General features: G+C 34.8%; 8 protein-coding genes across 15 annotated transcripts; 4 read left to right on the forward strand and 4 right to left on the reverse strand.

Annotated features, from left to right (window-relative positions):
* Positions 1-5: 5 nt before the first annotated feature.
* LOC125495107 (uncharacterized) lies at positions 6-1,001 on the reverse strand. The gene is made up of 3 exons (XM_057393064.1): positions 821-1,001; positions 407-741; positions 6-325 (listed from the first exon to the last, which is right to left on the reverse strand). Exons 1-3 carry the CDS (start codon positions 828-830, stop codon positions 236-238), a joined length of 435 nt encoding a protein of 144 aa, XP_057249047.1. The 5' UTR covers positions 831-1,001; the 3' UTR covers positions 6-235.
* Positions 1,002-9,865: 8,864 nt separating this feature from the next.
* Positions 9,866-13,982, reverse strand: LOC104887168 (probable LRR receptor-like serine/threonine-protein kinase IRK). Its single transcript, XM_010671767.4, has 2 exons — positions 11,963-13,982; positions 9,866-11,670 (listed from the first exon to the last, which is right to left on the reverse strand). Exons 1-2 carry the CDS (start codon positions 13,441-13,443, stop codon positions 10,221-10,223), a joined length of 2,931 nt encoding a protein of 976 aa, XP_010670069.2. The 5' UTR covers positions 13,444-13,982; the 3' UTR covers positions 9,866-10,220.
* A 2,731-nt stretch (positions 13,983-16,713) lies between these two features.
* LOC104889341 (uncharacterized) lies at positions 16,714-17,400 on the forward strand. Its single transcript, XM_010674534.2, has one exon. The coding sequence runs from the start codon at positions 16,714-16,716 to the stop codon at positions 17,398-17,400; it is 687 nt and encodes a 228-aa protein (XP_010672836.2).
* Positions 17,401-35,206: 17,806 nt separating this feature from the next.
* On the forward strand, positions 35,207-41,979 carry LOC104887167 (uncharacterized). 2 transcript variants are annotated; one of them, XM_010671765.4, is made up of 12 exons: positions 35,207-35,408; positions 35,571-35,654; positions 36,298-36,468; positions 38,046-38,111; positions 38,310-38,375; positions 39,058-39,207; positions 40,112-40,251; positions 40,385-40,475; positions 40,573-40,641; positions 40,855-40,946; positions 41,233-41,296; positions 41,705-41,979. In XM_010671765.4, the coding sequence occupies exons 1-12, from the start codon at positions 35,346-35,348 to the stop codon at positions 41,807-41,809; spliced, it is 1,161 nt and encodes a 386-aa protein (XP_010670067.2). In that variant the 5' UTR covers positions 35,207-35,345; the 3' UTR covers positions 41,810-41,979. The 2 variants fall into 2 exon arrangements, with proteins under 2 accessions (XP_010670067.2, XP_010670066.2); XM_010671764.4 differs by having other exon boundaries at positions 35,210-35,408; positions 40,109-40,251.
* A 10,736-nt stretch (positions 41,980-52,715) lies between these two features.
* On the forward strand, positions 52,716-57,821 carry LOC104887166 (two-component response regulator ARR17). The gene is made up of 5 exons (XM_010671763.4): positions 52,716-53,915; positions 56,549-56,622; positions 56,756-56,833; positions 57,351-57,421; positions 57,512-57,821. Exons 1-5 carry the CDS (start codon positions 53,756-53,758, stop codon positions 57,606-57,608), a joined length of 480 nt encoding a protein of 159 aa, XP_010670065.2. The 5' UTR covers positions 52,716-53,755; the 3' UTR covers positions 57,609-57,821.
* An 11,120-nt stretch (positions 57,822-68,941) lies between these two features.
* On the forward strand, positions 68,942-75,378 carry LOC104887164 (glycerol-3-phosphate dehydrogenase [NAD(+)] 2, chloroplastic). 3 transcript variants are annotated; one of them, XM_010671762.4, is made up of 10 exons: positions 68,942-69,490; positions 70,433-70,569; positions 70,652-70,757; positions 70,906-70,978; positions 71,066-71,107; positions 71,218-71,305; positions 72,299-72,446; positions 72,909-73,058; positions 73,140-73,289; positions 74,850-75,378. In XM_010671762.4, the coding sequence occupies exons 1-10, from the start codon at positions 69,122-69,124 to the stop codon at positions 74,862-74,864; spliced, it is 1,278 nt and encodes a 425-aa protein (XP_010670064.2). In that variant the 5' UTR covers positions 68,942-69,121; the 3' UTR covers positions 74,865-75,378. The 3 variants fall into 3 exon arrangements, with proteins under 3 accessions (XP_010670064.2, XP_010670063.2, XP_048494136.1); XM_010671761.4 differs by having other exon boundaries at positions 70,906-71,107; XM_048638179.2 differs by having other exon boundaries at positions 69,195-69,490; positions 70,652-70,722; positions 70,906-71,107.
* A 336-nt stretch (positions 75,379-75,714) lies between these two features.
* Positions 75,715-81,957, reverse strand: LOC104887163 (hypothetical protein). Its single transcript, XM_010671760.4, is given in 9 exon segments — positions 75,715-76,326; positions 76,528-76,592; positions 77,263-77,342; positions 78,640-78,709; positions 79,192-79,412; positions 79,684-79,782; positions 80,218-80,306; positions 80,309-80,737; positions 81,239-81,957. Coding segments are annotated over 8 exon segments (1,218 nt in total). The 5' UTR covers positions 80,709-80,737; positions 81,239-81,957; the 3' UTR covers positions 75,715-76,132.
* Positions 81,958-83,403: 1,446 nt separating this feature from the next.
* Positions 83,404-113,327, reverse strand: LOC104887207 (dihydrolipoyllysine-residue acetyltransferase component 1 of pyruvate dehydrogenase complex, mitochondrial). 5 transcript variants are annotated; one of them, XM_048638181.2, is made up of 24 exons: positions 112,030-113,327; positions 110,656-110,783; positions 105,486-105,551; positions 104,834-104,882; positions 104,694-104,727; positions 103,585-103,634; positions 103,447-103,491; positions 103,191-103,264; positions 100,244-100,313; positions 97,134-97,319; positions 96,925-96,969; positions 96,771-96,844; positions 93,170-93,239; positions 92,606-92,983; positions 89,151-89,211; positions 88,994-89,038; positions 88,820-88,903; positions 87,527-87,603; positions 87,380-87,442; positions 84,568-84,638; positions 84,408-84,468; positions 84,173-84,233; positions 84,011-84,091; positions 83,404-83,854 (listed from the first exon to the last, which is right to left on the reverse strand). In XM_048638181.2, exons 2-24 carry the CDS (start codon positions 110,754-110,756, stop codon positions 83,796-83,798), a joined length of 1,905 nt encoding a protein of 634 aa, XP_048494138.1. In that variant the 5' UTR covers positions 110,757-110,783; positions 112,030-113,327; the 3' UTR covers positions 83,404-83,795. The 5 variants fall into 5 exon arrangements, with proteins under 5 accessions (XP_048494138.1, XP_048494137.1, XP_057248421.1 ...); XM_048638180.2 differs by having other exon boundaries at positions 110,656-110,802; positions 112,030-113,325; XM_057392438.1 differs by having other exon boundaries at positions 105,486-105,536; positions 112,030-113,324.
* Between the last annotated feature and the right edge of the window lie 30,852 nt (positions 113,328-144,179).

Below are 144,179 nucleotides of genomic sequence, written 5' to 3' on the forward strand. Positions count from 1 at the left end.
CTTTATCAGGTATGCTAGCTTCGCAGTTTCAATAATTTTAGCTTCAGCTTGAATGTCTAAAGCCCTCTCCTCAGCATCTCTGACAGCTGCAGCTAGGCGTGCATTTTCTTTTTCCGCTTCAGCTATCTTCTCATCTTTCTCCAGCCTCTCTTTTTCAATTATTTTTGCTCAGCAGCTAACCTGCTCTCAGCATCCAACCGGGACTGTTTCTCCCTCTCCAGCTTAGCTTGGTGGCTCAAGTTGTCCTTTTGCAGCGAGCCACCTTATCTTGAAGAGTGACGACAGTCCGTAAGCTGTCCCTGACAGCTATGCAGCTCTGGGAAAGCTGGCGTATCAAAGAAAAGCGTAAGTATAAGCAGCAACAATAATATTCATTATATGGAATGAATCGTAAAGTGTTACTAACCTGTAGGGATAGCTGAACAGCATGGTTCAAGACAACCTCAGGGTCTTGTCCTTTTAACCTCTTTTGTGCAGCTGGAAACACGAGCTTGTCAGCTGCAGGCCAGATCCCGCCTTCTAGACCTTCCTCAGCTAGGAAGTCTGCAGGGAAGCTCACAAGGACTTCATCTCTAGGAGAGTCAGTCGTGATATCGATAGTAGTTGGGATGGTAGATGAGCATAGGTGCTTGCGAGGAACCCTCTCAACCTGAGATTGCCCAGAAGAGGCAGCTGATCTCTTCCTATTCTTTAGCCTGTCCATAGCATCCTCGTCGGACAAATTACTAGATCTTGCTGGAGCTGTATGAATAAGGAAAACCTAGTTGGCCTAATGTCTAAGAATCATAAGTAAAACGAAACCTTCGCAAACTAGAGTTACCTGTTGACATCGAGTTGGTGCGAGAAGAAGCTTTAGAGTCTAGGGGTAGAACCTCAGTAGGAGCTGTGAAGGTGCGTTCCTCGATGGGGAAATTAAGCAGTTCTGGTAGTCTCTCAGCTTGCTCGGGTATCTGGGAGACAATGGGGCCAAGACCTGCAAGGAAAACAAGGTAAGAACCTAGTTAATTCATTTTTAGGAGCAAAACGCAAATTGAACAGATAGGTACCTTTAGTAGACCAACCCCCAACTAGAGGGCCCCAGCTTCGCCCAGCGAATCTTTCACTACGAAGAAATACCTAGTCTTCCATATGGAATCAGATGCAATTGTGCCTTCTATCAAAGGGGGGAAGGGAGCCTTAGCCCTAAAAGTATGAAACCCTTGCCCGATTTTCTAACACTGTAGGCAGTCAAAAGTTCGTTTAGAGAGAAGGGTTATTGCCATGTTTTAGTTAAGGTCTCTAGAGTCAGCAGGTTTTCCAAAAAGCTGGCATCAGCTGGCCAGGGGATAGGTGCAAAACTCCAAAGACCTAGTGAGGGGGGAAAATCGTAATTATACCCTAGATAGAAAGGATGCTCAGTAGTCAAATGTAATCTTCAGGGCAGGTTTCGGGCCTGCATGTGGGAGTGGGAGGATAATCTGAGTGTTTCAGGGAAACCCCCCAGAACTTTGAGCACCTCTATGTCTCGCTCAGTGACAGACGAAGCAACGTCATCTATAGCTCTACCCATTAGAGAAGAAGAAAAGATCTAAAAAAATAATTCCTGAGGAAGCAAACGAAAGAAAGAAGTTTTACCTGAGAAGAAGAGGAGTTCGCAAAAGAGTAAGTGAAGTTCAGGGAGGGCTGAAAGTTCCTTAAATACTGGTAGCTCAACGGTAGTCTAAGCCAACGGATAAGTATTAAATGTTGCGTAAAATTTATCTTTTAGCTGTTGATAAGTAATCAATTACCTGATGAGTTTTTCTTTTCCCAAGAAAATTATCTTTTTAAGCGGTTAAAAGAGTTTATCTCCTAAGTAGAAGTTTTTATCTTCAAACGTTTTAATTCCTCAGGCAAAAAGATAAAAATCTTTTAAGAAATATAAGTTTATCTTAATCTTAAGTCCTTTTGCTAACAATTTGTTTTTATTGGTAACTTGCGATTTTAACTCAGCTGCGCCTAGGTTGGCATCACAAGTTAGGGGCAATTGTTATGTCCTAAAATTCTCCTAAGCTGAAACTTGCAGGTAATGCGTTTGTCACAGCTAGAGCATCAGGTAGCAGCTACAGCAAGCAGAGACGAAGAGAGCTAAGTAATCCGGTTGGAAGAACATTGGATGCTAACCAAGACCAAGTCAAATAAATGACGTTAGGCCAAAGAAGTAGGAAGAAGTGGTTAGCCAGCAGAAGAGAAGATCTCCCTTGATTCTAGGAGTGGTGGCATCTTCTTAGGAGAGTTTGTTGTGCAACGTTCAAATGAAAGAATAACGTTATACGAATGTATTAGTATAAATAAGGGGGAAAACATTCTGTAAAACACAAGTCTTTACATTGCTCTTACTTACATTCTTTCTCTCTTCTACAATTACAATATTCTTAAGTGTATCTAGTAAAGCTATAAGCTGCTAGCTGCTAGCTGTAAGTTGTAATATTTCTCATATAGTGGATTGGTGGACTCAATTCCACCCGCAGTTTTTACCCTTTTCCTGGGGTTTTCCGCGTCACCATTTCTTGGTGTCCTTGTCTCTTCATTGCATCTTCTTTAAATTCTGTAGCTAGTTTCTCTTGACATTTCTAGCTGCATTTGCATTAGTTGTAGATCCTCAGCTAAGTTCTGCCTGATCAGAATTTGGCATAAATAGTATGAATATTCAATAATTCAAATTCGGTAATCATATTATTGGACTAATGATCATCTATAATTATATTAGAGTGAATCTTATTCTACATTTCATACTTTATGCCAAATACAATACTTTCCATAAAAAAAAATTTGAAAGAAAACTACATTTGTAGATTATTTTTCTTTATCCGGTCATTTGCCAAAGAAATTAAAGAGAAAGGGGGAAATGGAAACAAGGAAGAGGATTGGTAGGGGGGAGAAAAAAGGAAAGTTAGGAATACACTTGAATATGTGGAGGCACTCATTTCCTGAAAATGTTTTCCATCCTAGGAATTAATCTAATTTTTCATAGAAAAAACCGTGTTTTACTCTTTAAAGACGAAATAATGGAGATAAAGTATTTGAATCACTGACAACAAATAGTAGGATTCAAGATGTGAAAGTTCATGCAGGAAGTAGAAAATTATCGTTTCTTTTAAAAGGAAAGAAACAACTAAGGGAATCTCAAGAATTGGGCCACCCTAAAGCATCCTTACGGATGATTACAAATTATCGTAATGTTTGGTTGGCAAAGACAAACGTCATAAGTGATGTTTGGTAAAAAATTCTACGGTTTTTTCACCAAAATTTCCTAACAAAAAAATTTATTCACCAGCTACTCCAATTTTTTTTCTAAATTCACCAGATACCCCTGACTTTTAAAAGAATGACACATAATACCCTTTTGTTGATGGACGTTAGTCCTCCGTTAGCGTTTATTTACAAGTTAGCCCTAAGTCAACAACCCTAAGTAATCCTAACACACTCTCTCCCCTAACCTAGCCCCCCAAACCCTAATCCAGCCCCAACCCACCTCCCCCAACAACCCCATCCCCAGTAGCCCACCCTCCCCACAACCCTAATCCAGCCCTAACCCACCTCCCCCAACAACCCCATCCCCAGTAGCCCACCCTCCCCACCACCCCAGCCCTCCTCCCCTCACCCCTTCGAATCCCGAGCTCAGTCGATCCCCCTCCCCATCCCTTCACACACCCCTTCGAACTCAGCGGCAAATGGGAGAACTGTCGATGAGGAGGCGACTGAGGGAATGGCGGTGACGGCCACCGAACTTGCAAGGTGCGGCGGACTGGAGGCCAAACTTAGGGTTCACGCATTTGGGTTCCTTCGTTTTGGTGTAGACGACGCGCAGAAGAAAGTGAGGGAGGGGGAGACGCGAGGAAGGTCAAGGGGAGGGGGGCCTACATAAGGAAGGCTGCGTGCTGGGGAGGGGGGAGGGGGCCTGCATGGTTGCTGCGGGGGAGGAAGGGCTGGTGGGATTGGGGTTGGGTGGGGGTTGGTGGGGGCGGGGGGGCTCGTGGGGCTGGGGCTGGGGCTGGGGCTGGGGTTGGGTTAGGGTTTGTTAGGGTATTTAGGGTTACTAATTGTTTCTAGAGTTATTAGGGTTAGCTTAGGATTTTTAGAGTTAATTAGAATTTTTTAGGGTTAATTAACGCTAATGACTAACGGAATTAACCGTCGTTAGTCATTAAAGATATTTTGTGTCATTTTTAAAAAAAATAGGTTAATCTAGTGAATTTCGAAAAAGTTGGGGTATCTGGTAAATAAATTATTTTGTCAGGAGTATTTGGTGAAAAATCCAAAAATTCTATTGCCTACAAAATGAAAAAAGTTATATTACCTAGTCCTCCCCTGTATAAGAAGGACTACTTATAGAATTTCTACTTTATTTTCAAGTTAGAATTACAAAAAAATATTATACCTCTCGGATTTAAATCTTCACTAGTGTTATTGGAATTTTCTAGGAAGTAATAATTCTAACGTTTAGCAAAATGAACAATATGACTTTTTTGGACAAATATTTTGTTTCCATATATTCAAAACCTTTTTACGTGTTTAAAAAAAAAGGGCAAATAATTTAATTTTGTATATGATTTACGCCCATAATACATTGGAGAAGAAAATTTATTAAGGTCTTGCTCACAATTATGAGAAACTGAATAATTTAATTTTGTTTAACTCTCGTTTAATTCTCGTTTTTCGTTTTATTTTTCTATTAATTAGTTTATGTTATGTAATTTTAGATTTGGTTAATTACTATATGTTTTTCATTTATGTAATTTATATAATTTATGTTTGGTAATTTCAGTATACTTTTTTTTAGTTTAAATTCGTTTGTATAAATTTGTTGGAGTTATGAATTGCGGTTGTTGAAATTGAATTGTTTCGCTGGATTTTCGTTGTTGTGGATTTTCGTTGTTGTATTTTCGTTGTTGTGGGTTTGTTTTTATTGTGGATTTTTGGTTCCTGTACAATTTCGTTTCTGCTGCAACTTTTTTTTTATTTTTCAAAAAACACAGAATCTGATGTGGTCATTGAAAACCGCATCAGATTCGCACCATACTGATGCGGTTTTTAACCGCATTAGTTTTTTTTGGTTACCACCTGCTGCGGGCCCATCTGATGCGGACCAAAATCGCATCATTAAGTCCGGTTTTGACCGCATCAGATGAGCTTTTTTCCACTAGTGAGACTTCACTTTTGGATACGATAATGGATTCTTAATCTATAATGTGAGAGTCCAATTTGGACTCTTACAATATTAGCTTGATCATTCACAGAGAGTGCTTATCAATTTAAGCAGTTTAAGTATCAACTAATTAATTCCTTTAAATATTCGAGCTTCTTACTAATGAAAAAATAATTAAACTTCTAAGTAGATATCCAAAAATTTGCAGAATCAATTTGCATATTGTTCAATCCAAAAAATGTTGAATAATGAAAATTGCTTAAAGCATCATATCATTTCGCGAGAAAGGATTCTGGCATAATGGAGTTTGCGCTCCCCTCTGGAGCGGGCGCTACATGGAAGAGCGGGCGCTCCTTCATGGAGCGCACGCTTCAAGAGACCGAATCCACCATTTCGTCTTCTACAAGTTTCATACCAAAAGTCGAGCAAATGCTTTAACATCAATGTGAGGCTCATATAGACATCTTTTTATTGGCTACGCGGGATGAGCTTGGAATTGACTATCTCATTATAAAGATTTTTAGTTTTGAAATTCCTTTTGAGCAAGAAGTCGCCAACAAGTATTTAAAGGAAGACACATAAACCTAATTAGATATTAGGAAACCACAGGGACACTTAGGGACTTATCTAATGTAGATTTTCCTGTCATGACTTCATAATTGGTCATGAACCAAAGATAGAGTTCGGGGGTGAGGGTATAGATAAAATTTTTAAACAAATTCGTCCATTGTTGGCCACTTATACGATTCATTTCCAGTTTTATGCAATTAAACAACTAGACAATTCATGCGTTCTAAAGTTAGTCTACATTAGTTCATTAAACAGTTGAGACTAATATTTGGTGATAAGCTATCTATGCTATCAAATTACAAGGATCCTATCAGGTTGTCCAAACTATTTAAATTTAATATTGGAATATTTATTTAGGTCTTGATTAGCAAAAATAAGCATGTGTGGTGATGAAAGTGATGTAATAATGTATAGAAATGAAAAGAAAAAGGAAAGATTAGATATTTAGGAAAGAATATACAAGAGCATGAATTTCTTTAAGATCTACATCACAAAAAGTAGATTATTAGTATATTAAGAAATGAATTGGAATCGACCCTTAGGAATTATACATTTACCGCCTGGGTCTTGTAATGAATAGAGATTCAATGGAAATTTAAAGTGTTTGATTATGTGTTTGAGAATGTTTGGAGAGTATCTTTGTGGTTGGAAGTGTATGAAAGTCGTAGGAAAAAAATGTTGTGGAAAACGTGTCGAAAATCTTCGAGTGAAAACGAGGTCTAATATAGGAAAAACGAAAGAAACTGGATAAAATTTGAGGATGCTTCTACACTTGTGAATTTCGTTGAACATCTCGATGTTGCGCATGCACAACTTTGGTGGGCCAGACGCATATGGGAGCACAAAACGCATCCGTAGATCTGCTGAGTTGTATTATTTATTCAATCTTTAAAATATTCTTTTTATCCTTATTAAATATTACCATTTAAAATGAGGAAATCAATTATCCTACAGATAAACTTGACTTTTTATAATTATCTTTAATTTGGAGAATATTTATTAAATTTGGACTTTTGACATTGGAATTGGAATCAATAAATAGACCGTATGTTCTTAAAACGTTTTTGAGCTTAGTTTGTTGGATTGTTCTTCCTTTGGACCGGACCAATCAAGACAACAGTATGTTTTGTCATTGAGTTTTAAATGGAGAGATACAATTATATGTCTACAATGCTTGAATTTTTTTTACATCCTATATAATTTAAGTCACGTCACTCTAACCAAGCATATTAAACTAACGTAACATGAATCAGATCACACAAATACTGTAAATTTCCAACATAATGCAGACCACCTTAGAAGAATAATATTCTTCCGAAGCTAGGGAGAAGCTCAAGATTATCTTGATTTAAGAAAGACTATAGGGAGTTGAAAATTACAAAGTTAGAGGAGCAATAGAAGGGGATTTCATGTGAGTCAAGTCTTCTATCTAGTGAAAACATAAAACAATTTACAAAGAAAAGATGCCAATAGAAAACATTGGTCTTGGGGACATTATTTCGGGCTAGCTGCCTAGCTAGACCATGCTATAATAGATTAGTATATTGTTACTTAACCTAATGTCTCTCCCTCCCTCTGCATGTGTGTATCAAATTAAAGTAACTTACTAATACTCTTTGGTTTCAAAATAATCTTCTTAGTTTCTATATTAAATCTTTAATTGTTAATAAGAGATATCAGTTTTACATTTGATTTTGTCAAAGTCGAACTTCATATATACAGAAATTGTTATACTTAGAAAAGTATTAGATTTATATCCATGTCTTTTATACTATTTTTTTATTTTTTTTTATTAATGCGTAATTAAAGATAAAAGTTTATAAATTTATGTTTTAAAGACCGTAAAAAGTAAATGTATCAACATTATATATCAACTATCAACTAATTTAAAACGGGTGCAGTAGTTCCTCTTTAGTCAACAATAATTTGTTGGATTGACAAAGCAATCACATTATGCCTATTATTCAAAAAAAGAAAAAAGAAATGCTCTATTATGTATGCAATATACTAAAGCTATTTGGTATTAAACATCATTACATATATAATCTCTAAGTTTAATTTTGAATTGGTAGTGGATCAAGAACTCAACTTTCAGAATATACTATAATTGATTAGAATTTATACTGATAAGGCACTTTAACTATAAAGTAGGGAACAAAAGATACATCATCCAAAATTCTTAAAGTTTTAAAAGCCACCAACTCTTGAATTAAACCTTCCTTTTTTCCTCATTATATGTTATACATCAAAGGATAATAAGATCATAATGGTATATGAAGTTCTCATAATTGCATATAAGAAACTAAAATAAAAATTATTAAGCAATAACGAAACTTTAATATGGATAATCGATGCATAATTTTTTCATAAATTCCGAAACTGATACCAATTTTCTTTTATTTTTTTGGGGGAACTAATACCAATTTCATACTTATTGTTAGCACAATACTCCCTTTATTTATGTTTATATATTTTACCTACTTTGATTTCATGAGTTTGCCAATTCATTTCGTTAACCTTAAATATTTTTATAATATATAAGTAGACATTTAACAATTAAACATGAATAAAGTATCCATTGAGACGAATCAAACAAGAACCCACCTGAATATAATTTTTTCTTGTAAATTGAGAAAAATTTAGAAAATTCTCTCTAATTATGAATAGATTACATTTTCCAAATAGGTAACTTAAAAAAAGTACAGAGATCATACATTATTTATGAGTCCGGATCCTCTAGAGTTTTCGTGAAACTCTACAAGGTAGAGTGTATTTGAGCCATACATTTTAAAATCAAGGGCTCATATTGGTGGAATGAAAAGATTTAGGGGTAGATTTTGATGAGATAAAATAGGGAGAATTTTGGAAAGAGAATATATGAGCCATTGATTTTTTTAGTCAATGGTTGATATTGCTCAAACTCTACCTTGTAGAGTTATTTTACAACCCTAGATGATCTAAACACCATTATTTATATACTTTTGAAGGAACAAAATTATCCATTTTCAAGAATATTTCAATAAGATGAATGATTAGAAGATAATCTAAAAAAGGTTAAAATAATTAATGCCCTTAAAAGTGAATAGTACATTCCAATCAAAGATTGGTTAGTACTTCCTTGTCATACCACTCTGTAATGGTGGCAATTCTGAACCAAAAGAAACAACAAACAACTAAACAAGTACTTATGGTTAGTGCTGTTTAATAATGGAGCATGTTATGTTAGTGAATAGTGTACATAACATAAGTCCATTTTTAATACTTCTAAACATAAAAGTCCCAATAAAACCCTCACATAGAATACAGTGTTGTAGCTTGACAAGGACATTACAGTCTTTTGAAATAAAAGTGTTGAAATATGAAAGTGTAAAGTATTTTTTTTTGCCATTCAATAAAAAGGCGGGAGTTATTTAACTTCCTTTTAAAATTTACAGAATCACATGGGATAATGTTGTTGGTTTCTGATTGTATAGTTGTGGTAAAGCTGATCCTACATTTGACACTACCAAATCATTGTCAGTGCTCGTTGCTAGTTGGTGCTGCTGCTGCCCAGCAACAGCAAATAATCCACCAACATTTTGATAAGGCATACCAATAAGGCAATAATAATAAACTTATGAAGAATGTTTCATAAGATACCAACTTCATATTCCAAACATCTCAATCCCATGCTTTTTAAAATATAGTTTAGATCACTGTTAATCCGACACCTTCATTTACCTCAAAAACGGGGTGTCGTGTCGTGTCGTATCCGATCTGATACTTTACTTGGATACTTCATTTTTAACTAAAAACTAGAATTTTTTCTACAAAAAAGCCGAGTCGGACACTTGGACACTCGTATCCGAGTAGACACTCAATCTGTGTCTGAGTAACATAAGTCAAGATAACATCATAGAGATTTTTTAGGGTGCGTTTTCTTCACCTGTAGTAAGTTAGAATAAGACTCGGATGAAGAAAACGCACCCTAAGGTGTTTACGATACTGGTTGTTATGCATTCATACCAAGATCGAGCCGTTAAGAGCAAAATCTAATTAAGATGACACTTCCTTTTGTGATATCGGATCCAAGAACTCAAATTGCAAAAAGAAACTATTAGCCCAAAAATGGTTATGGAAATGACAATACACTCAGAAGCAATGGTTAGAATCAACCAAGAATATCAACTTACAATTTTACATCACAATCATAAACAGAAGATTAAAAACTACCTAAGGATATCCAAAATGGGTTGCCAAATTTAAACCCGGTGAAGAGGAATCCGGCAAAAACTACTTCCTGCTTACAACATACAGTGAGAACTGAGAACTACAAAAGCAGAAATTAAGGCCAAAAATAATGAACAAAACAATGAGAACAAATTGGTTTTCAACAACATCCTGCTCGTTTTTGGCTAATACACAGACCGGATTCCTCTTCGCCGGATAACTCAATAGGTGAAACTTTGGCATGTTAATGTCTAGGCATGTCCGAATATAGTACTTACGCTGATTCTTCTTGGCCTTCCGAAGGACACCTGATCAACTCCAAGATATTAACCACTTCTCTCATATCAGGCCTGTTTGATGGAACCTGTGATGTGCAAATCAAACCTAATTTCATAACTGGAATGGCTTCCTCAGCTGGGAATCTGCCCTGCAACCGCTCATCAACACATTCTTCCACCTTCCCTTCTTCGAGTGCTCCTCTTACCATGTCACATAGAACCACTACATCATCCTCCATGTACTCAACAGGTCTTCTTCCAGTCACCACTTCAAGGACCAAAACCCCAAACCCATAAACATCACATTTCTCTGTAATTTTCACTGTTCGGCATGCAAACTCAGGTGCCATGTATCCAAGTGCACTCTGAATCTTGCTGCTTAATATGTACCGATCTAGCATTGGTAACAATCTTGCTAATCCAAAATCTCCCACTTTAGGCTCACCTAAGCCATCTATGAGAATGTTGCTGGATTTCAGATTGTAATGGATGACATTCAGTTGATGCAAGTGAGATAGTCCTTTAGCCATCCCAACGATTATGTTGAATCGATCATTCCATGAGAGAAAGTTCCCACCTCCTCCTTCATGAAGATGCTTGTGCAAAGTTCCACCAGAAACAAATTCATAAATAAGAAGTTGGAGTGATGGAGTCCAATAATACCCTTCAAGTGTGACGAGATTAGAGTGCCTGATCTTCCCCAACTTCTTCACCTCCCTTTCAAAGTCTTCCTGAGACTTGACAAGACTTGAAACAGTTAGTTTCTTGATGGCAACTGAGCGACCATTTTGAAGAACAGTTTGGTAGACGGCCCCAAATCCACCACGGCCTAGCTCGCAGTCCTTGTTGAGGAGAGCGTGGGTCCCAGTGCTGAAATCAGGCTCTCCTGAGAAAATGACTAGCTTACCAGAATTGGCATCTGTGGAGGGGGAATTACTGAAGTCATCACCATTAGATAGTGCGAGGGCAGCAGCGGAGCGAGATGCTGAGGCTCTGACACGAAGGTTGAGAACCGTGATGGCAATCACTCCAATTACAATTACTGCAGCAGCCCCGATAGCAATGAGGGAGGAAATGCTCAGGAGGTTCTTCTTGTGAACAAATGTAGGGGGTAGAGAAGAACCAGAGGAGGCATCAGCAGTGGAGTTGGGATTCAGAACAATGGGTTTGGGAAGGACAGTGGCACAAGATCTTTTTGCAGCAGAGCCGCAAAGAGATGGGTTGTCCGATACAGAAGACGGGGATATGGTGTTAAAGAAACCACCAGGCAGTTCACCTTGGAGATTATTGTGGGAAATATTGAAGGAACGGAGATGTTGAAGATTTGCCAGTTGTTTTGGCATGGTTCCACTAAGGTCATTAACAGAAAGGTCCACAATTTGTAGGTGTACAAGTTTCGATAGAGCTAGAGGTACTGGTCCTTCAAGACTGTTATGAGATAACATCCTGGAAACAAGTAGAAAGAAAATGAGCAAATCAGAACAAGACAACTATAAAACACCATCAATAAGGTACTGAAGTCCTCAAATATAAGTTTATTATAGTAACATCAGTGCATAAGCAGTTAAGAATAAGTTGAACCTCATTCATGAGTAGCTTAAAACAATGATTATACCATGCTAAACCAGCCAAAATCATGTAAGAGTATATGATACATATGATAACAAGAACAATTAATAGCATAGATTACATAATTGATTAAAATTTGGAAGTCAGTAGATGAAAAGAGAGCACTTACAGTACTGAGAGTGAAGAGCAATGCTCGAGAGACGTAGGTATGATCCCCTCAATGAAGTTCTTTTCCAGAATCAACTCCTGTAGAGAAGTAGCGTTCCCAATTTCAGAAGGGATGCTCCCATTCATCCGGTTGTGGCTTAAATCAAGAACATTCAATGCTTTTAGTTCGCCAACATTTCTTGGAATAGGGCCTGTCAAAGTGTTCTGAGACAGATTTAAGTATTCCAAGTTACTGAATTTACCAAGTGATGATGGAATTGCCCCAGTCAACACATTACGGGACAAATCCAATGCCTCAAGACTTCGATACGAGACTTCTTCCGCTGTGGAGAGAGAATCATCTAGGGTTCCACCTATTTTATTTTCAGAGAGCAGAATTTCTTGCAATGCCACCTTAAACATCCACTGAGGTAGATCACCAGTCAACATATTCAGCCTAAAGTCTATAACTTGAAGGCTTAAACAACCAGCCATAGATTCGGGTAAGCTTCCACTCAAAGCATTCATTGACATGTTAAACACCTTCAAAGACCTAAGTTTTCCTACAGAAGTTGGCAAAACACCAGAGAAGTTATTAGCTGAGAGATCCAGATTCTCAAGCCCTTTCATCTCTCCAATCCATTCAGGAACTCGGCCCACAAACGAATTCTCTCCCACATTAAGATACCCTATAAAACTCAAGTTCAACAGTGTAATTGGCAAACTCCCAGAAAGTGAATTCCCACTAAAATCAATTGATTTCAACAAGGAGCACCCTCCAACTTCATTCGGGATTGGCCCAGTAAGCCGGTTTCGACTCAAATTAATGGTTCTGAGGTTGTACAAACCATCCATTCCCTTTGGAATTTCATCCATTAATAAGTTAGAAGACAGATCAAGTGACCTCAACCCATGTAACCCCCAAATCCCAGAAGGTAAAGACCCTGAAAACTGATTAGCTGACAAGTTAAGCACAGTAAGTCCAACACAAGAGCTCAAACTATCAGGGATCTCCCCTGAAAACTTGTTATTAGCTAAATTGATACTTCTCAAAGGCCCACATTGTCTAAAAAAATCAGATGACATTAAACCAGAAAAATTGTTGTCACTCAAATCAAGTATTCTTAAATTAGTAAGTCTCACCAATGCTGAGCTGAGGCTTCCTGTGAGATTGTTATTCGACAACGAAAGCTTTCGAAGCGATTGCAGCTGGAGGAGGCCGCGTCCGAGCTTACCAGAGAGTGACAATCCGTCAAGATTGAGCTCAGAAACACGGTTGGATCTGGGGTTACATTTCACACCATACCATTTACATGAATCATTATCATCTTCATTCCAAGAACTTAATTTCCCATTAGGGTCTTTAATGTCTGCTTTAAATACAATCAATCCCAATACATCATCATTCAATGATGAATTTAATGAAGATGAACTCTTAATTATTGGAACTAATCCCACAATTAACAGAAATAACAGAATATACTCACTAACTTGCTTCATCATTCTTCAAAAAATTAGATACTTTTAGCTAGTAATGGAAGAAACCCATTTCATAATTTAATGAGTTCTACAAAACCCAGAAAAATCTCAGGTAAAAAAGAAACATTTACAAGAGAAAAATCCCAACTTTTTTTTTCCTTTTTTGCTTGTTATGTGCTACAATGGAAGTGTAACGGCTACAAACTTAACCAAAAAAAGTGAAACCCACTCAACAGTTTATCAAACAGGTAAATGTAGAACATAAAAAGGCTAAAATAAGCTGTAAAAAAAAGTTGAAAAATGAAGTTTGAAACCCTAGAAAAATGGAGTTTACTACTAAAAACACCCTAAAAAGTTGAAAATTACAGAGGTTGAAGAAGAGTACAATGGAGCTAAGAAAACTCAATAAAAGGATAAATCTTTTTTCTGGGAATGTTTTGAGGAAGAAAGTATGGTGTTGCCAGAAAAATGAAGTGTTGCAAGAAAAAAAAAATGGTTGTTGAGGAGAGAGAGTGAGTGAGGAGGAGAGAGAAAGAGAGAAAGACAGAGAAGAGTTGGAGTGATAGAAAAATTTAATTGCGGATTTAATAAAGTGAGAGGGAGATGGATGTGGGGTCCATTTTATGAATGTTACTTTGGTATATGGAGTATGATGTGTCATAAGATCAACGGTGGGACTATTATCCTATGTGGCTTACACGTAGGATTTTGTAAGGCTTATTTTTGACCCCTAATAAGTTAATAGTATTGAGTAATTTTGACAATGGATCATTATTATATGGAATTTTATTGTATTTTGGAAAGGTTAGTTAATCATTATCTTAAACTATAATTTGTGGTTATTTGGAGGTATGTGAATAGCAATGACTTGTTACATCGTAGAGATTAGAGGGGTTACCTAATAGAGTAACTATAATGAAAAGCAATAATTTTTTGTTGTTTTGTTTGCTATGTTAGATTTTCAAATTACAATATTTTCAAGCTATAACTTCTCTCGATGAAAAGTTACAATCACTTGTGATTTTTGTAGGTTCTACATGTGAGGAAAGTGAGATGGAATATTGTGGAAAACAAAAAAGGTACAAGAGGGCCCACAAAAAGTTAAACAAAACAACAAGCTTTGTGGAGCAACTTGTTTTCTCCTAGCTACAACATCAATTCTCCGCCAGCGACCAAGCTTGTTGCTCCAAGATTAGAGTACTTTCTCCGCTAGTCTGTTTCAAAATTATTGTAACACTTGCCTTTGGTACGGAGATTTAGGAGGAAAATGAAGTCAAAGATTGGCGGAGTTTTGAGGGATAGTTCAGGGAAATTCATATAGGTACCTTTCCCCGTGCCCTGTCCCTCTAATGAAGATTAATCATGCTGAAACACTTGCCATCCAAAGAGCTCTCAAGTTGTCCCTGCAATCCGAGTGGTTCAACTCATCCTTTAGCATAGTGGAATCAGACTCATCCACCTCGGTCAGGTGGTGTAATGGTGAATCAAAAGGCCCATGGAACCTGACCTTTTCCATAAAATTCCTTCGTGGATTATTGATGAAGAACCCGAATATAAGCATTGTATACAAAAGTCGTGATTCCAATACAGTGGTAGATGCATTATTGACAAATCAAGGAATTATGAGAATTGATAATTTTGTTGCTTGGCTCTAATTTTCATTCTCTTGTTTCTCCTCTAGGATGACTATTTTGTTTGTGTTTTAATGCATAGTTCTCAAATTATGGAACTTTAAATTGTATAGCTGCAAATATTTTTAAGGGCTGATATTTAATAAATGGGTAATGCTATATGCAGTTTTTAGAGTTGCATATAAGCATTAAATATATTTCCTAAAATGGTATAAATTCTGATATTTATGATAAAATCACACATAAATCGATGTAATCAATGCTTTATTTTTCAAAAACTTTCCCTTTTAAACCTCTTATGTGCAGTCTTTAGGACTGCATATAGCTTTTTCCTTCATAAATTCCTCAAATTATATAAAAAAAGTAACCCTTTAATAATGATAGTGTTAATGTAAATGTTGATGTAGTGTGTCACATTAAAGTCATACATTTTTTTTGACAACATTAAACTAAATTTTAGCTACCTAGAAATTCCCATACAAAATGAATCATAACCAATTTTAGTCATCGATTCTACATTTCTACTCCCTTCTGTTTTTCAAACGCCTTCATGGCTTCATCTGTCCATCATTTCATTGTAATACTTCTATCATCGTATGTACATATATGATATATAATTTATAAACTCGCTCATTTGGATGTTATGAGTATGAGTGTACGTACCAAGGCCAAACCCATGAAAATATGACTTCAACAGCTTTTTTCATGGTGGGTGAGAACGTAAATGCAATATTTCAAGTGATACTCATTACTAGCATCTGTGAGAGGTAGTTAAAGATTGGAGGTAGGTAGCTTCATTAAAGAAATATCTACAATCCATAATCAGCCATAAATAGATCTCCCTAAAAGTAAAATCATTAAATGTATCCGTGTTTCAAACTTTTTCTTTATATTTCATCCGTCCTAACTCCTATCTTATACTAGCCTTATATGCACGCGATGCGTGCGTCAATTTAAAATAGCGTCTTATATTCACTTAAAATGCAAAGTTGAAATGAAAAACGATTCTTAAATTGTTTATTTTCTTTTGTAGTTATATATATATACATGTATATATATATATATATATATATATATATATATATATATATATATATATAATACATGTATATATATACATGTATATATATATACATGTATATATATATACATGTATATATATATACATGTATATATATATACATGTATATATATATATTGAAAGAACCACTAAAGAACCTTCTTATTGAAAGAACCTTCTTATTGAAAGAACCACTAAAAATACCGACCCAACCCAAAATATCGAAAAGGCAAAAATGAGTCGACTCAAATTATACCGGCCCAAAACAACCGTGAGAACCACTAAAAATGAGCAAAAACTTCCTAAAATGAGCATAAACATAAAATGAGTAGAAAACATTAAGTTATCAAAAACGTAAAATGAACAAAAATGTAAAAGAAGAAAAACGTAAAATGAACATAAAAAAGTTCAATGAGAAAAAAAGTAAAATGAGTAAAACGTAAAATGAGCAAAAACACTGATAAATGAGCATAAAATTGTTAAATGAGCAAAAATATTATGAAATGATCAATCTATGCTAAAAGCTTCCTCGAAAGACAGGAAAAGCTCTCCCTTGAAAGACAGGTTTGCCCTAACCCTAGGGCTTGATTTCTTCGACCATCCATGGCTGGAGAACTCATAGAACAGTGCAGAAATCTTCGAATAAATGACGCGGAATCTAAAATTCTTGAAATTAGCGAACTGGATGACGGAATTGATGAGGACCAAGTCTATTTGGTTCTTGTAGGACGATTGGTGACGGAACGGAGCTTCAACATTGAAGCTTTTAAAAGAACTATGATTCAAGCCTGGGGGGTCAATAAACGAATGGTGATACGGATGATAGGTGCGAATCGGTTTGTATTTCAATTTTTTCATTGGCGTGACAAGGAGAAAGTGCTGGAAGGCAGACCTTGGTGTTTTGAGAACCAACTCTTGATCTTGAATGCCATAGATGGCGAGGACCAACCGGCTGATGTACCCTTAACCTATTCACCTTTCTGGATTCGACTAAAAAATCTTCCTTTTAATTACAGATCCGCCACGGTTTGTCGGGCGATTGCGGGGAAAATTGGGCAGGTGATGGAGTTGGAGGATGATGCTTTGTTTCTGGATAACTATCGAAGGGTGCGTGTGATGATGGACGTGGCGCAACCGTTGTGTCGCTACCAGGAAATAAAAGGGAAAGATGGGCGAGTTTTCCGTGTCGATGTGGCGTATGAACGCTTACCTTTCTTTTGTTTCTTATGCGGGACCATAGGGCATGGGGAGAAAGAATGTGTGAATGTTGATGACGATGAGCCAGAATAATGTATGGGATGGGGGAAGACTTTGCGGGCCACGCCCAGGAAGGTGTTCCGAATGCAGGAGGAAATGGAGGAAATTAAAGCTTGTAGGAAGGCTTTGTTCGTTGCTAAGCCTAGAACCTCTAGGACTGTTGCAACATCGGGAAGTGAGCTGCAAGGTGAAGGGGAGGAGGGAGATATAGTGAGTAGTGAGAGAGGGGTGGTGAATGTTAGGCAGGGGGAAGTGGGGAGTGAGAAGCACTTGTCGGGTAAGGGGAGTGAAACTAGTGACAATGTGGGGAGATTGACGAATGTGGAGGAGACAGGTGGTAATGTGGGGACTAAGGAGAGGGTAATGTGCAAGGATGAGGGGACAAGGGATAAGGCATTTAATGCTGGTGGGTCACGTATGATTAATGTGGAATTTATTGGTGTGGGGGAGCATATCACTGAAGCCATGGGTTTAAAGGAGGATAGAGGGGGTGTTGGTTTGCCTAAACTAGGGGCAGGCCCTTCGTCTGGGGCAGCAGATGGAGGGAAGAAGCTAGGGCGTAAGTGGAAAAAAGTAGCGCGGGATAAGGGGGATGCTATGGAAGGAGTTGAACTGGATTATGTGCTACTTGAATCAGGAGGGAAAAGGGGTAGAGAGGTGTTGCGTGGGGAGTCTGAGGTTTTGGGTGATACAGGGAAGCGTAGAAATACGGAGAAAATATCTGGATGGCGTGAGGCGGGATCTGCCGACGAGCAGACCCGCCCAGCTCAATGAGTCTACTCTGCTGGAACTGTCGAGGGATGGGCAACCCTTGGTCAGTTCGTAGACTTCGTAAATGGAGTCGTGAAGTTGCCCCCGACTTGATTTTCTTGTCGGAAACTATGGTTACGAGAGATAGAGTTGAGAGACTCAAGGATTCGATTCATTGCTCGCATGCTTTTGGGGTCTCAAGTCAAGGCCGTTCTGGTGGTCTTTGTGTTTTCTGGAGGGAGGAGAAAATTAGTTTTAATCTCGTTTCTTTTTCACAACATCATATATGTGGGGATGTGGTAACAAATAATGGTGTGGAGTGGAGATTTGTGGGACTTTATGGATGGGCGGAGGGGTCTATGAAACATCAGACGTGGACTCTTATTCGTCATTTATGTGAGGAGACGGGGCTTCCTATTATTTTTGGGGGAGATTTTAACGAGATATTATCTTATGATGAGAAGGAAGGGGGAGCGAATACTGAACGAAGGGAAATAGCACATTTTCGTGAAGCGATGGATTCATGCAGATTGCGAGATCTTGGCTATGAGGGCCAGTGGTGGACATGGGAAAGGGGGAGGTCTAGTAATACACGAGTAAGGGAAAGATTGGATAGGTTTGTGGCGACGTCGGACTGGCTGGAGTTGTTCCCACAGGCTACAGTAACACACTTATTACGCTATAAGTCGGATCACTGTCCTATAGTGGTTCGCCTTTCACCTCGAAGGAAGCACCAGGGAGCTGGCCGTCGGGGATTTAAATTTGAGACGGCTTGGCTATTGGAGGAGGGGTGTGAGCGGATTGTGAAGGAGGCGTGGGAGAAAGGAGAGGGCAAGAATGTGGTGGCGAGGATTGAGGAGGTGGCGGGGGGTTTATTGCGGTGGAGTGGTAAAAGCTTGAATAATTTGGCGAAGCAGGTGGAGCAGACCGAAAAGGCCCTTAAGGTGGCGCAACAAAGGAGAATTACGCAGGATAGCTGTATGGAGTGCAATAATCTTGAAACAAAGCTGGATGATCTGATTAGTAAGCAGGAGGCCTACTGGTATTTGCGGTCGCGTGTATCGGAAGTTAGGGATGGGGACAGAAATACGAACTATTTTCATCACAAGGCCTCCCAACGACGGTCCCGTAACAAGATGAAGGGTCTTTATGATGAGGGAGGTGTATGGCAGGAGGATGAGGAGAAGCTGGAAGAAATAGTAGCGTCCTATTACAATAAGTTGTTTTCTTCGACGGAACCTAGGGTTCCTGATATGCAGCGTGTCTTACAGCATATGGGAAGCTGTGTCTCGCATGAAATGAATATGGAGCTGACGAAACCGTACACAAAAGTTGAGATTTTTGAGGCACTCCAGCAAATGCACCCATGTAAAGCGCCCGGCCCGGATGGTATGCATGCACTTTTCTTTCAAAAATTCTGGCATATAGTAGGTGACGAAGTGTCTGAGTTTGTGATTAATATTTTGCATAGCTCTGTCATTCCTGAGTATGTCAACAACACCAACATTGTCATGATTCCTAAAATAAAAGATCCCACAGAAGTAGCTCATTATAGGCCTATCAGCTTATGTAATGTGGTGTATAAATTAGTTTCAAAAGCTATGGTTATCAGACTAAAAAATATTCTCCCTGAACTGGTCTCTGAAAATCAAAGTGCGTTTGTCCCTGGAAGACAGATTACAGATAATGCACTAATAGCTATGGAATTGTTCCATACTATGAAGTATAGGAATAAATGCAGGAGAGGTGTGATTGCTATGAAACTAGACATGAGTAAGGCATATGATAGAGTGGAATGGGGTTTTCTGCAGAAATTGTTGCTGACAATGGGGTTTGATGGTAGATGGGTGAATCTGATAATGAACTGTGTTTCATCAGTAAACTACTCTTTTGTGATAAATGGCCGAGTGAAGGGTGCAGTGAGGCCTTCTCGGGGGCTTAGGCAGGGGGATCCCCTATCCCCCTACCTGTTCATATTAGTAGCAGATGCTTTCTCCCGTATGCTTCTTTCTGCAGCCCAGGAAAAAAGAATTCACGGAGCAAGGGCGAGTCGAGGTGGGCAGGAGATTTCTCACCTTCTTTTTGCAGATGACAGTCTACTTTTTGCAAGGGCTAACCGACAGGAATGCTTAGAAATAGTTGATTTACTCAACAAATATGAAGCAGCATCTGGGCAGCAAATAAATTATGATAAGTCGGAAGTTTCCTTCAGCAAAGGGGTTAGTACTTCACAAAAAGAAGAATTGATGAATCTTTTGAAGATGAGACGAGTGGATAGACATGAGAAGTATCTGGGGATTCCTACTGTGGCGGGGAGATCGAAAAAAGCTGTTTTTGGAGCTCTTTTGGATAGAATTTGGAAGAAATTGCAGGGCTGGAAGGAAAAGTTGTTATCACGAGCAGGGAAAGAAGTTCTCTTAAAATCGGTCATTCAAGCAATGCCTACTTACCTGATGGGAGTGTACAAGTTCCCAAGTTGGGTAACAAATGCTATCTCGACGGCTATGGCACGCTTCTTCTGGGGACAAACTGAAGGGAGGCGACGGGTGCATTGGCGGAGCTGGAAATCCATGTGTGAACTCAAATGTCTGGGTGGTTTAGGGTTCAAGGATCTAGAGGTCTTCAACGACGCATTACTTGGGAGGCAAGCTTGGAGGATAATGAAGGGGGATAATACACTTCTTGGCAAGGTCATGAAGGCCAAGTACTATCATCAGAGTACATTTCTGGAGGCATCACTTGGCTATTCTCCGAGTTTTGCATGGAAAGGCATTTGGAGCGCTAAAGCACTAGTCAAGGAAGGGATGATTTGACGAGTGGGGAAAGGTGAGCAGATTAATGTGTGGCGAGACCCGTGGATTGCGGATGAAGATGGGAGATTTATCTCTAGTCCTATGGTTGATAATGTCCGACAGGTTAAAGATTTGATGATGGCTGGATCATCGACGTGGAACATAGATCTTATAACTCGAGTCTTCAACGAACGAGATACAAAATGCATCCTTGCTCTCCCTCTAAGTGAACAAAGCAAGGAGGATGTTATCACATGGGCTTTCACAAAAGACGGGGTCTATTCGGTAAAGACGGCCTATATGCTCGGGAAGATGTTTAATCTCGATGGTTTTCATGAGGCATGGGTGAAGTTGTGGAAGGTAGAGGTCTCCCCAAAAGTCCGGTTGTTTTTATGGCGCCTCTGTACGGGAACTTTACCTACACGCGCGCTGCTGTACTACAGACATATGCTTGAACACAACTGCTGCCCATGGTGTGGGGAGGAGGAGACGGTATCGCATGCATTGTTTCTTTGTCCTCGGGTCACGGATTTATGGAGCGAGAGTGGGTGCGAGCAGCTCATTGATGGTGTAGCACAAAAATCAATGCAGGAGGTCGTGGCGAGCTGGGCTGCATCGGCCGAAAAGCTGCACAGGAGAGCGGTGCTCTTAGCGTGGCATATCTGGATGGAACGCAACGCAAAGGTTTTTAACAATGTTCACACAGCCAACCCAATTCTCTTAGCAAGAGTTCAGCGAGCCATCGAGGAGCATGATAAATATGCGAAGCGAATATATGGTCTGCAAAGTAGGGGTGGTGGAGAGAGCGCAAAAATCTGGAAGGCTCCCTTGCGAGGGGTGGTTAAGCTAAATTGTGATGCTTCTCTTGCTTGTGAAGGATGGGTGGGGTTGGGAGTTGTAGCAAGGGACAGCGATGGAAAAGTCTTATTTGCAGCTTCGAGGCGTGTGAGAGCGCATTGGCCTGTGGAAATAGCGGAAGGGAAGGCGATTCTCATGGCGGTTCGGTTGGCAAGAAGATTTGGCTATGCAAATGTGGTGCTGGAATCGGATAGCAAAGTGCTTATTACGCGTCTCTCGAAAGCCATGGTCTATTTCTCCGACTTAGATACTGTTTTAGATGATATTCTAATGTCTAGTAGTTGTTTTAACTCTTTGAGCTGGTCTCATGTTAAAAGGGATGGCAATGCTGTAGCTCATCACCTTGCAAAGATAGTACCTTTTGGGATAGAACAAGTATGGGAAAACCATAGTCCTATGGAGGTTGAACCATATGTTTTTATGGACTTTTTGTCTAAAGATGAATGAGAATGGTGCTATCTTTTCCTTTCAAAAAAAAAAAAAATATTATGAAATGATCAAAATCTTTGTAAAATGAGGAAAAATGAGTGATTCTCACGGTTCTCACCAAAACGCCACATGTACATACCAATCTGGCAATCTCCATAGATTTTGTAATATATCCCTACAATCACATGGATTGCAATTGCTAACTTTCATCCATGATTAGAGGATTTTAAGGAAACAAATCACATTAATATGATTCGAATTTTACTAAATTTTAATAAGTTTCTCACATTTTTCCATATTTTGATTTTTTGTTTTAAATTATTAAAGGGTATTTTAGTCACTTCAAAAAGGACACCACACCTCCACCCTTGGTTTATATAATAAAGATTTTCCGTATTTCATTTTAGGTGTTTCAAAATGTTGTTCCATTTGAATACATCACTTTTTTACTCTCTCACTAGGTGTGAAAGTTATTCGGATAAAATCCAAAATCCAATCCAATCCGAATTAGTAATTCGGATCGAATTCGGACTGTGTTTGGATTGATAATTTTTAAGAAATTAGATTTTCGGATCGGATCGGATTAAGGGTGAGTTGATCCAAAAATCCAATATAACCGAATAGTAATATGTCTTGTATTATGTATTTAAATTGGACGTAAGTGCTTAACTGATTTTTTTTAACCTACTCCATAGCCCAATACACATAGCACTTCAACCCTTTCCCTAAAACATGCACTTAATTCCTCATTTCCTAAATCTACTAGGCTGCTGTTGTGCTAAATTTATTATCGGATCCCATCTAGAGTATGAAAATTCGAATTGGATTGGATCGGATTTAAACCCTAATTGGTTTAGATTTGGATTGAAAAATTGAAATCCAAATTTTGTTTGGATCGGATTGGATTAGGCTCTAATTCAAACCGCACACCGAACTTTCACCCCTATCTCTCACTCTACCTTTTCACATATGGGTTTTTTACACCCTCATTTAATAATCCTTCAATCTCATTGATTGGGTGTAATAAATACTGCATTCGTTCTGTTTTAAATGAAACATTGGGTGAAATGACATTATTCATTGATCAATTTTGAATCAAAATTTATCGCCATTATATAAAGAAAAAACATAGTCAAGTGGGATCTTGTTAGATTTGTCTCGATGCATACTATCAAATTATAACTTTTTATACTTTTTACGCATGCATAACTAAAGATATTGGTGGTTAAAGAAGTGTGTTGGGTTGCATGAAAAAACATACGTTTTATTTAAAACAGAACGGATGAAGTATCATTTTTTACACTCTCTCTCCTCTTTTCACATGCCCAGCCCACCCATTTAATGTTGTCATTATTTTTCATTTTTTTATGACAATACTTCCAAAAAAACAACTCCCTGTGCAAATACATCATAATCATTATTTACTTAATTCACGTGTCCAAAATAAAATGGGAACTACAAAATGGAATGGAGGAAGTAACATTCTTAAAATTTAGATTCTGCTCATTTCAATTGATTTCCTCTGAAATTATTTAAAACATATTGGTAAACAAATTTTGTATTAACAAATGTTAAACACAATATTGTCATATTGTTACTCCCTGGTCATGATTAATATAAATTCACATTTATATCTCGCCTTTATAATTTATACAAAAAAGAATAGGGTGAAATATATTAGATTAGTAAAATAGGAGTACTAAATAGCGTAGAGTATTGTAAAAAGATGTCCTAAAACAGTAAACTTGTTATATAGTGAAAGGAGATCTAAAGGAGAGGTGGTAGTGCAGTGGAGTACCACCTCGAATTCCAAGGTATTGTTCATGGTTCGATCCTCATCCCAACAATATGTTGGCATATTTAATTATGGGTTGTTTAGCCTTATATCTAGTCTCTAAGTTGGTGTGTCATGCAAGCTAATAGCCTAATAGGAGTTGATCTTCGAACCAATTATCTTTCCTAATAAAAAAAAATAGAAAAAGGAGATGATCATTATTACATTTCATTATTTTCATGTAAGATTTTCTCGATATCACAAATTTCAAGTTTTTCAACCCAACATCTTTATATAATATGCTAAAGAATTAGTACATCAAGAGTAACATTTAGGGTTGCAACCCTATTGACATATTAAAATATAATATTGATATGTATGTAATAAATGAGGGGATAAGTAATATAAAAATAATATTTTTAATGTATTCATAACCAATGAAAAATCAATAATAAGAAGGTTGACAACCTTTAGGGTCACTCAATCAATCTCCGTACACCGATATTTACCCTCTTGGTCCGAAAGAACATTTAAGGTTGGCCTCCACGATAGGAGGTTAGTATAGTTTTTCTTTCCTTGATAAAAAAAAATATAAAAAATAAAGGAGGTATATTAGCTTTAGCAATAAAGGGAGCTAAAGTAAGAAGGGGGGGGGGGACCTCAAGTAAGAATCAAGAGTAGAGTGGGTTAGGATAATAAAGGATGTTATTTAGTTTAAGGGCACACTTCCATTGAATTAGAGGGACCAACAATCATAGTGCATTAGTGCCCCAGCCCAACGTAAGTCTTATTTACTTCCAAGTCTCATGGTAGTTGTTATGGCCACAAAGGACATAGCTTAAGGTTCCTTCTATATTTCCATTGCCACCTAATTGTAGAAGAGGAATGGTGAAAATTAGCATTCATTCATTTTAATTTATTTTTGACTTATTTCAGATAAAATAAATTTAGCTGAGTTCGAAGAAATTAGGCATGAAGTAAATTAGGATTCGTTTATTTTAATTTAATTTTGACGTGTTTCAGATAAAATAAGTTTAGCTGAGTTTGGAGAATTTAAATAATTTTAGATAAGATAAGTTTTTTTTTTTTGATAAGTTGGCTTGATATTATCATTACTTTCATATCAGCAAATACATCCTAGCCAAAACTACTCCTTAACTACGAGTTAATTGTATCTTGTTTTACTTTAATACCTATTGTAGATGCCGTTTGACCTTCAATTAATGAAATTTCTCTTTCAAAAAAAAGAGAGGAATGACTTAAATAAATACTCTGAATACCATACATAAGAATTGAAATAAAGTAATGCCCTGCAAAAACAAGGCTCCTTCATAACACATAATGAAACTTCTATAGCCAAGCAATTAACAAAATCTGAGTTTCTATGGAGTCCTTATTTGGCTAAAGCATCAGCCACAATGTTGGAGTTTCGGCTTATATATGTAATGGATGGAAAGCTGCAATCCTCTTTTTTGGGTAGATATGATGAAATTGAGAATGAAAGTTAGATGTCAAGGGCCACCTTTAGGTTGCATTGAGACCATTGCACCGCATTATGAGAGTCAAATTCAATTTCAATCTCGTGAGACTTAAATTTTTCACAGTTGAGAGAGATCTGAATTGTACGATGAATTGCTAGCACTTCCGCTTTATTAATTTCCATTGGGGGTATTGGACAAGAAAACACACATAGAAATTCGCCTTTGCAATTCCTTAATACACCACCAATGGCAGACCTAGAGAGGATAGGATTGAAAGAAGCATTCACATTCAACTTAAGCGTGGAAAGAGGTAAAGAAGACCAGTCCAAGGCCTTCTTCAAGGGGGGAGCAGTGATTGAGAAAGAGTGGCTCCATTTGAGACAAATTAGATTCCTCGCAACTTCCTCGTGTGAGAACGGGAAGGAGGGATCCTAGGCATTCGTCCACCAACCTATTATCAAAAGAATCATATCTTGACTTTCAGAAAAGTTGCTTGGATTTGCATTGAAAATTTGGGCATTACGTTCTTTCCAAAAAGACCACACAATCACAAAAAAGCTTGATTGCCACACCCTTTTGAAAAAAGCTATTTGGCAAGGGTAAAACCACTTGACAAAAGCACCTTCAAGAGAAGGACATACCCAAGATAACTCCCATAATTTGCACCATCAGGCCCAGATTAGCTTTGAAATCAAACAATGGAGAAACAAGTGAGAAGATGATTCAGGGGCCAAATTGCACAATATACATACATTTTCAGATGCATGTATATATTGAGGTGAGCCAGTTTTTCCCGAGTGTTTAACTTTTCCATTAAGGTGAGCCATTGAAAGATTTCTATTATGTGGGGTACCAAGCCATGCCATAGTTTTTTTTTTTGCAGCATCAGAGAGATAGGATGCTTTGGATTTTGCAAGTTCCAAGTATAAGGATTTCACGGAAAAAGATCATGACTTATCTGGTAGCCAATAAATCAACCTATCCTCATTTTCAAGGTCAACATGTACCTGATTAAGAAGATGAGAGATTTTTTCACACTCTTCCAAATCAGGGGGCTGAAATGCATGTGAAAATATAAAAAAAGTCCTATAATAAAGAATACCCCCAAAATTAGGTTTTACATACATAGGTTAATTGATAGTTAAGATCTATTGAAAAATTTCAGTAACAAATGGGATCCCTGGCATAAAACAAAAATCATACGTATATGAGTAGTATAATACTTCATCTATTTTTTTAAAAAATTGCAACATTTCGTTTTTCACGTTTGTCGAGACACTTCATTAAAAATCAATCTCTCTAATAGCACGCGTACAAGTATAAATTATAAGTGCTTGTTTTATTACAATTGGATATAAATTCCCATAGGAATTTGCAATTTGTGGAAATTGATTCCCTTATAAAATTCCTAGGAAATAGTATAAATTGTTTGGTAGTCATAAGAGAAGTTGTAATTAATAGAAATTTATGTTGAAATTGTGAGTGACCAAGGAGGGTAGGTAAATAAATTCCTACATTTTTGTGGGAATTTCAAATTCCCAAGATTTTTCATTAGCCTTATTTTCCCCACTTCCTGTCAACCAAACAACTACCCAAATTTGAAAATCATGGGAATTTCTGTTGCTTACATAATTTCATGTATACCAAACAACCACTAAGTACCCCTCAAAAAAAAACAACCACTAAATATTTGATATTTGAAACTTTAAATCGATAATAATCTAACAAGACCCTACTTGACTATATTTTGTCTTACATAATGTACGAGATAATTTAATAAAGTTAGTTGATGAATAGTGCCACCAACGAATGACAATTAAAAACCGGAGAAAGTATACAATAAAAATTTGATAAAGGTGATCAATACGATCCCTACTCGTGAGCCTAACTCGGCCCGAAAATGGACGGGGTTTAGGCATGATTTTACTGCGCGCGATCTGACACAGCCCAATTTTTTGGGCAAAAAAAAACGGGGTACATGCGACTTAAATATGAAAATAAAGGCCAATTTTTGTCCCCACAAAAATGGCTCGAAAACATGCATCGCTCGGCCGAATTTGTGAGTTTTGATGCGGGAATATATGTCCTACGTTTGACCCAACTCGAGGCTTTAGTTCAAAACGGTTCACTTTATTTAGCCGAAGCACGGTCCAACCCGACCATGATCACCTCTAGAATTTGAGGAACTCGTGACTAGCGAGTCTAGTATCACTTAAAAAAGGCAAGTAACGGCAGGGATGTTGTTTGTCATATGCTAATTTGACCCTTTCTGTTTGGTTGTTTTCTCTTATCGTTTTCCTCAATGCAACTTCTGCTACTCTCTTGATGAGTCAAAACAGTAAACAAGATGATAGCTGTTTTCAACTTATATCACTTTCGGGTGAGAATAGAATATTTGATTGTCAATACTCAATAAGTCATAGCCTTTGACTTCACTATGTCTACGATATTAGATTAGAGATTACTAGAATTTTCAAAGTTTGATCATCATATATAAATGTAACAACTAATAATATTGAGCTAGTAATACTACGCTAAAATTTTATTTTCGTCTAAAATTTACTTAAATTGAATGTGTCTTTTATTAAATAGAATCTATTAAACCTAATTTGGTTGGTTATGATGAATTTGAGAAAATTCTTCTTTTTTTTTTTTTTTTTTTTGAGGGGTGAGAAAATTCTTCTTAATTACAATACTTTCATTAATTCTTTTTTGTTTTCTAATTAGATACCTTTTTTCTGCACATATAGTTTGAGAATAATTAGGTTAAAATAAAAAATTCATTCTCTTAAAAGTTTGTAATTATACATATACTTCCTCCATTTGTTTTTAATTGCAATGAATTTTTAGAAAAATGATGCCTACAAATTTTGAATTTGTGTTTACTTTCAATCAAAACACCTCAATTTATAGGTATGGACTTGAAAAGTTAGATTGCCTTTCAAAAATTAAAACTAACTAAAAAAAATATAGGCAAAGTAACTATATTTATTGATAGGAACTTATTGATGGAAAGTTTAAAAAATCATTACATAATAATTCAAAAAATTGCAATATAAAAGAAAGGAGGATTAAACGACTGGACTTCTATTTATCGTCCCAAATCTACTTAAAATCGCCCCAAGTTCATTTTTTTAAACCATCTTACCCTTCTTTTTTTTCCACACCACCTACCACCCCATGCCAACCCCGGCCACCCCCTGCCATCACCTACCTCCCCAACCACCACCACCTTCGCGTCACCCCTACCATTCCTTTTTCCACACCACCCACCACTCCCACCACCACCTGCCAACCCCGGCCACCCCTTGCCATCACCTACCTCCCCAACCACCACCACCTTCGCGTCACCCCCACCACCAGTTAAAGGTCAGGCGAATTTTTACCTTGGGCGAACGTCCGGCCAAGACGTTCCCCCCATGGTACATGCATGGTCGTGCGCCAAGTGCACATTAGCTCGATTTTCAAAAAAAATTCCTATCAATAGCCTTGTCTTTATACTTTTCTACTCTTTTCGTCATGCTTTCATACTAGAAAATCACTACTCCAAATGTACTCCAAGTACTTCACATATACAATCAAACACTTTCAATTCTATTACAGTGTCCATTCAAGCTTCGTGATTGCTGCTTGTGCGGATCTTTATTCAAGACCCAAACGACAAAGATATAATTCTGTTCTTGTAGGTTAATTCCATTTTTTTCTTATTATACTAATAATTTATTTTTCATGTTGTAGATTCTCAAACAATTCACGCTATATTGTATATTATTCTTTAATCTTATTTTTATATTCTTTATACATTTTTCTCTATTATATACATTTCCATGCTTATATGCTTATTGCCTTCATATGCTTATTTTTAGTGATTACAAGACCTAAACAAATGTTCCAACATTAAAATTTGGACAATTAGATTATGTTCGTAATAGTTTGATTGTTTAAAAAACATATCGCAAAAGTTAGTCTTTTGCTTGTTTAATGAGCCAACATAGATTAATTTTTCATAATGCATGAATATATTTGTTGGTTATTTATTTGCATAAAACCTGATCATGAATTGTATTACGTAGAGGCTAATAATAGGCGAAGAAAATTCTTGATTATGTTTGTACCATCATCCCCGAACTTTATCTTTGGTTCATCGATTAATTATGAAGTTATGACAGACAAATCTACATTCGATAAGTTCACAAGAATTCCCTATGATTTTCCAAAAACCAAATTAATTTTATGAATATTCCTTTAAACACTTGTTGACGACTTGCTCTTCAAAACAAAAACCTTTACACTCAAGTAATATTCTTGCTCATCAATCATCACACATAGGTAATAGAAATATGCTTATACTAACCTAATCATATGAGTGAATTTAGATCTATTAGTCTCTATAACGTTTTATACAAGATTATTTCAAAAATAATAGCTAATAGGTTAAAAGTAATATTACCAGAACTTATTTCACATCAGTAGAGTGCTTTTGTTCCGGGGAGATTAATTACTAATAGTGCTTTAGTTGCTTTTGAGATTTTTCATGGAATAAAACGGAGATGTGCTGGAAAACAGGGTGAGATGGCTCTGAAGCTTGATATGAGCAAAACTTATGACAGGGTTGAATGGTCGCTCCTGGAACGTGTGATGATTAAACTGGGGTTTGGCGAGTCTGGATTAATAAGGTTATGATGTGCTTGTCTAGTGTGTCGTATGCTTTCAAGCTTAATGGGAAGGTGCTAGGAAACGTTATACCTGAGAGGGGACTTCGGCAGGAGATCCATTGTCCCCTTATTTATTTCTCCTATGTGCGGAGGCTTTTTCGGCTTTGTTGACTAGGGCGGTGGAGAGGGGGGAATTCATGGAGCTCAAGTGTGTCGCGGTGCTCCCCGTGTGTCACATTTGTTTTTTTTGCAGATGACAATATTCTTTTTACTCGAGCTACACTTCAGGAATGCTCAAAATTGGCTGATATTCTCAATAAGTATAAACGAGCATCTGGTTAGAAAATTAATTTCACTAAGTTTGAAGTGGCTTTTAGTGAAAATGTGGATGTTGGGAGGAGATATGGGATTAGAAATATGTTGCAGGTGAGAGAAGTTGATCGTCATGAGAAGTATTTGGGGTTCCCGATGGTGATTGGTCGTTCCAAGAAGATGGTATCTCGATGATTAAAGAAAGAGTGGAAAAAACTGCAGGGATGGAAAGAATTTTTTTTTGTCAAAGGCAGAAAAAAAAGGTGCTTATTAAGGCTGTCATCCAATCTATTCCACATATATGATGAGCTGGTTCAAGATTACAAACGGTATTTTAGATGATATTCATGCAATGTGTGCTCGATTTTGGTGGGGTGTGAGGGGGACGGAACAAAAGATGCATTGGGTGAGTTGGGATAAACTTTGTATGCCAAAATCTCACGAGGCATGGGTTTTAGAGATTTGAAAGTTTTTAACCCAGCGCTTCTAGCTAGACAAGGATGACGATTGTTATGTGATAATAGGGAGTCTTTGGTAGCCAAAATTATAAGCGCTTGCTACTTTAGAAACGACGACTTTCTTGATGCATTGAGAGGATATGATCCTAGTTACGTTTGGCGGAGTTTATGGGGTGCCAAAGCATTATTACTAGAGGGTTTGAAGTGGAGGGTGGGAGATGGGCAAGCAATCATGGCATGGAGTGATGCGTGGCTCCCAAGTGAGTCTGCGGTTGTGGTACCAACGCCAAAATTGCCGAGTTGAGAGTCGCGAAACTCATTGATAGCAATATGATGCAGTGGAATGACCAAGCTTTGAATCAACATTTTTGCCCGAAGATGTTACTTTGATTAAAGAGATACCGTTGAGCGAGAGAAAGCCCAAAGATTTTCTTTATTGGTGGCCTGCGCAGAATGGAGTGTATTCGACAAAATCGGGATACTGGTTAGGTCGACTGGGTCATATAAGAAGGTGAAATATCCGATTTGGGGAGGAGGAGTGTATGAGATGGAAGGCAGTATGGAGTGTGGAGGAACCACCGAAATTGCAGCACTTTCTATGGAGAGCGTGTAGCGGCTCGTTGGCCACCAAAGGGAGGCTTAAGGAACGACACATTGTTGATGATGGGGAATGTCTGAGGTGTCAAGGGAAGGAGGAGATGATAATACATGCCATTTTTGAATGTTTTACAGTTTCTCCAATATGGATTAACTCACCTTTTCTATCATATATGCATGATGCTCCAGGAGAGATATTTATGGAGAAATGGTGCTGGATGAAGACTAAACTTGATAAGGAAGACTTATGTTCTTTTGCTGTGATGATGTGGGCAGCATGGTCACACCGAAATGCAGTGGTCCATGACGCGCCTTGGAAGGATAGGGACTTGAGGGTCCTCGGTTTTCAACGGCTGGTGGAGGACTGTAAAGGCTATGCCCAAGCTGTGTTTACGAGAAATAGGCCTGGTGATGGCTTTAATTCGCGAGTGGGGTGGGTTCCTCCGACTATGGGCACAATTCGCATGAATACGGATGCCGCATTGATGGGCAATGGATGTGTGGGGCTTGGTGTGGTCTTTCGCGACTGGGAAGGCAAGATTGTGGCAGCGGGGGTCAAGTGGTGTATGGCGAGACAGGGTTACCAACAACTTGATGCTGAAAGTGATGCACTTAACTTGGTGAAAGATGTTCATCGACCGAGTATTGGCAGATCCCCTCTTGACTTAGTAGTGGAAGATGTTTGTTTCTTCAGCGAGAAGTTTATGTTTTTTATGTTATCTCATGTAAGGAGGGTGGGGAACTCAGTAGCACACTTATGTGCTAGACTAGTACCCTCTAATGGGCAAGAGAAAACTTTTGTAAGCAATTTCTCCCAAGTCCTGCTAACCGTGACGGAAATGCACGTTGATTCTTCTTAATATATTGGTTTCTCTTTCCCCTAAAAAAACCTAATCATTATCATTTTCTCTCTCCCCTCTCTCCTCCCTACTTTCAAAAACCCTAGCCTCCATTGTTGATTTTTAAAGGGGCTTCCATCGGTTTTTACCGTTGGAAAGCCCCCACCTTTGTTTTTTTTATTTGTTTTTCGGTTTCCAATAACGATTTCTCCCTCGAAAGAAAGGGTTTTCGATCTCCTTCGTAAGAAAAGGTTTTTCGATCTCCTTCGAAAGACAAGGTTTTTCGACCTCCTTCGAAAGACAGGGTTTTTCTCCTCTTTTAGAGGGGGAATTTCTACAGGTTACAATCCGGGATACTAGATCTAATGGATTGCCGTGAAATTATTTTGTTGGTGAAGAATTATGCGGGATCACAAATGTTATCAATTTTTCAAATACGGTCAGATGAATCCGGCGGAAATCATCCTCAAGACTACAAGGGATCGTTAGATTGTCTCTCCAACAAGGCTGTATTTTCCAGCGATATAAGCGGGAGATGTTCCACATTGCAAGATTTGTTTGACGATCGTAGTTTTTATGAAGGAAATTTTTGTTTGATTCAACTTATGTATTTGTTTGATTCGATTGCTTATGTAGATGTCGTATGACTTTTTATTAATGAATTAATTTTACTATTCAAAAAAAAAAACCTAATCATTATCAAAGTCAGCCGATAACCATAATTTGGTGCCTGTATTTATGCAATATTAAACCATGAGTTATGGTACTCTACAATTAACTAGAAATACCTTGACATCAATCAAGTGACAACCTGACAGGTATCAGGTACGGGGGCTCACATTAAACATACGACATGATCCACATTGGCAGTATTTGTTGTGGCCATGATAATACTCCCTCTGGACTTTATTAGTTTACCCCTTTTTTTGGGGCACACACATTTGACGAGACACTAATTTGAACCTCAATATCTCTAATTTTCGATAAGTAAAAATTACAAAAAATTGATATTTGGATAATACACATCGAGACGAATCCAACAAGATCTTACATGACTATATTTTTCCTTAAATACAAATTACAAGAGATACTCAAAGTCATGTATGTGAATAATGTCAAAAGTCAAAACGGGTAAACTAATAAAGACCGGAGGGAGTATATTGCAAATCTCTGATCATACTATGGAAGTAGTAGGGTTAGCTAATAGTTCCCCCTCGAAGAAGGATGGTGATGCACGAGAAGCTAAAGGTATTAGATGTTCCAATAGTTCTCAATAATAATCAAAGCCTTTGATGTAAACAAATGATATTCTAGGACTTCATAGGAGCAGTTGACGACACATTTGGATGTGAAATGAAAAACCAAATACATATGATTTATTGATTTCTTTTATCCATAAATTTATTAATTATCATAATTTTTCTTTTAAAAAATCAAGAAAAGTTCCTTAGTAGGCTTTAACCCAAATCCCATATACATCACTATGCTTAGTCGCTCATTTTACAAAATAAATGAGTAGGCAATGGGCACAGGGAAAGCACCCCTTACCACCCTCGCACAAAGAATAGGCACCTAGAAGGGCTTCTTTGCTACGTGAATCAGAAAAGGTTGGACGAATAGTTTACAGTTTCCACCTTTGGGATTCATTATTGGACAAGCCTCGAAATAGTTTGAAAGTGGGCATTTTTGTTTGAAAAGCATATCAAACTTTAAACCTTCTTCTATCTATGATCGAAGTGGGTCCTTCATATGGGTAAGAGAAGGTCTACCACATGAGGCAACAAATCAACCTAAAAGGCGGATAATGTCGATCAGGTGATCCATATCAATTTTATATGCTCCTTCAGACCAAGTTCTACCCTTTCTTGCTTTCTATCTCGGGTTAGTTTTCTTCTTGAGGTCCTTCAACGCACTGCCCTACTTTTGGCCACTTTCTCGAGGTGCGGCATAATCCTTTGACCCTTTAAGTAATTGGTATTTAAGTGTTAAAATTTGGTAAATTGTTTTAATATCTTATTCATACACCTAAACTTTGTGTCAATGCTCATATAATAAAGTTACACCAACATTTGTGTGCTTAGTATTGTAAAATATAAGCCATTTTCTATTCGCAAAGCGAACAAGATAGGTTTATGTTATCAAAAGCTCTAAATTCTTGCTATAAATACTTCTTACACCATTTCTTTGTATGAACGAATTTTAAACAAACATAAATAAGCTTGTAAACAAGCCATCCACAAAATTAAGAGTTAGTCTTGTGTAGACCTAATTCACAGTAATATTGGTGGTGGACCAAGCCACCTATTTGTTCCAGTGACCCTTTTTTTTATATAATCACCTTTTACATTCTAAAGTTACGCTAGTCTGCCCTATTATCTAGCATATTAGTTTATTATAACAAAAGTTACACTTTATAACATAATAACTTCTTTTTTTCTCACATAATTACACTTTTTTTTATATCAATTATTATAATGAAAGTGACCTTTTTTTTCATTAATCACATGTACTAGCATTCATGTCCATATAAGTTTTTTATAAACTTAAATATCTTTTTAGTGTAAATGAGCGACTAAGCATAGTAATGTATACAAAATTCGATCCAGGTCTCAAATATCACCCTCACAAGACTCTACCAACTAAGTTAGATAACATCCACTTTTTACGAACATTAATAACTCCAACACAAACGTGTTTGAGTTAGATAACATCCTTTACAAGATTCAAGTTTTTTGTGTGCCCATTTTGGATTTGTCCATTTACTTAACAAACGAGTTTTGACCGAGCTTTGTCAAACTCACAAAGCAATGAATACAACCAAAGACAGCAAGTCTGCTTAGCCCATCTTTTATACTGGAGTCATATGAAATGGGTCTTGAGACTTTAGCCCAACACAAGCTCAACAATCAACATAGCCCCAAATAGTAGGCAAGATAAACCCTACAACACAAAATTCTCAACTCTTCACTACTAATCTTAAATTCTTGACATCAGTAGGTGGAGAATTTCAGACATTTGTACAAACAATCAAAAATGGCACGAGAAAGAAAAGAAATCATAGCATCTACTCTGTGTAAACGCTTTTCTTTGGATGCTGTAAGCTATTAATCATTGATTTTCGATTTCTTTCTTTTTTTCGTAACAATTGTAGATTATTTGATCTGGGTTTCTTATATTTTGTGTCCATTTGATTTGGGTCATCATAAATTTGCTTTAATGAGTGCTGAGTTTTTTTTTTTGTCTGTGTGTGTAATGCAGAAAACTTTTTCTGGGGATATTGAGACAAGTGATGTTAAGAGCTTGTGCACTAACATCTTGAAGGCATCACAGCCAAGTAATGAGGTAGCATCATTTTGTTAATTCTGAAATTGTTGTAATTTGGTAAAATTTTGGTTCTATAGCACTTTGTTGATTATTAGTATGATCATAATTCTGGATTGGGCAATCAAAGTTGTGAAATTTAGCTTTTTGTGGAGGGGAAATTCTCACTTTAGTGAATAAGATGCAGTTTTATTTCCATTTTTTTGGGGTTAAACTTAATGTGAAATGATGTATGGTATGTTGATTGTTATACCTTGATTTTCTTTTTTCTCTGGGTTTTTGATGTTATATGAATACTAGTGGTAGTATATTTCGTTTTTCTTGATCCTGAAAGCAAAAATATAATCTATAATATAGGTGGGTCGATACTATATTTATTTACTTGTTCAAAATTATAGCTCTTAGGAGAATGTTTGTTCATGAGAAGGCTAGTTCAGTTATGCCAATCAATGTTGTCAACCTTTGTCATGTCTTTCGAGGAAAGGAAACTAGAAAGTTCTTGCTTAGTATTTGTTTCTTCAACCTATTGCATAGAGTCTTTTTTTCTTTTTGAAAATTGAGCTGATGATTTGTTTTTGCAATTTGTATTTTTTCTCGTGATCGGAAAAGGTCTGCTTAACGTAAGTGTTCTTCACATGACTAAGGAACCGGACTATTTTGGCAGGTGATGAAATGGATAGAATTTGCAGAGAGTTTTCCTGTGGATTCCGCGGCTTGCTTTGAAGCCATTAATGGCCTGAATGAGGAGTTGCTTCTGAAGTCTGTTTTAGTGGGTAAAGGGTTGACAACCTCTGAAGCTGATGTGATTGTGTACTCGGTGATCCATCCTTTTGTGGTATGTTCTATTCGGCATGTCTTTCATTGATAGATAGAACTTACAACCCATTGGTTTTTTTACTTGCTTTGGTGGAGTGGTGGATAACGGAAATCATATATTTTGTATGGATGATTGCTATTATTCTTAATCATTGGGCACTGCTCAATTATAATGAAATAAGCCTTTTCTATTTGATGGATATAGTAGGTTGTAATGACGTATAACTTTGCCGTATACTTACACTTAGACTCATAAGCAGTGCGGAGCCAGGATTTTCGACCAGGGATAACATAAAATAACTAACCAAATAGCAGTTCATAATACTAGAAAATAATTCACGTTAACCTACACTTGTAACCCTTTTAAAAATATGATACTATATTATTATATGGTTCACAATACTATATTCTTTAGACTTACATTATGAGAGAGTTCTTCCCATAAAAACTCTACTTACCCTACAACTCTATCTTATCCAACCCTTATAAAGCCGAAGAATCTTCTCTCTTAATATGTAAGTTTGAAGAACTAAAAATAAAAAATCAGTGAAAAACTTAACGTTGATTTAACAGAAGGGTACAATATAGAATAAATAAAAAAAATTCAAAGCTACAATTTGAAAAGAAAAAGATATTCAGAATATAGCGTAAATGGAAAAATACATGGGTACTTTATCAAAAAAAAAATTATAATATGTGATTTATAAAACTTGAACCTTTTTATTCGAAATTGGAGGAGTGTGGTGTATTTAAAATATAATGAAAGGCAACTATATTCAGAACAAAATTTGTTGTAATATGAAGTATTATATTGTTTATATTTACAAGTGTAATTGAGGAGGATGGAAAAGATTAGGGCATAGGGAAAATTAAAGAAAAAGGAAAAAAGAAAAAAGAGAATGAACAAAAGTAGATAAGAAAAAACATGTTGCACAATGCAAGTAATCGAACCTGAGAATTCTGTGTCTTCAAAGAAGTGATCTTACCACCGCGGCAAGCGAATTACATCAGTAACATATTGCTAGATTTTGTCTATATTCTGTTTCTTTTTTTTTTCTCCCAGCCATTTTTTTTTTTAATTTTTTTTTTAGGGGCAGCATATGCTACCCCTTGTTATTTAGTAGATCCGCCCCTGCTCATAAGACTAGAGAGCTATGAACTATAAACTATAAGAGGACTCCTTGAACAGTTGCAGTTCCTTTTGTAGAGCTGTACTGTTATTGTAACTTATATCACTGTTTTCCTCTCTTTCCTGCTAGTTTTCATCTTGCTTTTGAAAATTCTCCCTTAATGTCACCATATTTAATTATGTGTCCATCCCTAAGCTTTCATGCTGACTTTTTTTTTTCGAGGAATGAAGTTTTACTTACTTTTCTCATGGTAATCAACGGGTTTAAGCCTTTCACGAAAGAAGGTGTTTTCACCAATTCCGGAAACTTTATCAACCAGCCTTTTCTGTTTTTCAGTTGGTAACTTGTATTTTGAACTGCTAGAAGATTGTACTGGTAACAATATTTTGGAAATTGAGGGATGTTATCTGCCTTAGCTTGGTAAGTTGATATAAAACCTGTTTTGTGCTTCGTTTCTTACTGCCAGGTTGCTATGTCAAAATCAGATAGGCAGAAGTTTCCAAATGTTTTAAGATGGATGGATTATGTTCAGGTATGAAAACGTATAACCCTGTTATAGAGTAGGCTTCATATTAGGCATAGTGAGATGCATTCTGCAGCTGCAGTATATAAGTTCTTATTGTTCTTTGTTATTGGAGCATTGCTATATGTGATTTTCACGTTAGCCATTTTGTATTGATTGCCAAGTCAATCTAAGAATTTTGAAATATTTACTTCTTCATGTTCACAGAACAAGGAGGATTTCGGAGACGTACTTGAGAGAATTTCTATAGAGAGGGTCACCTTTGAACCTCCAGTAAGTGCAGTTTCTTGTTTTAAATTTACTTTCTTCCTTCTGTTTGTTGTTATACAAGGCATGATGTGTCCATAATGATTAAAAGGTGGGGTTCTAAAAATAAGGAAAACGTGGTTATCAGCATTTATATTGATATTAGAGAATCTGACAATTATTTCAAACTGGTTGAAAACTATGTTCAGAGATATTTATCTTGATATAGAAAAACATCAAGTATATAAAACTTTTGATCCACAATCATGTCAAAGAGATACAGCAAGCAAATAGCATGTAGCTACTACTAAAAAGAGGATATCCAAGCTTAATGGTAGGAACTTTTATGGTTGGGTGTTTTATTCATGAGGGAAGTATGATGAAAAAAAATTAAAATATGCAATTTATCCTTGAGGTTCAATTTTCATGTCGTGACCATACTCCCACATCTGAGTTACTCATCAGTGGCCGATCTACTCTGATTAGCTTGTTGTCGATATCGTGAAGTCTGAGTACTGCTTTGTTTATGTGGAAGTACTGGGCAATTTACAAGCTATATACTACTTTACACTGAAATCTATTCAGTTACTTCCATGTTTAAAAGAGCTGCATCTTTAGTTGATAAACATGCGTAGGTTCATATAAATTAAATATAGGCATTGCAGTGAGCGATGAGACCGTGATATACATTGTGTAAACTATTTTGCAGGTATCAAAATGTGCGGCTTCCACCTCAGATGCAAAAGACACTGCCAATAACACAAAAGCTGATGCAAATGCCAAAAAGGATATGACCAAAGAATCAAAAACAGTTAATGGTCCTGAAGCAGACAAGAGTTTACAGAAAGATTCTACTCAGGTTATTTAATTTTCTTTTCTATATTAAAACATGCTCTAAAAACTTATCCTGGTTCTCTGCACGCCAAACTTTATGGTTCCTGGGGTTTGATTTAATTGTAGATTCTTGCTTTCTTTCTTTGTGCATGCTCTTATTTTTCCAATTGACAAGTACACCTTATCATAACTAATATGGAGGGTCTCTATTGGTTTATAAATTTCTTGTAATTGCTCCAGTTAAGCTGTATTTGAAACATTTCTTAATTATAGCTAGTGTATTAGAGAAACATAAAGTTGGATCAAAATTATTCTCCGATCTCCAATCCGAACTTATATTATTGGAAATTTTGGCTTTTTTCTTGGAGAGGAGTGGGCATATGTTTTTCTTACTACATAATAGAAACGGAAGGATACTAAATGGAAATGGAGTAATTTTCTGGGCTGTGCCAAATCATGTCAGGATATTGGGGATAGTCAATGACATACTAGATCTGCAAGTCTTCAGATATTGTGACTTTGCATCCCCAGCCAACCTGTGTGCAGGTTAGAACACAATTGACTATAATAGAAATTGAACACTATAAAAATGATGGAATTGCAGTTCTTTTCTATCATTTGAATGCATCGTATCACTTTACTTATAGAGACTTATTTCTTTCATAGCTATTTAAATGTAGAAATATGCTGGAGTATTGAAATAAAATTCCGAGATTCCCAGTGTCTCAGAGGCTTTGTACCCATATTTGTTCTTTGGCATCATGCAACTTAATTTCCTCTATGTTCAAGGAGTGAAGAAAGCTGGATTTTTTGTATAATATATTTGGATAAATGAGACTGATCAGTATATTTAAAGGACTCTAAGATCTATACGGGTACCTCAATCTTTTCAACTAACTCTCATGTTATTGCTAATGGTCATGAAGAAGAAAACTAAGAGTGCCAAAGCAAGTGTTGAGCAGAAGAAACCAGAAACAGAAGCAGCCCCTAAAGATGAGGTTCCAGTGACACTGCTCAATATACAAGTTGGTCTTATTCGCAAAGCATGGAAACATCCTTCAGCTGATAGGTGTGTTAAAAGGATCTGTATAATTTATCTGACTCTTTTCTAACTTTCACAGGCTTAAGTGTTCAAACTTGAAATCGTAACAACTTATTCATCTGAAATTTTCTGCTGTATATTGTTTCTCTTGGCAATTTAGTTTACTGGTTGAGGAGATTGATGTTGGAGAGTCCAAAGTACGGCAGGTAGTCAGTGGTTTAGCAAAATTCTGCAGTCCTGATGATTTGGTGGTATGTCATCTTTGTAAATTTTCCTTACCTAATCTCTTTGGTCATATGTAAAACTTTATACTGTCGGGAATTCACTTTAATGCATCTACCTGTGCAGAATCGACGTGTGGTGTTAATTACTAATGTGAAACCTGGAAAACTAAGAGATGTAGTATCCGAAGGACTGGTAATAATTCTATCTAATATCTTTGGTCCTATGTTTTTCAATGTTTAAATCTAGACTGGTTAATTTGCCTTTTTCATTTTCCGGATTGAAGCTTTAAATTTTAGGCTGGCTACCTAGTTTCCTATAAGAGAGCATCTTGATGCAAATGGTCTTTCTATTGATGTTGTTGCTTTATGAATTGCTATGGTTATTGTAACTTGTCTTTATTTTCAGGTTCTGTGTGCGTCGAGTGAAGATCATAGTGCCGTAGAGCCTTTGATTCCTCCAGAAGGTGCTACAGTTGGGGAGCGTGTTTCCTTTTCAGGGTAAGCATTTCATTCAGAAATTGTCAACTGCTTGTGTATGTCATCAATCACTTTCTTCCTGGAAATTGCAATAGGGGAATGTTTGATTTCTGGAGGGAAGCCTTATCTTTGTATTGAATGTCTCAAGCAAGGATTCGGCATATGCTAATAATGCAACACAAAAGCTTATTTAACATCTCCTTTGGATTGCATGTGTTATTGACTACACATCTCAAGTGATACACAGAGGGTATTGGTTAAAATGACAATCCTTCTTTATCTAAATTTGTATACTAATGATTTTCAGGCATGAAGGGAAACCTGAAGATGTTCTCAACCCGAAGAAGAAACAACTGGACAAGATTACGCCGGTATTGATTCTTCTCTCAATATTATGTATGTCGGGTGGTCATTAGAAAGAAAAATAGTGCTTGGTATGACTTATATCATCCGGTTGTTGACAAGTAAGCTGAATGCTAGTCTGAAATCCTTGCAAATTGCTACTCTCCCTAAAAAGAAAGACCATAATTGATTGAGGCTTTTTTAGAAGTAGATTTAATTTTACAGATTGAGGCTTTTTTAGAAGTAGATTTAATTTTACAACTATCTTTCACTATTTAATCTTTGTATTTCTACGATACCAACAGGGAATGTAATTTTTATTGTGAAACTAATGAATGTGTCATCAATGGTAATACGAGAAAGTACAATGTTTAACTTTAAACCGATACTTACTGTTCTATTAATTTTCTGAGAAACCTTCTTTTGAATGGATGCAGCATCTATTTACCGACGAGAATGGGGTCGCCACATACAAAGGAATACCGTTTATGACTTCTGCTGGTCCATGCACATCTTCAATCAGGAAAGGAAGCGTTAAATGAGTGATCTTGAGAACAATTCTGATGAAATTTTGAGTTATGTAGTGTTACTGTATACATAGTACAAAATCTGAGTTCATTTGTGAATTTTTACGTGAAGGCTCATATGTCATACGTTACAAACTAATGTCTTGAAGATTTGGAAAATGTTCTCTAGTTGCCATGTTATGATACCAATCCATCTAGCCTCTAGGGCTAACCAACATGTCGGTTCGGTACTTTGTGGCTCTAGTTTGTGTTCAGGTCGATGATACATGTGCAGAACATCCTTTGATCCCAACTTAAACCATTCGTTAAATTGGCTGGAAAACTTAATCCCAACTCTACCTTTCAATTGATGGGTTATTTTTTTTTTTTTTGAATAGTAAAATTAATTCATTAATAAAAAAGTCATACGGCATCTACATAAGCAATCGAATCAAACAAATACATAAGTTGAATCAAACAAAGATTTCCTTCATAAAAACTATGATCGTCAAATAAATCTTGCAATGTGGAACATCTCCCGCTTATATCGCTGGAAAATACAGCTTTGTTGGAGAGACAATCTAATGATCCCTTGTAGTCGTGAGGATGATTTCCGTCGGATTCATCTGACCGTATTCGAAAAATTGATAACCTTTGTGGTCCCGCATAATTCTTCACCAACAAATAATTTCACGGCAATCCATTAGATCTAGTATCCCGTTGTAACCTGTAGAAATTCCCCCTCTAAAAGAGGAGAAAAACCCTGTCTTTCGAAGGAGGTCGAAAAACCTTGTCTTTCGAAGGAGATCGAAAAACCTTTTCTTACGAAGGAGCTATCGAAAACCCTGTCTTTCGAGGGAGAAATCGTTATTGGAAACCTAAAAATAAATAAAAAAGCAAAGGTGGGGGCTTTCCAACGGTAAAAACCGATGGAAGCTCCTTTAAAAATCAACAATGGAGGCTAGGGTTTTTGAAAGTAGAGAGGAAAGAGGGGAGAGAGAAAAAAAAAAAGTAGGAATTGATGGGTTATTTGCATGACTTGTCTAACCCATTATTTTATTGTTCTTTTTAAGAAATTAGATTTTGGAGTTTTTGTTCAGCTGATTTGACCGCTAATTTGACAATTTATCTTACAAATGCGTTTGGTAGCAATGAATTGATTGCTAAAAGCTTATTGTCATTTGTTTGGTGTAAAATGACATTTATAGATATTTTAATACATATGTATAGTATTATTATTAGAGGCAAAAAAGTTATTGAATATATTAGCCTTGTTTGGCAATTAGCGATATCTGTTAGCTATTAGTTGATTGCATTAGTAGATAGTTGTTAGCTGATTATATTAGTTGTTTGTATAAATGTGTTTGGTAAGTAGCTGATAGTTGATTGCTACATTATTGTGCAAAATGACCAATATATTTATTAATGTAATTTTAAATAACTTTAGGATATAAATATAATTGCTCCACTCATTTTCAAATATCTAATGTTAAAATGCTTCTCTCCTTAATTTTTTTTCATAAAGAGTTTATTGGACCCAATAAGCTAATTGAAACCTCTTTTTACCAAACACTTAAATTAGAGGATTGACTAGTCAATTTCTGAGCTTAAACCTCTAATTTTGTCCCAAATCTCTCTTTATCAAACAAAACCATTGTTACCTAATCCTCTAAAGAAAGAAAAATTTTCATTTTGAGAGTTTTATTCCAAAACTTTTTCTAAAACGCTCTTTTACGAAACACTCTTGTAAGAGTTTTTGACTAATCAAAACTCTAAATTATAGTGGATTAATAAAGTTTTACTAACTTTTTATTAAAAAAAATTAATAATGAAAAGGGTAGCCTTAGTAATCCTAAATCAAAGCATTTTTCAAATATCAACAAACATAATACTGTTATGAAATATAATATGGATGCCCATTATACCCCCGTTAATATATCCGGGATATTCTAGGGTTTTGTTCTCCAAGTAAAACCCTAACTATTGTATTGTATATATATACCCTGGACTATATGGAATAAGATACAAGACGATTCTCTCTTCTCTCTTCATTTATTTACAACACGTTATCAGCACCAAACCCTAGCCAACTGAGCAGTCGAAGCCAATTGACGGGAAATCAATTATCACACGACAATCCCAACACCAGTTTCTGGTCGCTTATTACGTCGGCTCCTCGTCTCGCTTCATCTCGCCGGTGCCGTACGTGAAATCTTTTTTTCGCCACAATTGCCGCCTTGCTGGAGCGTTTTGTTTTTGTCGCCACTTTGCCGGAACCCGGAACTCAGGTCTGAGAACGGAGAACCTACTGAACTGCAATACTGGTTGAGGAACATTATTTATTCGAATTATATTCTTACATTCCCTACTATCACTTGTATATAGTGAACTATGTCGAACCTTATAAAACTTGAATTTGCGGCCCTTGATATTACTGGAAAGAACTATTTGTCTTGGGTGTTAGACGCTGAAATTCACCTAGATGCAAAAGACCTTGGTGATACAATCAAAGCAGGCAATAAAGCAACAAGTCAAAACAAAGCTAAGGCTATGATATTTCTTCGCCACCACCTCCATGAAGGTCTTAAGATTGAGTACTTGACTGTGAAAGATCCACAAGTCCTTTGGAGTAATCTAAAGGAAAGGTATGACCACCAGAAAACTGTAATACTACCCAAAGCTCGTTATGACTGGTTACATTTAAGGCTACAAGACTTTAAGTCTGTAAGTGAATATAACTCAGCTATGTTCAGAATTACTTCACAGTTGAAATTATGTGGAGAGAAAATCACTGATGCAGAAATGCTAGAGAAAACATACACTACCTTTCATGCGAATAATGTTGTCCTGCAGACACAATACCGTGAAAAGGAATTTAAGAAATATTCTGAACTTATATCTTGTCTCCTTGTGGCTGAGCAAAATAATGAGCTACTGATGAAAAATCATGAATCACGTCCAACTGGTTCTGCTCCATTCCCTGAAGCGAATGCGACATCCCATAATGGGAAAGAAAAATATCATGCCAACAATAGTGGTCGTGGACGTGGATGGACATGGTCGAGGTCGTGGACGTGGACGTGGATACGGATATGGTCGAGGCGAGGCCGAGGTGTTATTTCCAGAATTCATATTCCCACCAGAAGGGGACAATAAAGATGATAACAAACAAGAGAAAGATAAAAATGAGAACGTGACCAATGTATGTTACAGATGTGAGGAAAAGGTCATTGGTCTCGTACGTGTCGTACACCAAAACACTTGGTTGACCTCTATCAACAATCATTGAAGCAAAAGGGAAAGAAAGTAGAAACAAATCTTGTGTACGAAGAGGCGAAGGTGATTTGATTGTGGCAATACAACTCACCTGGAAGTTGCTGATTTCTTCACCACCCCTGAAGGGAATAATTAATCCTTAGATTAGATTATGGCCTTTTAAAGAATAAAACTTTGTTTTCGTTTATTAAGTTATTACTATGGATTTTTGTTTGGATTATGTTATTTTATTTTAGATTTTATTTGTTAGTACTATGATTTATATGACATTGTTAAATTTTGGTTATTTAGTTATTCTTATATATTATTGTTATTTCATTTATTTGAAGAATATGAATGCCCCTCAAGTTCAGTTAGCAATGAATGGTGAAGATTTATGCCTAGCAGACAGTGCAACTACTCATACCATACTAAAAAGCAAGAGATATTTCTCTTATTTGACAATGAAAGAAACTAGTGTGAGTACTATATCAGGTAGTACAAAGATAATTGAAGGCTCCGGAAGAGCAAATATATTATTGCCTATGGGAACAAATTTGAAATCATTGATGCACTATATTCTCCCAAATCTCAAAGAAATTTATTGAGCTTTAAAGATATTCGCCATAATGGATATCATATTGAGACAATAAGTGAAGGAAATGTTGAATACCTTCATATCACGAGTATTACCCAAGGCACTAAGAATATTTTGGAGAAATTACCTGCATTTTCCACTGGTCTGTACTATACTAAAATCAATACAATTGAAACATATGCCATAGTAAACAGGAAGTTTGCAGATAATTTCACTATTTGGCATGACCGGTTGGGCCACCCTGGTTCAATAATGATGCGAAAAATAATTGAAAATTCATGTGGACATTCATTGAAGAACCAGAAGATTCTTCCTAATGATTTCTCATGTGCTGCTTGCTCACAAGGCAAGTTGATAATACGACCTTCACCAACCAAAATAGATTTTGAATCTATCAATTTTTTGGAACGTATACAGGGAGATATTTGTGGGCCAATTCACCCACCATGTGGAACATTTAGATATTTTATGGTTTTAATTGACGCATCGAGTAGATGGTCACATGTATCCTTGCTATATATCAACTCGCAACCTGGCGTTTGCGAGACTACTTGCTCAATTGATTAGATTACGAGCACATTTTCCAGATTTCCCTATGAAGGCAATCCGCCTTGATAATGCTGGTGAATTCACTTCTCAAGCCTTTGATGATTATTGCATGTCTATTGGGATAAGTGTTGAACATCCTGTAGCACATGTTCACACACAAAATGGTCTAGCTGAATCATTAATAAAGCGTCTCCAGTTGATTGCTAGACCACTACTTATGAAGTCCAAACTCCCAATCTCTGCTTGGGGACATGCTATATTACATGCAGCAGCATTAATTCGCATCAGGCCAACGAGTAATCAAAAGTTCTCCCCATCACAATTGGTTTTTGGTCAGGAACCAAATATTTCCCATCTAAAAGTTTTGGATGTGCTGTATATGTTCCAATTGCTCCACCACATCGTTCTAAGATGGGTCCTCAAAGGAGGTTAGGAATATATGTTGGATATGAATCTCCATCAATAATTAAATATCTAGAGCCATCCACAGGGAATCTATTTAAGGCTCGATTTGCAGACTGTCACTTTAATGAGTCAGTTTTTCCAACATTAGGGGAGAGAATAAACAGCTGGAGAAGGAAATCAGTTGGAATGAATTATCATTATCTCATCTTGATCCTCGTAATAAACAATGTGAATTAGAAGTCAAAAGATAATTCATTTACAAAGCTTAGCAAATCGATTGCCAGACGCATTTACTGACCCAAATAGAGTAACCAAGTCGCATATACCAGCTGTGAATGCTCCAATCAAAATTGATGTCCCAGAAGGAAAACATCAAACTGCTAGTGAGTCTACAGCACGCCTGAAGCGTGGTAGACCTATTGGTTCCAAAGATAAGAATCCTCGGAAAAGAAAAGGAGCAGGAATTGATAATGGCCAGACCGAGGAAACAAAGAATTTTGAAGGATCTCCAGGAGAGACTTTAGACATGGCAAAGGAAGAAATTCAGGTACCTGACAATGAAGAGATCTCAACTGATTATGTCATGTCTGGAATAAAATGGAACCGAAATAAATCGACGTCGATGAAATTTTTGCATGCAATGTAGCAGTGATGTTATGGAAGAAAATGAGGATCATGAACCAAAGTCTATTGAAGAGTGTGCACAAAGATGATTGGCCAAAATGGAAGGAAGCAATTGAGGCAGAATTAAAATCTCTTGAAAGAGAGATTTGGACCAGTAGTCCGTACACCTAAAGGTGAAAACCAGTGGGACATAAATGGGTCTTTGTGCGAAAGAAGAATGAAGATGGTGAAATTGTGGCACGTTTAGCTGCACAAGGATTCTCACAAAGACCTGAATTGATTATGAAGAAACATACTCCCCTGTGGTGGACGCAACTACTTTCAGATTTCTTATAGTCTGGCAATAAGAGAAGGACTTGATTTACGTTTAATGGATGTAGTCACAGCCTACTTATATGGGCCACTGGACAATGACATTTATATGAAAGTCCCAGAAGGATTTAAACTGCCAGAAGCAGCAAATTCTAATTCTCGAGAACATTACTGCATAAAATTAAACAGATCTCTTTATGGATTGAAGCAATCAGGGCGTATGTGGTATAATCGCCTCAGTGAGTACTTTTAAGTGAAGGCTATAAGAATGACCCTATCAGTCCATGCATTTTTATAAAGAAATTTGAGGTAGGATTTGTAATAATTGCAGTGTATGTTGATGATTTAAATATTATTGGGACCCCTGAAGAGATTTCACACACAGTGGAATATTTGAAGAAAGAATTTGAGATGAAAGATCTTGGAAAGACAAAATTTTGCTTGGGGCTACAATTGAGCATCTAAAGAATGGAATCCTTGTGCATCAAACAACATATACAAAGGTGTTAAAAAGGTTTTATTTGGATCAAGCACATCCGTTGAGTAGCCCAATGGTTGTAAGATCACTTGATGTTGATAAAGACCCATTCCGTCCTCGAGAAATCAATGAAGAAATCCTTGGTCCTGAAGTACCATACTTAAGTGCAATAGGGGCATTGATGTATCTTGCTAGCCATACGAGACCTGACATATCATTTCTGTGAACTTGCTAGCAAGGTTTAGCTCATGTCCAACTCGAAGGCATTGGAATGGAATAAAACATGTACTTCGTTACCTCCAAGGAACGAAAGATATGGGTTTATTCTTTTCTAACCAACCCAAAGAAGACTTAATTGGTTTTGCAGATGCAGGGTATTTGTCTGATCCCCATAATGCTCGATCACAAACAGGATATGTGTTCACAAGTGGTGGTACTGCCATTTCTTGGCGTTCCATGAAGCAAACCATTGCAGCCACTTCTTCCAACCATGCAGAGATTTTAGCTATCCAGAAGCTAGTCGTGAATGTGTATGGTTAAGGTCCGTAATTCAACATATACGAGAAGATTGTGGCATATCTATAGGGAAAGAAGCTCCAACAGTTATGTATGAGGATAATGCAGCATGCATTGCACAGCTCAAGGAAGGATACATCAAGGGTGATAGAACAAAACACATTTTACCAAAATTTTCTTCACCCATGAACTGCAGAAGAATGGTGATGTACAGGTTCTACAGATTCGTTCAAGTGAAAATTTGGCAGACCTATTCACCAAGGCACTTCCCACCGCTACTTTCAAGAAATTAGTTTACCGTATTGGATTACGTCGTCTCAAAGATCTCAAGTTATGTAATCATGAGGGGGAGTAGATGCGCGCTGCACTCTTTTTCCCTTAACCATGGTTTTTCCCACTGGGTTTTCCTGGTAAGGTTTTTAATGAGGCAGCATCTTACGCGCATTAGAAAATATTTTATTTTAAGAGAGAATTTTATTTTGTATAATGGACATCCAAGGGGGAGTGTTATGAAATATAATATGGATGCCCATTATACCCCCGTTAATATATCCAGGATATTCTAGGGTTTTGTTCTCCAAGTAAAACCCTAACTATTGTATTGTATATATATATCCTGGACTATATGGAATAAGATACAAGACGATTCTCTCTTCTCTCTTCAGTTTATTTACAACAAATACTGTATTTTTTTTTTTTTTACAACTACTACTGTTCACCATGAACCTGTAAATCGAACAATTGATCTGCCTGGCAAATGGCAATGGATGCAGACAAAATTAAGATTCGAAGTCATCATATGATGATTAGATCCCTGAGATTTGATACGGAAAAGCTCTTTTGGTTTGCAAGTCAAAGGCGACATTTTCGAAGCCACTCAGGTACATAGTCTGTTTTAAGCCAAGTTCAGTTCATCCATCTTCAAGTTCAATAGTGAATGATTTTCTTGCAAGTTGCAAAAGTTCTTGTGTATATAAATTAGTGTTTGTTAAACATCGTCTCAACATTATTTGAATCACCCCGATTTCACTTTGAATTTACTATTTTACCTTCTCTTTTTTTCCACCACTCGCCACCCGCGCCACCACCACCTACTTCCCCTGCCACCTGCCACCACTTACCACCACTCACCCCGTAAAAAAATGATTGTAATTGGGGCTGAGGGTCGAACGTCAGGCCAGGAAGTTCGACCCATGGCCCGAATGTCCAGGCCAGACGTTCGGGCCATGGGTCGAACTTCCTGGCCAGACGTTCGACTCTTAACTAAAGAATTTCGAATTTTTTTAAAGGGCGCGAACGTCTGGCCAGGAAGTTCGACTCATGGCCTGGACGTTCGAGTCATGGGCCGAACTTCCTAGCCAGACGTTCACTCCATGGCCTGAACGTCTAGGCCAAACGTTCGGGCCATGGGTCGAACGTTTTGGTCTGACGTTCAACACTTAGCCCCAAAAAGTTTTCGAAATATGGGAGGTTGACGAGTTGGTGGTGGGGCTTGAGGTGGGCGGTGGGGGGTGGAGGTGGCGTTGGGCTAGTTGTGGTAGGAGGTGGTGGTTTGAGAAAAGAAAAAAACAAAGAAGGATAAAGTTGGAAATGCTTGATGGGATCGGGACGACGAATAGAAATTCATATAAATTAATTTGTCAACAAAATTTAGTCAAATTTACCCTTAAACTAACCTTGAGCTGATCAAAATTAACCTTCAACTAAGTTATCCAACAAAGTTATCATTATATTAACCAAAGTTACACTAACATAAACCAAAACCATCCTTAAAATAACCGAAGTTACACTTGCATTAACCAAAGACACCAAAAACTCTCTAGGATGGGTGTTAATTTGGGTTATCGGGTTGGTCTGAATTGGCTGGAGTTGGGTCGGATGTGTTTAGTTATATCGTACCATATCAAACCTTTTCTCAGATTAAGTGTGTGTTGGGTTGGAGCCACTTAGGTTGGATCAAGCCTGACCAGCATATATTCGGGTGCAAGTTGGGTACGGGTTGGACCATTTCGGCCCGTCTCAAATCAATTTTTTGTTGACATAAGATGGATTTCTAAATGAGTTTTTGCAAATTAAGTTGTATTTCTGGTTGACTTGGGTCAACTCGGGTCTTGTTCAGGTGGCTTGTGTTGGGTCAAGTCAAATTCGAGTAGAGTTGAAATGGTCCATCATATGTTTGAGTATGTTTGTTTCTAGTCATTATCGATATCAATCGAAATTTATGTGATTGAGCATTATATGAGTTGATTGGATTTAATAGAGATTTGATTGGTTTTCTTTTTTGGCAAGTTTATGCATGAAATTGATTTTGATTAACTGCTAGAGGTTGTATTTGGAAATTTGAAATGTAATATTTATGTTGTGGAAGGGAAATTAAGTGAATTACTAAGGGCCTGTTCTCCCCAGCTTATTTTCAGTTCAGTTCAGTTCAGCTCCAATAAGTTCAGTTCAGTTTAGTTCAGCTCCAATAAGTTCAGTTCAGTCCAGCTCAGCTCAGCTCCATTCTTATATAATCATTTTGTTAAATATTATTATTATGCTGGTATAATTTATTTTACTAATTACTCTTATTATTATTATTTAAATATATCTCATTACTATTAAGTATTATTATTATTATTATTATTATTATTATTATTGTTGTTGTTGTTGTTGTTGTTGTTGTTTCTTTATATTATTTTGTTTATTATAACTTTACTCATTATTATTACTATTATTATTAGGAGGAACATGGTTTAGGTCAAAGCACAAATAAACCCACGTTTTTTAGCCCATAAACCAATCAAATCGCGTCAAGACGTTTTATGATGTAATTTTCGCGGTCCAGCCCAATCATTATTTTTATTACTAAATATTTTTATATTGTTAAATCTAATTATTAAAATAGTAATATTAATTTACTTCTTAGACATTATTGTTATTATATATCATCATCAAGTATTAATATATTAATACAAATAATATAAAATAATAATTATTAATTATCATTATTATCATAAATTATTATTTATTATTATTATTAATATTATTTATTTATAACTATCATTTAAAAATATCCAAAATACTATTATTATTACTTATCATTATAATTATTATTTAATATTCATATTATTATTATTTAAATTATTATTTATATATTTATTACATTTAATTTAATTCAATTTAATTCAATTCAATTCAGTTCAGTTCAGTTCAGCTCCAATAAGTTCAGTTCAGTTCAGTTCAGCTGTTTTATACCGAAGAGAACAGGCCCTAAGGGGACATCATTGCTCCCCTTGACTTATATACCAGAGATTAGAGTTATACGCCCCTAAAAAATTTTGAGCCCAAAAAAATATTGAATTTCTTTTTTGTCGTAAATTTTTTTTCTATACATTTTTTTTGAGTTACCTCACTTTTTCATTAGAGTTACATCACTTACTCATAAGAGTTACTCGCTTAAAATCATTCTCATTTCTCATGTAAGTATGCATTCTGATATGAACTCACTTATATATATATATATATATATATATATATATATATATTATATATATAATATTATATATATATATATATATATATATATATATATATATATAGGGGCAGATCATATGAGAATGCTTCTTACATGAGAAATGAGAATGAATCTCAAACACACGATTGGATTAGAGTTACAACAATTGTTCAATAGAGTTATAGTCCCCTAAAAAATTTTGACCCCCAAAACAATTTTTTTTTAAAATTTATATTTCTCTAATATTCTTTTTTTGGAGCTACGTCACTTTTCATTACAGTTACATCACTTATTCATAAGAATTATAACACGTAAAATTCATTCTCATTTTGCATGTATATATATACATATACATATATATATATATATATATATTATAATATAATATATATATATATATACATATATATATATATATATATATACATATATATATATATATACATACATATATATATATATATATACATATATATATATATATATATATATATATATATATATATATATACATATATATATATATATATATATAAAATTTCTTACAAGCATTGGATAGAATGTATTAGAAGGAATCCGACCTGTTGTTCACTAGGCCTACCACGGTCAAGAAATTTTATTTTAAGCCCAACCTTTTGAGTCCACCTATGTGGCTGTAGGCCGGCCCGCGAGCCAAACATCCTTTTTTTTATTTTTTAGTCTAGAACTTTTAAGAACTCATAAAAACAATATAAAACACAGTATGGCCCGCAAGAGGCACGAGCTCGATCCGCAGGCTTGTGGGCTCGGCCCTAGGACAAAATCTGAAAATTCCAGGCTCGGCCCGCCATTCACGAGCTTGGACCAAGCCGTATTCGCCATTACACCAAGCCCGCGGGCTGAACTCGTGAACAGGCCCGACCAATGCCCAGGTCTAGTGATCGATGGCCACTGGTGCGGGCCGGACCGTGGGTCGTAGCGGGCCGGGTTGATATTTCACGGTTCGAAACCGGACCGTGAAATTCATGGGTTAGGCAGGCTGGTCCACGGGCTGAAAAATCTTGACCGACACCGATATGTTACCGATTTTCACTGTTTCGGAAGCGATTCTAAAGGTTCGTGGGTCTAGTGGGCTAGATCGGGCTGATGGGTCGACATGACCAGCAAATGCCAAACTCATGTGAGAGTTGAAGTCTAGATGAGATCATTCTCCATGTCATTAAAAAAAAAATTGTGTTAGATAGTCATTATCATCATATATTTACACCTATACAAAAAAAAACACTTGCTCGGTTTATGGGAAACATATTAGAAAGACTAATAAAAAAATGATGAGATATAGTATAAAGTCAGAAACAGATGAACTGAACCAAGTTTTGGAGGGAATAGAGAGATTTTGCAGAAAGGTAATAAGATCCTAGAGAGAGAATATATATTGGACAGTGGGATAACAAAAAAAAGACTGCAAAAAAATCTGGGGAAAACCCCGAAGACGATTACACTATATCCAGATTTTATCTTCTGATACCAAATCCTTATTTCTTTCCCCATTTTTCAACTCTCATATTCATAGTATATATCTTCTTCCTTTCTTTAACTTTCTTGTGTTTTTTTTTTGTCAAAAACAGCATTTATAACTTATCTTTGCTTTTTCTACCAACTTTTGTTCTTGTTACAAATAAAGAGGTGTTATTTTTATTTTATGTAGTCATATTATTTGGGTGCAAAATTAAGGAATAGAAAGAAAGTTATATACTTTATTAAGGAATTATGAATGATAATAGTGAAGAAGGTAGTTGTTCTTCATCATCATCATCATTTTGTGCATCAAAATTGAGTTATGAAGATCAACCACATGTACTTGCTGTGGATGATAATGTCATTGACAGAAAACTCATTGAAAGGTTGCTCAAGAGTTCATCTTGTAAAGGTAAATTTATGATCATAATTATGTTAGTTTTTTATTTTTCAATTTTTTTTTTCATTTTTGTTTCTTTCATGGAATTGTTACAATATTTTTTTACTGTTTTACGATATTGCACTTATTTTTCTACCATTTATGGTTGTATTATCTTATGTTGGTGGTAATTATCTTGTGCAAAGATAAAATGACAAACTAGAAAATGTGAAGTTTTCTTTATTAGTTCTTCTATATTGAAAAGATAATCTGCATGATATGCTAAGAATTGGCTAAAGATTTTGGATATATTATAGAGGTGGGTTATTTGTATTTCAAATTTGAGTAATTAAAATCGTAAGTGTATGATTTGATTAATGGGAAACAAAAATGTACTAGTAAGGGGAAATTGTTTTAAATTGAGTTTGAAAAATACTAATTTTGGGTTGATTTTTTTATTAGGACACTTTAACTTCAATATTCTCAGTAAAAATAACACAGTTGATATTTTAAAAAGTATAGATTGAAATAATAAGTACAATACTATTTATATAGTAATATTTTTTTTTTATAAATAAAGAAACTTATGGTTAAATTTGAAGATATTATATACAAATTAAAATGTTTTCTTTTTATTCATATACATTAATTGGGAATTGGGATTTATCCTAGGTACTAATTTTGGGATTTAGGACACTTTAACTTCAATATTCTCATGTTTACCAATGCACCACTTTGATCATTAGTATTTTGAATTATCTATTTGTCTAATCAAATTGATATTTATTTGTATACTTCATATTCGTGAATATATATGGTCAAGTTCAGTTATGTGAATAGTGCAAAAATCAATACAATAAAACCAAAAGTATCTAAAGAATATTTTTTGAAACAAATGAGTGACACACTCCTAGAAAATATGTGAAATAGTAGAGTGGCAAACCCATTTTCAAATAAAGTTACAAAATATTTCAAAAATTTAGATATCAAGCCTTTCACATATCTTAATACGACCCGAAAAAGCCGATAAAATTTGTTGGTTAATTAGTGTACAAGATCCCAAACTTAAGAGAAAAAGTAGAGAGGGCAATATTACTTGGCCTTACACTCCTTAAGGAACAAATTAAAACACATAATTTGACACAATAATACTAATATTTGTGTGACATAAATAGAGATACTTATTTGTAGAAATAATATTAGAAGATTATTACATGTGTTATTATCATGATAATATGAACACATAGATGAATAATATTGAAGCACAGAAAGAACCTGCTTAGCTATTTGACTTCCCAAGGGTAGGTTGCTCATAAAAGCTACGTCGTTTTGGATGTTAGTTGTTAGTTTTGACATTGGACTTCTTCTTGAGATTAAATGGAATTTTTGTAGGTTTTGTTTTGACCCTAATTTGATTGGTGTAGGGATTAATTTTTCAATTGACTTAGGAGTACTATATATACGAACATGAGAGCCTCATTGGCTAATTATTATACTAATTATATGTTAGTTGAAGATTAAGATTTTATGGGAATGTTTTGGGAAATTGAATATTTCTTTGCGAGAATCACTAAGGAATAAACCTTTATATGCTCTCACTTTATAATGTGTCTTACATGTTCTTGACAGTTGCATGTACTAATAACCTAAATAACTTAATCTAGAATTATTTATTATTTTAATCAAATATTTTATGATTTAAGTTATGGATATACTATTTGCTAATTCAAATATGGGATTTCTATAATGTTGGTAGTAATGTGTTGGTCAATTTTGGGACAAAGTTTGTGTTTGTAAAATCCAAATCATGCAAAATCTGTTTGAGAATTGATTGGATTAATTAATAAATAAATGATAATTTAATCTAGGTTTAATACCATTTCTAGTATTTCATAGCTACCTCTTTGTCTTTATTATATGCGTATACAAGCTACATTTGACCTTTAATTTGCCTCTTAACACAAATTTTATGATTTCGATTATGAGTTGAAAACAACTCCAACCCTATAAGTCTTACGTATTAATTATAGTAATATTATTACCAATGTAGAAACTTCTTATTTCTTTTTAATTTGTTGGCCATCTTATTATGATTATAATAAGTAACTAACAGTAATACCGAACGAGTTTAAGATGTTATTGTTGCTATTGTATAATCTAAGAGTATGTAAATAGTTTTAAATTGATGAGAGTCATCTTTTAGCGATAGCTTGAGGTATGCAAGCTACGAGTTAACCATCATTTGAAAAAAATTAATCACATAACAAATTAGCGTTATTTCTCATATGAAAGCATATTAATTATACTAAAAACACATTATACATGGAGATTAACCTGGAATAGATAGATCACTATTATCCCAAAAAGTGATGTAAAAGTGCTAAATCAGGTGGCATGAAGTATATACAGTATAGTTCCTCCATTTCGTTTTAAATGCAACAAATAAATATTTTATATCTCACAAATAATACCCATTTGTTGTATTTAAAACGAAATGGAGGAATCCGAGGAAGTATGATTAATTGTTAAGAGTTTGTAAGAAAGATAATTTATACGAAGATATGATGTATTTACATGAGGATGTAAGCCACAAAATATTCTTAGAACAATAAAATATATTCCTCTATATAAAATATGATGTTGTATATGTGCATATAATGTTGCAGTAACTACAGCTGAGAATGCAATGAGTGCATTGGAGTACTTGGGAATTGGAGAAGATCAACAAAATACATCCAAGGCAAGCTATTATCATTGTGACCAAATTTTTCTTTATAACGATTTGTTTTAGGGATGACAAGTGCTATTACTCATAATGCAAAAACTAATACTATAATGCTTTGTGAATGAATAATGATAATGAAATTCAACAGGCCGCAAAAGTTAATTTGATACTCACAGATTACTGCATGCCAGGAATGACTGGTTATGATCTGCTTAAGAAGATTAAGGTAAGATCTTAATTGATGCGTTTTTATCATTTTTATGCTTCGTTCGTTTTAAATTAAATAAAACGCTTCTCTCTTTAATATTAGCTTTTTGAGAAAAACATTTGATTTATTCTGAACGAAGAAAGTATAATGTGTATCAATACTTGCACCACACAAAAAGAAAAAATATTTCTAGTAACTATAGTATACTGATCAAATGTTACTCCGACACCTTCATTTATCTCAAAAATGAGGTGTCGTGTCCGACACGATACTTTACTTGGATACTTCATTTTAAACAAAAAACTTCACTTTTTTCTACAAAACAGCCGAGTCGAACACTTGGATACTCGTATCCAAGTAGACACTCAATTTGTGTCTGAGTAATGACTTGATGGCTCGATCTAGAGAAAAACCTTCTAATTTCGATAATACTGATTTACAATATGTCAATCATGAGTTATAATTGAATAATTACTCTAATTTTCGCTCAAATATACATGACTAAAAAAAATGTCTTGATCTTTTTCTTGTGCAGGAATCATCAAAGTTAAGGGAAGTACCCGTTGTTATAATGTCATCTGAGAATGTCCCAACAAGAATTAGCAAGTAATTAATATTTCAATTTCTTTGTTAAGTATTCATAAGATGATCTAATTTCTTGTTAATCTTATGTAATCTTGCTAATTATGTGGGCAGGTGCTTGGAAGAGGGTGCTCAAATGTTCATGTTAAAGCCACTTAAACTTTCAGATGTCAAGAAATTAAGGTGCCAAATTATGAAGCGCAGACATTAATTAAGCAAATGAAGAATGACTTGTTTTGGCCACATACTAGATGTGTGAGCTTATATCAAAGATAAAATGTGAAAAAAAAGAGGGGGGTATACAGTAAGCATGGACACCAAAGAAGGAAGTTAAATACCATGGTGAAAATTTTGTTTTGGGAAACACTTCTGCTTTTGAGAATGACAATCTTATATTATTATTATGCTATTTCAATTCCCTTCTTTCACTTATCTTGAATTTTCTCTTGAGATTGTAGTCATTTTATGAAAGTACAAAAGTTTGAGAAGTTAAATACATCATAATCTATGTACTTTATATGATAATCTAACTGAAAATCATGTTTGGTAGCCACAAAATTGATTATAGCTTCGACTATAAGTTTGACAAATATAATGTGTAGTAAAATCAATTAGTAGTTAAGTGTGAATTAAAAATCTGAAATGAACTTAGTTTGACCTGATTTGACTTTGATTGATCCTTATTGAAACTTATCAGTGTTGTATGACCTGATAAAACCTGATTACATTTGATATGAACTTATTGGACCTAAAATTTATTTTTTAAGGTGAAGAGAGCATATTCCAAGAATATCTATCGACACTAAGAGCATTATCAATGGTGAACAAAAAGTTCACCAAATTTCCCTCCTTGCTCATGTTTTGTTCATTTCATGAACAAAAATATCACCTCCATTTCACTCATGAACAAATAAATCATCACTATATCTCATTTTATTTAAAAAAAAATATTCCGAAATATGTTAATATGGGTATCATTTTATAGAGGGAAATAAATCATGAATTTTGGTATAATTTTGTTTTTTGATAAAGGAATTTTCTGGAAAATTCCATGGAAATTTCCACAAAATTTCACAAAGTTACCCAAGACATGTGGCAACTTGTCATTAGCTTGTTTTGTGTAGTTTAGGACGGATAATTTGTTCACATGGTGAACAATGTACAATTTGTTCATGTCATGAACAAATTATTATCACCAATGGGAGAGGTGTTTTTTTTGATCACTCGAAAAAATTGCAATTTCATAAACAATTGTGTCACCATTGGTATTGCTCTAATATGGACTGCAAATATGTCATGACGAGAGTATATTTGTTGCATAGCGCACCTTTTCTTGCAGAATGCAGATGAGCCCTCATACCGAGCTCAGGTGCCATACTGTCATCTCTATACAATTAGAAAATTTAAACATAGTCGATACAAAGTCTCAGACCTACAATCTTGACGAAGAGTACTTAGCCCTTGTTAGGCAATTAGAGGTTAGCTGTTAGTGGTTAGTTGAATGTATTAGTTGATTTAATTAACTGTTTGTATTAGATGTTTGTGTGAAAGTGTTTAATAGATATTTGTTAGCTAGCTGATTGGTACATTATTAGGTAAAATGACCAAATAAGGACATTGAAATAATTTATTGGTGGATTTTTTTTAGGTAAAAAGGAGTAAATTTGAACAACTGTATTATTAATCATTACACAACTAAATTCACAAATGTTTCTTTCAAAAAGCTCCTACTAGTAGCTTTTTCAGAATTAGCCTTTTTTTTTTACTCAAATTTCTCTTTCAATCCTCTCTCAATCAAACACTCTTATTAGAAGTTTAGACTAGTCAAACCTTTCTTTTTACCTCAAAATTCTCTCAACCAGATACCCCTTAATCATTGACCTTCAACAATCTTACAACAATCACTTTTTTGATCTATATGAGCCACGAAAATAGTACAAAGTAAAATAAATAAATAAGGAATTTAAACATGTAACCTATCTTTCACAGCACCTCAATGTTAACCACTAGATCGAAACATCCTTGATTATCTTACAACAATTTATCATTTATGTATGTAGGGTTGTATCCTTGTAGGCCCATTTATTGTAAAAGGGGAGTATTACATCAAATTACACCCATTGTTATATATGGACGTACATAAGCCGCACCCATTAAGTATTAAGGGGGGAGCGTTTGGTCATGTTGATCAGTCCACCTTTTGCCATTTCGCAAAAGAAAAGATATATTGCCATGTGGCCCATGTCCATGTGTAGTAGAAGTTACGTTGAGGACTGATGGTAATATACTTAATAGTTTCGCAAAGCAAAATAGAAGTTTAAGAATTGGGGTTGGTTTAACTAGTAAGTTTTTTCATCTTTTTTAGCAAGATTTAGGGTTTAATTTTTATCTCGAGTATTTGCTTGAGATTTAAAGGGATGTCTGGCTTTTAAGGGACTTTCGAGTAAGGGCTCTGTGCGAGGGTAGTTTAGAAGAATTCTTCTTACCAATTATTGTAATATTAAAATATAGATTGACGAAAATATAACTATTGCTATATGGTAATAATATTAATATAACATTAGGTTTTTCACGCACTTTGTTTATGTATATCAAATATTAATTTGAAATAAATGGATATAATTTCAATTTCGTTATCATCAACAATATTTAAAATTATAGTTTGGTTTTACATACGGACTGTTTTATAATACTAAATTGTAAAACAAAGGTAAATTGTGAACCTAAAGGGATCACTTATAGTGGAATGAATCCTATTAAGGTAAAATGTGACCTTAATTAAAAATGACCCTTTTAATTATAAAAATAATGATCCATTCACTTAGAAACTGAGCCGTTTAACTAAAAATTGATCCATTTAACTTAAAAAGTTACCATTTTTGGACAAAAAGTGAGGCGGACTTACAATAACTCTATTGTAAAGGGTCTTACATAACTATACAAGACTTACTAGGTTTTATAAGCCAATATAAAATGAACAATTTGTTTTTTTTGAAAGAGAAATTTCATTAATTGAAGGCCAAACGGCATCTACAATAGGTATTAAAGTAAAACAAGATACAATTAAACAAGACTAAATCAAATTCGTCTTCGAATAAACTACAATGAACCAGATCGAACAATACAACAGAATCCTCTTGTATTTGCTGAATCAAGCAACTATTGATGAGGAAGTCTATCATTCTGATATAGTTTGGGAAGAACATTCTTCATCGAGTCAGGTTGACCGCATTCGAGATTCCAATACCTTCATGTTGAGTCTCGAACTTCAACCAATGAGAATAATTTCTCATACCTAAAAACAAAAGAATCGTACTCACAACTTCCATAGGGGAGAAGGAGATTTCCAAAACATAAACTAAAAACCCCATAACAGGGGTTTAAGAAAATCTCATAAAGAGAGACTAGTTTATTGAACAAAACAAGAAAATGAATTAAAAACTGAAAATAAACGGGGAAAAGGGGCTTACCATGGATGAAAACATCCATGGCAGCCCCTAATTGATGAAGAAGGGATAGGGGAGGCTAGGGTTTGAGAGAGAGAAAAAAAGAGGGAGGCTAGGGTTTTTTTTGGATTAAATTACTAATACTTAAGCCATGAACAGTTAATTAGGAGAAAATGCTCAAAAAGAGATATGTGAGCAAAACCTCAATTTTGTAACTTTGATTGATTTTTTTTTTCCCAAAAAGAAAATCACTATTATATACATTTAACACTTACAAGTATATACTTGTACAAATTTTATCATACACCCTGGTGTACCGTGAGCTTGGTACACCCAAGGTTATTTTTTTGCTCGCTCATTGCTCATCATTTAAAATAATCCAAGTGAGCAAAATGTACTAAAAGAAAATGAAAAAATGAGAAAAAAGTTAATTTTGAATATACCATGTATATGATGAACTTGTATATTAGTGGTATGTCACAAAATGTCATTTGATTTACAAAATTTGCTCATCTCAAAAATGAATTGGCAATTTCTCCAAATGGGGATAAAAATGGTGTAAAAGTGCAAACTTTTTGTTATAGTTGTATATAAACACGTCTTTCGTAACATATAATAACTGTAACAAATAAAACCGATTTGTTACAACTATTATGTTACGAAGGAAGTAGAAAAATAGGGTCAGAAGAAATGTTGTTGGTGATGTTGATGCCTGCACTCATCCCATCCAAAGCATCTAATAAGAGGGAAACAAGCAACAAATAGGCATCTTCCTATGAATCTACCCACCACATAAAAAGGATAGCACCAACAACTTGTGGCTGAGGCTGATGCCTCGTCGTGTACACGAGCTTTTTCTTGATCAATATTCTGCTCATTACCTTCTTGACTCATCACCATTGAAGCTCCCTCTCAGAAGTCAGATCACTTCCTAAATCTGCAAAATAACCAAGATCATATGCAAATTTATGATTACAAACAGCTTACTTTCTAGAATTTAGATCATCCTTCCAGAAGAGATGATTCTAACAATCTTTCTGATCATTTCGAGGAGGAAAATGTGGAACATACAAATTTAGGTAACTAGTTGGTTACTCTCCCACTAAAAGTTTTTCTTTCGGGATGTTTTGCCATATATTCCCGACAAATTTTTTATTCACCATATACCCTTGATGTTTTCATCGTGTACCCCCTCAATTTTTTGATAATTCACCACGTGTCCTTAATGATTAACAATTATCAACTTTTTTGATTATTAACCCTTGATTCCATTACTAAATCTTATTTAAGTCCTATGTTACTCATTAATACAAATTAGCATTGAAACAACACCTAAAGACAAAGAAAAAGGAAGAGCATTACGAAGGAAAAATGCTATAAGGAGTCATTTGTGGTATTTTAATGGTGTTCAATTAAGGCTAATGACTCAAATAGAGGTTAATTAGAATTTAGTAACGAAATTAAGGATTGATCAAAAAGTTGATAATCGTTAATCATTAAGGATATATGCATGGTGAATATAAAGTATGTATTTTTTGTCATCCAAACCACTTATAACAAATACATGATTATTATCATGTCAACGTATTCTCTTTTTCGTGAAAAACAACACCCAACATAAAATATGAGGTAAATCCGTTCATAATATCCTTCCTACATCGAACAAGGTAGGTTCAATTCCTAATTTCCATTAAGGACACTTTAAAGAGGAGATTCCCTTATTCTTGTTCCTCAACTACAAAGTTTCTAGTCCGCTAATTATGATAGGGTTGACTAGCGAGAGGTTCCTACTCTGTAGAATTTTTTTTTTATTTTACCTACCTAAAAAAATAAATCTAACTAGGTAGCAATTTTTCTACAAACATCCAAATTTTCATAGTATTTTGACATATAGTTGAACATAAGAATTGTTCGGATAGGAATTGAACTCTAAACTTTGCTAACAGAGATGAAAAGTTCACTACTTGAACCAACCCCAATTACTAGAATGATCAATCAACTGTTTACATATGAACTAATTACGTACTTATTGACAAATCTGAAATTCAGATTTTCAATAAAATCTTATTGACAGATGATGAAATATAAAAGGAATATGCGAACAATACATTAACAATCAAGTTGATTGAATTTAAAAGATTGAATTCTGTTTGATAACGAGCATACCTGAAAACTTTGCTAGTTAAGAACACACATAACATTTGCAACACTTTAATAATATGAAGCCTCCTAATGAACTCCAGATGATTTTGGAGAGAGAGGGGGAGAGGACAAGCAAAATATATGAGTTAAGATGTGGGTCGTAGTCTCGTACATTATAGAATGTTAGTATAATTACTTACAAAGGTACCATGTCAAATCTATATAAATATATTAAAAATCGTTCATAAACAAGGAACTGTGGCATGTGGCATTCTAGTTAGAGAGTTTTAGTTAATGTAATCCATGTACAATAAAAAAAATTAGAAATTATATAGTATAAATTTTGATCCCATGAACTCACGGTTCATATACTAAAGTTTTAATTAATAAGACCAAGTTGTATTTAGTATTATCATTTTAAAGTACAATATCAATAAATGAATTTTTTTCTTATTCGGGACATAGCCCGAGCTTAATCACTAGTGAATAATTATTAGGTGGAAATTTTATGTAATCAAGATATGTCTTTTGGACTTATTCATGATTCTCCTGTTAAGCATGCACTCCATGTAATTAAGCTTTCTTTGTGTTGATTGATTAAGCTCTAAATCATAGTTGGCTTGCCTGTTTTAGTTGGGGTGGGGTTGACATAGATATCTAGTCTGCCTTTCGCTTTAATTATAAGTCATCAAAAGCGAATATATTACACCCTAAAGAGGAGACAAGAAGTCGATGTGTCTGGTTTTCCAACTTATTTTTGCTTATCTGGCTTCATCTGAATTATAGTAGAATTTATTAGCGAGTGTTTCAAACTTGTTGTTATATTCCATGTTTTGATGATGCCAAATACTTAGATAGTTCTATTGTTTTATTTCGCAAAAAGTATAATATCCAAAAATAATGTAATGTTTCTTATTCTATATCTTGTGGAGAAATATTATTTGTTTAATCTAAGTCAAGATATTATTTTATGCACTTTGAATGTTTATCATATGGTATATGTTTGGTAATCTAGTAACTTAGAATCTTTGAAACAAAGATTCTCCAAGTTATTAGATAGTTGTTGCCGTTGCTTTATTTGAAAAATAGTTGAAGGGTCGTGGCATAAAAAGTGGAGCTAACTGCGTGAATTCCTCCAACAACCTTGCTACACTCACTAGAAATTCTCACTAACGGTTTGTTGAGTTCGTTTATTTTCGTTGAAAAAAAGCATGGAGCAAGTGCAACAAAAATTGGGCCATGATCTTCACATCATGACAAGTGCACATCATGGAGGACGTGAAGCATTATAATTGCAGAAGAAGAAAATCAAGAGCAACGGTTATATAAGAGGTTTATTTTAGAAAAAGTACGACTTTCTTGAGCGACAAATTGAAATTTACTTAGAAAGTTTTCTTGTAATTTCCTCTCATACTCAACATACTTATTATATGTAATATACATAGTGTTTGGGTGAGAGAAAAATTAGAGAATAACCTTATTGTAATCAAGAGATATAAAATAAAGAGATAAAAGAGAAGGCTTTGAGTGAAGTCAAAGAGTGTGTCATCAGTTCAGGAGGAACTGGGTGATTGGGACCAAGTTCCTAGAGGAACAAAGAAGGTTCGTCAGATCAATAGGTTGTACTCCCTCTGTTTTTTTTATCATTCCTACTTTTCTGTGCGCGTCTTCCAATGCACGTTTTAAAACTTAAATATCTTTCATTATATATTAGTAAAAATTATAACGATTGAATATTAATAAAGTACTAATTGAGACGAATCAAACAAGACCCCACATGACTATGTTTTTTCTTATAAATTGAGAACATTTGAGAAGATTCTCTCTATGCATGAATGGTGTCAAGATTCCAAGTGAGAAAGATAAAAAAAAAACAGAGGGAGTAAAAGATAAGAGTTTTTTGGCCTGTTCTAGTAAAGAGAATTTGAGTCAAAATCCCTAGTGGTCAAGGTTTTTCTTCCTATTGGGTATAAGAAGTTTTCCTTATAAAAATCTTATGTGTTTGTCTCTTTCGCATTTGAAGATTATTTTTATTTCGCAATATAATTCGAAAATTTCCCCTCCACTATAATTCACCCCCCTCTTGTAGTTGGTCTAGTGTTAATACTAAAATAACACTTATTAATGTGTATCTCAACTTATTTAAATTAATCTAAGCTTATCTTACAACAATTACACTACTATGCATGTGTTCCTTTAATATAACTTGTTGTTTATTGTATTTTACTAAACTAATTTGAACTTATCGATACCGAGTAAACGATAACTTATAAAAACTTATTTGGATAATATTAGCACACCTTGTATAGGCGAAATCAAAATTTCGGATCATATATGTATGCAAGCCCTAAAAAAGGGGAGGCAAGAGAGGGTATTACTTAGTAGGGTAACATTCATACACTAGGGGGAAAAAAAAGAAGGGCTGCGCTTTTTCTATAAGCGCAACCCTATTAGTGAAGGGTTATGTAGGGCTGCGCTTTTGAAGAAAAGCGCAGCCCTTTACTTAGTAGGGCCGCGCTTTTGGAAAAAGCGCGACCCTTCTGTATGTAAGAAGGGCTGCGCTTTTTCCAAAAGCGCAGCCCTACTAAGTGAAGGGCTGCGCTTTTTATAAAAGCGCAGCCCTTCTTAAAAAAATTTGAAATAAAAAATTCGCGGGCTTCAAATATTAAGCGGGCTTCAAATATATTATCCCTCTCTCTCCTCTCTCACGTCCCTCCTCCCTTTTCCTCCTTCTCTCTCCTGTCCCTCCTCCTTCTCTCTCATCCTCTCTTCTCTCTCAAAAACTCCCAGAAACGCGACAAAAGCCTGAAATGATTTGCACGAATCATGCCGATGGAGTCCGATTGCCTATTGTGATACCTTTTCGGAACCGGAACGGGCCAACGAGTCAAACACATAGCCACGCTGTGATGTATAGGCTTTTTAAGCCATCCGAGTTCGTTTAAGGCTCCAAATAGGCATTTTAAGTATTTCCGATTTTTTTTATTTTCTTAATTATGTATCAGGGTTTTGTTTTATGTATTTAAACATTATTAGGTTAATGTTTGGAGGTAGTTTTTGACTTTTCAGACCTATAATTTCTTAATCTTTGTTTTGATTAATGTTCTTGTATTTTCAGATCTATAATTTCTTCTCTTCTGTATATTAGTTTTTGTTCCTTTTCGTTTCGTTCTTTTTTTTTTTTGTTTTGGGTTTAGTTGCATTGTAGATCTATATTTTCTTCTTTTCTGTATATTTGGGTTTAGTTGCATTGTAAATCTATAATTTCTTCTCTTCTGGATTTGGATGGTTTACTTTAAAGTTTAATGCAAATGTTAACATTCAGAAAATGTGAGATTAATATATGAGTAAAAAAATGTCAAAAAAATTTTTTTTTTTATTTTTTTTTTGGTAGGAAGGGCTGCGCTTTTACCTAAAAAGCGCAGCCCTACTTAAAAAGTGAAGGGCTGCTATTGAAAGGGCTGCTGTCAAAAAGCGCAGCCCTACCGGCCTTTTTCAGCACAACCCTTCTTCAATTTTCCACTAGTGATAAAAAAATGAAATAAAAAAATCACAACATCCATTATAATAACAAATACCCCCGAGTTTTCACAAAATTCACCGGGTACTTCGTACTTTTGAAAAAACACAGGGTACCCCCTCAATTTTACGATAATACACCCAAATGCCCTTAATGACTAGCGGTGTTAACCATCATTAGTCGTTAATTTAAACTCTAATTAACACTAACCCTAACCCCTAGCCCTAATCCCTAAACCTAAACCCTACCCTAACCCTCCCCCCCACCACCCCCACTCCAACAGCTCCTCCCGCAGCTCCCTCATCCCCGTCAAATCCCCCATCCTCCCTCACTCCTGTCGAATCCCCCCTCCCCGCTAATTTCCACTTTTGGACTGTTCACTTCCACGAGAAACACCCACCCCCAATAGCTCTGCAGTGACGAAGAACAACCAAGATGAGAACAGGGATAAACTATAACGTCGACGAAGGGAAGGGGGCTGCACGGTTGCGTTGGCTGTGAGGATGGGGGCTGCGACTGGGAGGGTGGGGGCTTCGGGACTGCGAGGGGGTAGGGAGGGGTGGGGGCTACCATGGTGGGGGAGGGGGGATGCTGGGGTGGTGGGAGGGTTGGTGGGCTGATTGTTAGGGTTAGGGTTTAGGGTTAGGGTTAGGGTTAAGGGTTAAAGATTAGGATTAGAGGTATGGAATAGGATTATGTGTTAATTAAGGTTTAGAACAGAAAAGTAAGATTAATGACTAATGGCAGTTAACACCGTTAGTCATTAAGAGCATTTGGGTGTGTTATCGTAAAACTAAGGGGTACCCCGTGTATTTTCAAAAGTGCGACTGTGCGAGGGTACTTGGTGAATTTTGTGATAACTCGGGGGAATTTGGTGAAAAACCCGTTGCTTTTAATGTGCATTATTTTCTCACTTTTGTATAACCATCAGACAACATCCTTGTGATTCATTTCTCACTTGGGTCTCTTTTTCGGGCTTCTTGTTGCAAGATATGAATGGTGAACCACCGAGTTAAACCATTACACTCAGAGTAAAAGTGAGTGAAATAAAAAAGGAACAAATAAATGTCAAGAGTGGGTACTTCAAAAAATAAAGTAAACCGGGTAATAGTTAAAAGTGTGTAATGGAGAATGAAGACAAAAAAAAATAAGAATAAGGCAGGCGAGAAAGAAAAAATATTTGACAAACTAAACTTAAACTTAAGAGTGTTCCTCTCCTGAACTAAATCATAGAAAGAAAAAAAGTACACCTCTAAATTCTAGGTGAGAAATTTTTATTATACATCTATTATCCCATGTCCTAAATTCCTTGTTTGGCTACAAAAAGATCGTTATTGTAAACACGAGTAGTCAGAGTTGCATATTATTATCTTGTCAGCTCAAGTACGATATAAACTCAATTTTATTCTTACTTCCTCCTTTTTTTTTTACTTGCAACATTGAAGTATGACACAAGAATTAGGATAAAGAGAAAATATATTAATAAAAATGTCAATATTACAAGTAATATGCGATTTCCTAAAATAAAAATATTACAAGTGAAAAAACGGAGTATTAGCTAAGCTCGAGCAAGGATTTGAGACTCAAGGTAAATTCTAAATCAAGTGATGTTAGAGTATGTACAATGGGGCTCTCCAACTAGCTCTCCAACTAGCTCTCCAAGGAGAGAGAAAATGGAGAGCCACCTCTTACCCAACAATGGGGCTCTTGGGTGTGTCTTGGGTGTCTCTCCATGGAGACACTTTGCAAAAGGGCTCTTGGGGAGATACCATTTGGGTTGATGGAGAGATGGCTCTCCAATGTGTGGGACCCACTTTTTATTGTAATTACTTCAATTCTATTTCTTCATGCAACCATTTAATGATCTTTTCTATAAAAATTAAAAAAAAGATGGTAATAATTATTATGCCAACAAGTATAATTTTCCTTTATCTATAAAATGAGCCTAATATTGGATATTTAAAAATTAGTTTTTCATGTTGTAGGTTAATTCTTCATTCCATGCCAAATTTATGAAAATTAAATATTAGCACTCATAATTATATTGTTTTTTAAAAATTCTACTTTGCTTAAATTATGAAAAAGATTAATTTGTAATTATATTTAATTTACATGAATAACTTAATTTATATAACTTTGATCATAATATGAAATGAGGTTCATTTATTGACATGTGGACCACAAAATAATGAAAAGTTGAATGGAGAGCTCTTTAAAGGGTTTTATTGTTGTTGAGTGTTTTTAGACATGGCTCTTGAGAGTAGCTTGAAGAGAGAGAATAGGAGAGAGAGTGTGGAGAGCTAGTTGGAGAGACACCAACCATTGTACATGCTCTTAGACTACAATTTGACTCGGCTCGGCTCGGCTCAGCTCGGCTCGGCTCACCCTCTAGTTATTTTTGGTGCAACCGTGGTGCAATGATGACGAGCCCTAGTGAACGGTAAAGTTCCACGAAACTGGATTTTGTTGCCAACGAATGCATCAGCAATTCAGCACACAATCCTCTAGTTTCTCTAGTCTCCTGCGTGTGAATGACGAACAACAACTAATATCAAACTTTCCATTGACACAAGTCACAAAATCAAAAACCTTGAAAAACAAAACCCAAAAAAAAACATGGCAACTGTTTCAGAACTCAAATTCCTGTCACCAATCTTAACACCAAACACTCAACCTCACCATTTTCCTCACACTTTAAAACTCAAATTTTACTCAAAAAAGACCCCTTTTTTCAGCATTTCACTTCTTCCTTCTAAAACCCAACAATGGCAGAAAGTATTACGCCCATGTTTGGCAGCAGAAGTTGCAGATTTCCCACCTTCTTCTGATGATTCTGAACAAAACCCAGAAAAAGTTGCTGCTGCTGCTGCTCAGGAAAAGAAAGATCGAAGAAAAGCAGTCAGAATTGCGTGGGAAAAACTTGTTCGTTGGTCTCGTTCTTGGCGTTCTAAAACTAGGCCTGATGTTCTTCAACGCACTCAAAAGGTTTATAACTTTCTATCTTTTTTTTTTCTTGTACTTTCTTTATTTTAGGTTGTTTCATTTATGGGAATATGAGTTGGTATTGTACTATTGTATTTGCATTTGTCACGGAAACGATTTCTTATGACGAGTCATGTTTGACGACCCTAAATCATTTTGGGGGTAAGGCTTTGTTGTTGTTGTTGTTGTTGTTGTTGTTGTAATTGGGGAGGACTTTATATATTTGATTGCTTTAATAGTCAGATTGGTATAAATATAAGTGTTGTTGAAATTTCAAGTGTAACATATGGCTGGAGGTGCACAATCATGTAAGGCCTTGTTTGGTTGCATATAGGAAGTCATACTTCCTAGGAAGTTAATTTTTCCATGTATTTGAAATTCCTTAGTTTCATATTACTCGCTACACTTCTCAATTTACGGACTCCTAGGCAATTTTTGGAGAAGAGAGAGGTAGAGAGTAAAAAGATAAGGGATCCATGTGAGAGGAGAGAGATAGAGAGAGTTTTTTGCCCAAAAAGGAAGTGTAGCAAGTAATGTGAAACTTCCCACAATGGAAAGTGTAGCGAGTATTATGAAACCGAGGAAGTACTATTATGAAATACACATTTTAAGCGAACTAGTGTGGGATGATGGATTTGGTGCAATGCACGAAATGTTAGTTATGTCAAGGAGTAAGAAAGAACGAGATGTTAATTGAGTCAATGAGTAAGAAAGAAATAAGAGCTGAAAAAATGGTATAGACTTATGTAACTAAAGCTTAGGATAGATGCTTTATTAGAGGTTGGACAATATTACAAAGGCAATGCAATAGCTTGAGATTACATTAGTGGTTGATTTTTATTGGTAGGTCCTTTGTCGATTTTAATGTCTCAATCTCGGATTTTGAATGGAGCACTTTTTTTGTACTTATATCAAAGTAATCGTTGCTGTTATTGTTATTTATAGGTTGTGGTGCTTGGAGGTGGGTCATTTGGTACAGCTATGGCTGTACATGTTGCAGATAGAAAAGCAGAAATGGAAGTTAATATGCTCGTACGTGATCCTCAAGTTTGTCAATCTATCAATGAAAACCATTTCAATTGGTAAAGCCTTGACTTGATTCACCCAAAGCCTTGGCACTTGCTGGGATATTTGTTGTTTCAACTTTTTCATGTTTCGTTGCAGTAAATATTTTCCAAATCATAAGCTACCAGATAATCTTACTGCCACAACTGATGCCAAGTCTGCTCTTCAAGGTGCTGATTTCTGCCTTCATGCTGTGCCAGTGCAGGTTTCCAAGTTGTTAGCCATTAGCTTCTCGTTAACTTTTTCTCTGAGTAAACTTATGTGCTGTGCTCATTCGTCTTTGAGAAGGCACATATATGTTTCTGTTGTGAACTCTGTTGTGCCCATGTGGCTTTGTGTTTTATCTTTTGCAGTTCACAGGTTCTTTTCTTGAAAGTATTGTGGATTATGTTGATCCTGCCTTGCCATTCATTTCACTTAGCAAAGGTTTGGAGCTTAATACACTACGGATGATGTCTCAAATTATTCCACAGGCGTTAAAGAATCCTCGTCAACCTTTTGTTGCTTTATCAGGGCCTTCATTTGCATCTGAATTGATGGACAAACTGCCAACAGGTCACTTGCATTGCTGTTCAAAAGATTTAGCACATGGGGTTGCTTCAATCGCACTATGCCACCATTTTTCTCCTTTACTTTTTTATTTATGCTTGATTTTACTCTTACAGCCATGGTAGTTGCTTCAAGGGACAAGAAATTGGTGAATGAAGTTCAGCAGCTTCTGACTTCTGAGAGGCTAAGAATCAACACTTCAAGGTAAATGTCACCCAAAAGTATGCTTTCTGAAACTGCATTATAAATTTGATCTATATCTTCCGTTTATTGCCCCCTCTCCTCTAGACTAAGATAAAGCTATAAAGTAATTTGGAACATTCTATGGTATATTTCCATTGTTTACAAGACCCAAAGAAGTTTATTTTTCTGTAATTGTTAATTCTTTTGATTGCTTACGTACTGTTTTATAATCTCAGAATAAAACCGAAATTTAGTATTGCCATTGAATAGACCCTTAGTCTGCCCTCTTGTGACTTTGACTGCCCTCTCACCCCTCCTTCCTCCAATTTTTCTTTGTAAATAAACCAATACTTAATTGTCTTGAATGTACATTTCACTGTTTGCATTCTCTTGTTGGTCAAAGCGTTTTCTGCAAAATAAATTTTTATTTGCTGCAAGTCTTGTGTTGTAGGCATGGACTACTCTATTTGTCTGTTTACCTTGTGGTGAAGGGAAGGCGAGGTGAAAGGGGTTTACATATACTGCTCCCTCTGAGATGGCATTTCTTATATCATTTTATCTGAAATTATATTCATAAATCAAGTTCTACTCCTTTTGTCGCAAAATTCCACTCAGATCTGTAGCCACAATATTGTGAATCACAGTTTCCAAGAGGGAGAGTATGGATTAAATTTCATTTCTTATGTTTTCTCATTTTATAGTGTTTGCATACTTCAATGAAGCTTTACTCCCTCGATGCCAATATATTTTTGCTTTCATTGGAATTTGTCTCATATTGTAGTGAGTACAGATTCCAAGGGGATAATATTTTTGGATATTGAGCAAGTACAATGAAGAGGGACACAAGTCTAACTTGAGAAACTACATGTTGAAACCTGGTCAATGAACACAGAAGTTGCAAATGTATTGATAAACTGGAACTTGGGCTGTTATGGATTTGTGGTCCTGGAGAGTCACCTTGTCTTGTATTCTTTTTCTGCTACTTTGCTCATCTCATAAGCTCTGATGCTTCAGTGATGTTACAGGGGTTGAAATTGCTGGCGCATTGAAAAATGTTCTGGCTATAGCGGCTGGAATCGTGGAAGGGATGAATCTGGGTAACAATTCCATGGCTGCTCTTGTTGCACAAGGGTGCTCGGAAATTCGTTGGTTAGCGAAAAAGGTATGTATAAGAGTCCTTGCCTTTGTAGTTCTTATCAGCCACTGTGTATTAAAGTTACGTACATTGCTCTGTGGAAATAAGCGATTATTTAAGTCCCAAATGATTTAGCAAGTTCCAGCACTAGCATCTATCTATAAACAATGTGCACAACGTTTCACAGACAAAAAAATCCAGGTGCTCTTAGCAGAGGTTTTACATTTGTTCCTTCCTCATATTTTTCCCCTCGTGGGTCTTTTCTCCATCTTCTGGCATAACTTGGATGACATGGAATCTGTAGTGTATGGTAATCTGAAACCCAAAAAGAAGATGGCCTCTCTGTTACTTGTGTCTATGATTATACTAAGTGCATACTCCTGAACCTGTGTCGGTTCTTTTCTTTTTCTAAATAATATGGCTTGACAGGAAATTGTATCCAAATCTTCAATCTATAGACTTATAGTCCTTTCATCTCCTCCAATGTAGATGGGTGCCAAGTCTGCAACACTTACAGGGCTATCAGGAACCGGAGACATTATGCTTACATGCTTTGTTAGTCTTTCAAGAAATAGGACAGTAGGAGTTCGTCTTGGGTCAGGTGAGAGACTTGAAGATATATTGAGCTCAATGAATCAGGTACCAAACCGCTATCCTCCATTAAGTCTTGTAAGAAGTTCCTGCATTCTGGTTCTCATGCTTAAAGGATATTTCCTTCAGGTTGCTGAAGGTGTTGCTACAGCTGGAGCCGTCATTGCATTGGCCCAAAAATATAATGTCAAGATGCCAGTTTTGACCGCAGTAGCTAGAATAATCGACAATGAGCTGACTCCTCAAGCAGCTGTTCTCGAATTGATGAGCCTGCCTCAGGTATTTGATTCTGCCAATTATGTAGTTCTTTTCTCCAAAAAGGGCATGTTTCAGTTCTGAAAATTTCAGCCAAAAGCTTCCACTCTAAATCTTTTTTTTTTAATGTAAGATTATAATATAAGAAGTCTTAGTTTCCAAATTTTTAATTGTAATTGACGGTTGTCTTTCAAGTTTAGTAACTTAATTCTTTTGGGGGGGTTTCAATTAGTTCATGCTTGGTAAAGGTAAAGCAACAGTTATTAGCCTTGCTATTTTTGTTCAAAGATGCCATTGATGTTGAACTTGGAACTTGCAAGTCTTCTATCCTGTGTGGCAGGGATTACCATGCACTTAGCTATGATGAAACCCACATTTTCCTCATTTCTCCTGTTTGCCTCCTGTTCATGTTATTCACAAATCTCCTCATCATCCCCATTTTGTCTACCCTTGTCTTTCTTATTATCAACCTTTTCTCTATGCTACTCGCGTAGAGTACAAGTTATATGGGACACAATAGGCATGAATGTAGTATTTATTAGTTACCAAAGTTGCCTTACTGAATTTTGTCTCGTCCTCATTTCTGCTGTTTGGGTGTGTTCTCTTCCCCTGAACTTATATTAACAAACTTATTAGACCGGATGGGACCTGATAGACTTGATTTTACCTTATGTCTACACTTGATTATACCTAAAACTTTTTTTAAGGCGAAAGGAATGTACCCTTAGTCTCTCGTTCATGCTATTCAAATCTGAGGACCCCTCATGTCCTCCTTTTGGTCTTGCCTTTATCTTGATTATTGTCAAATCATTCTCTAGGTTGTTCCTCTATATTACAAGCAATTTGGGTAACAAGAAGCATGAACGTGGTACAAGTTAGCCACTGAAGTTGACTTAAGTTAAATGTATTTCAGTCCTAATATTGAAGAATATTATGGTTTTGATGCTCAATTGAGCACGACTGAAAGCTCCTCAGAAAAAAAAAAAAAAAGAGCAGAACTGAAAGCTTCCAACTTCTAAGTTTAGAACACGCATTGAGATTGATAACCAATTTTGATTTGACTTGAATGACCAACTTGGATTGGAGATTGGCTGATTGTAATTTGATGTATATGCGATGTTGGTCATCTGTCTCTATTTTGTTCGGACTCTTCAGAGTACCTTTTTCATGGAGGGGCCTTGAGGAACATTGGCTTCATAATGAGCTAATGCCTCTACAAAGCTCGCCACCTTTGGGTGTGTGTTTGGGGGGGGGGGGGTTCTTGTTTAGAACATCTCTCTTATGAACTTGTCAGTGAGGCTTTTCCTTCATCCCTTGAGAAGTTAACATCTTCCTTGTTGAGATACTCCACAAAGAAGTTAACAAGCCTTTTTGGGAAGTTTTTTCTATCTACTGTATAGACAGTTGGGCCGCACACCCGTGTACTGCTTACTTTATTCTCTCTACCTTTTTACTCCGTGCAAAAAGGAGATATATTTCTGGATTGTGCACCAAAGTAGCTACAATAATGGCCATTCAGACTTTCTGTTGGTCTCTTGTTCATGTGACATGATCTGTTGCCTTTAACTACTGAGTCTGCTGCAGGTGGAAGAAGTTTGAAGCCTGTGAACCGAGTTTTTGTTCGGACTTCGGAGCCTGTTTAACTCTTGGGGCGAAATACCTCTATGATTCTATTGCTGATGTGCTCCTTGCTTCACGGATCTGGGTTTCAACTGCAGGAGCATTGCAGAGTTCAGCTTAATCAGAGCAAAGCTCAGGGCCAAACCGATGGCAAAATACTGAGAAGACATTGCAGAGATCATTAATCTTAAAATATCCAATCATTCAATTTACTTATTTATTCTGATTTCAATTTAATCAAAAGTTCTTACTACTACAAGTTAGTTGCAATGCAACGATTAGTCTTTCTGATTTCTGCTAATCTAGAGTCTATTTTTCAGAGTTCTCTAGTTTGAGTGCACTGGTTAGCCTGTGTTCTTTTTGCTTAAATTTAGTGTAATATTGTGATTGATTGATATCTTTAAACTAGTGAAGTAATTTTTGGTCTTGGACCGTGCTTTCACTGCTGTAAGTTTTGTAATATTACGACTCTACAAGTATGATTTACCACTAATACTCCATCCATTCATATTTGTCTTTATGTAATGTTCCTGTTATGAAGTCAAAACATTGACCATAAATTTTCAAATACACTAATCATTATTACATGGGTTTTTGTTAATTTTGTTTCAATTATATTTTCAAATATTAACTTTTCATTCTTTTTTATTATGTAATCAAAGATTTTAATGCCTAAAAAGCATTGCGATATGTGAAATTAGGAACTTGGAATGATATATACGTAATATATACTTCTTCTGTCTTTTTTACTAGCATCATGTAGCATGTGCACGTTATTAGAAGTCTAGCAAAAAAGGAGAGAACTTAAAAGAGGAACTCGTGTCGAGACTCAAGAGTAAAATGACAAATATAATGTGAAAGATGGGCTGTTTGGCTACATAGCTCAAATTCAATATCAAGGTCGAATGTAACCACACCAGGAAGAATCGATGATATTTCGAGAAAATTGCTTACAGCGCACACTTTTTTATTTGATGAAATTCAAAAGTACAAAGGATTGAACATCTTCAATTTATTTCATGGCGTTCTTCAAAGGTGGGAATCTACAGTTCTACTTCATAGATTAGTGATAAACATTTAGTGAACAATTTTCTTCTGCTCCTAAAGGTTATAAGCTCTTGTACCTCATGATGCATGAGACAGTGTAACCAATGTCAGCCGTGGTTTTGAGATTCATAGTGCAGCATGTTTTGGGTCTCGAAAGGGCCTGGATGAGGCTTTGGCCATCAAACTAAGATCCAAGCTATTCATTGGACACCGCTCAATTTAGCCCAATCCACAAACTGCATACCACCGTAGATATTGTTGGCAAATCGCACTCCAACGGTGAAAGCCATTGCAACAGGCGGAACATTCTTTGCCAATGGTGATGCTTCAACAACACGCTCCAGTCCATTTACAATCTGATAACGTGTATTGGACGAGACAGCCAGGAAAACACCTGATCCAAAAGGCAACAATCTCGTTACAGTACCCAACTTGTCCTTCAAAAAGAAAGAAAAAAAAATTTTGGAGGATAAAATTCAAAGTGATTCTCGACCAGCAAAACTCGTAAATGAATAAAATGGAGGCCAGTCATATGGAAGATAGTTCTACAAGTTTTGCCTCAGCAAAGTTAGAACAATATTCAAACATAACATACCCCAGAGTGCAGCACTTTGTACAAGTGGGGGAACTGGTACATCCTCATCTGACTTCTTTATGCTCCTGTTCAAGAAAACATTCAACCTGAATAAATAACGGAAGATGGAATATACTTCTAGATTTATATGCCACAAGCACTCTCAACTCTCAAGCTACAACTGCTTCCAAAAAATAATGAATTAACAGGGGAAAAAAGATTTGTAACACACGTTTCCCGAGTTTCTAGGTAAAAGGTTGTATTAAACTTTATCTGAAACTTAAGCAGTAATCCCAACTAAAACTTAATACAAGCTTACACCACAAAAAGTTCTTCACCATAGCACTATCCTCAATTTTTCACTCTTTAAATCTGATTACATATACCTTCAGTCAGTTAAACTTAAACACTTGAACGTTCAGAAAGTGATTGTCAATTCTAACATATTTCACAGTCCTCAGAACCTCCCAGAACTTCGAAACATTGTGAAGAGCTTTATGATAATGGATAAAGTGGAACGAAAGCAAAGAGTGAAGTTGATTTATGATTCGCTGATATGAACTGTGAATAGATATGAGTTTGCAACCAGTTGCCATGTGTCAATGAACCAAATTTTATATCTAACAGACAACATTCAATATATTATGTGATACTAGGGCTCGGTCATGCATTATGCAACTACTACATAATAGAAGTATGATGTAAAATTGACCTCCACATATAGTAAGATGATATACTAAACATACAGAAGATTACCGTTTAGCGGTCATGATCATATTTGCAATTCCTTGGCCAATAATTCCACATCCAAATCCAACAGCCCCGTACAATACACCCTGCATAATAAACGTGTTAACTTACACTATGAATTGCTGTCTGTCCCAATGTAATTGTTGTAGTTTCTATTTCAATTTGACCGATACTCCCTCCGTTTTTTTTAATCTACACACTTTACTTTTTGGTTAGTTTCTTTTTGATCTATACACTATCGTTTTTCTATTCTTGGTAACATGTCTCATCTATGTTCTCCTCTTTTCCACCCATGTCATCCAGTTTTCAATATTTTAACCCACTTTTTAGTTTCTTTCTCTCACTTTTCAGTTTCTCTCTCCACTTTTTCACCTTTATCTCTCATACTTTCTAATCCCTCATTGGTTCTCCCACAAAGTGAAGTGAGTAAACTAAAAAGAAACGAAGGGAGTACTACCCTAGACTCCTAGTAATGCAACTTCAACCAAGCATCTGTCTTTGTAACATTGAAACAATGACTTACAACTTACATCCTACACTGAACACTCTATAGCCTGTTATATGATTATAATCATGGAAAGATGAACAGAAAAGGATTTTTTCCTAAAAGTTTCCAGCTTCTTCTGACTTAGGATCTTCTCATAAGATCAGGACACAACATGTGGGAGCATGGATGAGGCTGAGGAAGCATCATATTGATCCTTGGAAAAGAAGCATCCAGATATTCAGCTAGATAGGTCAATATAGGACGTGACAGCAATATCCAAGCCTTAGCACTTCAGTCCTTCGGATTTTTCTTGGCTTTTGATGAAACCTTGTCTTTTTCCCCTCTGTTAATCTCTCTTTTCTCTGCAGTGAATATTCTAGTTTAACTTGCAAAATGTTTTAGAAAAAGAAATTAAGCCTAGTTGGAGTGCTGGACAAAAAGACACAGAAACTGTAGGTGTCAAACAAATAAAAAGGGAAGGGAATAGACAAAAACTTGGAGAAAGGTAAAAACAAATGGTAGCACAAATGTCTTATAACTCCCCCGGTTCAGTATTCATCCCACATGCCCAATGAGAGGACTCCTAAATGGTTTGGAGTTTTAAGAAGCTCCTCTGGACATCACATGGTGATATGAATCACATAGTTTTTCACATGGAATAAAATGAGAGTTAGATCCAAGTCGATTCATGAAAGGTGAAATGGAAAATTGCCCTACAAGTTGACTTCCATTAGGATATAGTATGTGGTCTCCATAGCACTATTGCTGTGTAAGGGCATGCAAGTCACTGAAATGAGTGTCGCACTCAGATTTTGCCAAAAAATAACAAGTCAGGGCAAGTTAGCTTCCAGCACCCTTTAATAACAGATAACATTTCATACATGAGTTTTCAATACCTTATAGAAGTACGTTGCAATTCTTTGCTTTACAGAAAACCTACATCCTGGCCTTTCAGCTTCAAACACACTGCAATTCCAACATATAATTAGTTACTTTGAAGTTTGAACATGTAGCGGTGCACGCAAAATTTAGAGCAACATTAGTAAACAGCTCATATAGTGAAGTGCAATCACTAGTTACTGCCTGAAAGGCTGTGCAACTGATATTCTAAATTGGCAGTAAGCAAATGAGGGGGGGGGGGGAAGGGGGGAGAGGGAGGTGCAAATAGAGGAAATATGTATCTGCCATGTGCAGATGGGAAGACAGCGGAATGTTTTCTAAATAACTTCAATACCCTCAATTTAAAATATAAAAATGTTCTGCTTTGGGGTGTAAATGGCAGAATGCCCTCTCCTTCCCAAATTTTCTTTATCTAAACAAAGAGTAAAGGTCAACTCAAATACTTTCTTGCTGATAGACACTTCTCCAAGTACCAAGGAGCATCAATATGAAAATGTGAGAGCTACGATGTCAGAGAAGATCGGGTACACCTTGTAAAGTCCAATTACCTACTAGGAAGATTACGACAAGCATGCTGGAAACGTCCTAGAAGACCACTCGATACAGTTTGTCGCCCAATACGAGCATATGGAGCTAACATACCAACCAAGGCTATGTCAACAGCCACACCAACCAGAAGATCTGCAGCATATAATTCAAACTCATTCCAAAAATCCTTCCCTCTTTTTTGAACTTCAGCAAACGTAGCACAGCAAGAATCAATAACTATCTGCATCATTCAAACACACACATATAATAAATAGTATGATCAAAGCTTCCAGATGCAGGGTTATAGAATAATGCATAAATTCGTCTTCCAATCCCCAAAAATGGAAAATCCAGACACAATGAGGCACTATTGCGACATTATTGGCAGATCCAGGATTCTAGAAAAGGGATTACATATACAAGACAGAATAGACTCACCACAAAACAAGATAAGGTGTTATAGTTCATTAAAATATCCATCCTTATATTGAAAGAAGGTGTTATAAACATACCTCAGTACCAACTTTGAATAAGAATGCAGGATCAGCTAGCATCCTGTTGCGGAGCATTGAAATATGTCTCATCAGAAAGCCTAGTGGCCAAGCTGAACCCTAAGTATCAGCAACGAGACATAGCAATGAGTTAACTTAACTAAATACAACGAAAAGATGCCATAGAATCCAATTAAAATCAGAACAAGATAAACAAAATCTTTTAGCAGAATGTGACAAGAATAGTGATCCAAAACATCTGTCGCAAAGTAGATATTGCACGTCATTTCTACCAATTTTCGTTGATACCGTTAACTCTTTAGCACAATTCAATGACATTCTCATGATATAATTCTGTCTTACTCATACATCAGCAAAATTTAGAGGATTAAATATTGACACATTTACCAAAGTCACATAAATCTTGACAAAAGTCGTGTTTTTCTCCCTATTACTAGAATTAAAGTACATATAGACTAGATTCATGGTTCATTACTTTCTAAACCTCACTTAGCCAAAGAAAAAGATACCTATTCAAGTGGTAGAAATAATTACCTGCAACTCCAAATATCGCATCAATATCAGTTCCCTTATCCCTGTGGTTTTGGCAGCTTCCAGTATATCCGAAGGAAGAGTTACCCCTTCTCAGTTTCTCTCATCACCTCCTCAAATTTCAAAAGTGGACCAAATTCCTTTTCATCCTCATCATCCCCTTCGCCATCGCCACCACCACCACCTCTGCCATCATCACCATTTTCTGGTGGAAAATTCCCATTACCATCACCAGAATCCTCTAAAATTCCATTGTCCTCTGGGATGGACACTATATTGCTAGATTTGCCATTATAGCTTTGCACAAGGATATCATCATTAGATCGCTTCGATGGGGCCAAATTTTCGACTCTCAAAGCAACTTTGGGTTGAGAATAACTTATAGGCCTACATTCAGGCACAAAACCACAATTCCATTGCTTGCTCAAGTTGGTCACTATTAAAGCATGTCCATTGAAATATGATAGCTTGAAGCTTGATGAACAAACCAACATTGCTCCTCAATGAACTCTATAATAGTTTTCTAAGAAAAAGAAAAAAAGATTTTATCCATATATGTAGGAGCCTTTTTTTTTTTTTTAAGATGACTAATATTAATTTAAAATTTGCAATGGAAGCAAACAACAACAACAAAAATGATTGTAGATAGCAGAAAACAAAACAAAACAAAAAAAGAATGATTGGATTGATATGCTACCATCTCAATTGAGTCCATTTTCCAAAACACCCATAATTTGTCTTACATAAATTTAGCTAAACAGATACTAAAATCCCTCTCAATTGCTAATTTCTTCCCATTCATCTTCAAAATGGAACTTTCTCTGTTCTTTTTTACTTTAAAAAATAAAGCAGAAAAGAGCGAGAAGATTAAATTATTGCATCCAATAACTCTAAAACTTTAAAGCTTTAAAATTTCACACGAAAGATTAGATTAGATAATATAATATACAAAAATGAGTATTACCCAGAAAAAGTTAATATATGAATTAACATGCAGAATCAAACAGAAAAATAAATGACTCACCAACAGAAATTGAGAACCCAGAAAAGAGATGAATTTGAAGAAGAACGAGAGATACGAGGAATGATTACATGAATGTGAAGGAATCAACAAGCAGTTGTTTTAATCAAGAGCACGACTGCGTTTGTGTAGGTTTTTATAGGAATCGGCATATAAAATGAAAGTGAATCTAACTATTTTCTGAAATACACACTCACTTACTCACTTCTTTATATTTGTACACGTGCAATGAATTGTAGAACGTAATCATTAGTTCGTAATGTCAATGAGGAGTTAAGGATGGTATTGACTATTGATCCTATTTTGTGTACATCCTTATTTTCTTGGGGGCTCTTTAGTCTTTGCCTCTCTCCCTAATCCACGTCAAACGAAGGCAGTACATAGTACAAAGGAGAGGAGAGGGGATTTCGAACCTGTAATCTATCGTTCATAGCACCTCAATCTTAACCATTAGGCCAAGATATCTTTGATTTCAAAAGTTGTATAGATAGATGTGTTTAAATACGGTAAATACTTAATCTCGTGCAAAAATAAACTAGTATGAAAATTTCACTATTTGATGTATGAAGTTTATTTTGTATATAGTTTTGATCTCGTATTTGAATCAGTCCATTTCTTTTTCTTTTTACAAATTCATATACTCCTTTTAAATTTAATATTTGTTCCTTTTCATTCCTTAAAGACCTAATAAGATAGGTTATTTTTCTTTGCATGTTGACTACCCAGCTTATTGATGGTGAATCATGGAAATAATGATATTAATTATTTGTCCCTATCGTTTTCATTAAGGCTCCGTTTGGTAGGGCATAAAACGTTTTCCTGGAAAACTGTTTTCCTCTATTTTCAATCTTACACTGTTTGGTTGGCAAAAAAGTGTAAAATCATTTTCCCTTGGGGTAAAATTACTCTCCCAATGATGGAAAACCATTTTCGTTTCAAAATGAAAGAAAACTATTTTCCTTATCTCTCTTGTACACTCCTCTCACTACCTCCTTACTTTCCCTTTCATTTTCCTTTCATTTCATCATTTTTCTTACATCGAACCAAACAACGGAAAACTAATTTTGGAATTGTGCTTTCCATTATAAATTGTTTTCCATGAAAATCATTTTACATTGAAAATGATTTATGCCCTACCAAACGGAGCCTAAAAACTTTAGTCATAAGTTATAGTAATACATATTAAATATATAACAGCATAAAGTCATAATGTAATTATTTTTTTTATAGAGAATATAATGGAGTAGTTCACCAATTCACAAAATGCACGATGTCCAAATTTTGTTATGAAGTTGGCTTGAGTCTTGATGGGGTTTTTAATGGCTCTCTAATGTGATTGAAAGCCTATTATAATAAAATCAAATAGATGGATATTATTTAAAAATTTAAACACACACACTATAAGATTTTGTGTTATAGGCCAGGCTGCCTCATAAGGCCTTATCTATTGTCGACTTTTTTTTTTTTTTTTAATCCTCTGGACTGCATTCGTACAAGACCCTATTCAAAAATTCATTACAAGCCGGACATCCCCAACCCCCCCTCTCCCCTTAAATTCCAAACAAATGCATGGAGTAGGAATTAAACCCTAAACCTTTCTAGAGAAGTTAGAAAAGCTCACCACATGAACCAAACCCAATTCTAACCCATTGTGGACTGGGCACTCTTAGTCCCTTAGACCCTTACCATGTTAAAAAGTATATGTATGGAAGGGAAAAGTTACACTAACCAGTATTATTATTTAATTTTCTTATAAGAGATTACAGCTTCTGTGTAGCACGATTCCTTACAATATCTCTCACTGCACTTGAACCCCAATAAATTAACAAATACTCCCTCCGTCTTTTATTAGTTTACCCCTTTTGACTTTTGACACTATTCACATACATGACTTTGACTATCTTTTGTAATTTGTATTTAAGGAAAAATATAGTCATGTGAGATCTTGTTGGATTCGTCTCAATGTGTATTATCCAAATATCAACTTTTTCTAATTGTTGCTTATCGAAAATTAGAGATATTAAGGTTCAAATTAGTATCTCGGCAAATGTACCCCAAAGAAAGGGGTAAACTAATAAAAGACGGAGGGAGTATCATAATACAAAGTTCGAACTTGCAACCTGAATTAATGACGAAAGAAACTTAACTTTGTTCCACTGCGAACTTGGTTTATCATCTCAGATAGAGAATGACATCATTGGCTTTTATTGCAAAACCATATGTTCCAATTACAATGATGAAATGTATAACAAGTATAAAATGACTTGTTTCCAGCTCTTCACTAGCATCATTTCACAATGAATCAACACCGCCGTACAAACTTATCAAAATGGTTAGTCATCAATCATCATATGTAAAACAAGCAACAGCCATTGCCAATGCATCCCACTGCACTAACTAGTTTGTTAAACCAATGATCTCTTTTACACATTTTTTCTCAATAGGGTTAGCACTCGCAACTCGCAAGACTTATTACCTTCATGAAAAATGTTATTTTTATATATAAAAAAAATAAAGCCAAAATTGCAAAGTCGGCACCTGCCATCTATCCAAGCTCTCATCACAATAACAATCTCCTCAAATCACCAAAATTTGCTCGTAAAGCTTTAAGAAAATCGCCTGAAAAATATATAAGCATAAGATACAGAATTAGTAAACACAAGATATTTTTTTTATTTCACTAAAAAAACAGTAATTTATATATACGACATCTCATTTAAATAGACCAGAAATCCACAACTTTTAATTCGACAGATGAGATATCACTTCACTTACCTCCAACTTTGCCATCAAAAACACGATGATCAGCAGATAATGTTAAGTTCATTTTTGTAACAACGGCAGGTTCCTCAATTCCTGAATATGAGTGAAAATTTGATTAAAACTTATGACAAAAGGCGCAATTATGGCATTAGCTGAGAGTGAATAATAACCCACCATTAATTCCAATCACAGGTTCAACAACCTTGTTCCCTCTGCCAACTGCAATAATTCCAGCCTGCAAAAACGAGACAGAACAAGAATGGCAGGCAAAAGTTAATTGCTAGTAAGATTGAAACTGATGATTCTATCTATGTGTCTGATGAACTCCCTTGATGGAAAGGGCATAGGCTTCTAAAAAAATTTCACACAAAGATGATGTCTACAAATACAAAAAGCAACAAATAGTTACCTGTGGAGGGTTGATAATTGCGCAGAAGTGGTCCACTGGGAACATCCCTAGATTTGAGATGCTGCAAAACATTATGAAAAAGGTTGAGATGTTATCAGCTTTGTAATATTCCACACCATGTACGTCAGATTTCATGATACAAAATACTTGAAACACTAACCTAAACGTTCCACCTTGAAACTCTTCAGGCTTCAGCTTCCCAACCCTAGCTTTTTCAGCCAATTCTTTAACCTGTCATGCATATTTGTTGAGGGATATTCACATAATAATTTGCTATCTAAGAAAAGCATCGTTCATAGACAATCTACAAGAATTCAGGTCATAATCAACACTGATTACCAATTTGTAGATTTTTCAGTGTTAACCATTGGAGAGCTTTCGATAGGATTTTATTATGGGTTCATGTTCTGATGCCCATTTAAGAACTCAAGAGAACAATGTAAACCAAAAGATATTAAGCTCCTACATAAACTAAAAGTAATCATGGATACTACAAAACTAGAAATTATTTTCTTGAAAGCAAATTCTTTTAAGCAAGATACTAATCTATCTATACTAATATATTAAAAGGCGTTACTAAGCAAGGAACGGTGCCACGTGGCGCCTTCGCTTGGAGTATTTTATGTTATATAATTCACATACACTAAAAAAATATAAAATAAATTATGTAAGATACAATCCCGAGATCACAAACATATATACTAATGTCTTGACCACTAAACCAAGTTATACTTTGATGTCATTATTTCAAAGTAAAATATTAATAAATGAAATATATAATTACTTGGGGAGTAGCCCGGGCCTAAAAACTAGTTCTTACTTCAAAAATAGGCAACTTGTCTAGTATGTTGAGATCAGCACATGGACGCGGGATTGAAAGTGGTACTTCCAGTCCTTGCAAACGATAGATGAGAAAAAAAAAAGGATGAAAGGGGAGTAGATAAATGAAAGGACAAAGGGGGTGGAGGATGAGAATGATTAAAAGCATTTTATTCCCACATAACTAAACCTGGAAAGCATGGATTTGCAAATAGTCTCCATTGAGAATCATTTACATAATATTACTAATTATTACCATTCAATCACCACAAGGTTCTAATTTAATCTGCAAGCAGGTTAATCCTTGGAACCACATATGCTAAACTATGGCTCTAATTCATATAACTCTAAGCAATGTTATATTTACTATGTATTATGTACTACACTATTTCTTTCTTTACCCCATTTTCCTTCCACATTCCTTTGCCAAAATAGATCTTATTTACACACTACAAATATGTGAGCAGCATCACTTACCCTCAAACAAGGGGAGATGCCAAGTCTAGTATTGATTATAAACTGTTATTGAAATGGCTATGAAATATATCACTGTTCCATAATCCATATAATTAACCCATGAGACTTCGAGTCAATTAGTAAAACATACACAAAACATCCGCCAAGTGACACTCTCCATCATTCAATGGACTTCACTCCATGTGATCCTCCACAAACCTCAATAATAGTAAACATGGTGAGTACAAGTCTCGAACTCATGAGCTCAAGTTTGATCATACTGATTTTATTAATTAATCTAATGTTATAATGAATGGAGATATCAGATTAAAAAAAATGTAAGTGATCTTGTCAACAATTTTCAAAATTTAATTTTACGACTTTTTCCGCAAGGCCACAAGATTTTGAGTGTTGGCTATGCAACAACTTGGAGCACTGCCGAGCCCGAAATCTAGTTCTTCTTTGAAAGCCCTTTATTTTATTTTTCTTTTCTTCTTAAAAAATCAATTTCACCAAATTGACTGTTGATCCCAGTCCTGATCAATGCTGAGTAACATGTGGATGGATGAAACCCAATTCAAATCCATTCACTCAACCAATTCCAGCATAGATTTATTATGATGGAAGTATGACAAGAAAGGGTGGCATGGAATAGGATATGGAGTGGCTTTTATGATTAGCCTTCACGCACAAGGTCGAATTCAAAGGAATATGAGGTCCTTTTCCAGAGCGATGGATGATCTTTGCCATATTGTTGTATAAATCTAACCATATCCTACGACTTTGAGTAGGCTTACGGAAATATTAATAGAAAAAATAAAAATATATACAGCCTTTCTCAAATCTGTCATCATAATGATAATTTATAAGCTCAGGTACCATGCAGACATTATCATATTCTTACAATACTTTGATAGTTAAGATTTCTTCTCATCTTAAACACACAACAACAAAGATAAATTTATCGGTAGTCATCCTTTTTCTCATGTCCACATACAATATGAGGAATAATGACTAGATCAAATTGCCACTCGAATGATTATTTACGTGTCCCCATTTCTACTCCCAATAAATGATGTCGCATACAAAACAAACCACATCTATTCAAATGAATTACACCCTTAATGGTTCAACAACCAAAATGAGATCTTAAAAAAGCTACCCCCTTCCTTCTATCATATTTCAATTTGTATTCTGAAAATTCCAAGGATATTCAAGTATTAAGACAAATTTCGTGATAGAGAACTATTTATACGTTCATATTTGTGCAAATGCTGGAAACTTTGAATGTAACTTATTACACAATCTTTTCCCTTAACTGATACTAACTCTTCGTAACTACTATTTTAGATTAAACGGCACAAACACACAATAAGGTATAAAGAATAAGTATAGAACAAAAAGAATATGAAAAGTGGATGCACATAGGAAATTAAGTAAAATATGCAAGAATTTCCATCCTCCCACATTTTATGTATATCATTTAATGCACTAATCCCAGGAAGAGGGGAAAAAAACCATCTAAAAGGTAATCAGGGTTTTCGTTCTTTCATTAAATATAAGACATTTATAACAGCAATAATTTGAATTATCCTTTCACATTTCATGCACCCTGGATCTTCCTTGTCATTATACGTATTTAACCTTCATGTATTAGTAAGCTAAAATAAGAATATTTGCCATTATTGAGGCATTACCTCTGAAGATATACCCAATATAGTCTTCTGATCAGCATTCCTAACTATAGGAGTCATCAATCCCTGTAGTCAAGGCACAGCATATTCAGGAAATGCTGGCATAAAGCTTCTGAGGAAACTATAGGATAAAAAAGAAGGAAAAAAGACCTTCTCTGTAGCCACTGCAATTGATATATCAACAGAATCATTGAAGATACATTTCCCACCTTCAGCATCCCAAAAGCCTACAATTATCAGCACAGAATCATGCAGAGCCACCAAAAGAAAAGCATTGTCAAATTGAACCAGATATATCTATCTAGCCCCAAAAAGAAACAAACTTGCTGCTGTATGAAAACAAATAACTCCAGTAAACAAGCAGATTATTTTTTTTCACCTGCACATCTTCCAAGTTCACCGTGATGACAACTACTCTTTGTCTCTCTAATTACTTGTTACATACAGGTTATACACGCTTTTTTAAGGATGAAAAAAGTAGAGAGAAAAGTGGGTGGATGAATGTGAGGTCTACCTCTACTGAAAATAAGAGAGAAAAGGCTTGCTGAGATAGGTATCTAACAAGTGAATTGAGACATCCATTTATGTATGGATCTGGATGGAAATGGATGATGGATCATCCAATCATCCGCTTAACCCGATTTTATTAAGCAGGTGAAAATCCAAAATAAACGGATGAAAAACGGGTGGTGGGTGAAGTGGGTGATGGATACGGGTGAGATTTTTTTCATCAGTCACCCAACCCATCACCGCTTAACACCCACCCATCATCCATATTGTCAATTACACATGTTTATTTACTTACTTCATTGAACTTTTTAGTTGAAAATTTTAAAAATATGTATCTTATGGCAAAATATTTTGTAAAAATCGTTATATATCTCCTCACCCACTAACCACCCGACCCACTCGTTCACCCGGTGGATGACGGATGGATGGATATGGGTGATTGCTTATGCGGGTGACTGATGGATGGATGGATGTAGGTGAAGCTCCACCCATCCCGAACACGATCCATTTCCATCTCCACATTTATGGCTATGTAGCAAGAATTAGAGATAGAGTGAGTATCTATACAAATATATTAAAAGACATGCGTGACAATGTACACACACCACGTGGCACCTCTGTTACTCCACTAGAATTGTCCAATGTACATAAGTCATGTCAATTAACAAAAGTAAAATTAGCTTGCAACAAGATTTGAATCAAGACCTCTTACTATTATACATGACACAATTACCATCTCAACCAATTTTTAGTCATGCTTTAAGTGTCCATATTATTATATATGTACCTTTTAAACGTTGAGTTTTCCTTGATATATTTAAATAGAAACTGAAAAAAATGCATATCAAGTTCGGAAAACAATACCAACCCGGGGAAACGCTCGGGCCCAAATACTAGTTTATCAGCAAAAACAGAATTTTCAATGATAGTTACCATTCGCCTCTGGCACATTACGCAGAGCAACAGCAACAGCTTTGATGACAATATCATTCACCGAAACCTTGACACCGTGCTTCTCTAAATACGCATAAAAGGGGACAGTCAGCCACAAAATAAATTGAATTGACACAAAAGAAGTAGCTCATAAGTAGGCCCATATCCCAATACCTATTAGCTCCTTTCTGAATGATAGCAGAGGATCTAGTATAACATCTGTTAAAACCATAGATATCTCACGTCATGACAACTTATATACAACACAAGAAATAAATTCATAGAATAAGGCAGGCCAAGGCAATAAAAGAATACACTTGAAGATTCAAACCTGTAGATAGGTAAAGATGAGGTGTACTTTGTTTTGATTCCAACAAACGTTTTGCAATAACCTGTAAATAAAAGAAGTGTTCCATGAACCACTCAAAAGCAACCAAACATTCTCCGTTTGGAAGAGAGTAAAATATGAAAACAAGTCTGACTTGGTTCTTCACGAAATGAACTTTTCCTCCTTTGTCAAACAAGTACATTTTACACCAAAACAAATAATATAATGATGTGATGCACCATACATAGGTATCAAGACACTTTGGAACATATATAGACAGAAGATCACACGTCTTTACAAAGTACAGGAATATCTGTCACACTTAATCCAATCATTCTCATGCTACACAATTGTATAGGACACCTACTACCCAAACAACAAGCAGAGGAATACAGGATCATGACAGTAAGACAGAAAATACTGCCATTATTTCACATTTCCACCAAAAATCCGAATTTCGTTCCCATTTCACCTAGTCTGTAACAAGATTAAAAAAATGTGAGACTCCAAGCCTAGTCAACAACTACTAAAACCAAGCATTTGTCAATACTAGAAAACATTTTGTTAGAGCCTCAATCTATGGAGATCCATGATGCTCTCTGTCAACGCATATGTATATTATTGCTAGGTTCACTTATAACGAAACTGGTCCAATTTACTAGAAACACCAGTGAATCAGAAGAAAGATCAGATTTATCCACCAATAGTTTGTCATGTAATCCCGAACAATCTTTATCTTAAGCATAACTTTTCTTTAAGGATATTAAGTGATCTGTCGATCCATCAAGGAACATGCTACTCTCCTCTTAGCCCGATCAAAGAGTGATAAACTGAAAGTTAAATCAGCTCAATTCTGCTAGAGTGATTAAGTACTTCATGTAATATGTGAACAAAGAAAACTGATTCTATCCACAATGATCATAAGAAGCCTGAGAAAGCATGCCCAGCCTAAAAAAATACAGCAATCACTCAAAACTTATACAACCAGGTAGAACAGAGAGCCAGAAGGTCAAGGAAAAGGGTTTCCAAGCCAGAATGCTCTGTTACTCAGCATGAGCAATTCATAAAACTTAAACTACTAAAAAAAGCAAGACAACCTATATCTTAAAGTCATCCTCAAATTGTATAATTCCATCTCTAAAAGAAAATCCCTAAGTGTGGTCACATCAAAGAGCATATCCCCTACATTAGCCATTCCAAGGTAATTGCTACCTGACACCAGTGCCCATGCTGCAATGCGGACATATCATTGACATGAAACATACCATTTGACCCATGTAAAATCCTATTATTACCGACTGAATCACAAGTACTTTCATAATATCATTACTGCCAAGACCAAAGGTGGCAATCAGCGGATCAGGTTCAATTTGGGTCAGTACAAGCCTAATATTCTTCGATTCAGGTTTGTATCTGATCCATTTGGGTTCTGGTTGGGTTCGGGTTAGGCTTGGATTGGTTTGGATCCAGATCTATGTTTTCTGTTTTTGGCTCATGCATCCAATCAAGTTTAGGTTCAGATCAATATCAGGTTGATTCAACTTATATAAATTTTGGGTATAATTCACTTCATTTAGAGTTAAGTCATATCATATCATAACATTATATATATATATATATATATATATATATATATATATAATATAATATATATATATTATATATATATATATATATATGGTACTAATGTTTGAATCAATATATGCATATCTTCCCAAATTAAACTTTTTTTTTGCCCTAATAATCACGAGTTTGAGATTGCCCATCCCATATTTGTCCCAATTAGAAGTTCTGCAATATATCACTTGAGGGCCGTTTGGTTCAAGAAGTGGTATAAGTTTGGAATAAGGAATGAAACCGGGGTGGTACGGGGTCGGAACTTGATACTTGATTCCATGTGTGTGGATTTATATTGGAATGAATTTTTTCCTTTTATTTTTAAACCTGAAGGTTTGGTATGAGTCATACTCACCTCCCCCCCTTGGGTTTCTAAACCCCATACCTTATGGGCTTGAGATATGGGTTCAGAAAGTTCAAATTTTGCAAACAAACACTAGGTTTAGGTTTTAGTCATTCTAAACCCATACCTCATACCTTATTGTTTTTAACCAAGCACCCCCCCTTAAAGGAGTGAGAATTTGGACCCAAATTAAAAGCAAAACTGGACTTCTAAAACTGGTAAAAGGTCATATGGGACCTGAATGGGAAGGATTCTAACCAACTTAGGATATCAAGAAATGGTTCAAAACTTGGAGTAATATGGGAGAACACCCTAAATTTCAAATTTATTATTGCGATTTCTCCTAAAAATAAATATAAAAATTCATAAATATTATTATAATACTCCATCAGTTCCTTTTTTATGTTTCTAATTGGAATAAAAAGTCAAATTAGGAATTGTTTTTTATAATAGCTTCAGCACAAAATAGGAAACAATCTTTCCAACACATAACAGTTGGGATTATTCGAACCAATGATAGTTCGGCTCAACTTCAACACAGGTAGTTTTCAGATCGATTCAGTCATTTAAGGTTTCATTCCAACTTCGAGCTGATTTAGATAGTTTTCGAGTAGGGTCGGATTTGTCAAGTCTAGCCATTACCCTACAAGTATTTAAGCATACTAAAATAAACCCAGGCATAAACAGTCCCATTTATGTCTCATTTTTTACAAAAAGTCTCAACTATTGATCAACTTGAAATAATGCCAACTTTCACAGCTGTCTTTTGAAAGCAGAGTTACAAGACTTATAGCATTAAACACATAAGAATCAGGAGATGTTGATAGGGTAGGGGGGGGGGGGCGGGGACAAAATTCAAGAGAAAAGCAATATGCCCAAACTCCAAAGTAAAAGCATGTTTAACAGATTATAACGAGACTACTCTGGAAGACACTCCTAAAGTTACTTGAGACTATTCCAAGTTAAACAATACTACCCTGTTACACAAAAATTCATTCATTTTCTTTTTGCTACGTTTCATAAAAAATCACTTCTTCTTTTCTACTCTGGGAAATGAGGCCCGCCATAACTATTTTTCCTGAATTTTTCACATCATCTTTTTAATCTTTCCTTAACCCCACTGATTTCATTTCTCCCCCCAACTTCTCCACTATTTCCTTGGTTCTTGTGAAAAGAGAAGTGAGTGAACTTTTGAGAAATGGAGGGGGTAGCTGGGATCGTTTAAAGAAGTGGAGTCATAGTCCTTGAGACAGTTCATGCCAATTTTTACTGAGATAATTCAATTCGTGAACCATCCTAAACAAATATTAGACAGTACCCTTCACAAACAAAGGGCTGCAACCTTTTATGCCCTTTCTCAGGCCCAGAGGTATCATAGTATGAGGCTCTGCCAAGGGAATATGGTGGCAAGTTGACACAACTTGGACAATGCGCCATAAGGAAACTTAACGTTAAAGAGAAGAGTGTCCAAAAGATATCATACAATAAGGTGACCCACCTTCCGAATTTGGCTATTTGACACATCCTCATACAGGACTGACTGTGGTGTACTTAAAGGTATACTTTGCGATTTGATTGGAGGTGATAGAGACTGCTCCTTTGTTGCAGCAGTTCTCGATGATCCCTTCCCTGACTTTATTGCAGCCAAAACGTCTCCTTTCAGCAAAGTACCGCGAGGCCCTGATGGGCTTAGCAATGATGTATCAAGACCCAACTCCAAAATAAGCAGCTTTGCAGATGGACTAATTCTGCTAATGCTGCTTTTCTGCTCTTTCTGTTCAATTTTCTTCGGCAGAGCTGTTGACTTTTTTTCCTCCGCTACAGGACCACAGCTGTATGATCCCTTCACTTTTTCAATGTCCTCTAAGGCTTCCACCTAGCAATGTCAATATGATGTCAGACAAAGTCACAAGTTGATGGACAGCAAGATAATATAGCTGGATCAACGTCTAGCAATCAGTGCGGGACAACAAGGTGGACCTTCAAAAAAAGTTAAAATAAAAAGAGCTTCGATTCTAGACGAAAAGAAGACAATTTCAAGGAATGCAATTGAAAAACGTACAGTAATTGCAATTGGTTGACCCACAGTGATATCTTTTGATCCGTCGTGTGCCATTATTTTCGCAAGATACCTGCATCAGTTGTTCAAGAGCAAGCAGAGAAGTCACAATATAAAACTTAAGTGTTGTAAAGTATTAAGTCTGGCTGTGGGCTAGTTGTCTAAGTTGATACTACCACTTAATAAGGCTCTAGGTTGAGCAAGACTTGCTGCAATATAACATTTAAAATGGTGAAAAAAACAGAAAGAGGGAATCAAAATTTATTACACAATGTTCAATCAGGCCTTCTTCTAGGCACAGGAACTTAGAAGACTATCCCCCTCACATAAAGAAATATCACAGGTACTGGTTTATGCCATGCGAACAAAAGAGCAAGCAAAAGAACAAGGTGTACAAAAAGTATCCCAAGTAATACAGAGACCGTAGTTAAAAATAATTTTAACAAGGAAATAATATCCGCAGCAAACACCCTGTTTAGTTCATGAAAGGTAAAGAAATATATCAAAGCTTGAGATTATCGCTAAAAGTGTCCGCCTGCAATGTAAGTACTAGCAATCTAGCATACCAAAGCCTTATATACCAGCACCCTGTAAGGGCCTCCCCATAGATACCATCATTATGATGCTTGTGCAGTGATTTATTGTCTTTAAATTTTGTAATGTTTTAAGCTATTTGCTTGGGAAATTTTATGTTGTATTTTGTGTATTCCACAATCCGAGGAAAAAACAAAATTCTTGAAAGATATTTTTAATTTGTAAAATGCTGACCTAAGTGCTAACTAAGTTGGTAAAAAATTTCTTGAAAACAGAGTAATGTGTCTACACTTTCATAATAAAAAGGAAAAGATGGATGTCTAGGTTGCCAAAAAGTTTTGTACTCAGTTTTATATGTTGAATGAAAGACTCTCCGTCCCATAGTAAACTACTTATTTATCCCAAATAGAGTTTCCATCACTTCAATTGGGTAGAGTCCCCATAACAATATACCAAATTACTGATTGAGAAAATGTACGAGCATTATGGAGAAACATTTTGGATTTCAGCCGGGAGGCCCGGGACAGTCCACTGCGAAGGTCATTCATCTTATGACACAAACAAATGAATTTAAGAAGGATATGCATATGAGTTCTTATTTAGCTGAAGTTCTATGACAAGGTCCTCAGACACGTGCTTTGGTGGGAAATGTTGAAGAAGAGTATGCCTTATAAAAATAGTGTCTTAACTAAGGAAGTGTATCGAGATGTGAAAACAAACAGAAGATTTTCCTATAATAATTTGACACCATAGAAATCTGCAATAAGTCCTTTCCTCCTAGTGGCCGTGATAAGTATAATAATGGCCTATCCAAAATAAAATACCATCTTGTTACTTGGAATCTTCAAATCACCTCAAGTAACCATATTAGGTCCTAGACACTCGGACATGGTTGGAACATTTGGACTTCCTTTTGGTCCAAAATCATGAAAAAGTTTCACAAAATAGTTGAATCGGACACTTCGACACAAAATAGCCGAATGGGACTCGAGTGCAAGAGTCTGAGTAACATTATATACCATGGTGTATGTTGTTTGCGGATGCTATTGTATTAGTGGATGAGAGTAGGGACAAATTATATGTTAATTTGGGACAATGAAGGCAAACGTTAGAATCTCGAGGGTGTGGGCTAAGTCGAAGCAAAACGGAGTAATAATGTGTAATTTTAGTAATGAAAGAGACAATAAAGGATGTGGAAACATTTGATAGAAAAGAGTTACCCATGAGTGAGTGCTTTGAGTACTTTGGCTCGATATTACCGAGGAATAGGGAAGGATGTGGAAACATTTGATAGAAAAGTGTTACCCATGAGTGAGTGCTTTGAGTACTTTGGCTCGATATCACCGAGGAATAGGGATATTGACCAAGAAGTAGCTCACAATATTCAAACAAGGTGAAGGTCACTTAAATGAAGAGGGGCAATCAGCATTTTGGAAAACTATAGTGCACTTCTAAAGTTGAAAGGGAACTTGAGCAAGATTACTATTAGGAAAATGAGGGTAGCAGAGATATGCATGTTAACATGGATGCATGTGAGCATATTGAGAGAGAAAATACGAAACGAGGATATTCAAAAGAGGGTTAGAGCTCCATAGATTGAGGGTGAGATAAGAGATAAGAATTATGATGGCTTGGGCATGTAAGATGACGTCCAGAGGATGCATTAGTTAGAGTAGTGGAAGGTTGGGATAAAAGAGATTTTAGAAGAAGTCAAACAAGGCTGAAGATAACTTGGATGAAGGGCATTAGAGACATATGAAGAATTAGGTTTCAGGAGCATGTAGCACTAAATAGAAGAGAATGGACACAAAAGATCCATGTAAACGACCACCGGATATAAAATCTAGATTGATACAACCAACTCCATGTTAATGGAAATAAGGCTCTTACATTGTTGTGGTATTAGTCCTTCCATTATCTCATATGGTCTACACAATTGACAATACTCTTAACAGTGAATCGTATTGATACATTATAAAAAAAAATCACAAAGGACCAACCACCAACTAACTAAATGTGTGCATCAGAGAAATGGAAAGTTTATAATGAACAAAGGGATAGTCTTGCATTGGCAAGTTTCTTTTTCTTTCAAAGTGAGGTAGAGAGAAGGAGTTTGTTATTGATGGTTTAGGTTTTTCAATCTAAACAACAATGCTTCATCATTCTCGATTTAGTGTTTTTTCCTTGCTAATGTATGAAGTGGTAGTCCTAATAATTTCATCAAAGGAGAGGTAGTGTAGTCTTTGAGAGTGTTTCGTGGGTACGAAAACTTAGTTTTTTCCCATTTTCCTTTGATTGGTTTGTAAAGGGTGGAAAACAATTCTCCCAAAAATGGAAAAAGAGTTCCTTTCTAAGGAAAGCCATTATTTTCCTCTCTATTACTTACCCTACTCTTTCTTTTCTCTCATCCATCATCTTCCCACCATTATCAACCTTTACCATGAGACCAAACAAAGGAATGCTACTTCTACAAGTTGCGCTTTTCCTTGGTAGATGTTTTTCCATGAAATATATTCACTTAATATTTTTCCTTCTAGACAATATAGCTATTAGGTCTAAAAACAAAGTTTTTTTTTTTTCTATTGCACTTCAGAAGCTCACACGTTAAGAACCCAGAAAGCATATTGCTTGGATTCAGCGATAAGTCTAGAAGTTCACAAGCAAGTTCGCAATAAGATCATATACCCTGAGACTAACCATTTTGATTTTTAAGGCGTACACTATCATCCAGATTTCGGATGATATACTTTAATCAACTAAATCGTTAGGTCCATCATCTGGTATTGGATCTGGGCCACATCACCACACAGTAAAGGTTTTTGAGCTTACTGCAACCAAGATAATAGGCCACAACAGCCGCAAACTTTTGCGTTGCTTGCAAAAGTAGTTCCACGACCTTATGGCGATCCCAGCCATTTTCAAGATTTAAAATCATGGTCCATTGTTAATCACAATGAGGCTTAGCTTATAAAAGCGCATCAATATCCCCCATGAATAAAAGATATGCTAACATATGTGTGAATGAAGAAGGTAATGTCCTAAGCAAGAGGGATTAGATTAAAAGCATTACCCCTCTTCAAGACTTTCATATTCAACAGTAGCCTTATCGGTTTCTATTTCACATATCACCTCACCAACTTCTATCTGCAAAAGTGCTTAAACTGAGTAAGAGAAATAGCACAATAATTGGCCCAAACCAAGAGTTTACAGATAAAAGGGCTTACCTTATCCCCTTCTTTCTTTATCCATTTTGCAATATTTCCCTGGTTCTGAAAGATAATAATAAAATATATAAATCATACAGTAGTGAGAAAAACACCAAACTACCAAGAAAGCTACCCCTAGATCTAAATACTAATAGACACATGCACACGCGCGCACGCACACATGAACATTAAAGCCATAGCCAGAATCTGTAATTTTTAGTTCTTACCATTGTTGGTGATAGTGCTGGCATTTCAAGAACAATGTGAGGAGGGAGCTCTGAAACGTCAATCTTAGCAACACCAGTTTCGAGCGCCTTATCTTGAGATGAAACATTTTGTGGAGTTGAATTCTCTTCTTTACCTTTTGACCCACCAATAGCAGGGATGTTTGGTATATCATCAGCTTCCTCAACCTTCAAATAATAGAGTATAGGCATATGTTATCCTTTGAATCTTTACAATGATTAAATACGCATATAGTACATGATCTCCATAATGACATGATTTCAACCTTCAAAAGTAGACATGTAGTATCCCATAACTCTTACATTGAGTAAAACTTTAACGACCAATATTTCCCATCTGCATAACATAAAGAATGGGATTCGAATGATGTCTACATTAATCTAAACACTCTCTATTCTCTTCCTTAAACTAGATGTCCAGCTCACATGATGAGAGTGAAAAAATGAAGTGAATAATCTATTTTCGAATATTGAAGTCTACCAAGTGCAAGAGTCTGAATGCTGCATGCAAGTCCCTGTTACCATTGAGCACTGCAGCATGGTAGCAAGTTTTTAAAATGATTTGTCTTCTTTTTCAAAGATGTGATAAGTTAACAGGTGAATTGAGTGGAAGTTTCATTTTTGAGGTGAATACTGGTCAGGCTATCGGTCCGTAGTGAATATCAGCGTGCAGGGAGTGTAATTTGTACCTACCACTGCTGGTACGGATGTTCCATTTATATCATACATAGGTGGTGAGTAGGTGATAGATATAAAAAAGAATAGGTGAGTATGGTATTGGAAAACAAGCCCCTTTATCAGGCCCAATCCCACCCAATAGCACGCCTTGAATTAACATTTCAGATATAAAACAACCTTTGGTATTCGATTCTCCAATTTGGATTTCTTGATTTCCTAGTTCCCATTTCCTAGCAGCTGACTTAGGGGTTTAGGATTTCACTTTGGTGATTTTATCTCAAAACATACCTTAGTGGTACTGAATGCTAGACAGAAGCCCATAAATATTGTATGATAGTGAAGCATATAAAAGGAGAAGTACTTAGTCTCAGTAATGATAAAGTAAAAGGCAAGGATAATTAAAATGGGAGGATACAAATTCATGAAACAACAGTAAAAAGCCTCACCTAAGAGAAAAGCCAAAGAACCAAAATATTTAAGATAAAGCATTTATGTTGTCCGCAAGGACCACATAGTTTGTTTCTTTCTCTTGCCAAAATAAATAAAAATAGAAACCAGCAAAGGTCCATTAAGTATCCCAACTTTCAAGAAGGAGATCTATCAATGATCTTCGCTCAAATTTGAGTGTGGGTAATGTTTAACTTGAACATAATTCGGTTTCTTTTAACAATTTTTCACCTATTATTATCCTCTCTATCTTAAATGACAAGGAGGCACATGTGGCGCATGGCCTCACACTTCTTCTGAGGACGTGCCTGCCTGCACCTTATGGAGGTTGTTACGCCCGGGATCTCTACAGGGAAGAAGCCGTCACCACCTGTATGCACCTGGCTCCCCTGGCGTGCTTTTTAAACTAAGGCATCAGCATCCCGATCTTAGCATATCTAGCCAAAGGAGCTGATCAAACTCCCTCACCACATCAATGGATGTAAGCCTTATGGAACTTACCACTTTAAAGGTTTTTCAAATTTTCATTAATGATCAATCCTTACACATACAATAATATCACATTGATTTACAATAACACAATGAGTGAAGCCATACATAAGTCCTAAGATTCTACTTCGAGCCTAAGAGGAGGGAAGCCATGGAACCTCAGAACCCTCAGCCTCTTATTCAGAAAGTGCAGGCTTTAAAATGCAAAAATTTTTGCATAGTAATGCACATCAACTTTCCAATCTTAGCATATCAAGCAAAGAAGTTGATAGCTTGTCTACTTTTTCAATATTGTAATGGAGGTAAGGCTCATGGAACCAAACAGGTATGCACGTCAACCATTTACAAATTTTCATTACATGATTAGTCATAACAGGAACTTGAAAATATTAGTGAGTACTCTTTTTGCAGCTCTTAGTTTTACACATTTGAAATATTAAAACTTTGACTATGTTTAGTAATTTATGTGCACATAAAAAGTCATATGAGCAGGGGGGAGCTATGCCCAAAGATACAAGGTCATATGAGCCCACTTGAATTTTGATATTGGGTCCTTTATTATATATAAAATGTAAAAATTTGTAGTTTTTTCTTTCGAAAATTGACTATTTGCCCCCACTAAAATATTCGAAATTTATTTTGCACCCACTAATATATTTTTTTGGATCCGCCATTGCATGTCAAATATTGTTGGATTCATTTCAATGTTTTACTTATAGAATATCAAATTTTCATAATTTTTACTGACACAAATAAAAATATAAACGTGCATTGGAGACCATGCAAAATAAACAGGTAAGTAAGATAAAGAATTAGGTATACACTCGATAACACTAACCATAGCTTACAATTCACACATAGGAAAATTCCTCATTGAGTTTAACCTTTGTAAAGTCGCTTCCCTATTAGAAATTGAAGGATTAAACATCACTCCAAATCTCAAAGTACAACCACATGCATCATGCATGTTTAGAATTTTTTAAATTAGCATATTGAATTTTAATAATATGATACTCCCTCCATTATTTTTAATTCTACCAATTATTGTTTGTACGTTTGTCAATGGCCAACAGTGAGCAATGACATCTTTAGTCGTGTAAAAGTAAAAATCACAAAAGTTGATATTTAGAAAACATATATTGAGAAGAATTTATTTAGATCCCATATGACTATGTTTCCCTTGCATAATAATAAAGCAAGAGAGTCAAAGTGCCCCACATAAATAGTGCACAAAATCAATATGGTAGTAGTAAGAGAAATGGAGGAAGTATGAGATTAGTGTTTTAGTTTTTTCTTTTGGCAACAAATCACAACATACGTCTGATCTTTAGAATCAAAACCAACACAAGATAAAGAAGGGAAAGGATGTTTACCCAACCAAAGAAAACAAAAAGAGAAGAAAGAAGTGAAATGTGCATGCAGACACCGCAAATTCCAGCTTCAAAAGATCAAGATAATTGTATATTATAGAAATTTACCGTTACTGCAATAGCTTGTCCAACAGGTATATCTTTTGAACCTTCAGGTACCAGAATCTTTGCTAAATAACTGCAGAAAGGACCAACTTACATATCAACAACAAAAGTCTGGAATTTTATAGTCTAGAGAATAATCAAAAACTTACACGACAAAGCCTCAAGTTATTAAGACACTTAGACACAACATAATGTTTCATAGTTCCTTGTGACATTTGCAATACACTTACACTACAGTTTCAAAATCCTTAAGTTGAGATGCATCAGTGACTTGATTAGGTCTTCTGTGGTCCATTTTATATTTGGGGGAGGGGTTTGAACTTTAAAGTAAGAACTTGGAGATGCCAAACAACTTAAAACTGATGCATCAAATGCAGTTTGTCAACGGAAGGTATCAAAAGGTTATCCGTGCCCAGTCAACAACCTTAGATCTATCTCTTCAATTACGAGTTACGACAACAACCAAAAATGATCCAAATTTCCAAGGTTTACTGCTTACAATGGCCAAGTAATATCAAAGAAGAGGCACCAATTATATTCAAGGGACAACCTACACCATGTTGCTCTCAATGAAGTAGGCCTATGTCTGACGAGGAGATCGGAACTCCTAACAAATTCAATGATGGAGTGAGGAAAGATGTTGGACATTGCATGGTGGTTTGTGCTTCTCCATTGCATCGCAAGAGATAAGCTCATCGGCAGACATTGCACCCATAATACTATATTCATATTGATCCGTACTAAGTTACTATGTCATTGGAGTGAGATGGCTCAGGAAACAACTTGAACTTCCTCCCATATTAGTATGCATTGAGAAAAGTTCTAGCTCTTAGTGTGTTAGGTATGAAAAGGAGTTCCTATCAATTGATTGTTGGCCGTAACTATTCCTTGCAGGCAACCCTATTGCATATCATGATGTTAATGCGTTGGAATTCGGCTAACTCGATAAAGCTATGTTTTATGTGGATGAAGTATCGGTTAATTATCTGAAGAGTCTGCTGCTAATTTACTTCCTTTGGTTCCATTATATAGGTGTTTCACCAGATGGATACACTGATTAGAGGCAAAAAAATTGCAACTAGAAGAATCCTAAGTATTGTGGCATTGGTTTATCCATGAACTACCTAGAGACAAATTGTTGTCAAGAGAATAAGTTTGACATGAGAGCATCTTCATCCAAGCTCGAAATAAGAATCTATATATAATTCCCTTTCCTCTCCTTAAGGATATTCAACCTCTAGGTTAAATTTCATTATTTATCGCAAATAACATCCTTTCCAAACCTATTTTTTTGAAAAAAATTTGGCTTAAAAGTGAATATTGGGGTACTGAAATGAAGAAGAAGGCAACAAAGAGTTACTATTGTGTAAAATCTCAGGAGTTTTAGAGTTTTCTAAAGAGTCGTCGTATGTGCAAATTGCACAAGTGTGAAGAAAGTTAAGTTCATCTAAATGCAATTATGGACAAGTACACCACCTCAGAAATTCTTATTTGCGAGCCAAAGCCAAAAAAATCCAATGCACCTACATACATTTGTGAACATGCCCAAGCTTGGTTACATGATGAATTCACATGAATTTTTCATGAACATGTTTACATAATCTGATTACTTCCTAGCACTTGTATCATTGTAGATTGAAAGAATAAGTAGGAGAATATAATTGAAAAGTACACAAAATATATTTGTGTTTCTCTCTTCATATCAAACTAATGATTTTACAACATTATTTATAGTTTACAATGATAACTATACCTTCTCATTGCTATGCTCTTATTCCTGAGGTTCGCATTCTATTTAATGAATACTAGCAACTTAAGTTTAGATAGTTGCTAAATATAGTATATCCAAAGAAATCTTTCTTTGTATCATTTCCCAAAAAATTATTAACTGGGTGGACATGTAAAAGAAATTTTTGTTTTCCGTCATTTTGACATGTATAAAAAAATATTGTACATTTCATATCTAATTCAAGTTTGGATTTCTTCACTTCCCCTCAAACTTGAATATTACTTCTGTTATACTTATAACTAATTATGCCCAACATAGCTTTAAGCTTTTCAAATACATCAACCTGAAGAGGCTTAGTCACAATGTCAGCAACTTGTTCTTGCAAAATTGGAGCCTAACTTCTCCACTTTTAACACGCTCTTGAATATAATGATATTTGATATCAATATGCTTGCTTCTGCCATGAAATTCTGGATTATTGGCTAATGCATTTGCTGACTTATTATCACATAATATTGTCGTTAGAATCTTTTAAGTAAAATTTAAATCCTCTGCTTGTTAATGCTATATACTCAGCTTCAGCTCTTGACAAAGCAACCACTTGTTGCTTCTTGGAAGACCAACTACAAGGTTACTTACAAAAGTGTGATGGTACTAGCTACATAAACAGAGTGTACATTTCTTTGTATCCTCAGAAGTAATTTGTTGATTTATGGTCTCATCCTCGTTCTTGTAACCACCAACTACAAGGTTGAATCATGGAAACAACCACGGCAACTATCACATATTGCAAAAGTATACTTTGTTGTCATGCTACGTAAATGGTTGCAATTCATTTTTTTTATTTTTTTAGGGGATGGTTGCAATTCATTTAGACTAATTTGAAACAAGTTTTTTCAGGTATCGACAAGAAATCATCTTAAGTTCCTTGTATTAGCCATATCGCACTCTGTAATAGCTACTCCAGTGGATAGTGGATACATAAAGTTTTTTTTACGACAGGGAATGTGTTGGTTCTTTAAACTAAACAGCCAATACATACTGGCTACTGCCTCGCTTATTGGCCCATAACTAAAACAATAATTGATGATCCCTAGAAAGCAAAGTATTAACATGATGCCAAGAAACTTATATAAGGAAACAAGAAGTCATTGATTGACCATGATTCACAACCAGATTTAAAACTAACTCAGAATAAGTTACTTAAACAATAAAAATTACCCTTCTTCAAGGCTTTCAAACTCCACGGTAGCTTTGTCGGTCTCTATATCACATAATATATCACCAACAGCTATCTGGAAGATGAAGGTAATAGTTAGTGAAAAACATGTGAAAGCATTTAAAATACTCCAAACTAAAGAGACAATTGCAAATGTAATTAATGCCAACTCCCATCCCCACTCTCCCCCCGCCACCAAAAAAGATGAGTAGGTGGAAGAGAATTATCAAAAATAAAAAACAAATACTTGTTATTTACCTTATCTCCTTCCTTCTTCCTCCATTTTGCAATGTTTCCTTGATTCTGCACCAAGAAATCTACTTGATACTAACTCCTTTAAAAGATAAGAGAAGTAAGAAGGTAGACTTTGCCTAAAAGATTAAGGCATACACTTACCATAGTAGGCGACAGAGCAGGCATTTCAAGGACTGTATGTGAAGGATCGTCTGCCATATAAGCAAATTCAGAGCTCTACATGAGAACCAATAGTAATGTGCAGGTTTAGAAAAGTCTTGCTTCTTTCATGAACTGCCCTACTACTATATGTCCAATACATAATAAGATATATTTTACGAAGAACTATCCCATTTTATAGTTCACATAACCTAAATCTTACTGCCACTATCTTAGTTGGTTTTGCGATCTACTTGCAGGTATTATTTCTCGTTTCTAACTTGGTCACCCAAAGAAACTCAAGGGCAAACATTTTCTTTGATAGAGCAACAGGTTTTCCCTTCCCAAGGATTTTTAGTCACAAAATGATATTTTATTTCAGAAATCTCTTTAAATAAATAAAAAACCCAGCATTAATAACCTCCTTACATACATTTTTATTACTAGCTTACAAATAAAATTCGATTCCAGATAAAAATTATCAAAAAGTTTATTTAGCTTTTACATTTTGCGCGAGCGCGCACGCACAAGTGCGTGCATTCACACACACACAATTGAAAGGTTGTGTTCAATGAAAACTTCTATGCTGTAACGTTTAGTTGATGGAAAGAAGAGTAATATTACCATTATCTTTTTAGTTTTTTAAAAAGGGAAATGATCTTTATAGTTTAAGAAAATTGTTGGTATAGTAATCCCTCCGCTGCTTTTCGTTGAAGCTGGTTGGCTTTATCACAGTTTTCAAGGCAATATCCAACCAATACTGTATCTGATTACATATTTGAAAAAAATATGAATTTCAAAACTACAATTTGAAACAAAAGAAACAAGATTGAGCATATGTTTATTCTTTTATATTAGTGAGAATTTATGGTCAAATTGTGGCTCTAGGATGAAAAAATACATTCAAGAGCAAATGGAAACGGAGGACATAATAATCAAAGAGTATATTTATAAAAAAAACGGTGCATTGCTTGGGCCAATAATTAGTAAAATCTACAACTTGCAGGACCTACTATATAGAGGACACAAGAAACAGGGGAGATATGCTCCCCCGTCCTCCTCCCTTTTTCCCCAATAAATGAAAAGAATGAAAAGGAGGAAGCAGAAGATACCTGCTGATGATATGTACCGAACCCCAAACTGCAACTGCATGATATGACAAGAGAACAGATAAATCATTCCTCAAACGAATTGGAGATTTAAGAATGATGTAACGCAGACAAACTTCAAACTGCTTTCATGTGAGACTAACCTTTACTTTAGATAAGTTCCCCAAAAAACCAGTGACCACAGGTGAACTCCTGCACGTCAGGGAATCAGAGCAACAGCACATTCAAATCATTAAACAGACAAAATAAAGATGCACCAAAGAAATCCGAAACCATAAAAGAGGTGATTCTTCAGTTCAAAAGTTAAGAAGTCACAAGCCCACTATAAATTTTTAGTACAGCATTAGGACAGAAAAGGTGAAAATTCACAAGACCACAATCGAATTAGAGCGTTCAGGATGTCAAAATCAAGTTTTATAAAGAATAGGAAACCAAAAGTTAGAGTCCAATTCACAGCATGAACTACCAATTAAACTAAAACTTCAGAAATTGTAAATGGTAAAGCCGCTAGTAAGCAACCTAAATATTAAACACAAGGGCTGGTCCATCGGTGAATCAGGAATTGGATGGAGGCCTTCACGCATTTTATCTAGGATATTTTAGCGATAAATCCAGATGTAATTTTAAACCAGTGCAGCACAATCATAAATTAGTTACACCACAAAAAGGCCAATATACTTCTCCTTCTAATGTCAAAGAAGATAGTGCATGACAAGGAAAACTCATGGACTATTAGAGACATCAAGAGAAGATAATTCAAGCAGTAGGCCAATGAAGGAGTGCATGGAAACGAACCTCAGAAGGCTCCCATTTTCATCCGTTGACAAAGCTTTGGGAACATAGTATCTGCATGACAAAAGCCTAGTGAAAAAATTTACATGCAGAATTATTGTATTTAATGGAAACAAGCTGCATTCCTTAAGTACACAATTTTAGAACACACATGCACGCACGTGCGTGCACGCACGTGCATACACGCACACACAAAGAGAAAACAAAAATGTCTACTAAAGGAGCCATTTTTAATGCCGCCATCATAAATCATCTGAGCTTCTTCTCTAACCAATTCTTATGAGTAAAATTTTTGAGTTCCCACAGAGCAATATTTATTTATTTCACTGCGGCTTTTATGAGTTCTATATCTGTAAGCCTAAGTATTTTCCTCAGATACAAAGTCTCTTTACAGAGAAATTGCAACGGCCAAGTTTATATTGACCTTCCTAGATCGGATATGACATCTATATCCAATACTTTCAAGTTTAAACCTCTTCGTCATCCATTAGAATTATCTATCAACAAACAACCCAAACCCTACTCTAGTTCCTTTCGTGATTAAAATTGAAAATTATGATCCCTTTGTATCTGTAAAAAAAAAAAGCCTTAGACACCCACTATAATTTTAGGTTCTATTTCCACAGGAAGATCATACTTTTTTCTTTATATTCTCTTTATTTGCTTTCTTTACTACTCTCTCCGTTTCCTAAAGATCTTCCTATTTATCGTAGCACTATATACCAAGGTAAGGAGGAAAGAGAGTGTGAAAGTGGATCCTTTTTGTTTATCAAAATAAGTGAGGGAACTTGGTTGTGAAACAGTGCCAAATTATCAACAAGTGGAGTAAGGTAGTGTGGTAAGGGAATATACCTTTACCAAACAGGGCCTAAAGTAAAAGTAGGAAGACCTTTCGGAACGGGCTTAAAGGACAATAAGAAGGTTTTTTAGGAAATGGAGGGAGTAGATAGCTACTTGATATAGAGAGAAACTAGCAAAAGAGGAGGAGAGAGATTTGAGAAAATAGGAGAAACAAAAAAAAGGGGAGTGGGGAAGCAGGGGAAGAAATTAAATTAGCAGAAAAGAAACCAATAAACAGCAGATAGAAAGGAAGAAATGTTGAGTACTTCTTTATACAGCAACAATGCATATTAATATATTGTTTCCTGTTTCCTCTATATACTCTAGTCCAATATTCCTTTTTAGATAACAAACTGGAACACAACCCCTAAGTCTTCAACTATGGTTGCATAAAACAGAAATCAATTGTGTCAAATTGCACGCAGCTATCTGCATCCCTAGTCCATGCAACCAAGAGTAACTTACACCACCAATCCAAACAATAACTTGATTATCCACTCAAAACGGTAGGCTACCAACTTCCTAAACATCCTGTGGATTCTGTAGCATAACCTCGACATTGGAAAATTCTTCAAAAATTAATATCTTCAACAAAGGGCTCTTTAACTAGGTCTTATTATTTCAGTTCTTCATTTGCTTGCAGTTATAAAGACTGTTTCTTCCAATAGTTGTACTATTCATTTCAATCTTCTGAAAAACAAATTTTCTTACGTTAAAAAGACGTTGCAGAATGCTATCCAGAAAAACTAGCTTTGTCATGACTTTAAACAGCGTGGAAAGCAGAAACTAAACTTCTTAATCCTATAAAGGAGGAAACAAAGGCAATACAAAACAATCCTACATACTTAAAACTTCAACTTGCTGAAAAATTCCCTACTAAAGCAGCTAAAACTCCTAAGATACAAAACTCTTCCACATCATGTATTTGTCTATCTCCAATATGAGCTCCCATCCTTATTCTTATCATCAATCTGATACATAATATAATGGGCCCTCCGATCCAAATTTCAATAACGCGAGAATATTGGAAAAGATATATGGACTTAGATGTTTCCTTGGCGATAACAAACAAAAATTGTCTTGAACAGCAATACGATAGTATTGAAGATTCAGAGGCTCACTAAGAATCCTCACTATTCACTCAAAATCACTAAGAGTAAAAGTATTGGCCCCACTACCAAAATCACTAAAATGTTAATTAGTTGAAATCTCACTAAGAAATTCAACTAAACACAAATTGCTTAACATATTCAATCTCCTTACATTGTCTTATCATATAAAACGTGCCTTCGTATGCATTAGCTTAACTCATGCGAAAGGTAAAACACTACTTATCCTAGGAAAGCCTAAATCTCTTCCTACTAATTGATGAATTAAATTTAACTACTAATTGATGAGATTTAATTTAACAAACTTATGCAACAAAACTCGCGCTTAAAAGATAAAACCAACCAGCACCAGATTTAAAATAGCCATTCAATCCTAGTACTAAATAGTCCAGCAAATCAATAAAACATCCATGTAAAACAAGTAACAAACTTGTCGGAAGCCTTAAGACATACTTCCTCAGGTCCAGAATTAATGCAACACTTGCCTTTGGCACGGATATTTAGGAGGGAGCTGAAAGTGGGGTATTGACTATTGTATTAATATTATGTTAAATAAGGAGAGAGAAAAGTTGTTGAGTGTGAGTGGTCTCATGTGTGGGTATAGATTTTTTTCCATTTCTAGAAGTGTTGCATTAATTAAAGAACGACTAGAAAAGGCAAGCATTGCAATAATTTTGGAGCAGAGAAAATACTAAACTACCTAGATGATTAAGCTCACTAATAATTAACCCAACCCCAAAATAGCATCCAAACTGACGAAAAAAGCACCCGTTCACCTGCATGGACATGTCAGCCCAAGCACATGGGTGCCGAAACATCAGCTTCAAAATATTCAGCTGATACACACATCATTGCATAGCAGCTTAACCCACGTGCAACCCTTTGCTCATGGTACACATTCTGCCCTCTTCTAATAAAGCAGACAGAATCAGTATTCATTTTAAGGTAGCTGATGGCTGTTGTAATTTCATTTATGACAACAACCTTTTTTATCTCATGTTCAGTGGGAGTTTTGTTCAATTTTGGCTGATAATTATGTAACATGGGTATAATGCTATCACTAAATGTAATGATTCTAATTTTCCCCAATATTTCCCCAACAGTTACAGACTCATCCTTGAGCTTCATCAAGAAGTAAAGCAATGAAGGTCAAGAATAAGGTTATCCTATGCCCGCAAGAATAAGCAATATAGTTCCTTCAAACTCCCTCCAACTGAAATAGGCTTTAAGATGATAGGAAGCAAAACTTTTGGTAACTGAGGTATCGAGAGAAAATGCTAACTTTATGTGGTTGACTCCAAAGCATCCCTTTGTCCCCAAAACAATTGCAATAGTTTGACTTGCACACTTCCCCGATGCACTACTTGACTATTAATTCAATTATCCATTAGTAAATATTATGGATAGTTGATATTTTGAAAAAGTACATTTAGGTAAATCTAAAAACATCTTATATACCAACATTTGTTTCTATATATTCACAAATAACTACGGTCAAAGTGAGGTATATGAATAGTGCGCAAATCAATTTTTTGCATATATTCCAAGAGAGAGGGGGTAACATAAATATTACTCAAATGCCTCACGCAAGTCTAAGGGATTAAATTTGACACCACCGTAACAATAAAGAGGTTATTTTCGTTTAAATATCAACTCACAGCAGGAATGAGATTTTTCTTGCCAAACTTGAACTCATGACAAGGATCGTATTCATCTAGATCTTATGTACTCTTTACATAATAACCTCCTTATCTAGTGTACAACTTTTAATAAGAAGAAAAATCATGAAAGGAGAAAATAATAGAGATGGGAAATTATTTTCCATTGCTGTTTTCAATGGTTTACATAGAATGACATTTATCATCCCTCCCTTGATCAATTGAAAAGCTGTATGTTTGATTCAACAATATATTATCAAAGTGACTTCGAACACTTCACCTCAAACACAAACACATACACGCTATGTAAGATATTGGAGTTTAAACTAACAGAAGACGACCTTGAACCAGTCTACTTGGTCAACTTGACAGTTGTCCCCCTCTAACACCAGTTGTTATTGATATTCAAGAGAGGGTTTGGAGGAAAAAAAAGATATCTCTAGATTGTACACATCCTGAAAGATGATGAATCTAAACTTTGACAGCGAGAAGCAGCAATGTATATTAACAGGAGTTTGGCTACGGTTTTAGGATCTTATTTAAAAGAAAAGTAACAAATGTAGAGATGTGATGTTCTTCAAGTATCAGACCATCAAGCATTTAAAGAAGCCACAAAAGTAAAGAGTTTGATCTAATGAGTCCTGCAAAAAAGGCTCCTAACAATCCTCAAAGCGTGATGATCAAGAGAGTTATTGAGGAAGATCACGCTGATGGTGTTGAGGCAAATGCAACCAAAGATCATGATCAAGAAAATGAACTCTCGAGTCCCGATTAAGAAGTCTAGTAGGGAACGTTGCCTTTCCCCGACAAATCGAGTCAATGGGTATTTGATGCTCAATATCATGGGAGAGAATTAGAGTCTTACGTAGAGGGCTAGAGGCCATCACAAACGTCCACCAGAAGGAGTAGATGATAGTCATGCACCCTAAACATGATGTATCTTTAGTTCAAAAATTATGAACCTGCATTTCATACCATTCTAATCGTCATTCATTGTAACAATTTGGCAATTGACCTTACACTAAGATATGAGGTCAGAAAATAGGTGAACTGGTGACATCATACTATACTGCACACAAAAGTTATGCTCCTAACATTTAGTCGACATTGATATGCTAAAGCAACGTGAACTTACAATCCTAACATTTCTGATTGCAAGGCACACAATAAATCACCTGCCCATTATTATGTATGTCGTCAAAAATATATGTCCAACTCTTACCATTCCCTTTCTTCACAGCCCCTACTCCCCTGGTATCAATCAATATAAATGATAGTATCATCAACAGTACTACAACCACTTAACCTTGCTGATTTTGTTCCCTTTGTTCCACCCATTTCCCATTTGAAATCCCAAATGGTTTACTAACATGCAAAAATCATTCCCCTACACAAATGTAGAAATAATCATAACATGAAATATTATCAATATTTTGAACCATATAAGAAATCTCAAAAGTGGATCCTGGACTCATCAAAAGCTCAATAAACAAGAGTCGATGACCTTACAAAACAGAAAATTATGGTAATATTCTAAAAGGAGGAAATGAGAGACTACGTAAGTACCTTGAGGCTGATGTGGATGGTATAGAAGACGGGAGAAGGCGGACTTTAAGTAAAGAAGGAGCACGGGAGAACAAAGGTTGCCGAAGCCTTGAGAGCGACATTGATCTTCACAGTCTTCCACAAACACGCTACCAACAGTGGCGGATGCTGTAATCAGAAAATGTGATTGCAAGTAAAATACAATAATCTGCTGATACACTAAAGAGTCCAATGCCAACATTCAATCAAAAATGAGGGAAATGTACATGTGGATATTGGTATTGTCGATCTATTGAGCTAAGGTCATTTCAGAATTTTGGGGATCAATTGAACCCACTGAATCCCCTTCGATAAGCCACTAGTATGGATTAGTCGGTTAGAGTTGCTCAACTAGCTTATAGAAATAACTTTTCTTGGGATATTCAATTGATTAAATTTTTGGCTGTAGAGTGTATGTATACATGGATATTGGTATCGTCGATGGATCTAGTTATCCCGTTATAGTTGGAGAAATCTCTAATGTAGGGTGCCATATGGACGTATTAATTGCACGCCAATTGTTTATAGAAATAACTTAGAGGGAAAGACATGTTAGAATTGAAACTTGACTACTTTAATCTCTAAGGGTTATTCAACCATTACAGTAAATTAAATGTTCTTACTTCCCATTTCCCAGTTCACTACGTTAAAACGCCAAAGACATACTGCAACTGATTATTATATAACTCTATATCAACACTCAGCTTGTTCTCTTCCTACCTTTCTCAAAAGATTATCTAGGGATGTCAAAAAAATCTCATCTTTAACCTTCCTCATTTATGTAATTCTCAAAAATTAAGTATGAGCCCCCGGTAATATCACACCCTAGAAATCAGTTGTAAATTTGTAATCTAAGTAATCCAATTTAGCAATAACAATAATAGCACCATGTCTTTCATAAAATTCTATTTGATCTTCAATGTCGCAACTCGCAACCCATTACTAAGTTCCTGCTCTAATTATATTTGTGCTAATTGATCAAATTTGGATCTGTTTACTATACTTTAACTAAATCAGCCACATCATACTTAATCAGCTCAAATATTAATCTAGAATATCATGAAATAAGTATCATGCACTAACTAATTCCACTATCTCAAAAAAATTCAGCAAGATGTTAATAGAGAGCAAACAACAACAACAATCATAATTATAATTATCATTGTTAGACCATATGTATTCATTTTAAATTACTCCATTATTCTGGAAACAACAATCACATTGAAAGATTGACTCACAAATCTCCTTATAATTAACAAATTAACATGATATCAGCAGAAAAGAAGAAATTTACGCAGATAATTATGTGTAAGCTTAAAATAGTAAAATTAGTCGTTAAATCAGTCGTAAACAAACCTCGAATTTTTAGAGAATCGTCGGAGAAAGATGATCTTCAATCTCTTTTTCTCTCTCTTCTAATACGAAATTGTGTGAGTTGATTTAGATTGTCTAAGTTTTTAGGTAGAAAATCGAAATGGTGAAATGTAGACTGTAGAGAGAGATGGAAATTCCCTTGCAATCGAGGGTTAGCGCGAATTCCTTCTTCTTTTTCTCTAGCTTTTCCTCTTTGTTGAAATTGTTGGGGGTGGTTGTCAATAGAAAAATTGTGGGGGCTGAGGAAGAAAATTAAAATAATACGGCGTTTGGACGGACATAACGGGTCCTTAATTGAGCGAGTCGGTCACGAGTTGTAGTGTTGAACTTTACCAATTTCGATTCAACTTGTTAAGGTATCGAGTTGAGTCTGTGTCGAGCTATTGTTATCAAGCTAAACTTTTCTAGCTCAACTCAGCTAAATAAAGTTTCAAGTCGAGTTTGAGTTGTTCGCGAGCATATATATGTGATTAGTTCCTCCAAATTATAAGCAAAAAAGTTTTCTCTATTTCCTTATTAATCTATTGCCTTATGTATTTGATGTAAAGTTCTTAATCTCGATAATCATTTTGAGTAACAATAAATAATCAGTTTAGTATTTTATCCTAAAAATAGTTGACATTTAAAATATTGTAATATATAATAACTAAAAATTTATCGAGTAGCTTACAAGCTTATCAAATCGAGTCTAGGCTAGCTCGACTCTACTCGTGAATGTATAGATTTAAATTCGAGCCAATTCGAATCGAGCATTGACCAAGTCGAGTTTGAATTGCTCATGAGTTGCTAAACTCGATTAACACTCAATTAAATGGATCACCGTATATCACAAAAATTCAAATAGAAAGGTGAACAATAATTTCTTGTATAATGGGAGAAATTTTTTGTTGTAAATGAATCACTTATATAGAAGTGACTATTTTAAGGTAGAAAGTTACATGTAATACCCCAAATTTATAAGTATTTTTTTAAGTAATTAAAATATTTACTTATTTTAGTAATTTCACTCGTTTAAGATTATTTTGACGGGAATATGGCGTTAAACTTGGATTTGTTAAAAAAATTTATTTAAATCCTAGTCAAACTTTTTATTGAATATATTTCAAACTTTTAAATATTTATGATTTTATTTATGATGGAGATTTGAGAAAAAATTTGATGATGGTCGGCCACCCATAATGATGGGGTGGGGTTTTGATTTTCTAAAACTTCCAAATTTATGATGGAGGTTACAAATTTTTGATTAATCTCCTAATTTATGATGAAGGTTACAAAATATTTGATTTCTGAAAGTAAGTACTACATATTCTACACCTATAAATACCCCAAAACCCAAGCCATATTTTTCCACCAAAAACTTTAGTGAAGCCAAACTTTCTTACTTCAAGGTTCTTTCTTCTCTTAATAATCTATTTTAGTCTTGTATTTCTTATTCAGGTTTTAATTTTATTCTTATTAAGTAAAAGATTTTCATGTTTCTTACTCAAAAATATTTTTCTCATGATAGTTTATGTAAGAATTTATGTTTAAGTTCATGTGATAAGTTACTTATTAGATTTTGATATTATTGATTGGTTAGGAAAACGCTCAATCATTACACTAAATGAAGATACTAGTATACTCTTTTTTGCAAGATCAATGTACGTTATGTAGCTAAATCTTTTGAAATGTGGTTTTATGTGTTAATGTTGTTTATTGATTTAATGGTTGGATTGATTTTAAAAGCTAGTTTAAAATGGTTACATCATTTTATTGTTCAATTTTGACATTGAAAAGAAGGAATTAATTTATCAATCACATTATATAATGTTTTGTTATCAATTTTTGGAAATTTAAATTATTATTACAAGGAATGGTTTGATTGATTTTTATGAATTTTGAATGTTCAAAAAGTTGTCTATGATGGAATAACTAATTTGGGGGGTGTGCACACTTAGGTAAAGAAACGAGAGATAAGAAGAGAAATTGTTTTCAAAATTGTGATGAGATGAATACATTTGTTACTTCTTATTCTTCCACTTATTAAGTTTTTGCATTTCATAATAGGTAAATATTTTAAATTCTCAACTCACTACTATATACTTCTACTAGTTTAAAATAGTGATACGTACTAGCTACTTTTTTGAATTGCAATTGCAATAAAATTATATAATCTCAAAACAAATCTAGTAAAAGAAGAGAGAACTCATGTTTCCCTTTTGAACTCACTAAAGCTCTATGCTAAGTTCATTAATCAGGCTCCATTTTTTTTGACAGAAAATATTTTTAGTAGAAAATGATATTTCTTGAGAAAAGAAGAAAGAAACTCAATCATAGCTTAGTTTTCCTTTTTTTCCTTGCATAAAAGTTAGAGAAAAGGAGAAAGAAAATAAATAATTAGGAGGATGATGATCGAAGAATTGGTAGGACAATGTTGAAAAGAAAAATATTTTCCATTATTGGAAAAACTTTTTTCACCATTGGGAAAGTTATTTTCCATAATTTACTCTTTCCATTTCTTTTTAATTTACTCACTTCACTTTGGAGGAGAACCAATAAGAAAGTACAAAGTATGAGAGCCGAGAGAGCAACTGAAAAGCTAGTTGAGGAAATGATGAATAGGGGTTTGGAGCACACGCAACATATCTATTGGATAATATTATATTGTAAAGGGATAATATTATAATGTAAAGGGTAGAATAGTACTTTACTAGTCATAGGTCTGTAATGTCAACACTATATATATTGAATGTCAAGTTAACCTACAACATGTTAACACACAATTATTCCCACACTTGTACAATATCCTTTGCTGGCAGAAGGCAACTTGTAAATTCAGTTCTGTTAAGCATCGGTGTAAATTGGTGCCATATCTTTTTACTTCCTAAAAGTGCCTGAAACAAGTTAGTGTTGTGTGTAGAGCACTTCTATGGACTAGAACTTGTAACAACTCAAGACCGAGTTATGTTAAATGGGAAGATATCTACAAGCCTAAATCACATGGTGGCCTTGGGTAGACTTACTTCAGTGAAACACAACAATGGTGTAAACAAGCTTGGCATATTGCAGTGAAGGCTGCCCATCTATGAGTCAAGTAGGTTCACACGGGTATATCCAGAATCAAAATTGGAGTGTTTTTAATGCTCCTTACATCTGCTATTGGGTGATTAAGTTCATATACTAAGCCAGACCGAACACAACATGAAAGACTGGGACAGGATGGCTTAGCCAGAATGACTACGACACTGCTATGATGTACAAGCAACTTCATGATGTTGGAGATTAAAAAAAAACTGGTGCAAAGCCATTTGGGATCACCACAGCGTACCTAAACACTGCTTTATAGGTTGGCTGGCAATTCTTAAAAGGTCGCAAACAAGGAAAAAATTACAGCATATTGGGGTGAGCAATACTGATCATTGCCCACTTTGTGAAACAAGTAGTGATATACATGAGCATTTATTTTCCAAATGCTCTTTTAGTAAGTATATGCACTCACACTTGGTTGATAAATTAGATTGATGTAATGTTAGTTTTGCGAAAGATTAGTAAATATAATTTTTTGAACTAGTTTAGTAAGACGTGTTAGTTTAGCATGATTAATGGAAGTCATGCTATAGCTATGTTGGGTAGTAAGGAAATCTAATTAAATGATTTGTTCGATTAGAGGTTGTCATTTGAATAAATAGAAGAGTTCATACTAAGAGGAATCAGAAACGATTATTGGTATTACTTGATATTGTTGAAGTGAAACCATGATTGAGTTATGGATATGAAGAGTATGAAAGTTAGATTACTTAACTATGGATTAGATTAGTGAAGGTGTGTTTGATAAAGTATTTTAATTGGATAACTATGAATAGAATAATATAATAAAGTGGTGTTGATTGATTAGAATTCGGAGGACTAAGTTGGTTTATGAGATTAATTAAGTGTAAGTTTGTGCATTACTTTAAATTAGTTTGAGTTATATAATTAAATGACTTCTAATTAGGAGGGAGGTTGACTCGTTATATACTTAAGTAAGAATATGATCCATTAATAGTTGGCATTTATAATAGTATTGGAATCAAACTTACGAGAAAATATGATCCATAATTGATTAGGTCTAATCAACCTTTGTTTCATGAATCTCGAGTTAATCTATGCTAACTCTCCTTAGTTAATTCTAAGAGAGAGACTTATTGTAATTGTTGATGGTGTTTGATAACGGTTATTATCATTGATGAGATAAGTGTTAATTGATAACCAAGAAGTATAAAAGAGTATAAACAATCTATATGCGAAGGTATGCATTGTATGGAATTAGTTTAGTAACTCTCATTAGTTAATTCTAGCTGAGAGACCATTTGCTTTTGTTGTTGGTATTGACCAGAATTGATTACTTATGAGTTGCGATAATTTATAAGCTTATGATTGGATTGAGTTGAACTTAAATGCATAAATATATATATTGAACCTCAAATACGTGAGGAAGAACTATGACATGTGATTTATAGTTCTCTAATGTGAAGTCTCCTAGTAAGGTTGGTTGTGCAAAAGTTGTTAAGAATCACGAATATCATTGTATGAGTTATATGAATGATCTGATTGAGTTATGAACGATAATCAAAAGAAATCTAAAAGGGGAAAGTATCCTCGTCTGAGTCGACGGATGAGGTGACACGAACAATGCCCTATGGAATGTGAACCTTGGGGGCCCCACAGGGAAACCTACCCATTGCTCTGTGGGGCGATAATCGGGTCATATATCAGGTAATGTGAAACCTGTGGATGGCTGATTGAATCAGCGGAAAAATGTACTCCGAACTAGTCGCGGTTATTGGCAAAAGTAAAGCGAATGGTTGGGTGACGACCCCCACTGTCGGAGTGTAAGCTTTTCTCCTCCGCCGTTCTCTTTCCCCTGTAAAAGAATGTTATCCAAGTATGAAAGTTATATGATAATTGGATTCCCGATAAGGAATTATGTTGGTAAGTTGTTCGATATGGATTCCGGTAAGAATCATATCAGTAATTATGAATGTTATTCAGTATTTGAATTAAAATATTGATATTGATTTCCTGATAAGGAAGTATATCATGGTAAGTTACAAAGATGTTGGATTCCCGGTAAGGAATCATATCTTGTTATTGGATTCCTGATAAGCAATCATTATGGTGAAAGTTGTTATGTTAATTATTGCCTGATAAGGGTTTGTGTATGATAGTATAAGGAAATAATTGATAGAGTATGAAAGCATAAGTTTGGATTTCTGATAAGAAATCAATTAAAGGAGATAAAGTATATTGTTTTTATCAAAGTTGGTAACCTCAAATTCCTGTTATGGAATCGTGGTAAGTTGAAAGAATGATTAAATGAGAATATATGAAACATAACATTGTTGGGAGTCACCTTAGTGTGTTTGCTACTATGTGATTGATGATGTATTATGAAATGTGGAATTGGAAATATAACATGTATGTTCAACAAGATTATTGCTGCTAAGCATGCCGTGATGGATGTGATTGTTGAACTTATGTTGACTGTGTGAGAGTCGTTTTCAAGTAAAAGCCACCAAATCATGTCTTAAGCTTATTTACGGGTTAGTACTCAGCTTTAATTTGCTGATGTGTGTATGTCGTTTTGTCATTTCTGTGGCCTGTCACTTGGTGGGTGGCAGTTTCCCTAAATGTTTCAGGTTGAAGCTGTAAGTAAACATTTTGCAAATTGAATCTAATACAAGCTGGAGCAGTATTATAATTGTTATCGAAGTGAGGACGCTTGACTTTGTAATAGTTAGTCGTTTATTATTTATAATCTATCTTTCCATTTAAGAGTCGTTATTGCTTCTGATTCTCTGTTGGTTGTTCATCCGCGAAAGCGTTGAGGTTGATGAGTTTTGGAATTCGGAAATATATTTTATAAATTGAAATTGTAACAGGTTCATATTATTTCTCGCTTTAGAGTTGTCCTATTTTCAAAGGAAATTCTGCCGGATTTTCTATAGAAATTTATGAGAATAAAGTCTGAGAATCAGGGCGTAGTTGTAATAGTTAATTAATTTGAATATACTTGGGAATTGAGTTTCACACTCTCTGATGTAGTTCTGTGAGTGTGATTGTAATAGTTCGGGTTATCTCGACTAGAGTCTCTTTCGCTGTGCCTAATCCTCTGTAAGCTGGTCGGGAGAATCTGGGCTGTTACAAGTGCTTGATGAAGGTAAAAGCATGGCTTGGATTACAGGCCATATCCACCAATTACACATAGCTCATCAATTGGATTCACAGGAGGTACAGGGGAAGCAGATTTAGGAAACAAGTGATCATGTCTGTGTAGAAATATGTAGATGCATATAGAGGAATTTCAGGAAACAATTTCCTAATATCTATCATAGGATCACAAACATAATCAAACACATGAACCATTTAATAGGGATTAAATATCAAACCTTTGTAGCGTGATTTCCCTATTATATGCAAGCTTTGAAGATCCAAGAGCCCTAAGTGTTGCTCCTCTAATCAATCCACGAGCACCAGTTGAACACCAACATTTGCTAGAACGGAAGAGTATAAATTCTCTTGCTTTTGATGGTATAGACGTCGGTTTAGAGGGAATAGATTTAGGGATTCACTTTCTCTCTCTAGTGAAAAGAAACTGATTAATGAAACGATCCTCTAAACCTTAATATTATATCCTATATATAATAGAAGAGACATAGGCTAGTTAGAAGAACTAATTCTCCTCCTATTTCCCTTTGGACCGGTCCAATCCTAATCCTACATGGATTTGGATTGCTTTGTCCAACTTGTGCTACAATTTTTGACCTCGTATGATTAATCTATTTTAGTTATATGCCCAGTCAATATTGTCCTATTAATCATATTTATTCTCTAGCATGAAAATACGATTACTAAAATAATTAACATTATTATCTTTATAATATTATTCCTATTTATATTTAGTAATTGCCAGAATGTATAAGGACATATTCCTTCAATCTCCCACTTGTCCGAAGATAAGAGCGCAATGTTAGATTCCTTAAGTCACGTAATGTCAAATTTGATAACACAATGTTATTCTCAAATTATATTCCTTGATCGTTGAGTTCGAACTGCTCAAATAAGGATTAACTCTTTAATCCTATTCTGCACGACCATGCAATTTTCCAGTTCTCACTCATCAAGAGGCCCAAACACCATTCCTATTTAATAGGAGAGCTTATCCACTCTTGTATGACCATAACTCTCACTTAATTCTTAGCCCACCTGATCACTGCCTTTATAACCTCCTTTTACGGCTCGACGTTTAACAGTGTCAAAGTTAAACTAATTATATTGTGGTTATTAAGACATACTCATGTCTAAGAAATCCATTAAACATAGTACTTTGATTCTACTTTTAGAATCTAATTAGGTCAAGTCTCAATGTATAAACTATACATCCATATAATCAATTAGACATCTCTATGTCTCCATAGCCCATGGAATTGCGCTATCAATTAATTATATACTAGTCTTTTAAACAAATCACTTATGTCCAATTTAGTGATTTAGACCAGGGACTTTGAATAAATTGTGATTTCTGTTAGGGTTCCATTATCAAAACCTTTTCGATAATCCTATTTGAAAACGTAATTATTTAGACATTTTATTTAATACTAAACTAAACAATTAATAAGAAACAAATTTTTTATTGATAAACATCCAAAGCATAATAAATGTCTTTACAATTGTAAACATGAAGTAAACAACCTAAAGTTATTCTCCCATATGCTTTTTCCCCATAGACCTAGTATGACACTCATGCTTAGGTTGAGCAAGCGGTTTAGTCAGAAGATTTGCAATTTTATCCTCGGTATGAACCTTCCTTATCCTTTCTTGTAGTTTTCCAGCATGAATCTTACAAGAACCTTATCAATATAAGTCTCTTGACTAAGTTCAATCAACCTTTTAGATATATCTCTATAGATCTTTATTCCCAATATGTACTTTGTATCTCCTAAATCTTTCATAGAGAAACAATTTTTAAACCATTCCTTGATCGACTCAAGTATGGTTTTATCATATCCTATGAGAAGTATGTCATCCATATACAAGACCAAAAAAGTAATACTACTCCCACTTAAATTCTTATATACACAAGATTCCTCTTCATTTCTAAGAAAGCCAAATTTCTTAACTGCCTCATCAAATATGTGGTTCCAACTCCTTGATGCTTGCTTTAGTCCATAAATGGACTTCTTAAACTTGCATACACTCCCTGAATTTTCTAGATCTTCAAAACCTTGAGGTTGTGTCGTGTACACATCCTCTTTCAAGAATCCATTCAAGAAAGCGGTTTTGACATCCATCTGCCATGTTTCATAGTTATAAAAGGCAGCAATCGCAAGGATTATCCTAATAAATTTCAGCACGGCTACTGGTGAGAATGATTCATCATACTCAATACCATGAATTTGTTTGAAACCTTTCGCCACCAACCTTGCTTTGAAAACACTAATGTGTTTCATCCTTGTCTGTTTTCAACTTAAAAATCCATTTGCATCCAATGGATTTTATCCCATCAGACAAATTAACCAAGTCTTATACTTGAATTTTCGTACATGGAATCCTTTTCAGACTTTATGGCCTCAAGCCATCTTTCGGAGTCTTTACTATCCAAAGCATCTTTGTAGCTAGTAGGTTCTTCTAATTCTAAAATCGTTATTTCAGAACTTCCAGTCAAAAGGAAATCAATATATCTCGTTTACTAGGTTGAGTGAGTTCGCATGGAGTATCTCCAAGTGGGATGGTAGGAGGTACGTGAATATGCACCGCCTCCGGAGCATTTTCATGTCGGGCCGTCTCTGATGAGGTGTTAACCTCATCCATTTGTTGCTCATCTCGGACTTCTTCGAGATATACGTTTCTCCCACTTGTTTTTCTGGAAATAAACTCCTTTTCAGAAAGACACCATTACGAGCAACAAACACTTTGTTTTCACTTTGGTTGTAGAAGTAGTATCCCTTAATCTCTTTTGGGTAACCGACAAAGAGACGTTTATCTGTTTTGGGAGAAAACTTATCAGAAAGTAAACGTTTTACATAAGCTTCACAACCCCATATCATTAGAAAAGACGATTTTGGAACGTTTCCAGTCCACGTTTCATATAATGTCTTTTCAACTGCTTTGGATGGTGCTCTGTTAAGTGTGAATGCTGCTGTTTCAAGCGCCAATCCCCGAAATGAAATAGGAAGATCAACAAGACTCATCATGGATCGAACTATATCAAGTAGGGTTTGATTCCTTCTTTTAGAAACCTCATTTAACTGTGGTGTTCCTAGTGGGTTCCATTCTGAAAGTATTCCACAATCCTTTAAATGATCACTAAATTCTTGAGATAAATATTCACCACCACGATCGGATTGCAGTGTCTTAATTTTCTTCTCAAGTTGGTTTTGTACTTCATTCTGGAATTCCTTGAATCTTTCAAAGGATTTTGACTTATGTCGCATGAGGTAAGCAAATCCTAATCTGTTTACATCATCAGTAAAAGTAATGAAGTAACTGTACTCTCCCCTAGCCAAATTACTCATAGGTCCACACACATCCGTATGTATGAGGGCTAAAAGGTTGTTGGCCCTTTCACTTTAACCTGTGAAAGGTGACTTTGTCATTTTCCCCATCAAGCAAAACTCACAAATATCGGATGATTCGAAATCAAATGATTTGAGAATTCCGTCTTTATGAAGCTTCTCAATACACTTTGAGCTTATGTGGCCTAGTCAACAATGCCATAGGTATGTAGGGTTTGCATCATTGCTTTACGTTTCTTGATGTTTATGTTATAGATGTGGGTTTCTAAGTCTAGAACATATAAACCATTTGATAAATTAGCGGAGACATAGAACATATCATTCAAATACCAATTATCAAGTTCTAAAACTAATCCTGAAGGTTAAAGTAGACTATATACTCCCACTGCCAATGTAGCAACTCGTCCTCCATTGCCAATGCAAAGATCTACTTCTCCCTTTCCCAATGTTCTACTTCTTTTGAGGCCTTGCATATTACAAATAATGTGCCAACCACAAGCGGTATCAAATACCCAAGAAGCAAAAATTGCTAAGTTAACTTCTATAACATACATATCTGAACTAGAAACTCCTTTCTTTTGGTCCTTCAGATACTTGGGGAAACTACTTTTCCAATGACCAACCTTTTTATAATTTTACTAACAAATAATTAAATATGCAATATATATTATCAAAGTTGTCTGTTAATAAACGTGAAAGTTAAATTGGAGCATGGAAAAAAAAACAGTTGAAGTAACTAACACTAGTGGAAAAATAAGGAAGGGCTGCGCTAAAAAAAGCCCTTAGGGCTGCGCTTTTTGACAGCAGACCTTTCAATAGCAGCCCTTCACTTTTTAAGTAGGGCTGCGCTTTACAAACGCAGCCCTTCACAACAAAGGGCTACGCTTTTTAGGTAAAAGCACAGCCCTTCTGAGCTTGAAGGCTGCGTTTTTAGGTAAAAAGCGCGGCCCTTTTAGACCAAACAAAATAAAAAAAATAATATAATATAATTTGATAAAGCAGCAGCAACAACCAAAGGTGATGAATTATCATACAACCAAAATAATGTAATATACAACTGAAATTAAATAACAGATATAACAAAACAATGATTATTCCAGAAATCTTAGTCCTGAAATGAAAAAAAAAAGGAACAGAAATAGAAAAAAAAAGGAACGAAAATAAAAACAGAATTAACAAAAATGAACAAAAAATGAAAAAAATAACCCTAAAATTATAGATTTGAAAATGAACTAATCTGAACATTAACGAAAATGGAAAAAAATAACCCTAAAAAAATACACTAATCTGAAAATGAACAAAAAATGAAAAAAATAAACGAAAATGAAAAAAAAAACTAAAATTATAGATCGAATTTGAAATCAAAACACTAACAAAGGCCACCACCAAACTCGTCGGAGGCGACGAACAAAGGCCGAAAGACGGCGGCCTTCGTGAAAGTCGAATATTGCGTTTCTTCGTGCTCTTTCTCTTTCCTCACCGGATATACGCCTTAGACTCTCTCTTCGAAGTTCGAATTTCGTTACTGTAAGCTGTCGAATTTTCTGTCGTTTCGTGACTTCCATTCATGACTCGTTTCTGATGAAGAAGAACAGTCGAATGCCCTAGCGCGCTTTGTTAGAGAGAGGAGAAAGAATGAGGGAGGGAGGGAGGGTTGGAGAAGAATAGTCGTTTCTGGTGAGAGAGAATGAGAGAATGAGGGAGGGAGGGTTGGAGAAGAACAGTCGTTTCTGATGAGAGAGGAGAGAGAGAATGAGGGAAGGAGGGTTGGAGAAATACCCTAGCACGCTTCTTTATTTTAAGCCCAATGCGATATATTCTTTTCAAAATAAAAAAAAAGGCCCGCGTTTGACTAAAAAATGCAGCCTTCTCTTTATAGTAGGGCTGTGTTAAGCGCAACCCTTTTTGTAAAGGTTGCGCTATTCTATAAAAATGCAGCCGTACAAGAAAGAACGGCTGCGTTTTATTTAAAAGCGCAGCCCTACTGTATAGAAGGGCTGCATAATGAAGAAAGCGCAGCCCTTCCTTTTTTTTCCCCTAGTGTAATGGCTTTGAAAATCATAAGAGTATATTTTATTTTTCTTAGCATAAAAGTCAAACTATTATGATTAAAATGAAATAGATGCAGACTACTATCAACTCTTATTAACTTGAACAAAATCACTTAATTCAAACAAATTCTAAAAAAATTGATTCTAATGATTACTCTAATCATATATGCATATCCTCTTTGTTCCATTATGAAAAAAATCCATCATAAATATTCGACAAAATTTGATTGACTCAAAGGATAATTTAGCCTCTATTAATAAAATTTAATGTAAGGTGAAATCTAACTTAACCTTAACAATTTTTTTTTAATAATCTATTAAAAATTAATAATGGGCAATCCACCCAAAAATAGTAAAATACTTACCAATATGTCACAATATACCATCATTATATTCTTCTAAAATTGTATAGAGAGTCAATGGACGTAGCTATGTCCAAACTACAAAGTCTATGTAGGATTCTTCATATCAAACTGAGTGCTACTTTTTCTTTGAGGGAACTACGCTATTAATTGGCTAATCATCATAAGAAAAATGACCAAGTCTTTTTCTCCATTTTTGAGACATGTATGTAGTTGGAGACAATTCCATATTTGACCTTTCCTTTCATAGTTTCATGTGGCAGTACTAAAAAGGAGGTCCAAATTTAAGTTTTATGTAGAATATTATACTATAAGATTTTGCTATAAATAACAAATAGCCGCAAAAGGCGTAAAATGCGGCTCTCATGTGGAAACATACACATTACTTTAGCTCATGCTCTTAAGTCTTAGGAAGAGCATGGCTTGACCCAAAAAACTTGCTCACTTTTTCTTCGATTGTTGTCTACAAAAAGAAATTAAACTATGATAAGTTGTATATGTTCTTTATCTTTCTCTTTCAGCTAGATTTCTTTCTAGACTCATATGATAAGTATGTGATGAATTTTAAGTAATTGAACCTGGCAAGTTGCAAAATATATATATGTCGCATGGCTTGACGACTTGACCCAAAAACTTTCTCACTTTTTCTTTGATTGTTATCCACAAAAAGAAATTGTACTATTTTTATTCTATGGGATAAATTGTATATGTTCTTTGTCTTTCTCTTTCAGCTAGATTTGTTTCTAGACTCGTATGATAAGTATGTCTAGGAGTATTGATGAGTTTTAAGTAATTGAACCTGGCAAATTGGCAATATATACATGTCACATACAATACATCACATATCACCTTTTTTCTCGAACAAAGGCAATAGGGTTGCTATTACAATCATTGCTCTTTAAGAAGGTTTCAGGAAAATAGGAAACATAATTAGGTGAAACGAAGGGAAATATGGACGACATAGTATTTATTAGGAAGAAAATAGAACTCTATTTATTAGTTCCATATAATTTAGAATTTGTATCATAATTAGACTTGATGTACGACTTTGTTCTTAGCATGTATAAATATATTTTATGATTAATGAGAAGGGGAGGCAACTTAATTGGATCTTAACATGGTATCAAGAGTCAATTGTTTTTTCTCTTCCCAAAACCGAACCAAACCCTAAATACGATCCTCGACCTTCTATCATCTCGTGTTGATCGATCAAAATTGAAACTCCCTCCCCTATGGATGTATTCTTGCGGGCATTAGTGCTTTAAAAGGCATCAAGAATGCCTCTATTACCTAAAGCTAAGAGCAACTATGATGACAAGATACAATACCTGTAGTTTTATTTGCCAAGTTAACTTTATTTGCCAAGTTAGATTTCCAAGCAACAACCTTACGAAAGTTATTTCACTCTATTATGGTAAACAACAAGATCTTGTAGTTTAAGGGGTCGTTTGGTTCAATATATGAAATGAAAAGGGAATGGATATAAATAGAGGAGGAAAATGGTAACAAAAATGGTTTCCTTTATTGAGTGTTTGGTTCAAGCCAAGTAATGGAAATGAAGGGTAACCATTACCTTCAAGTAATGGATTTTGTTACTTGAGAGGGAGGGGAAGGTAATAAATTGGGGGAATCCATTACCATCAAGTAATGGTAAGGGATTGATGTGATGTTGAACCAAACAAGAAGAAAGGGAACCGGTAATTGATTCCGGTTCTTGAAATCCAAAAATAATGAACCAAACGACCCCTAAGTGGGATCCACGTGTATGAGCTCGCCTTTAATAAATTTAGATGATTAAAAAAATTAAAATTTACGAACAAACTAAAGTTTCAAGCTACTAGCCATATACAGTCAATTGGCTTTCCAAAGTAACAAGTAAAGTTTTCCTCCATTAGTTAAGCTAGTAGCTTGAACTTTATAATGTTTGCAAACAAGCTAAGTCCATTTTTGCTTCCATTATAGATGCTCTGAGTAATTATTGCTATGTCATGTAATCTAGCAAGATTGCAATAGTGCTTCTCGAGCTGCAAATAGGCAAAAAGTAGAATATTTTGTGTGAAGTAACTCATCGATAGAACCACATATTATTGGAATTTCCCTCAAAATACCAAGATTGTTAATGACTATGTCAAATTTCATGCCTTCATTCAGGATCTTGTTTGCGAGTTGATTATCTTATCTTCCTGATCGAGAAAGTGAACTTTGTGTCCTGGAAGAACTAATGATGACCCCTACATAAACCTCATAATGGTAAATACCATATATAGACTATAGTGATGGGAATTCATTATTTAGGTACTTAGAGTTTATTTTTACCCTAGACATCACAATTAAATAACAAAATCCTATGTATGCTTCCATCTAATCCCCTCCTCCCACATTGCTACTCTCCTTGTATCATGAAAAATCTTTGTTATATGAGAGCTCTTGAATACTTTAGTGCCCACCTTTTTTTTTTTTTTATCAATATTAGCCTTTATATGCACGCGATGCGTGCGTTAATTTCAAAATTTGTTATTCTATTAGATACTCCATTTGTACTTTATTTATGATTAAACTTAAATGTAAAAAATTCAACAGTTAGATGAATTTAGATATATTAATTCGCTAATGTAAAAAAATAAAAAAGGTTATGAGTGATTGTTAACATTAATTTTTTGTGAATGAATATTGAACAGAAAGAACAAAAATAATGAGTTGGTTTAACTGAATTAAAGAGTATCAAAGGTAGTGAATGTTCAGACTTTTCATGTGCACGTTATGTATGCCATCTTTTTTTATAAGGTATAAATATTTTGTCTATTTAATTTTTGATTGAAGTATTTGATGCATATACCATTTTAAACTTGTTTTAAATGGCAAGTTGGAATGAGAATTTTTGAATGATTTGCTTTTGTAATTTTTTTCATTCCATTAATTAGATCATTAAGGGTATTTTAGTCACTTCAAAAGAGGACACCACACCTCCTCCCTTGGCTTATATAATAGAGATAACCCTACTTAAAAAACAAATAATTAAAAATTCAATCCTATGATTTGGAAAGAAAAGAAGGAAAAATCTATACAAATATATTAAAAGGCGTTCCAATCAAAGAAACGGTGCCACATGGCACTCTTCTCAAGCTTCTAATATACATGTTTATCATTTAAAAATATTAACGATGTGTATTTAGTAGGATTTGAACACATGACCTTTGAAATGAAACGTGAGAGTTTAACCACTAGTCCACTACAATTTGAATGCTTAATGTTTCATAGTAAAAATACTAAAGTCTTATAATTATATGTAATTATAAAGACATAGACAAACCTTTTGATCTCTAACACTTTTATTAAGTAACAACATTCTCTTACCCCAGTTGCATTGAAATTATTATTTTTATCTCCCAGTTCCTTTGAAGTTTTTTTAAAAACAATTTATCATGCCATAACTTTCATTTTCCAATTTTGCACTAGACATAATATTATGAAGAGTCCATTTTTGAGAGACGACCTCACATTAGTGTTAACGTGAGACACTGATGTCATGTTGACATCATGACATCACGCGCATGCATCAAACCAGCAGTAGAATTAGTTAAGCGCTTGCACCCATTAGTTATGATTGCCTTAAATTGCTTCTGGGTGAATTAGCTAAGCGCTGAAGTACATTAGTTAAGCGTCGAAGTACATTAGTGAAGCACTGAAGTATATTAGTTATATCATAAAAATCAGATTATAATGCATTTTATTGACCATAATTTTAGTATCGCGCATAAATAATTATCTCTTTCTTACATTAACTTCGCACTAATTCTCTCTTTCTTGAATAACTATCTCATTTTTGCATTAGTTATGCCAACCTCAAATAACCAATGCAAAAACAATGTTTACTAATGCATACAATAAATAAAACTAATGACCTTAAAATCATAACTATTGACCGCATACTATATCAACCCTCAAAGTATAATTGTTAACCAAATATTAAAACTATAACCATAAAATCATGCATCATTGTTACTCATGAAATTAATAATAATTATTCATATGTTGTAATTATAATATTTTAGTTACTTTCTAGAGCAAAACTATTAGCCATAAAATCGGAACTAAAAAACAAAAAGTCATAACTAATGTCAAAAAAAATACTAACTAAATACCAAATATCATAACTATTTATCATAAAACAATAACTAATAGTCAGAATCACACCTATCAACCATAAAACTATAATTAAAGGTCGAGACCGAGAATTAGAGGAAAAACAAACTCGTCTCACGTTAGTGTTAACGTGAGACAGTCTTTTATAAGACTTTGCGTATTATGAAAAGTTAATACACTTAATTATAAAATTTATAAATAATAATATATTTAATAATTGTAACGGATTCGGGGTATCGCCCGGGCCAAAATACTAGTTAATCCCTAAAAACTTGCACATCAATTGCTAATTGTGTAGATAATAAATTCGCACGCATAGCGTGCATTTAAGGCTACTGTTAACTATGGGTCTCATACCATCCCATACATATATTTTCTCGCTTACAAATATATACCTTGAAATGTGTAAGAGGTGCTTGAGTTATACTAACCTCATCTATGTCTATATATAAAGCTAAGTTCATTATGCCTACGTGTCAAGCTAATATACATTACGTCAAATGTCGTCTTGTCATGAGGCTTCAAAATTAAATGTCACATGTAAATTGATAGAGAGCTAATGCTTATGTGTCGATTACATTCCGCTCTAACGCGTGTCATAATCTTTATAATTAGTCAAGAGGAATCTGTAAATCAATTATAATATTTCAGATTAGGAAATATTGTTATAATGTTCCTTAAATCAAGTAAAGAATAATCATGTACTACATTAATGGCTTAGAACAAATTGCCGTATATCATTCAAAATTAACAGCCTTCATTGGAATTAATCATAGTAATGATTTGCCTACTATATAATAAAATCCTCCAAAACCATTACAATACATTTCCTCTTTTTTCTTAATATTTGCAATGTAATTCAAGTCTTTCGGGAGTTAGACTTTATGTTTAGGAATTCGCCATTGACAAATATAACAAGAAAAAAGTACAGTTAGAAAGTTTGTACCCAATAACAGTTCATCATTATCAGTTCTAGTTCTTAATAAACATCAAATTAGGTATTTAATAATAATAGTAAGTTATTAAATAATAATAATAATTATTATTATCAGATAAATAACTTAGGAACTGAACCGAACCGAATTGAACCGATTACAATTGAACTGAACTCAACTAAACTGATTGCAACGGAACTGAACTGAAAATAAGTTGGGGGAGAACAGACCCTTACTCCAATTTTGTGTTATAATACATGTGGTGAAGGATGTGATTCAATAATATGATTACTCTGTTCGGTTGTTGTTGCAGCCTCATAAATAGAAAAGGGTTCAAACCAACATACTATGTCTATAAATTTATTTATCTTTTTTCAACAACGTGCATATATAAAATGATTGATTTATAATATCTACTAAAAGAACTAAAGTGATGAAGGGTCTTATTTTGGCTGCTTTTTAGATCTACAAATTAGATAAAAGTAATAAATAGGCAAATACAAGCTCTTAAATTATAAATTTAAAAGTTAATTCACACATAGTTTACATCCTTAGATTTTCATATCTTGTACTCCCTCTGTTTCAAGATATAAGACACGCACGATGTTCAAGGTCAAACTTTGACCACTAATTACTCTCAATCTATATGTTGATAAAAAAATTTAAAAGTAATTTTATTATAGTATTTTTCGAGACGGATCCAACGGTATAATTTTTATAATTTATGTTTACCATATTACGAGAGATATTTTTGGTCAATTTTTTTTTCGTAAAGCGTGAATGCCTTATATTTTACTCCCTCCGTTTCCTAAAAATCTTTCTTGTTACTGTTCCTACATATACCAAGGAGAATCCATTTGTGTGGGGTGTGAGGTGGGTAAAGTAGGAGAGAGAAATGGGTTAAGATAAATAAACAAATAAAAAGGGGTTAAAGTAGGAGAGTGAAAAGGAGTAAAATTGAATTAATAATGTAATGGTGGACCATATGATAGGGACATGAGAGGGTAAAAAGCAAAAAAAAATCCAAAATAAGGAATAAAGTAAAAGAGGGAAGATCTTTTGGGAACGCACTTAAACGAAAAGAGGGAAGATCTTTAGGAAACGGAGGGAGTACAACGGAGGGAGTACTTGGCAAATATTACAATAATTACATGGTGTTCTTATAAAAAAAATAAATTACATGGTGTTTATTTTCCCAAAGTGATCCTAATACTTCCTCAGTTTTTTAGATCAACATTTGATTATTATAATCTGCCCACTAAAAAGGCAAATGTTGCTTATAAAGAAAATAGAAGAAGTATATAGTACTTTGAGTGTTATATAACCTTATTTCCTGAAAGCCATTAACTAATTCTTAATACAAAAAGAATTTTTTTTAATAAATAACATGTTTGTCGTTCTTTGGCAAAAATAAGACTCACTATTTACTAATATTTACTATTATAGTGAAATTTAGGATTTTAAGTTGGTTGGTAAGAAATATATTAAGGTGGTCATTTGAGCTGCATAAATATTGATACGGTGTATGAAAATTATTCTCTATCAAGATCACATGGCCGACAAAGTTGAACCTGATATAATTTTATAGGGCAGATTAAGAGAATTGATTTCGCAGTTTCTAAACTAAAGGAACAATATCCTTAATGAATTATTATCAAGTTGTTGTAACGACAAATCTTAAGATTATTGTAAGTGTATCTTAGCTAGCCTTATCTTCACATAGGTTATTATCATTAAGTCACACTAAATCTTCTGAGTTATCTCATATATTTAGTTGTAGTTGGCGGTTGTGCTGCATATATACTGTACTGGATTAATTTAATACAAATAAGTTTTTTTCATTTTTTGATAAGAACAAATAAGCTTTCGATACACTTGAAACTCACATTTTATGATAATGAACTGATGTAAGTTTCCAAAATATACTTTATTAACTGTGAAAAATGAGTATACCAAACTGCAAATATGAATACACATAATGCATACTCATTTGACTGTATAAAATGAGTATGCAGAAACGCATTGTAAGTCCACCAAATGCATACTCATTTTATTGTACAAAATGAGTATTCCACACTGCAAATATGAATACACAAAATGCATACTCATTTGACTGTACAAAATGAGTATGTAGAAATGCAATTGTAAATCCATCAAATGCATACTCATTTGACTGTAAAAAATGAGTAAATAGAAATGCAAATGCAAATCCATCAAAAATGCATACTAATTTCACTGTACAAAATGAGTACAAATCTAATACATGTTCATTTGACTGTATCCTTGTAGGAAACTGACAAATGAGTATGCATCTTACTATAAAATCAAAAAAGCAAACACGAAATGTAAACATGTGTATATATATAGGCAAGATCACATGAGAATGCTTCTTACATGAGAAATGATAATGAATCTCATCCACACGATTGGTTTAGAGTTACAACACTTATTCATTAGAGTTATATCTCTCTAAAAAATTTTGAATTCAAAAAAAAAATTGTTGAAAACTAAAAAAAAACAAAATCAAACATTAAAAAGAGCAAAAACTAGATCGAAATAGAATTATGTTGAAAACTAAACAATAGTTATCCAAAATTTAAAAAAAAAAAAGAAAAACGATGAATTAATGAAGGCAGATCCAATAATCACAAAAAAATATGCATTAATTCCGAAATCTCATGCTCAATTCCGAAATTGTTGAAAGTAAAATCAAAACTAAAAAAAGAAAAGAAAAATCAAACATTAAAAAGAGCAAAAACTAGATCAAAATAGAATTATGTTGAAAACTAAAGAACATTTATCCAAAATTCAAAAAAAAGCGAAAACCGATGAATTAATGAAGGCAGATCCAATAATCACAAACAAATATGCATTAAATACCTGGTTTGGGAGAAATCACGAGCTCCAAAGTGCTCATGGCGGTAGATTCGAGACACACAGCCGCCAGAATGAGTTCACGTCTCAATCTTCCTACAACGAACTCATAAATGCCCTATTCCCAATCTCAGATGGCGAAATACCATTCTTACCCCTACAACTCAAAAAAAATTGCGAAAATGCAACCAAGAGTACACAGAGTTGTGTACTCCAAGGTGCATATAATAACTTGTGCATTGAAATAGTGATCATGAACTAAAGTAATTATAAGCTTATGATTGCTTGTAGATTTTGCACCACATTTTTTTTCACTCTGGCTTCATTGGGTCAAAACTACAAATATTTAACTATTCAAGATTTTTTAACATTTAGAACAAAAAAAAACTATGGGTAGGATATTCTCTTGAAAATTCAAGAATCTCAGTTAAGCGAGTAAACTCTTGTTATTCTAATCTTATATAATGTGTGCGTGTGGAAAAGCATATAAAATTCTTTATACATAATAGAGATAAAAATACGGTTATCTTATTTTTTTCGTGTAATTAAAGCAGGTAGTTAACCTTTTTTTCTATTTTTCCTTTTTATAATTTTTGGTGTTTCCATGTGTTGCCATATATAATAAAAATAACTCAATGTTAGTGGTATAATTAATTATTATTATTATTTTCTTTGTATCTAATCAAAAGTTAGTTACTAAGAGAATAACATCTTGATTGATTATTTCTTAAATCAATTGGCCATGAAAGCACCGAGAATGTAATGTGTTATATATGGTTGTCAAAAGAAAAACAAGATTAAAGAATAACATATAAGAAATCATTAGTCTTTGTGTATTAAAAGAATAGTAATCACATAACAAGTAATTTCAGATTTAGAGACTCGCATAAGAGTAATTTGAACAAGTCCAAAAATTGGTAGCGTGAACTGAATTGGAAAAGTAATAATAATAAAAAGTGACCTTCAAGACATCTCCTACGGACCTTTAGAGTTTAGGGTTGTTGTGAACAAAAAGATATGTTGATCTAAACACGAAAGGATAATTGCTGGCAAAGAGAGTAAAAAAATATAACTTTTTTTCGGATTATTCACTATGTACTTCTCTAGCATATGAGGTAAACAATTCATTCTTCATTAGGAGTAGTTCTTTGCATATTCATCTTTTCTTCAGCCTTCTCTTCATATTTTTGTTGAGCAATGCATTTTCATCCGTGTAAAATAATGTATTGTCTACAAAACTTGGACATGGGTTTGATACTGAGTTGTTAGAACTATACACAACTAGCCTTTCTACGCCAAAATGGAAGTTGAATTTCATCCACTTCAGTGGGAGATGTGCAGTAAGCCAGCAATAATAATAAATATTAACATAAGTCTTCTTGTGAGCAAATATCATTAATATAAGTAAATTTCATAATGACATTGTCACTTACCTCAAAACAATTAGGACTATCTTCAATTACTTAGATGCTCCTATTCTTCACCAAAAACAACAACTTATTGATGGTAGATGTCTTTAAAGTTGATGACAATTGAAGAATATACACACCATATCATGTTTGAGGTGGTTAGCACTAGTAGCAATTAAATTCGCTTTCACATTTAAGGTCTAGTGATTACAACCGTCTTTGTTGATTTTATTCTTTTAAGAAATTGTCTTTGTGATTTGTTGCAAGTTAACTCATCCAAGAAACGAATTGCCTAAATCCTAAGCTTTGGTGTCACTGTTTAATGTCTTTGTTAGTGACTCAAATGTTGAAGGATGATTGAACTTTGTAGCTTTTCAACCACGATAGTCAGCATTATTAATGAAAAAAGCTAATTCTTTGATATGTCTAATACCCTATATATGTATCTTTCTCTCATATCTGTATTATCAGGATCAAACTTTATTTGAACAAACTTTTTGTTCTCATCCATTATAGATGCCTAGTTGAGCTTCATGTTTTCTTTTTCCTCCAACAAAATTTCATTGGTAGCCAAACCAAAATCAAGGTTGCAAGATCCATAGTCTTCCTTAGCTTGCACACCAATGGATTTACTTTTGCCAGCATATATTATTCTTCAAACATGAGGGTGAACGAAGGAGATGTCTCATTTCCTTCCCGCCATTATCGTATTTAATGCATATTTCCCCTTTTGAAAAAACTTACAATTTTACAAAGACCCATTAAAGAATCAGCATGAATTTTAACAATAAAACAATAAAAAAAGCTAGAACATCAGAATTTTTTTTAAAAAAAAGCATTCATCATTTTACCAAATACAAGTAACTTTGAAAGTTACAGTTTCACAAAGACCCATAAACAAGAACGCCAAGAATTTCAACAATGAGCAAATCAGATAAAACAATAAAAGAAACAATAGTAAGAACACTAATAATTCGAGAAACAAATAACAAATTACATCCTTAAACTCATGAGTTGATTAACAGTTGATGGAATTACAAGTATAAAAGAGTAATCAAGAGGAAGTTGTGGGTTAAAGAATGTTTATGAGTTTCTTAGAGAAATATATACCTATATATATAAATATGTAAAACAAAATCCTAAGTGCCACGTGTCCTTCAAAAAGAACATATTACCATGTGTCATTCTCATAATTAAACATGACAAGTGTGTTGTTCCTTCTAGGGGAGGAGCTACTATCACACTATTGGGTTCAATTGAACCCACTTGATTTGTGGTTGTAGTATTAATTTTATACAATATTACAATATTGTCTATGATATACTATGAAGTAAACACACTTGTGAAAAGTTTGCAATGGTGGACTACAATCATTGATAAATGTAAATGTTTGAAAATGAGCCTCTGTTGTTAAATCTCCAATATAAATTGATACTAAATATTATTTATATATATATGTATAGAGAACGTATTTTTTTTCAGGTGGTTCCAACTTTTTTTCAGGTAGTCTTCATTTTTTTTCAGGTGGTTCCAATTTTTTTTCAGGTAGTCTTCATTTTGTTTTCAGTTAGTCTTCTTTGTTTTTCAGTGGGTTTTTGTGCTTTAGTTAGACTTACTTGGGTTTCAGTTGGTCTTTATTCTTTTCAGGTAGTCTACATTTTTCTTCAGGTAGTCTTCATTTTGTTTCAGTTAGTCCATTATTTCTTTCAGTTGGCCTATTATTTCTTTCAGTTGGTCCAACTGAAAGAAAAGAAAGTCCAACTGAAAGAAAACAAAGTCTAACTGAAAGAAAACAAAGTCTAACTGAAAGAAAAGAAAGTCTAACTGAAAGAAAAGAAAGTCTAACTGAAAGAAAAGAAAGTCCAACTGAAAGAAAACAAAGTCCAACTGAAAAGAAAACAAAACACTAACCTCTACTTTCTCTCACTTTCTCCTTCTTCTTCATTCCTCTTAGCTGATACTCCATACTCATGTTCAGAACACCACCAGTCCACCACCATGTCAAAAACCCACTCCTCCAAGAACAGCATCAGAAATCGTCCACTATTTCACCTTTTCCCCACTTCCACTTTCCTCTCTCTCTCCTCCTTCACGCGAGGTGGATGAGCAGGATATTTTTGCATCACTGTAACCGATTCTTGTTCGAAATGATACTTGTACAATTTCTACAATTTGTACAATTTTGTACTTCACTGTAACAAATGTCTATAATGATTTGTGAATTTGTAAAATTTTGTTTGAAATGATACTTTTTCTGTACTTCTAAATTCAGTATATGATGGTGTTATGTTATGATTTTTTTGTACTTTTTCTCATTTGTGCAGAAGGTGTGGAGAAGAAATATGGCAACCATGGTGAATTTTCTCATTCGTGCAGAAGGTGTGGAGAAGAAATATGGCAACCATGGTGAATTTATATGAGAGGGGTAGCTGAAGGTGTTAAGTTGTGAAGGAGAAGAAAGAACGCATCTTATATCAGTTGCTCTATAATGAACTTGGGCCAGCCCGTCTGACCAAATGTTTGGGTCAGACGGTCTGACCAAATGTTTGGGTCAGACGGTCTGACCCAATACTTTCACATATATATAATAGAGGTGATCATTTTGGCCCGGCCCGTTTTTGGGCAGAATTTTTCGGCCCGGTCGTTTTTTTTTTTGTTTTTGGGCGGGCTTTGGGCAAGCTAAAAACGACTTTTTAGTCTATTTTTTGGCCCGGCCCGTTTTGGCCCGCAAAAGCCCGCTAAGCCCGGCCCGAAATAGTGGGCTTTGGACACAAAAATTCGGCCCGAATTTAGACCCGGCCCGGCCAATGGGCAAATTTTTTTGGCCGCGGCCCGGCCCATGATCACCTCTAATATATAATTGAGTTCATATGAGAATGCACAATCACTGTTTCAAATTCAAAAATAGCCACCTGTTTACTATATACTTCCTACATTATGAAATAAGTGAAATATTTTTCTTTTTTATATGAGAGTTTTTTTCAGATAAGCGTTTCACTTATTTCAAAATGAAACAAATACTCTATTAACGTTTACTACTACACTGTGAGTAGGGTAGGCAATGGGTCAGAGATAGGACAGGTGGACATCAACCCACCCATCACCCGCGGCCCAAATCCCTATCTACACCAGCCAGCCATCACCAGTCAAAATTCCACCCATTTCCTCCCCATGCATCAACAGCAGGTGGGGCATGTAAGAAATGGATAATATTAGAAAAACTGTTTGTAAACTTAACCATTAAGAAATTAATAAGCTCACCCATCTCTGATCTACCTTGTAATACCCCCAAAATCCATACACGTCTACGACTACGTCGCATCGACTTTGGGAGTGTTATCGTCGCGATGAAATGCAAGGCTTATTGAAAAGGAATGTTAACTCAAATCATTGTCTCGAAAAATGCAGCGAATAAAAATGTAACTACAAGTCGGGAATCATCAACGACCCCTTTTATTCAAACCACAAACTAATTAAGTAAATCATAATAGTCTGATAATGCTTAATTAAAATGCTTTACAGTTCCAAGACTAAGGACTATCCCTCGTATGCTCGGTATCATGCAGCATCACCAGTACACCTAGTCTGCTCCCCATTGTAGCATCAATGGTTCACCACAGGTCAACAAACACATAATACACAACCAGCTATGATGAGTACATAGTAAACCATTGAATGGATACAAACATAAACATAGCAATAATGATCATTCATACACATGATACTACAATAACATTACTGTTATTTCACTAGGAACACTACAAGAGGGGAGGGTGAATTGTAGTGTGGAACTTATTGCCCAAATAATGCGGAATTTAAAACATAAGCAATAAGGAACTGAAAGTGCAAGAGAGATTTTTACGTGGAAACTTCTTGTCTCAATACAAGAAGAAAAACCACGACCTACTCAGGATTTAATCTTTTCACTATAATAGGAAATCTTTTATGATTCAACCTATTACATACGCAAGTTCCACTCGGAACTCCAACTCTCTCACAATCTCCACTCTCTACTCTATACTTAACTCTAAGTCTTTCAAGAGTTCCCACAACTCTTTACAAAAGGTTTACTCAAACCCTTCACCCCTAGATAGACTTCACCCTAAGTCTACGCATTCACAACAAGAACTTACTCAAGTTCCTAACTCGAACTTACTCAAGTTCCTAACTCGAACTTACTCAAGTTCCTAACTCGAACTTACTCAAGTTCCTAATTCGAACTTGATACAAGAATTCACTCAAATCCTTTACCAAGTTCCCATTACAAGAGTTCACTCAAACCCTTTAACCCCAAACTCAAATACAGACGCTTGATATTTGTTTTAACTCTCGTATATAGAAACTGAATAACTGTAAAGGAACATGGCACTCGTAGGAACTCGGAACTCATAGGAACTGACTCAAACAAGGAATAGAAAATATATTTGTTTTGTAATGCTATTCCTTAAGCCAAACTTATGGAATGACATAAGTCTAACACTATGGAACGACACTAGTCAGACAATTTAAAACTTAATTGAACTTGTATATTTCTAGCAGTCTTTTACAATGAACGTGGGATTAATCATGTGTTAGTGGTTAAACCATTATCCCATGATGTTCCTTACCCGGAGGAATATGTTCCTCAATTATCCCATGATCTCCCCGATCACTGTTAAACGTGGGAGAGAATTAAGTTACTGCTTCCTAAAATCTAGCGTTTACTTATGCAACCGTAATTTAAATTTGATTTTTAATTAAAAACTATTTTAATTAATAACATCAAAATTTAATCTTTTTATCAAATAATATATTTAAAGGATTTTCTTGTAAATTCGAAAATGATTTTATTTTGGAATAAAGATAAAATCTTTTACATAAAAGATCTTTTCTTTAGTATCAGATTTGTACCATATAAAATCATTTTCCTAAAATATAGCCTATAAAAACTCAGTTGCACGATATTTTACACGCCTAGTTCCTTCAACTTAGATTGATAGACCAGCACGTCTGTTCCTTAGAGAGGAACATACAGACAATTTCTTTAACAACACTTATTATACGTATTATAAATCTAGGCTTTTTATTTTCCAAAAACTGAAAGAATAAAATAAAATAAATTAAAATCAGATTCCTAAAGAAACCGATTTTATTAATCCTATTTTATTTAAAACTTCTCTTTTATTTTAAAACTAAACCATATCTTTTATTTTAAAACTAAAACTTATTTTTTATTTTAAAACTAAAACTTATCTTTTATTTTAAAACTAAAACTTATCTTTTATTTCAAAACTAAAACTAATCCTAAAACAACCAATGCATATTATTTATAAATAATTAACCAAGTAGAGATTTATTAAGAAACAAACTCTAAATAAATTCTTATAGATAATATGCATCAGATTTATTGACTCTTAAATACTTTTGACTCTAAGTTCCGCAAGTTCCTTTACCCTTACGAGTTCTATTAGACCTTGTTCCATTACCTTTCACGTTTCCACATACTTACATGAATCCTAGAAAATAAACTCATATCTTCTACCTTCATGCTCCATGCTGCTCCAACTCAAGAACCGCGCATGTTGATAGCTCCACCTTTGGAACTTCAGTGTGCTAGTTCCTTTAAGAAACTTCGCACTCATAGTTCCTGCTGAGGAACTTCTTGTTTCAACTCTGAAACGTTATATTGTTGCTCCCACTCAGGATTTGCTCCATAACTTCATATTCAATGTTCCTCATAGGATGTACCTAGGAACCGCTCTAGTTGTGTTCCTTTTAAGAACTCTTTTAGGAACTTCACTTGTTGGAAAACCTTCATGATGTGATATATTCAACCTTTGATGACTTGTTTCATGTTAATGTAATATGCACATCTCAAACACACATGTTAGTTAGATAATCATCATTTGTTTACAATCATCAAAATACTACATGACTCAACAGTTACATTCTTCACTTTTTATTTAGTTGGCAGCGAACGGGCACCGTCATCTTACTAGAATCATACGTGCTACTTAATCCTTAATAGACAACTTGGTCTATTAGATGAAATGTAAATATGGTTTGGTTTCTTATCACATCCATCACCTTAGTATGCATACTCCCAAGATCGTACGGAACCTTCCGCCTACTTGAGTTATCAAAATTTATAGGGACACTACTGTCGTCATAGTAGGCATGCGTAGGAGTGTAGAACAAGTCTCACACTCCCCCCATTGTTCATTACTTGTAGGGAGTCCAACTACAAGTTTATTGCCATAGTCCATTCTTAGCACTGTCTATTCATACCACATTAAACATAGATTCATTTAACGTTCCTTCTTAGATACAATACTCAAATCTTTACTTCTTGTAACATCTTTGTTACACTATAGATCAAATAATACAAATCTAATAATCATGCTCATTATACGATATAATTACGCATTACAATGCCACATTTCCAATCATAAACATGTTACCAAACAATCTCAGCAATCACAATTGTTCCTTATCATGATTCTAGGTTCCGATCGAATAATTCACAACCTAACATGATCCTAATAATTGCAACTGAACTGGTACGCATACGTACCTTGTAACGAAGAATTTTCGTTGCCTAAACAAACATTCCGCTTATGAAATTGGGACCTAAACGAGTAAGGAAGTACTTCAGTGCTACGTCCGTAATATTATTTTAAAATAACACGTGACTAACTATATCAACTTAGTATTTCGAAGTATAAACAATAACTAATCTCGTTGCTTATTAACTTTCTTTTCGTTCCTAACTCTATTGAACTTAGCGTCTTTTAAGAGCCAATATTAGTGAGCCAAGCAGATTTTAGTTAGTTTAATAACATAATACCTTTACCAATTCCATTTAAGTCCTTATGTCTAATACTACTAAAATCATATTTGAATAACAAGGTCATTACAACGTTCTAACTAACAATCAATAATCTACTTTCTTAACTTTACACCATATGACTTACAAAACCTTAAATCAGATTTACAACTTAAATCAGATTAACAACCTAAATTAATTATACAAACTTAATTAATTAATAATTTACTCAAATTACAATTAATTAACTTACAACTTAATATAATAGAAAAACAGATTATACAATATTAAACCTAATATAATATCATATTATACATATTATGTTTTCATACCACTGAATCTCGATGGCAACCGAACTCCGGCGACCGACTTCCCGCAGCAACGCACACAACACGTCACCTACTCGCGCGACCACAACACCCACACCCGCTCGCGACTTCGCACGCACGTCTGACACAACCTCTCGCACGAGAACCTCGAACCACGCTCGACTTTGCCCACCCCCTGCTCGAACTCCGCGCACATCACACACTGCAATCCTCGTCCCAAAGTTCGTCGCTCACACAACACTCGAACCACGACTACACACCGCTCGCTCGCACTAACTCTGCACGCACACACTCGAGCACTCGCTGCTTGTCGCACAACTTTCACGCACACACTCGAACATGCGACGAGATTTCGGGGAGGTTGACGAGGGAGAAGAAGAGAGAATTTGAGAGAAACAAAGAACAAAGCTGAGGAGAGAGAGAGAGAGAGAGAGAGAGAGAGAGAGAGAGAGAGAGAGAGAGAGAGAGAGAGAGTGAAAACGACTAAGGGAGGAGAATAGAGCGAATTAGGGTTTCTTTTTTTTTGATTTTCTTATTCTCTCCTATTTATAGTGTGGCAATCCTAAGTCTAATAGGACTCGGTTTGTTTCATTTATTCTGAAATTACAATAAACCGAACGATAATAGAATTACGTTAAAGTTGTAAGTATACTCAAACTGTATTTTTTTTTTTTGTAAATAATACTAAAATACTTTTCGATTCTATTCTTTGTATTTTCTTATTTATAAAGAAATAACTCCAAAAATACAGAGTATTACATACCTCACCACCCGCCTCATTGTCGGTTTTCACCCATTTATCTAGAGCCGGTGGGTGGATAATTGCCCGCTCTAGCCATGAGTTTTTGCCCAAAGTCCACCAAAAGCATTAGAGCCACTGAGAAACCATTAGAGCTAAAATTTATATTTTTCTTAACTTATTAAAATCACTTTGTATAAGGTAAATACTTTGTTTTTATCGTTCTCTTTTGATCTACGCATTTTGACTTTATGCATTATTCACATACTTCTTTGAAGATCATTTGTGATTTAATTTATACATAAGAAAAATATAATCATGTGCAATCTTTTTAAAATCTATCTGTAGATATTTTTCAAAAATATTAACTATTATTATTATTGTTATTATTATTATTATTAGTATTATTATTATTATTATTATTATTACTATTATTATTATTATTATTATTATTATTATTATTATTATTATATTATTATTATTATTATTATTATTATTATTATTATTATTATTATTATTATTATTATTATTAGGAAAACTTGACGCGAATTAGCACCAACTATTGGTTTGGTGCACAAAACAGCACGAACTAAATGAGGTGTGATGCACAACACAAACTTTATGGCAGGCATAGATGCGCGAATTAACATAAACAACGATTTTGGCATGGTTCCACATCACAAACTTTAAGGCTTGGGTAAACAAATCTCAAGCCAAAATCGTCATGTATGTTGATTCGCGCACCTATGCATGCCATAAAGTTTATGTTGTGTATCACACCTTGTTTAGTTCGTGTTGTTTTGTGCACCAAACCAATAGTTGGTGTTGTTCGCACCAAATTTTCCTTATTATTATAAGAACCGTGACCACTCATTTTTCCTCATTTCATGAAGATTTTTGCTCATTTCACAATGTTTTTGCTCATTTTATATTTTGCTTGAATTTTGTTTTTGCTCATTGAACATTTTTATGCTCATTTCGTAATGTTTTTGCTCATTTTACGTTTTTTCTGATTTAATGTTTTTATGCTCATTTTACGTTTTTTCGAATCTACATTTTTGTGCATTTTACATACGTAATTATTCATTTAATGTTTTCTACCCATTTTATACTTTGATTATTTATTATTCTTTTTGCTCATTTTATGAAATTTTTGCTCATTATTAGTGGTTCTCATAGTTCTTGCCGTAAGCGGATTCTCATTAGATACAACCCTATAGGTGGGGTAGGATCCACTAAAAACTAACTTTAAGCTGAAAACTGAAAATCGACCTTTTTGCTTATTTTGCAGATTTTTGCTCAGTTTATCTTTTTGCTTATTTTGAGAAACTTCTATTCATTTTAACAAACTTTTATGTTTGCTCATTTTACAAACTTTTGTTCATTTAGTATTTTTTTTCCCATTTTCTGTTTTCCCAAATTTTAAGAAACTTTTGCTCATTTTACAAATTTTTGCTCATTATATATATTTTTATCATTTTAAGAACATTTTGCTTATTTTATCTTTTTGCTCATTTTCATAGACCTTTTGCTTATTTTATGTTGCAGTTTTCAGTTTTTCAGCATAAGGAGTGGTTTTCACGTGATCCTACTTTTGTATTTATATATATATGTATATATATATGTGTGTGTGTATATATATATATATATATATATATATATATATATATATATATTATATATATATATATATATATTATATATATATATATATATATATATATATATATATATATATAGTATGTATATATGTATGTATATATATATATATATGTATGTATATATATATATATGTATGTATATATATATATATATGTATGTATATATATATATATATATGTATATATTATGTGTATATGTATATATGTATGTATATGTATATATGTATGTATATGTATGTATATGTATATTATATGTATATATATATATATTATTATTTTATATATTATATATATATAATTATATTATATATAATATATTATATTTTATATATATATATATATTATATATATATATAGGGGCAAAATCATATAAGAATGTTCCTTACATGAGAATGAGTATGAATCTCAACCCCACGATTGGATTAGAGTTACAACACTTGTTCATTATAGTTATACCCTCCTTTAAAAATTTTGTTCCCAAATTTTTTTTTCGAATATTTTTTTCTAATATTCTTTTTTTGGAGTTACATCATTTTTTCAATAGAGTTACATCACTTATTCATAAGAGTTATATCGCGTGAAATTCATTCTCATTATTTTTCATGTGAGTTGTATGCATTCTCATATAAACTCACTTCTATCTATATACATACTAGAATTTTTTTGCACGCGATGCGTGCTTGAATTTTTTTCGAAACAGAAACTTGCTTTTCTTCAGTGTAAGAGTCAAAATTTGAACATTAGACATACGAAGTATAATTGTTTTTAGTTGCAAAATTATATTGGTTTAGTTTCTGTCACTTAAGTCTCTCACCAATCTTTTTTTTTTTTTTTACTTTTCAAAGTTAAATTCTATGAACAAAATAGAAATTTAATTGAATTTATTTATGATTTCTAATATTAAATTTTTTAGTTGATTTTTGAATTAAGTACAGTACTTCATAAATTGTAAAGAAAGTGGACACTTTGATTTCAAGTCAATTTTTTCATAGGTTGTAGTTTGTAAGTGAATTTTTAAGTTTTTGTAAAGTTTTCTCATTTTAGTGATTTGCATAACGTAAATTATGCAATTTTGTTTAGTTGACTTGTGAGTGATTGTTATAATTATATTTTTGTATTTTTGTTTGAAGCCCCCTTTGATTTTAAGTGAATTTGTAATTTAGAATGGGAAGGGGGTAACATAATCTCTTCATTCGGGGACACCATAGTTCCCCCTTCCCTTATATAATAGAGATATGTTGTACTTTAATTCTTGAATGATATTTTACATAAACCTTTTTACCTTGATAAT

The sequence above is a fragment of the Beta vulgaris genome, chromosome 2, assembly GCF_026745355.1.
Source record: "Beta vulgaris subsp. vulgaris cultivar EL10 chromosome 2, EL10.2, whole genome shotgun sequence".
NCBI lineage: Eukaryota > Viridiplantae > Streptophyta > Magnoliopsida > Caryophyllales > Amaranthaceae > Beta > Beta vulgaris.

Bases quoted from the DNA above. Each gene is read 5' to 3' on its own strand.
- LOC125495107 (XM_057393064.1), bottom strand. The intron at 326-406 runs GTTAGTAACACT...TTGATACGCCAG, and splicing joins CTGTTCAGCTATCCCTACAG to CTTTCCCAGAGCTGCATAGC.
- LOC104887168 (XM_010671767.4), bottom strand. From the start codon at position 13,443: ATGATGAAGCAAGTTAGTGAGTATATTCTGTTATTTCTGTTAATTGTG. The intron at 11,671-11,962 runs GTAAGTGCTCTC...ACTTGTTTCCAG, and splicing joins TGCTCTTCACTCTCAGTACT to GATGTTATCTCATAACAGTC.
- LOC104889341 (XM_010674534.2), top strand. From the start codon at position 16,714: ATGGCTGGAGAACTCATAGAACAGTGCAGAAATCTTCGAATAAATGAC.
- LOC104887167 (XM_010671764.4), top strand. From the start codon at position 35,346: ATGGCACGAGAAAGAAAAGAAATCATAGCATCTACTCTGTGTAAACGC. The intron at 36,469-38,045 runs GTATGTTCTATT...TCTTACTGCCAG, and splicing joins CGGTGATCCATCCTTTTGTG to GTTGCTATGTCAAAATCAGA. The intron at 40,947-41,232 runs GTAAGCATTTCA...AATGATTTTCAG, and splicing joins GAGCGTGTTTCCTTTTCAGG to GCATGAAGGGAAACCTGAAG.
- LOC104887166 (XM_010671763.4), top strand. From the start codon at position 53,756: ATGAATGATAATAGTGAAGAAGGTAGTTGTTCTTCATCATCATCATCA. The intron at 53,916-56,548 runs GTAAATTTATGA...ATAATGTTGCAG, and splicing joins CAAGAGTTCATCTTGTAAAG to TAACTACAGCTGAGAATGCA. The intron at 56,834-57,350 runs GTAAGATCTTAA...TTTCTTGTGCAG, and splicing joins ATCTGCTTAAGAAGATTAAG to GAATCATCAAAGTTAAGGGA.
- LOC104887164 (XM_010671761.4), top strand. From the start codon at position 69,122: ATGGCAACTGTTTCAGAACTCAAATTCCTGTCACCAATCTTAACACCA. The intron at 70,758-70,905 runs GTTTCCAAGTTG...TATCTTTTGCAG, and splicing joins TTCATGCTGTGCCAGTGCAG to TTCACAGGTTCTTTTCTTGA. The intron at 72,447-72,908 runs GTATGTATAAGA...CCTCCAATGTAG, and splicing joins TTCGTTGGTTAGCGAAAAAG to ATGGGTGCCAAGTCTGCAAC.
- LOC104887207 (XM_048638181.2), bottom strand. From the start codon at position 110,756: ATGTCGCTCTCAAGGCTTCGGCAACCTTTGTTCTCCCGTGCTCCTTCT. The intron at 97,320-100,243 runs GTAAATTTCTAT...TATTATTTGAAG, and splicing joins GACAAGCTATTGCAGTAACG to GTTGAGGAAGCTGATGATAT. The intron at 84,234-84,407 runs GTAACTATTTGT...TCGTTTTTGCAG, and splicing joins CAATTATCAACCCTCCACAG to GCTGGAATTATTGCAGTTGG.